General features: G+C 46.1%; 1 protein-coding gene and 1 pseudogene across 1 annotated transcript; one reads left to right on the plus strand and one right to left on the minus strand.

The window, feature by feature from the left end:
• Nucleotides 1-27,182: 27,182 nt before the first annotated feature.
• ALPK2 (alpha kinase 2) lies at nt 27,183-113,362 on the minus strand. Its single transcript, XM_068563491.1, has 10 exons — nt 111,977-113,362; nt 71,581-74,956; nt 68,566-68,713; nt 63,880-64,007; nt 63,744-63,779; nt 59,671-59,945; nt 58,070-58,158; nt 46,507-46,724; nt 40,958-41,006; nt 27,183-27,399 (listed from the first exon to the last, which is right to left on the minus strand). The coding sequence occupies exons 1-10, from the start codon at nt 113,345-113,347 to the stop codon at nt 27,183-27,185; spliced, it is 5,907 nt and encodes a 1,968-aa protein (XP_068419592.1). The 5' UTR covers nt 113,348-113,362.
• LOC137776960 (developmental pluripotency-associated protein 4 pseudogene) lies at nt 55,035-55,760 on the plus strand (annotated as a pseudogene).
• Nucleotides 113,363-144,179: the final 30,817 nt, after the last annotated feature.

The following is a 144,179-nucleotide window of genomic DNA, read 5'->3' on the forward strand; positions in this document are numbered from 1 at the left end:
TTTCAAGGATTCCACCCAAGAATATATGTTACAAACTATTTCACATAGCTGACCTTGGCCTTCGAGAAAATTATAGCAGAGACCACCAACCCCGGGTGCATTTGAGATTGTCCAGAGTATGTAGTTAAGATCCCGGCCACCAATTAGCATGTGTGGGAAAGTTTTCCACACCACCAAGCAATTCTCGGACACCAGCTGGGTGTCCTACAGGTCAATTTTAACACTATCTACTTGGAGACAGCATCAGATCCCACAGGTTAAGGGCTCAGTCCCACGACCCTTCCCCTCACTTCAGACCCCAGTTGCAAGTCCAGGTTGTCATCGGTGCTTCAGAGCCATCAGAAGTTCCCATTCCTTGGGTTGCATTAATTTGCTAGATTGGCTCATGGAACTCAGAGAAACATTTTACCTACTAGGTAACCTATTATAAAAAGATATATAGCTCAGCAACAGCCAGATGGAAGAGATGCACAGAGCAAGGTATGGGGAAAGGGCACAGAGCTTCCACGCCCCCTCATAGCCAGCCATTCTTCCCAAATCTCCAACATGTTCACCAATCCGGAAGCACTTTGAACCCCGTCCTTTTGGATTTTTATGGAAGCTTCATTACATAGGCATGACTTGTTGAATCATTGGCCATTGGTGAGTGATTCGACCTCTTACCCTTCTCCCCTCTCCGGAGGTCCAGGGGTGGGACTAAAAATGCCAACTCTCTAATCACGTGGCTGCGTCCTCTGGCAACCAGCCCCCATCTTTTAGCTACCTAGGTTCCAAAAGTCACTTCATTAACATAACAAAAGACACCTTTAGAGCTCTTACCACTTAGGAAGTTTAGAGTTTAAGGAGCTCTGTGCCAGACTTGGTGATGAAGACCAAATACATATTTATTATTAATCATAATATCACAACAGTCCTTCTGTTCCTTTACCCCTTAGACATCTAGATGACTTTGGGATTATACTTAGGAGCTTCACGGTGCTCCTGGGGAGGTGGGGTGGGGGGAAGAGACAGTTCTGTGATGCCAGCCCACGCCTGGGTAGAGAGCTACCTAAGATAGACCATGAACAAATGAATGAATGCATCAACTAAATCCTGTTTTCATGTGGCATTTCATGAAATGACTTTTTTCCACATGAAGTCTCTGATGATGGGAGAAGATGGTGCCATCAGAACTCCTTGAAAGTCACCAAGGGCGAGAGGGAGAGCTGGGATTGGCCCCTCTACCCTGAGGATCTGTCGTCTGTGACTCAACATTGGACTCGGGTGTTGGGTCCCCTTTCAGGAAGGACTCCCTAGTCACAAGGCACTGCTAGCTTCTCCTTCTCAGGAAAGAGGCCCAGAGCTTTGCGGCTGCCGAGATGCCTTCTCAGGGACCCTGTGCGAGGCCCCGGCAAAGGCCGGCTCTATCCCTCCACATTCTCATGCTCACCGGAGTAGAAATGTTCAAGGTGACAGGTTAGTGGGTTGTAAAACACAATGGCGCATCTGGACAAAGATCATGGACCAGGGCAGAATCAGTGTAATGCTCAAGAGTTTGTCCCCAGTGCCCAGAGTTTTGAGCTACTCTTGGAAAAACAAAAAGTCACGGGTGTTGGAGCCCAGCCTCCTTAGGCAGGGCAGCTGCAGAGAGAAGTAGAATTGCCCCAGAAAAGTGAGCTTCAAGTCCCAGCCTTGACCTGTACTAGCTGTGTCTCTGATTATTCTTGTTTCAATTTTAGAATCAGAAATAGCTCAAAGAGGTTATGAGGATTTAATAATAACACTTGAGCGTTTCCTCTGTGCCAGGCACTCTTGTAAGCACTTTATGTATATTAATTCACTGAATCCTCACAATGACCTTATGAAACAGGTACTACTATTAACACAAGTTTATAAAGGAGAAAACTGACGCACAGAGAGGTTAAGTACCTCCCTGAAGATCACACAGCTGGTAAGTGGGAGGGCCAGGGTTTGAACCCAGGCAGTTTAGCTCCAGGGTCAGTAACTACACTATGTAAGAATACGGTCAAATATAAAGGGGGGCAGATAGGAAAAAGTATTCAAATGACTATATTTCACTGATTTTGAAACACACAAATTTCCCCCACGTTTTAACATCTTGAAAATCTGAATGTGTCATATTTGAAAAATTCTTAGATTCAATTAATTAGGGAATGAACTTGAGGTGGAACTGATTCCTGAATAATTCTTCCAATTCCAATTTATCTCTTCTTTACTGTAACAAATGTTATTAAAATGAAGCATTTATCTTCCACCTACTGTGAATAGTGGGTGGTCAAGCCCATACCGGAACTCTAAATACCATCTGAGGCCACACGACGTCATTTGGTAACTCTCCCCTCAGCCCCACCGCACTGGCTACGCTGGCCTTCTTCCCGTTTTGAGACATACTTGAGCGTGTAGGTCCCTCTGCCTGGAAATTCTCTTCCTCGTGTTTCACTCTTTAACTTCCTTCTGTTCTCTTCTCAAACAGGGGGGGCCCTGCCTATCGCTATTTTAACTTGAGTCCTTCCCCAAAACTCACTATCCACTTCTGACTTCCTTTATTCTGTTTATTGCTCACCTCCTTCTGGATGTAAATTCCATGAGGGAAGGAATTTCAGTCTGGTTTTCTTGGTTGGTTGGCTGGGTTTTGCTGCTGCATACCCAGGATCTAGAATAGTGCCAAGGACACTGTGGCTTTCAACAAATATTTCTTGAGTGAATGAATGAATGAATGAATGAATGAGGGCTCATTGGAGATTCTTGTTGGATATTGAAGGAAGGGTTACTCAAGAGTATTTGCTTATCTTCAGAGGGGGGGAGGCCATGTGGAGAGAGGGGAAGCCAGGCAGAAGGTTTAAAGGACCTGCATTCTAGACCTTCTCTCATCGCAAGTCCTAGAGGAGTAGCCAATCTTTGGAAAAACTAGGATGGAAACATAACATTTTTGACAGAGTGTTAGAGAGCATCTAGATTAATTTTGTCATTTACAAACCAAATGCAAGGCATTAATCTTGCCTGGATCATAGTTTTTAAAAAGAAAGAAAGAAAAGAAAAACAGCTCTACAAGAGATTTTGGAGATAATTGGGAAATTTGAAAATGAGCTAAATATTAGATACTGTTAGGGAATTACTGTTAATTTTGCTCTGATAATGTCCCCTATTCCTTGGGGACAAGTGTTCAAGTGTTTAGGCGGGAAGTATCATAATGTCTGCAGCTGGTCTGCAACTGCCTCCCGGGAGTGGGTACCACTCACTCAAATGATGACCCTTCCCCTTTGCCCCCTGCAGTCAGGCCCCTCCCCCCAATGCCTAATGGTGTTCTGAGCCCATTTCCACCCATAAGAGCAGGACCTTTAGTGGGAGAAGGTGGCCTGTGTGTGACTACAGTGGTGAAACCAGGACTCGCTGTCAACACTCTGTTTTCACTTGGGTCCTGGATTGGGATGTTGGTTCGAAAGTGGTTTTGATTCTCTTGATGGCCAACCTGAAGCTGTGGCCACTCAGCAACCTGCCGGTCCTCCTGTGCTTGGCCCTTTCCCGCATGGTAAATTCAACTCCTTTGGCCTCTTTTTCTTTACTACCCCAATAAATAACCAATTAGTCGATACAGCTCAAGACCTTGGTAATTTCTCTATATCCACCTTTGTTTTTCTCTATTCATTAATAAAAGAGAATTCATCTCCTATTTCACCTAAGGTTTCAGAGCAAATGACAAGCTAGTATCTTCAGCTTTGCTACACAGAGAGGAAACTAAAGGCTCAGAAATATAAAGTGTCTTTTTCAAAGGCAAAACTTTGAGTGGCAAAAGAATCTCGAATGAGACTATTTTGAGATTGGATTCCCAGTTCCCAAACTTCGGCCTCCCTCCTGGCAAAAGTTTGGCATTCTTCATTGGAACTGATTCCTTTTTTTTTCCATTTCAAAAAGCCTGCCACTCAAGGCAGGAAGAGAAAACCACCGTCAGTCACCCACGGGAGGCGGAGCCTGCTTCCAGCTGCAACCGGTGGAAAGTTACCCGATTTTGTTTTTCTCTGTTTGCAAAGCCCCGTTTTGCAGCCTGTATCTGAGTACAAACATTAGGGATTTCAGACATTCTAAGCTGAACTTCAACCTTGCAGGATTCAAATCTATCTTATCTTAAAAGAATGCATCCCCTATAATTTAAAAAAAAAAAAAAAAAAACTCATTTTAAAGCAGCCGAGGCAGGTGTTCTGTGATTTGCTGGAAGAAGTTTGTTAAGGATTATAAATAGGGCAAGATTTACCCTCTCTCTGAAATTCAAAATCCTTGCGAGTACCATGGCTGGGAATTGAAAGGAAATCATCTGAAAGCTGAACATTTGTCTTCACCATGGTTTTCCAAATGAAAGGGAAACTGTCTCGGCAAAAACGCATCAACTTTCAGAGACCGAGCACAGCTGGTGAAAGCGACCCGGATGTCCATGCGGTGAGGCCTGGGGGCGGGGGGAACCTGTCCTGCTGTTTGAAAGAATATCTACATTGGGGACTTGCGGCTCTAGGTCACTGAAAAGGTGAAAAACCAACAGTAGCTCTGAAAAGAAATACGGTTGCTGCAACCAGGAGAAGCAGGTTTAAAAGTACAAAGCAAGTTATCACAGGCAGGACCAGTGAGGCGTCAGGGTGACACCAGAGCCATTGAACAAAGCTGGAGCCGGGTGACCTCCACAGGACCCACGCCAATGTTTTTTTCCCACTTCAGGATGAACATTTGGGCTTTTACCATATGAACGTGCCAGCCTTCACAAGGCCATGGCCAATCCCTCAGCCCTCCCGGAGCACCCTGGTCTTTTCTAGGGACAAGTTCTCAGTTTGATCTCAGGTGGTTGGAGGGAAGGGACCAGAAGCAGGACCAAAGATGGGGGCAAACTTGGGACTCATTTCTTGAGATCAGTTCTTAGGAAAGAAGAAGAAAAGCCAGAGCATATTTTGCTTTCCCTTCCAATTCTGTGTAGGGCAAAATGGCAACATACCCACTAGTTAAGGCTGCCTCTTCTCCTCAGAGGGTCATGAGCTTCGACCAGGATAAATGCGACCTGAAGTGAGGACTGGTTCTTACTAGAGAGGATAACAAATAGCTTCTTTTCAAAGCGTAAGAAGGCAAAACAGCAGAGTGGCCTGAGGAGGAAAAGAAATGATCAGAAACGTTAACAATAATAGCAGCTGACAGACTACATTTAGGGCCAGGGGCAGCCTCCAGTGGTGGTGGTTGTTATTGCCTTTGTATGTCTCTCTCTTTTTATCTGTCTTCTTTTTTTTTTTTTTTTTTTTAACCAGAATGTAAACTCCGTTTGTCTCACTCACCATTGAGATACCAGAACTGAGCAGATAAGGAGGAGCTTCATACATCATTGTCGGTGCGAACAAGTAAGTAGCTTGTAACTACGTCAGAAACGATTGGTTCAAGAGGAGCGTGAGATTGGCTTCCAAATATTGGTCAAGAGCTTGAAGTAGGATGAGCAAGGATATACTTAATAGGTTCCTGTGATCAGGTGACTTTTCTGGATCTAGACATCTGAGGAGGTGACAGTGTAATAAACTGCAGCGTTCCTGTGAGGAAAGGGTTAAACAGGTTTAAACCTGGGTTTCTGAGGGCGACACTGTGTTCAGCAGGGGCAAGGCCTCCATTTCTGCCGCAGGAGGGGGACGCAGGCCTTTCAGTCCTGCTTAGTGAGCTTGACCAAAGGTGACGATGACTAAGGGCTAAGGTCGTGCCCTCCCTCCCTCCAAATCGATACTTCAATGTGACTTATCAGAAAGAGAAAGAACTGTTTACTTTAAAACCCTGGATCCCATAAAGGGAGCGGGGAAAGGCCTAAACCCCACAGAAGCTCAGGGCTGGCGCCCATGGCCACCCCCATACGGCCAGAAGAGGGGAGAACAGAAGGCACCATGCCACTGGCAGAGAAGGGGCCCCGGGCCCAGAGAAGACACGAGGTGACTGGAAGGTAGGTGCCTCTCCACACACGTTCCGGCATCTTCCAACTCCCCGGTGTGATTTAGGCTGTTCCTCTGGGGGGGCCACTGACTTTGAGAAGTGAGGGTGAGCTGCCACCCAGGTGTTTAAAAAGACCCTACAGCACCTAAGCAATGTGACATGTTACACACACCGCATTTGAATCTGTCTGCCATGATTACTCTGTTTCTTCAGAGAGCCTAAGAAAACTGGAGACTTTCCTAAAGATGCTTCTCCCCCCAGTGGAGGGAAAGGATAAGGCTAAGGAGGGGGAGGGGTCTAGGGCCTGGAGGTGCCATGGACTTTTATTTCTGGCCTTGGAGTGACTGTATATGAAGCCATTTCCTGTTTTATGATGGTCTGATTTAACAATAACACCAAGGCCTTCAAACAAGATTCCACCTGTAGGATACCTGGAATTAGGAGGTTTATTCGACCAGAAGTCCTTCCCTTCCCCCTGTTTCAGGGCAAGCACAACCGCAGGGCTCCCTACATTTTGTTCTTCAACTTCTAAAACTCCAACACTGGAGCTCTTCCTCTCTCCAACTGGTATTGTTCCCTGGACAGCACTGGAAATAGCTGGACACCTGCATAGAAATGATACTGGTTCCTAGGAATCCCCGGGCCTCAGCAGTTCTCTCTGAAAAGAGTCTATGGAGACCTCAGCTTGGCTGAGAATTTGCCCAATGATCCCCTCTCACCTCTGGTTGGTGATAACGGGCATAATGGACACACGCATAAACTTTCCCGATTTCCCCTCTAGATGGATTTCAATGAGAAAAGAAATGCTTCCTTGCTCCCTATGGAAAAGAACATTCTCTTTTAAAATTTCCATGTGCTTTCAAAATGACAAGACTCAGGCATATGCTACTGACTTCTTTTGTCTTCTGGACTATAATAGTCTAAAAGAATCAAATTGACGTCCTTAACACATCTATTTGAAATGACAGGAAATGTGGATTTGGAATTAAGAAAAAGCATCTCCATTTATCATTTGCTTTTTAAGAATCTTTCTTAGGTGCTGAAGGGTTAGCTTTGCAGCAAAGTGACACGTCACGGTCCTCAAGGCACTCTTTTCTCAGCCCTCTGGAGTTGGCCCTAGAATGTTCCCAGACCCTGGGAAATAAAATGTGAAAGCAAAGACAGGCTGCTCGTGCCCATATCTGACCTGAGAAAGCATAGGGAGTTTTGTGATATTCCTGGTACTTGTGAATCTCAGACATTTTACAGGGAGGTGTGATACACACAGAATACTTACAGGTTGGTGAATTCGCTAGAGGATTAGGCTTTGTAAAGGCTTTCTTCTCAGTGAACTCCCCCTTCCTGCCCCCTCCCCATTTATGAAAAGAAACGCCCAACTTTAAAAAGAGTAAATCCAGCCTTGCCTGTTTTTCATACCCACGAACTCAATGGGAAAACTGCAATCTGGATTGACCACAGCAGCTAGAAATGTCTAGAGATTCTGTCCAGGTTGGGAAGGTGAGGGAAGGGAGCCTGGGACACTGCACAGAAGTTTCATTTTAATAAACAGCCATTTAGGAATGCCTGGTACTCAACCTCTCTCAGGAAGTAAGGCTCAAAGAGAGATGGTGGGAGATTTGTGTAGCTGAGATCAGAGGAGAGAAATTAAACAGGATCCCCCAAGGCCTTTTCCAGCTGTGGAAAACGGCTGGCATTTGGACACATCACCCTGAATTAATTTCCAACCTCTTTGCCTTTAAGGATTAATTTTTTCACAGGAAATAACAGGTGTAATTATTTCCCAACCAGCTTATAAACTTCCTGGTTTTTTTAATTAGCTGGAGCTATTTAAGTTCAGTTGTTAAATCTGAAAATATGAAAGATTGTTTTAAACCTGCAGAATGAGAAGTGACTATTTAAATTTTTAAAACTATATCCAAGTAGATCCTGGCATTAACCACTTCCAATTTTCTTTTTAATTAGTGACATATTATTGGATGGCATTTGAAAAAAATGAAAACATTCTACTTGCCCATTTAAACTGCTTTGCAGGTTGACAGAATTCAACCGCTCCTGCAGAAACCATCAAAGAAGTAATAAAAGATGATGGCTATTATATTTTTAAATTGTTCACAATTCCAAGAACACAATAGGCACTCAATAAATGTGTTTGATTGATGCCATAATACCGTAAAATAACTGTACTGCCTAGTACAGCATTTTGCTAATAATTTGCTAGGAAATTAGCCTGTGGCCCATCTCTCAGCCCAGCGCTAACTTTTCAAGCTTGTTGACAAGCAGAGTAGGAATAGGGTAAATTCTAACCTCCCAATTTCAGAAGAATGTTTTGCAAGAAGGAATTTTTATTAGGAAATCCACACCAAAAAAAAAACTCCTTAAAAATGTTTACATTCTAATTATTTTTCTCATTACAAAACTATTACATTGGGGCTTCCTTGGTGGCACAGTGGTTAAGAATCCGCCTGCCAATGCAGGGGACACGGGTTCGATCCCTGGTCTGGGAAGATCCCACATGCTGCGGAGCAACTAAGCCCGTGTGCCACAACTACTGAGCCTGCGCTCTAGAGCCCATGAGCCACAACTACTGAAGCCCACGCGTCTAGAGCCCGTACTGCACAACAAGAGAGGCCGCTGCAGTGAGAGGCCCGCGCATCGCAATGAAGAGTAGCCCCCACTCGCCACAACTAGAGAAAGCCCGCGCAGCAACAAAGACCCAACGCAGCCAAAAATATATAAATTAAAAAAAAAAAAAAAACTGTTACGTTAATTATAGAATGAATAAATGCAGAGAAGCAAAAGGAGAAAACAAAAAACAAAACCATAATTCCATGGTTAACAGTTGATGTTTCTGCCCTGGGCATGTATGCCTTTCTTCACAGAAAGGGGCTCATACTGTGGATATAGTTTTGTAAACTACTTCTTCATTCAATAGCGTCTCTTGAATCTCTTTCCAAGTCAATAACCATTTTTCTACAACATCACCTTCAATGACCAGGGTTGACTATAAATATATCACACTTCTCCTAGAATTGGACATTTAAGTGGTTTGCAATTTTTACTGTTATAAACAATGCCTCTCTGGACAACCTTATAGGTAAACCTTTCTACAAATGGGTAGAAAAGAAAATCTTTCCTACAAATTCAAGGACTTTTTCCTTGCCATGAATTTCCTGGACCAAAGAAATAGAGGTTTATTTGGAGGAGGATTTTGGTAAGATTTACCATTAACTACCTCCTCTCTTTTCTCTTTTCTTCTTTCCCCCGTTTACTCTTCCTTCCCTTTTCTGTCTTTTGCAGGTTAACGAAAGCTTCAGGCTTTCAAGGCATACAAGGCCCATGCGGAGAAATGCAGGAGGGCTCAGACACTGCTATGAGGTTCTGAAGTGAAATGACCTCAGGAGCTTGACCGATAGAGAGCTCTCCAAGCGTGTCCTACCAGGACCTTTGTCACTAGTGAATTGATCACCTCCCGATGATTCTTTCCAACTGAGCTAAGAGATTTCTGGAGCCTCTCGCCATGGTCAGAACATCCCTGGAGTGACCAGGAAGGGGGGCTTTCTGTTCTAGTCCCTCGGGCAAAGACAAAGCAGATGAGCCCGGCTAAGTTGTTAGGAGGCGCTGTAGGGAAGGGAAGAACCAGGGATGGTTAATCACACGAGTGTGTCCCCTGCGGCTGCACCCAGCGTGCCAGGGGTTTGCGGTAGCAAAGGGGGCCAGCTGGAACTCTGGAGTTGGTATTCGGTGTGAGTCTTGGCAAATGCCCAGGGGAAAATTCCCCCGAAGACAGCAGGTCTAAGAGTGAGCCAGGTGGCACTTTCCTGCCACCTTGCACCCTGAAAAGGCGAGCCAGGGTCACAGACAGGAACCAAAGGAGGTCAGTCGCTTCGTAGGAAGACGAGCGATCAACACAGTGAAAAAGGAAAGGAAAAAAAAAAAGGCTGATGTTGTACACCTAAAATGAATATGCTAGACATCTCGATAAAACTGGAAAGCAAAAAAGAGGCGGGGGTCAACACTCCGATCCCGCGGAAGCTCAGTGGCTTCCGTGGTGTGCTCTCAACCGCACGGTCCAGGTGGAAGAGGGTTGTTTCACGGTCTGCATGTGAATGAGGGACATTTTTACTGAAAAAAAGGCAGAAGGATTCATTTTCAAGTTAAGAATGGTCCCATTTTATGGCTGAAGCAATGCTCTGGTTAACAACTCAGTTATCTTGGGGAAAGAGTAAACTGGCCTCCATCCCTCTCCACTTCCAGCATTTTGGGGAAAAGAAAGGCTTAGACAAAATGCTTTATTTCCTCTCCTGCTCCACGGTGGGCAGGAGCTCATACATCAGTCAGAAACCCCTTTTTTTTTTTTAAACAGGAAATCAAGTAAACCAGAAGAGATTTATTCACAGGAGGCTCCCTTTTACTAGAAAAGGAGTATTGTTAACAAAAAAATGGAATAGTTCCCCTCTCTCCGTTTTCCTCCTGTCTTTCCCTCCTCTCATCTACCACCCGCTACTGTAGTGGGAAGCCACTGCAGTGAGTAAGATGTGACATCTGAGCCCTGTTGGATGCCTCTGTATCCAACAGCTGTTACTGAGAGTGGATTACAGCTCGTCTAAATGGTAGGTTCCCACGCAAAATAATTGTTCTTAGACTGCAGAATTGACCACAGTTACTGATGATGGGCTGGGATAGTTGGTGAGGAGAGAGTCAGCAAGGATCAATGAATCCAGTACAGTTTATAATGTGGTCTTCCACTAAGTATTTGTTTCCTAAGTATTGATTCCCTCTGGGGATTCTTTCTCTCTTAGCCCTTTTAGAAAATTGACGCAAACAGATTTCTCCTTCATTTCCAGAGGAAGTCTTCCTTCCTGTTGTTGGGGGGACGTTGTGGGTGGTAGCAGACCCCAGGGCAGTGGGTCCCTCTATTAGCCTGGCTGTTCCAGAACACAATAAGTCCGACATCTTTGTTTCTTTCCATTGCTCAAGATGCTTCCGACCCGTTACCCCTCTTTTTCTTTGCTCAGGTCTCTCTGTGGAGCTGGCGAGGCTCTCGGACGATGTTCAGTGGCTGTGGTGGAATGTGCAGGTGAAATTAACCCTTTCACGGCTACCGATTTTCCTTAGCAGAGCTGTGGAGTGTGACAATGGTGTTTGTGTCCAAACCATCAAACGCCATTATCACACTAAATAGCTACTGTTAGGCCATCCTTCCGCTCACTACTAAGTGCCTTGACATCTGTTTGGTAGGGGCAAGAAGGTTCATCTCATAGCAGTGCTCCCAGCCCTGTGCAATTACTGAGGAAATTCTGGTCCTTTTGTGCTCATAACCAATAACGTCACCTGAATGTTGCCTCTCACATGCTATTGTTAAATAATTTAGCCGATGATGAATTTTCTTGTCTTCCTGAGTCAATAAAAAGATTGCAGCGTCCCCCAGAGCACCCAGCACAAGGCTAGGCATGTGGTCATTGTTCAGCCCATGCTTCTTGAATTGAAATGAATAGTTAGGAAAATGGTAGATGTGGAAAACTAAGACCAGTTGAAATCTAGGTTTCGTAAAACCCATGCTTATAGGTAAAAAATTAAGTTATGTGGGTCTTCTACTTGTCATCATAAAAAAGACAACTTTCTAATAAACTTATACGTGGCCTAACTGACCTTTCAGAAATTCTAGAACATGTTTGATTTCTACTGATGTTAATCAATTACCAGGCTGATTACTGAATTTGTATACAAGGTCCTTCTTCCTTATGTTTCGATGAATTTCCATCAGGAAATTATACATGAACTGTGTGTGGGCTGTCATAGCAAATCCAAGCAGTTTAAACCCAATGTAGCTTCTGGGACACTTGGACCAGCCGGGTGGTCTGGTTTGAAACACATTCTTTCTCTGAGAGGTGTTTAAAGTAAGAAGTAGGTTCTGTTTATGCTGGGCTAAAACTTCTCTCCTGTGACTTGGCTAAATGAACTAGTACATGTTTAATCAAAATGAAACGATTGGAGGGACCATCAGAGGCCAGTTCATTCAACCCTTCATTTATCAAATAAGTATGTGTCGAGTGACTACCATGTGCCAGGTGCTGCCCTAGGCACTGGGGATACTTTTAAGTTAAACGTGTCTGATATCATTTCCAGAAATGGGCGTTCACTGGCTCACATTCTGTCTGGGACCATTCTGATTGTTCCAGTTACATTTATTAGGGAATCAAATGAACAAAACTTTGCAAAATAATTCCCAGTCCCTTGCTGGAAAAGACCACGTGGGTGCAGTCCACGTGCCTATGATACACGGTAAAGGTCCTGAGAAGCTTCCATCTGGAGAAGAGGAGGTCCATTCCTGCCTGGCCTGTGCCTCCTTCCCCTCCCATTTCCTCCCTCCTGGCATCATCCACGCTCAAGAGGAGACCCAGACCCCCCGGAAATAATTAATCCACTGACATTCCTTTCTTGTGTTTTTCTGGAGTGCATGCTAATGGAAGGAGAGTGGATAGAGGGTTCTACTGTTACACAAATCACCCCCATGCACACTGTTTTCACTTGACCCAGAAAACGTAGGGCAGAGATGCCCGGACCGGGGCTCCTTCCATAGACAGCAAACTGAGAATGGTCTGGTCAGGCCAACCACAACTGAACGTGGGTCTCCTAAATCTAAGGTTCTATCCTTTACCTGGATCCTTCCCTGGCCTGGTTATTCCACAGAACCTCAGGCTTCACGACTGAGGCTGTGTAGAAACTGGGTTAATCATACCAGTATTGGATCAGTATCCTCAGGCCCCCATCTGCTTTGTCAAGGGATTCTGAGGGAAACATGTAGAATAGGAGCGGGATGAGTCATAGGATAATCTTTCCCTGAGAGCACTCTTAATGCAGGGAAAGCCAAATACTGTGAAACCCTGTAACCGTGAAGTGAAAGAGAAGGGAAGGGAAGGGACATCTAAGCAGTAGTTTGGAATCAGGAAGGGAGTGGCCAAACTATCCAGACACGGACCAGCCAACTTAGTGACCCAGCCAACTGCTGCAGCATCGGCTGACCCAGAGCCTCAGGCTCTGAATCATTCCCAGGCTCAGCGACAACTCAAGGATGGCCTCACGCATTCCTCCTCCTCCCTCCCACTCACCCTGAGATTTTGCTCAGATGGAATTAAACAGGGAGCCGGAAAAAAAGGGCATTCTGTATCTGTTCTACCAGGTTGACTCACATAACAGCTTATTATGATTCCTGCCTCGGTCCGTGCTGCATTCAGGGTTAGGGACCTGTTCTTTCTGCAGATCTGCATGTAAGGAACACACATTGTGAAGCCGTGTCTACCACTCCCACCGCTCCAATCTCTGATCACGGCATCCTTTGCCAGCCCAGCTTGCATCTCTCCAACTCCCCCTGATATTATTACTGCTGGTTGTCTGCAATAAGCATTCCTGGGGACACGTACTGACTCCGAATGTTGTTTGCAAGATGAAAGCGTTCACTAGGAAGTGGTGTTAAAATCACATGCAAGCTGGGAGGCAACAGAGAACCTAGGCAGCCACGTTAAGATGTTTTCTTCTGCTCGAAACAGGCCTTACTTTGTGACCCATGCCAGTGAGGACCTGTGAATCCTTTCACCTTAGAACAGTGTGTACCTTGAATGTGACAGTTGTCACTCAGGGCCTGTCCAGTGTTCCCTCCAGCCCCAAAGGAGGTTCTGTGAAACAGCATATCAGTTTCATATGTACCTGGCTAGTCTACACATTTTTCCTGGACACTTCTTAAATCTGTGTTTTCTTCTTTGTATACTTCCTTGAATCAGAAGACAGTAGATTGTTAGAACTGGAAACCAGTTTCCTCTTTGTTCCGACGAGGAAACAACTGAAGCCCAGAAAGGTTAAGGAACATGCCCAAGGCCGTCCCATCAGTCTGCGCCCAAGGTGGACCCAGGCCTCGCCACTTCATCCTGGTGGTGGTCTGTTGAGGGTCCCCCGCAAAGAGTGGGCACAAAAGGAAGTCAAACAGTGCTTGCTGACTGAGTGACTAGAGGCCACGTAAAGTCCCCTGCCCTTTTGTTCATCTGAGAAGTGTCTCCTTCAGGTTTCAAGGGGACACTCCCTAGTTTGGTATTCTAGACTTTGGTGGATGGGTCCGCGATTATATCCTCTCCTTTCCCTGCGTCATCCACCATCCACTGGACAGATATGGGTGGTGTGATGACTTTGTGTCTGGTAGTGCCCTGGGCTCTGGGGACACAAAGGTGGAGATCAGGTCCCGTCCCCAAGTTGCTCTCGGTACAGGAGTTGGATAGTCCCCTAAACAAAGACATTGAGGCCTCGGGGTAGTTAGATGGCATTATAGAGCCATAGTCAGGGTGCCCACAGACTTTAATTATGCCCTTTATTTCTTTTCAGATGAAGAAACACTGAATCTTTGAGTAATCTTTTTTATTACTGTTGGGAAAATAATCGCTCTTGTTTATTTTGATGATTCAGTCGCCAACAGGTTGTAGATTAAGGGCACTTTGTTGAATTTGGGGGCAATGCTGTAACGGGAAGATCTCGCAGCTTTTACTTTGCCACGTGCCGGCATCACGAGCAGCATGGGGTCTGTGGAGGGGCCCCAGGAGGAGTTAGGGGCTGGATTAGGATGCTTTTCAGGTATGTGTGTGAAGAATTGTTCTTTCTCACAGGCGCTGGGGAAGCTGTGAGCTGGTTCTTTCACAACGCAGGATGGGTTCACGGCACAGCACCCCGTCATTAGGCCGTTTCCTCCTTTCCTGCCTCTTTCCCTATCATGAAAAGCCAACCCCAGAGCCGCCAGTTGGATGCCTTACTGTCCCTCTGTTTCCCCTCCCTTGGGACAGGCTCAAGGAAGCCGTTGGGTGCAAAGCCATGGCAGGAGCCCCCAGGGCCTGTGGGGAGGTAGAAGGAGCCCCCAGGGCCTGTGAGGAGGTAGAAGGAGCCCCCAGGGCCTGTGGGGACATCTACTTTCTTTAATATTCAAGTTTCCTTCCAAGCTTTCCGAAGCAAAAGGAAGGGTTTCAAGCCACATGCAAGTTCACCAAAATGTAGTTGGCTAATGAAGATTCATTCCAAAGGGTCTGGTCATAAGATAACCTGATTTAGAAAGCAGGCCACCATAGCGTTCCGCAAAAAAGGTTTACGTGGTGCAAATTTATCACGTACTTAGAATATTTAAACACCATGCGTAGGATACGCCAAGATGAGGAAGACATTCATTCAACCGACATTCAACCATGTGTTCCTACTATGTGTCAGGTGTTAAGCTAGTCACTGAGAATTCAAAAATAAGATATTCTCCCCAGAATATAGTGTATAGAATATGCAGTCTAGTGAGGATGCAGGCAAATGAGTAAGCGCAGAGCTGAGCTGCAGATTCTTTGAAGTAGATACCGGATAACACGGGGGCGGGAAGGAAGAAACGCCATCTGTGGTGTGAGAGAAAGGCGTGAATAAGAATAAGAGACAGCGCTCTGGGTCTTCAGGCAGCCACCCAATTGAAGAGAAATTCAGTCGTGACCTTGGCAAGTGAAGAGTAGATGTTATCACCTCGATAGAGGTTGAGTTACCTTCAAGTTTCCAAAGCATTCCCCAGCAATTCCCTCCGGAGAGCAATGGAACTCCGAACCCGGAATGTATCTGGTGGGGAGTTCCCCTCTCAAAAATACAGCCGATTGTCTTTAATCGTTCTCAGATAATTTAGAAGTTTGACTTTATTTACAAAATAAATGTATAAAAAAAATACAGCCAAACAGCTACAGAAAAAAGATCACCTTTTAAGCAAAAGAAGCACATTGCGCTGTTTGGCAGGTGACTGGGGGAGAGGCGGGTTGTGTGAGGGCGCATGTGTGCTCGTGTGAGTGTGTTTGTAGTGCACATGCATGTGAAGAATTTTAATTTCTCCAAAAAGCCAGGTAAAACGCCTTTTAAGTCTTATTCAGCTGGGACTTTTTCTTTCTTTCTGGAACCAGGGAAAAGCCAGTGCTATGATCTCCAGCTAAAGTGCCCAAGTGAGCGTCCTCCCGTCCCCGGTGCTCTCAGCCCGGGGCGCCTCTCTCCTTGGGATACTGCCCCCTAGAGGTAGGATGTGCCCCTGCACATCACAACTGCAGTGGTTTGAAGGGATTTCAAGTGCATTATCTGAGTATTCCAAATTCATTCACTAAGAGCTTCCCCTGACAGCAGAATCTAGCTTTAATTTTGATAAAGTAAGTTTTCAAAGGCCTGAGGGGGAGAGGGAGAGGAGTGGAATAACTTGTTCTGTTGAGTGTCTGTTGACCCATTAAATATGCCAGACAAGAACTAATTTTGTTCCACCTGGAGAAAGTCTCTTCCTTTTCACTTTTCTGGCACATTTAGCCCAGTCAAGAACTAATTAAAGTCCTTCTCATTTCTTAAGGCTGCCCGTCTTCCGGGCAGCACGTCCTGTCTAGTTTCCCATGTGGCTCTCAATAGCGGCTGGATACAAAGAAGTGAGACATTCTCGTCCACCCTTTGGATGCGTGGCTACTGTATTTACGGTTCCTCTCCCTGCACCCTAACAACCCGTGCCTGAGACTTTTCTGGTCCCTCCTATGTCTCTGCATGAGCTCAGGCTCTCAGATGGGATCCTTTGCTCAGCAATTACAGTGAGTGATGTGCTGGGCTGCGTAAGACATGGAAAGGGCCCTGCATTCATCCCCAAGAAAGTGGCTACACATCACGATCCCAAAATGTAGGTGGTGTGTTAGGAAATTTTGATTGCAAGAAGCAGTTTTTTCTTAGATCATCTCAAGTGATTCATTCTTACAAATTTCACATCTTACAAATCCTTGCATATTTCTCAAGTACCTACTATGTGCAAGGCACTGAGCTGGGGAGAGTTTTTTTGGAAGGGGCCTCATGGCAGGAAGGAGACAGGAATCACAAACAGTCATAAGGCAAGGCCTGTGGAAAGGGGACAGATAGTCAGGATTCATGAGTAAGCCAGAGACTGGGATGTCTGGTCACTCCCCAGACTGTAGAAATAAATCAAGTCTCAACCGTGATGGTGATTCATTTGCTCCATCTTTCTGCTCTTCCTGCTGCCTTATCTGCCTCCGTCCTTGCCTACAGTTTCTGCTCACCTGCAACTACTGCTGACTCATATGCTGTACTAACCCTGGGGTCTCATGGCCCTGCTACTTCATGGCCTCTGCTTGCCTGCCTCCTTGGGGTGTCTTTGCAGTTTCCTCATGTGCTATCAAGTGACTTCTCCCTCCCTGTATCTCCAGTTTGAATCCCTGAGCCAGAGAACTGGTTATATTACCATTGGGGCAGCTTTCACTCCAAGCCAGGACATAGGCTGCTGGTCAACCTTTGGGGCAGAAAAAACAAAGGGCGTGTGTATGAGATAGTCTAACACAGAGAGTAATATGTAACCTTCACTCTGAGCAGGAGCTATCCATTCTCCAGATGGAAAAAGTAGGGGAAGAATTCTCAGGATAAAGGGATAGCATGTGTCAAGTCTTCAAGTGGGTGGAGTCTGGAACAGCCACAGAACCCAAACCCAACTAGTATGGCAGGAACGTGGTGACCTGCAGGGGATGAGGCTAGAGAGGTGGGCAGGGGCTGGCATCAGGATGGAGGGGAAACATAGGAGGGAAGGCGTGAGTAGCCATGACTTTCACTGATGGGTCCTCAAGCCCAGCGGTTGACAAATTACAGCCTGTGGGTCAAATCCAGACTGCCACCTGTTTTTGTGTGAACTAAGCATGGTTTTTGTATTTTTAAATTATTGGGGAAAAAATCAAAAGAAGATCATTTCATGACATGTGAGATATATATGAAATTCAAATTTCAGGGTCCATAAATAAAGTTTTCTTGGAATTCATCAACCATCCCCATTTGCCCACACTATCTCAGTCGAGCACTGAAACTCTTAGATCCTGGAAAACCCCTACGTCCCAGGCAAGTTGGGATGTCTGGTCACCTGGAACACAGCCAGTTTCATTCATTTACATACTGTCGAAGGCTGCTTTCAAGCTCCAGAGGCAGAGTGCATTAGTTATGACAGAGGCCATATGGTCCACAAAGCCTAAAATATTTACTATCTGGCCATTTATAGAAAAAGTTTGCTGACCCCACCTCAAGATCAAGGAAGAGTGGATAATTTATCTGATAAAGCAGGAGAATGTGACTGATTGTTACTCTCATGAGAGTGTTGACCACGCCTATTCACTTTCTCCACTGGGAGCCAATTCATTTTAAAAAACCTGAATTAGATCATGTTACTTCCCTGTTCAAGATCCTTCAGTGGCTTCTCATTCCACTGGGAACAAAACCCAAGGATCCCATACCTCCCTCTCAGAAAGACCTCATCTCCTCCTGCTCCTCCCCTTGATCATCCATGCCATGCCCATCAGCGTGCTGATCGTCAAACATGCCAAGTGTGCTCCTGCCCCAGGACCTTTGCACTTGCTGTTCCCTCTATCCAGAAACTTTCTCCCAGACATATGCATACCTCACTCCTTCAGGTTATTCTTGTATCTATTCAAAGTTGTCCTTTCAGTGAAACCTTCCCCCTCATTGTAGCACTCTTCAACTGACATCACTTGTTTATTTTCTGTGTCCACACTGTGTCAGGGATGTGAGGACAGGGAGCCTGCTATATCCCCAGCTCACACATGGTGGGTTTGTGATAAATATTTGTTGGATACACGAATGATTGGTAAAGCCAAGAATTGCATGCATGTCTCCAGGGACATGTCCCCACTTATTGGACCATATAAATGCTAATCAATATTTCATTTTGGCCAATATCCGTCCCGTTACAATTATGCGGCTGCCTGTCTCTGTCATCCACTGGCCTCTTTTCCTGCCAAACACCTTGTCTTTAATCATCTGAACATCTGCTCTGTGGACATCTCATGCCAGATGCCAGCCTGAGATGTTGCCATTTCTCTTGCCCTAAGGATGGATGCATTAAATCCCAAGTCCAGGGATGGAATCAGGGTGATCCTTCAACCTCCTGAAACTGACAATGACATTTTACACACAGATGCACTTTTCTAGGGTGAGGGTCCAGAACTGTCATCCGACCCTGGCGAGGGTCCTCGACCCTCAGGAGGCTGAGGAGCTCTGATTTTAAGCAACAACGGTCCATCTGCCTACATATACGCCGAGCTCTCTAGTCTGTGTTTCAGGCCCTCCTGTGGGGGCACCTCTGCTCTCCGATATCTTGTGATCGATGCCTGTGTTCTTAGTCCTCAGCTGGTTCCAGTGGGGTGTTCTCTTTGCATCTCGGGAAGGATCTGCCTTCTGCCGCGTTCTGAAACCGTGTAAAGCAGCAGGCTCCGCCGAGGCTCTTGGGCCCCCCCTAGTGGCTGCTCCACGGAGGCCGTTTTCTTCCAGGCAGTGAAAAGTTCTGCGCTGAGCCATGCACACCGCGTCGTGGACCAGAGAAACTCTTCCGAGGAGAGCTGCTGGCCAGGCTCTGGCAGAATGGCTTCAAGGCGCTTGTTCACGAACATACTCTGTCAAGTATCTGTGCTGCGAGATTCATTTCCTGCCAAGGTTCCCTGCCCATTTCCCAGAGTAACTGAGCGGAGGCCACGCAGCTGTGGAGGCAGAGCCTCGGGTTCCTGACGGGGAGGTACTCCGAGGGCACCCGGGCACGGTCCTTTCTAAGAGGAGCTTACGGGGTGGGGGGGACCCTAGAGTATTTACTGTGTATCCGTAAATGGTGTAAATATATGCATACGAACTGTGGCGATTCTCTTAAGCTGTTATGCAATACAGATAAAAGGATAAAAATAGAACAGACTAAAGTTATTTGGTGAAACATCTTGTAAGCACCCTGAAAAGTTCAATGTTGACTCGTGGAGTGACCCACCCAGTGAGGTGTCTCTGACTCAAAGACAGTAAACATGCCCGAGGCACTGAGGCCAGAGACACCGAAAGCCAGCTTGAGGGTAGTGACAGCGGGACCCCAGCAAAATGGGGGCAGGGGGCAACCCAGATGGTCTGGGGATCTCTTCTGCATATCCCTTCTTTGCTTTGATATTCTTCCTGGAGGTTGCTAGGGCTCAGATAAGCGAGGGCTTTAGGGCTTAAAATGACTATCCAGGGGATTGGAGCTCTAGAGGTGAAATGGGGAGGGCAGAGGGCAGGAAAGCAGAGCACCATCCCATTTGGTTCACTACATCCTCTGGGGTAGAGGTGGTTTTTCTTCCTTATCTCAAGCTCATCATTGGGAGGGAGGCTGGAGGAAGATGACCCATGGCCTCAGGACCCCATCTAATTTAAACCCTCCTTCTGCTGCAGTGAGGGGTTTGATTTATTGGTTTCCTGTAACACAGACCTGGAAACAATAGCAAAGACCCTATCGATCTTCAAGACTGTATCACGAGGCACTGTTAGCAAGATGTGTAAATACAGACATAAAGACAAAACAGGACACCCTCCTGGGAAGCTGCAGCAGTGCCAAGTGAATCAACTTTTCTGTGGTCCGTTGATTCTGAGAAACAGCTGTACTACCTGCAAACAGCGGCTGCCTCTGTTGAATTTCATCTGCCAGGATTTTCCCACCTCGGCCAATTGCTACCCTCCCTGCTCACCTTCCGGGTGGAGATGACCTGTATGCAGGGTTGGTCCCTGCCCTGTAGAGCCCTGGGAAGAGCTGCCTCGAGAAGGAAGTTTCCGGATGCTAGAATGGAACAACGTAGTTTGGTTTCTGCCTTGCCCTTGTGTCCCCCCTCCCTCTCTGGGTCCCTCCAGGCTGCCTGTGACTTGCTTCTGAGCCCTTTAGAAGCGATGTCTTTCCGGTTTCCCGGTGCCCTCCCCTGCTTGTTGGCACAGAGATGCCTCAAATGGCAAGGCGCCCTCCTCGCTGCTTCTCCACCCTGACTCCTTCCTGGGCAAGCACTATACTCTCCGTATTCTAGCTGCTCAAGCTGTATCTGTGCTAAGCCTTCAGCGCCTTATAAATCCACAAAAACAAGCCGGTCTCTGACCAATCAGCAAAGCCCCTGCCTCCATCATGCCCCCAGCCTGCTCCTCCTTTCTCCCTATTCAAAGGAAACCTCCCGTGTTTTCAGGCAAATTCGCTTATTGTCACCCAGGGGTGCTCTTTTTCTGCTTGCTTCTGAACCCTGGCTCTTGAGATTCTCCCCATGGGGCTACCTTCCTTTCTTCTCTCTGTTCATCCATCACTTCTTTTTATGCCCTGCTCAAAATTCACTTCTTCCAGAAAGAAGGAAGATGAAAGAGGAACTGGTGGTTGGAAGGGCTATTGATCAAAGCTGTGCTTATCTAAAAACAGCAGGAAGATAATGCAGCTGGGCTTTTCAGCAATTCCTGGACTGTCTTTAGGCAGCAAGTGCTCCTTGATGCTTGAAAGTGAGGGTTTTTAAGAGACGTGCAGCAAAATTATTAAAACTTTGATTTGCTCAGCCCCCTTAATAGAGGAACTGTATAGCCTGGGACCAATAAAACATTGTAAAATGACTTGAAAACTGAAGCCTGAAAAAAATGCGTTACATCAATCCACTGTATGGCATGATTTCTTCTCATTTTCCTCTTTTCTGAATATCAATGATAAGGAAAAATATAGTTTATTTACAGTTGTAGGTCATTTTTAGGTGATGTTTTATTGTACGATTTTTGCCCTCGTGAATAGTAGAATGATTCATGAAACTCATTCCTCTATTATGAGTGAGATATAGATATTTATAGATAAATAACTTCTCCAAGCTAAGAAGCATATAAAAGCTTGGAAGTTGTAATGATTCATATTTATTGAAAGCCACCCTAGGTCAGTTATTTTTATATGTAAATTAATTCTCATATCTTTGCAAGTTAGGTATCATTACTCATTTTGTAACCAAGCTGGACTCTGCTGTGTTCTCTGCCTCTTGTTTATAGAAAAACCTTAGCCTCCTAAGCCTTCCCTGAGTTCCAAAGAGCAAATTTAGTCAGAGAAGGGAAAAATGCAGAAACCAAGGAAAACAGTGAAGCAAGACAAAATAGGAGTTTAGCCATAAAACAAAGAATTTTAGTTCCTCTTCAGGGGCTATAGATAATATTCTGAGCCATATCCTTGAGCTGTTTTGCAGATGCTGAAATCCCCACCAGGTGGAGGAAATTAACTGCATGCTGACCTCAAGCACATAGACCCCAGAGTGGCTGGAACCAGGAAGTTGATGATGTTGACTCTCGATTACCTCACCACCAACCAATTAGAAAAATGTCCACGAGCTGAGCATGCACCCCACAACTCTCCCTCGATCTGTCTTTAAAAACCTTTCCCTGAAATCCATCAGGGAGTTCAGGTCTTTTAAGCATGAGCTGCTCATACTCCTTGCTTGGCAACTGCAATAAACACTGCACTTTCCTTTATCACAACCCAGTGTCAGTAGATTGGCTTTACCACAGGAGGGCGAAAGAACGCAAGTTTGATTCAGTGACAATTTATCAGATGAGGGATTTGGGTTCGGGGAGATTAGGTCACTCCCAGCTCCTTTATTAACAAGTGGTATTGGAATAGGTTTGTAGCAATCAGATTCTCGCAAGAGATAAGAGCTCAATGGATGTGATGCAGATGGAGATGTTGACGAGGCTATTACATAGATGGGTCTGGAGTTCAGAGAGATAATTTGGGAATTGTCAGTGTATAAATATGCTTGGCTGTGACACTCCTCACTTTCACAGCTGACCCGCTGCACAACTCAAGGGGGCAACAGTCCCATTTCTCCTGTGTGAAAGACAAGGACACAATTTGGGTTGAATTGTCCCTGCAAAAACTCATATGGTGAAGTCCTAACCCCCAGGGACCTCAGAATGTGACCTGTGTTGGAGATAGGGCCTTTACAGAGGTAATCAAGTCAAAAAAAAGGTCATTAGGAAGGGTCCTGATCCAGTATGACTGGTGTCCTTATAATAAGAAGGGAAAATGTGGACCCAGACACGCACTTGGGGAGAACTCCACGTGAAGATTGGACTCATGCTGCCATAGGTCAAGGAACTACCAGAAGCTAAGAAAGGGGCTGCAACAGAGCTTCCTCTATCACCGTGAGGGAGCGTGGCCCTGCCCACACCTCGAGCTGGGACTTCCAGCCTCCAGAAGCATAAGACAATCAATCTCTGTTGTTTAAGCCACCCAGTTTGTGGTTACTTTGTCACAGCGGCCCCAGGAAACTAATACAGACACCAAAGAAAGTATTGTGGACAACGTAACTCTGGGAAGCAACCACTACCTTACCATTCATGTAGAGGTAGACGGAGAAAGAGGAAGGGATGGGCTGGAGAGGAAGATGGAGGTGAGACATCCCATCAGAATTGCTTCTGGTGCTAAAATGAAAGTTTGTGCCCCTAAGAAGCTGACAGACTGGTTTTTCTTAGTATCTGATAAAGAACATGTAATGTTTGAAAAAAGCCTCTGAGATGATTTCTACCTTGGTCCATGTGGGCCTCTCATAAAAAATAGAATTTTAAAAATTCTTGATCTTGTGGTACCATTTGCAGTTTAAATATTTGTTCACTGCATCTGTCAAGTTGAAGTCTGTGCTCACATGACCACACAGATGAATCTGGCGGTCCGTCTTGCCTTTCAGCTTTTATAGAACAGTTTAGAACAAGCCAGTTCTTGGAGGATTTCAGAGCTGCTACAGCAGAGAGTTGGAAAACATACCCTTTGCTGGAAGGCAGAAGAGGGTTTTGTGTCTCTTTGATTTTTTAGAACTATTTAAGCCCAAGTGGCATCTGCAGATCTAAATGGGGGAGAAATGCCCATCTGTTCACTTTTGCGCACACTGGGCCAGCAGAGCAGAGCGTACACAAAGGAAGCAGGCCAGGATCGGGCCGAGGCCAGCTCCCCCCATCTGCAAACAGTTGAACACGTGCCCGACACACACACAAAACAGGGTGCATATTTAGAAAAGAGAACACTTTCTAATTAGAAAATAATTGTTCCTTCTTTTGGCATTCTTTTTAATAAGAATCTATTGAAACCCTTTGCTATTAGGAGGCTTATCAGAAGCATGGTTGGGGAAGTGCTGATACAACAAGATAATGTGAAATATTCACACGGATCCCAAACCAGACCTCTCCAGAACAGGATACCACTGGCAAGAAGTCCTCATCTCTCTGCCATCCTCATTAGTGATAAACCTGCTGTTGAAGACACCAGCCCATTTTAATGAGGTGTCATTTCTTTTTGTCATCTGCCCTTCACGGAGCTCCGCCGTGGAGCCCTTTAGGAAACAGAGATGCTTGCATGCATATGACAACCCTGCAGGCATCAGGCACCAAATCTCCAGCTGGACCCACCAGGCTGTCCCAGCTCCACCCGGGGTTGAGTGTCTGTTGTGTTTATAGACCTCCTAGCACCTCACACTTCCAGAGACAGATGGGAAAAACCATAGGAACTGGATGTGGTGCAAAGTGAGCTAGAACAATGGCAACGGGTGTGGGTATTTCTGAGACCCCAGAAAAACTCCTTTGGTGTAAGAGCTCACGGCACACTCAGCCTGCTAGTTGACTGTGCGAGGAAAACTGCCATTCATCTCAGAACAGAAGGTCAAGGTTTGGGTGGCTGGACAGATGGCCAGACAGCCCCACAAAGGCCATCCCTGGGAGCGCTGGCTGTGACAAATCCCACTGTGGGCACCCCTTCTGTCCCTGGTCCTCCAAATGTTTATAAACAGATGAAATCAGATTATGATAAACAATAAGGGCACTTTGAAAAAGAAGCTAAGCATCTGTAAAAGGAGGCAGGGGCAGCTCCATCCAAGCCACCCTGTGGGCTGCCTGCAAAATGCCAAATCCGGGAGAAAATCCTTTCCTTTCCACTGTCTCTCCAAGTCCAAATTCAAAGCCAGCTCGGGGTGGGTGGGGGGAGGAGGGTTACAGGATGACTTTGACTTTTCATTTTGTACCTTTCCGTAATTTTTTTGAACACTTGTGTTGATATTTTTTATAATTACAAATTATTACCAAAGAGAGGGTCTCTGGTCACACCCACACTGATGTATATAAACTAATTTCAATCAAAATGTGCCCCACGCTTTTTTGTTCTTATGGAACTTTCTGGAACTCCACCGCCAAATACATCTGCAGGATCTCTGCAGGATCTCTGCATGGAAAGCAGGCTACAGGCTGCCTCATAGAAAAACTGAGCATTTTGTAATCTGTAGCTGGGGGAGTCATTTCAGAAGAAAAGCTGGAGACGACAGATTCTCTGAAAAGATGAACTGTGCGTAGCTGAAGCGTTTTCTCCTTCAAATCTCTTCTCAAAACAAAAATCGCATCTCTGTCCTCTTTTTCATCTAAACCCCATGCCGGTGGAGAGCAGTATTCCCAAGCGGAAGCAGCCAGGAGCCTCCTGTGGAAGCCTGCCGCCCGGGAGGGCCTGCACACGGTGACCAGCCTGCGCTGTGAGCGCTGCGGCCCTGTTTCTCTTTGTCTCCACGTTGCTCCCTCCCAGAACTGAAGCAGCCGGATGCCTCCTCCAGCCGACTGCTGTTTGAACTCTAGGCCTAGCCACTCCCCTCAACATTTCAGGCCCTTCCTCCCTGTGATCCAGACACCCCTCCTAAGTGTGGTCCCAGGCCAGTCCGCAGATCCCCTGGGAGCGTTATGGAAATGCAGAGTCTCAGGCCCCACCCCGGACCCACCGAATCAGAGCCTGCCTTTTCACAAGATCCCAGGGGGTTCATGTCCGCTTTCAGTTTGAGGAGCCTCTTCAGAGGAGGAGGCCTAATAATCCTCCCTGGTCAGGGACTAGTTGAATCATCTTCAAAAACAACCAGCTATCTGAAAAGGCCACATCCTGTAGGTTTCCTCCTTTGTGACCTTCTGGAAAAAAGCAAAACTACGGAGACAGTAAAACAACCGGTGGCTACCAGGAGTTGGGTCTCCGGGGAAGGAGGGAGAAACCGGTGGAACACAGGGGATTTTTAGGGCAGCAAAACGACCGTGGGTGATGTTGTGACGGTGGATACATGTCACTGTATGTGTGTCAAAACCCACATATTGTATGTGTGAGCACAAAGAGTGGACTGAAGTGTAAACTATGGACTTTAATGAATCCTAATGTGTCAATAGCGGCTCCTCAATGATAAGAAACGTATCCCACTAACGTAAGATGCTAATAATAGGGGGAAATATGGGATGGCGGTAAGGGGCCATATGGGAACTCTTTGTACTTTCCACTCATTTTTTGGTACACGTAAAACTGCTCTAAAAAAATAGTCTATTACTTAGACAATAACAACAACACACTGTTGGGGCTTGAGATGTTCTTATAGTTTGGGGTGCATGAAACAGTCCCTGAGCTGTCCTTACAGCGTTTCCTCTTGCCCAATGTGAACGGCTGTGGCCATTCTGCTCCACAGCTGGGCAGGACCCAGACTGGTAGGAAGGAGACCCCTTTGGAATGGGTGGGTGGGACCAGGACCCTGTGAGCTTGTGTGTCCCAGCCAGGATTTGTACGCATCTTCCAGAGTAATCCTACATGGGGCAGCCCTGGGTTTAGGGAGCTTGGATTTAGAGAGCAAAGTAGGAAGTGGATCAAACTGGAAGTAGTGCTTATAAGAATGGGGAAAAACATAGATGCAAATATTTTGTGCTCCGGGAGACGTATTAGGAAATTACTAATCCTGGAGGAATGTGAAATAGGGCACAAATTCTAAAGAAAAGTGTCTGTACTAATACATGCATCTTACACTTTTTGTCTAAAGATGAATTTAATTAAACAGAACATTCTAACCAGATATGTGAGTAATGATGGGAAGTGGCCTGACGTTTCAGAAGCCCCCCTCCAGCTACAAAAGCATAATCGACTCTAGTGCGACAGATAGACCCAATGACGGAATTCACGTTTTCTGTTGATATAGCAGCTGGATGTGTCCAGAAATTCTGAGGTTAGGAACGGGGGTGGGGAGGACTGGGGCTGTGGACAGACCCTGCTCAGGACCAAGTCCGTAACGAGACAGCCACGTGCAAATACACAAACAGACACATAATGTGAGGTTGGTACAAAGGCTAACGGTATAGACAAAGATGGACTTCTTTGAGACTGACAATGGATTCAGTCTCTCCATAAGCCTGCTCACAAATCCTGCTCCGAAATCATCCCAGTGAAGACAGCAGGTGATGGCTTTGGAAGCAGCTCGGAGTACAGGCAGCTGGGAATAAGGATTGTCACGCTGCTCTCTGCAGGCTATGTGTTCCCTCCAGGGTGTTTTCAAATTTCTACCCACAGGGCTGTGTGCTGCCAGCCGGTGACCGTTAGTTAACAGGAGATGTTAGGTTTTCTTTTCTGCTGGGGTCCCAGATGCCGTCTTCTTCACGGTTGTGCAGTTTGGCTGAATTTTGCTTTTCCCGATGCTTGGCTTCTTCTGTTTCTGGCTGTTGTTTTGAAGCAACTTTAGCCCCAGCATTTTACAATACTTGTTACACTGGTGTAGCGCTTTAAACTGATCAATGAAGGTCATGGAATGGTTGCCTTTAAATCCTTTGTACCTGTGAGTTTGGGTGGAGGGAAACAATTTTTTTTTTTTTAAACAGGACCCTTCACCAACATTAAAAGAAACGTTTCAGCGGGGAAACTAATGGTGTGTGAAAATATATTTATTCCTACTTTAGGCAAGAATGGCCACATGGTTGACATAACTATTGATAGAAAAAAACAAAACCTGTGGAATGAAGTAAAGGCAAAGACCAACTGGCATGCAGTAAAGACCAAAGATTATGATCAGACAGATGTTCTAGGGGTTGACAGTTCTGCTATGTCAGCATTTTATAGCTCTTTTTTTTTTTTTTCTTTTTTTTAGTCATAGTGACTAGTGCTGGACCATCTCCATAAAAATTAGAAGATCTCTTGGTGATCTGAAAGCCATCCCATCCCATCCAGAGGTTCTGAATAAAGAAATCTAGAACTTTGGGGCTGGAAGAAGTTGAGTTTAGACCCTTCCACTTATCATTGAAGGAGTTTAGGCTGAGAGGCTGTGCGGCCAGCCTAAGACAACAAAGCAAGTGGGTGTGAGAGAAGAGACCAGGGTGCAGCCCTCTGAGTCTCCCTCCTACAGAAGGGCTCTTCTCCTCAGGAGGAGAAGAATCTGGGCCTCTGCCTCTGGTAGGCTCCTGGAGGGACCCTGCTGACCTGCCTGGAGTGGTCTCAGGGGCTGTTCCTTTAGGTTGGGACATTTCATATTCAAATCGTCAATGACTGTGTTTTCACATCTCGATCGATCATGTGAGGTAAGTGTCCTCCTGAATGGACAAGTCCCCATGCCCCCAAATCTCCAAAGTCCAGCAAGAAAGCTGGTGAAGGGTTGCTGAGAGGATGACAATGAGGAAGTGCATACAAACCACCTAGATCAGCGCATGACGTACAGTGGATGATATTCAATTAATGCTGGCCAGGCTGTATTATAGTTGTCAAGGTTATAGTTGGTGCAGCTGGTAGGGGCTTCCCGTGGAAGGGATGCTGAAGCTGAGATTGAAGGATATGGGATTTGCCTGGCAAAGAGGATACGCAGTGGTGTGGATGGCATATGAGACCATCGACATAATTTTCGGGGCCCAGTGCAAAACGAAAACATGGATTCCTTGGGCAATAATTATTAAGACTTTCAAGATGACAACAGCAGAACATGCATTAAACGAAGCCCAGGCCCATCTGAGTGTGGGGCCTTATGTGACCACACAGGCTGCCTGCCTAGGAAACTGGTCCTGCTGGGTGTGAGCGAGTTCTGCTGCATTTGATTAATAGGGCCAAACGCTAATTGGCAAAAGGAAGTCTGCAATGCTGGCATTGCGCTGAATCTGTAGCTAATATGAATCAAGAAATTGGGCCTCCTTCATTTGCTGGTAGAAACCATAAAGGCCAACAAACCTGAATTGAATGAACTGGGACTTGTGCGCTTTCCCCTAGGAAACCCAAGCTGGGTTTTAGGCTGTTAAGGGCCTGCAAGATTTCTTTCATCTCTGCAGCCAAAGCATCAGTGAGCAGCTCCATTCTGACGTGTTTGTTACAAATCCAGCCTGTCCCTTCCTCCTCCTTGAAGGGAAACGGCTCTTCCCCCTCTCCCTGGGAGCCCACAGTACATTTTCTTGTGAAAAATGACTCCGTTTTTAAAAGCCAAACTCCCTCGTTGAAGAAGAAGTCAGCCCAAGACAGGTGTTGACTCTAGCAGGGTAGAAAGAAATGCCACTGCCAACCATGTCGTCTTTACATTTCTATCTTCTCCTGTAGGAGGTCCTGAGAATAGCTGAAATAGCCTGCCTGCCTTTCCTTGGTGCCTGAGCCTGCCCCGGAGGGATGCGAGGCCACCTGGACCTGTGATTGTCAGATGGAATGGAAAGCCTAATCCCATCCTCCTGCCAGGGAGGCCCCACTTGTCTCACACCGACTCCTGAGCTTCTCAAACTAGGATGATCAAAGGCAGCCTCCCTATGGAAGCACATTGGAAACAAGTCACGGTCATCTGTCTAAAGCTGCCTTAAGGCTTGTAAACATTCAGACAACACCTAGTCTCAGCAGAGAAGAATCACTAATTCACACTGCAACCTCCCAGAAAATTTGCTAGTTGCTTCTTAAGCCCAGCCTGGCGGCCAAGTGTGTAATGCTGCGTAACAAATGAGCCCTTACATAATGGTTCCCACCTTCTGAAATGGGAATGGCTGAGTTTGGGACAAAGGAGCAGGACTTCTGGGCAGCCCAGCTGGGTGGAGCCCAGATCTCTTCCTAGGAATCTAGCACCTTCTTTAGACTCCTCCGGGAAAGCCAGAGTAGGCAGCAGAGACTGGGGCCGGTTTTACTACAGAAGGCCACACGCAGACAGGGCAAGGCCCTAGAATGAAGGCAGGTTTGCTCAGTCAAGGAGCCCCTGACTCAACCCCTGGCTTCCTTCAAGCCCCAGCTCGAGTGCATTTCTGTGGAGCCTCCCCTCTCTCACACCATGAGAAGAAATCTCTCCTGCATCTTCCCTGTATCCTTGTGAGAACTACATCCACTTCTCAGAATTCAGGGTATGCCTTCCCGTGCACAGACTGATCTCCCCCAGGACACTACTTTATGTCCAGAATACCTGTCTAGGGAGGCTTTTCAATAAAGGTCAAGGGAAGAAATGAATGTATGCCGGCCCCATCCTCAGAGCCGCCTCATCTCGGCCCAGGGCATCTCCAGATCACACTGCTAAACTTCCTTTTCTCTCTCCATCTAATTTTGGACTCTCAAATGGGCCTCCCAGGCAATATGGAACATCCCTCCCCAGCTATCTCAGGTGTAGACTATTTTTGCTACCTAGCATCTGCAGAATTAAAAATCTTTCTCCTTTCTCAATTTGGTCTCTGTCTCAGCCAGGGCTGCTGGGCTTCTACTTGACCTCTTATTCTCTCAAACTCACAGCCATTACTGCTGCCTGGGAAGAAAATAGGGCAACATCGTTTGTGTTCCTAGATCAGTTAACCCGGAGTTTTTCCAAAGGACACAAGTTCAATTACACCAAGTGCTCATACACCCAAGAAATGAAAAATCCAGGCTCTCCTGCTTGTGGTCCACCTTGCATGCCACGTGTGCCATCCGCCACCCTCAGGATTGGAGGGGACCACAAATTTGAAGCATCATGACATCTCTCCGGCAAGGTCCCCATTGCAGACACTCGCCATTGTTGTTCTTGTTGGATGAATGTATTGGGTCGAATAGTGTCTCCCCCAAAAGTCATGTCCTTCCCAGAAACTCAGAATGTGGCCTTATTTGGAAATAGTGTCATTGCAGATGTCATTAAGATGAGGTCATACTGGAGTAGAGCGGGCCCTTAATCCAATAAGGGCATCTTACTGGCATCTGTGTAAGAAGAGGAGAGTACATAGACACACAGGGAGAATAGCACGTGACAACAGAGGCAGAGATGGGAGTCGTAATCTACAAGTCAAGGAACGCTGAGGATGGCAACGACCTCTGGAACGTAGGAGAGAGGAGGGGACAAATTCTCCCTCAGAGCCTCCAGGAGAAACCAACCCTGCTGCCTGACTCTAGACTTTCAGCCTCCAGAACTGGGAAAGGACACATTTCTATTGTTTTAAGCTACCCGGTTTTGTGATGATTCATTTTGGAAGCCTGAGGAATCTAATACAATGGGAAAAAATAACCTGTATTTGAGAACTTTCTCACGCATTTCCATTTGTAGAAACCTTAGTTCTATTGAATTTTATTAACTGACTCTTTGTATCCTTATCCTCAAATTAGTATAATTTTCTAGCCCATCGCTTTAAATTATCCATCTTCTCTCACGATCTCCAAGCATGGAACAATACATTTATTCTACTAAACACCATCCAGCAGAGTATTTTCATAAATATCCTGCCCCTTGGATGGGAGTGGGGCATACACATCACGCAGGGGCCTTGCTAAAGCGCTGGCTTGGATTGAGTAGGTCTGGGGTGGGGTGTGAGATGCTGCATTTCTAACAAGCTCTGAACCCATGCTGATGCCATTGGTCCAGGGACCCCCCCCCCCTTGGAGTAGCAAGGAGATAGACTAAAGTGTGAATGATCTCACATCATCCTTCTTTGACTTCAGAAACCTCTTTAAATCGGAAAACGGATCTCTTTCCTTCTTGACATTTGTGTCATACAACTTTGTAAAATCACACTGTCGCAATCCACTTCAGGAGGAGCTCGGAGGCTATTTTTACATCCTGCTTTCGCTCCACACAGATTTATTCAGCTTTTCACCATTTAGTATTATGTTGGCTGCGGGTTTGTCATAAATGGCTTTTATAATGGTGAGATATGTTCCCTCTATACCCACTTTTTTCTGCATCTATGGAGACACTCATGTGCGTTTTGTCTTTTCTTTTGTTGATGGAGTGTATCACACTGATTGATTTGCGTATGTTGAACCATCCTTGTGACCCTGGAATGAATCCAACTTGATCATGGTATATGGTCCTTTTTATGTGTTGTTGGATTCTGTTGGCTAATATTTTGTTGAGGATTACACAGATTTATTCAATATGTGTTGGAAACCATGCAAGGCTGACTTCTTGCTTAAAAGCAAGTCCTCTTTCCTCTCTTGCTGATAATGGATGGCACAGCCTTTTGGACTCATAGGAAAACCACCACTTGACAGCAATGGTCGGCTTCTCCCTCAGCTTAGCACGGCTTCCCTGTGCAATTTACTGCCGCCAAACACACCCTGAGAAGGGAGGGGGTGGAGCAAAGCTGCAGGAACTCCCACCTCTGGCTGCATGGAAGAAATCAAGGTTCTTGTCTGGCTTAATAAAGGACTCGTTTAAAGAAAACTCAGTGAGACAAGAAAAACCTATAGAGAATTCCCACATTGGTAACCCTTTTAGAAGCAAGCCGGAAACTATGTATAACAGATGTTTTAGTCTGAGATGCTTTCTAAAGAAAATTTTAATTTATGAGGAACGGCTAGAAGGACTTGGAATTCAGGTTGAGGATGGAGGGGAGGAATTGAAATAAACCCCCTAGTTTGGGTGGGGTGGGCGGCGTGTGCCGTGTCTGTGTGCAAAATAAAGCCAGGGCTGAATTTATGAACAGGTAGAATCGATTGTCACCTATGTGGAAAAGAAAGGGCGCTAAGGGAGCTGCCCGCTCTGGAACCATCTAGTAATTCCTGCCATTCCATCAATATCTCCATTTCTTCATGTTTGTTCATTCATTTCTTCATTCACTGGGCACCAGCTGTATGGCAGACATTGTAGGGGGATTGAAAAGGATTAATAATGTACGTGGCTCTTTTCCAGAAAGCTGGCATCTTGCAGGGGAAACAGACACATAAACAAATAATTACATTATGCTGTGATAAAGGGCTACAGTAACCCAGGGATGTGATTTTTTCCCCACTGCCTGGTGGGTTCTAAGGATGTTTCATGGAGGAATAATGGCTCTGGGTTTATCTGGCAGGGGTAACAGCATGGACAAAAGTTCAGAGGACCTTCTGAGCAAGAACAGGCATCCTGAGGCGAGACGAGGCCGGAGGCCGTTTGTGGAAGGTTCATAAGCCATGCTATGTCATTTTTCTTGTGGGTACTCAGTGTTTCCCAAAATATGTTCCAAGGAACAAGAGCCCCACAAGATGCTTTGAAAAAAATAATAATTCTGTGTTGTAAATACTGTGAAAAATGCTATATAATTGCTCTCCTTGCCCCTTTGGGGTTCAAAATACACATCGGCTCTTGAAAGACCCTGTGAAGTCTCATACAGAGGAAACCTCCTACACTTATTCAAGCCAGGTCTCCCTAGATTACTTGACAACAGCCATCTTGTTTTCACACGACCACTTTGCAAACTGCTACCGTAAGAGTCACTGGGCCTTCGGTGGGGGGACAATGTACCGTAACCAAATCCGTTGCCCAGAGAAGTTGTATTCTGCTCCCGTCTCCAAGCTGACCTTGGAGGTCCCCTCTAGACAGGGGACCTCAGCCCCCAAACACCATGGGAACCCTGGTCCAGCCAACGCCACCTACCCCGGCCTATCGCCAGAGCCTCCTGGTGGTCGTCCTTGCTTCTCACCTTGTCCGGGGCGCATCCCATGGCCACCCCGGGTGTAAGTCAGATCATGGTCACAAAATGGCTCAGAAGGCTCCACCTCCCTCAGAAAAAAGCCTGGCTCCTTCGCATGGCTGCCAGCCTCTCTGTCCTTCTCGAGGCCGCCACAGCCCCTGCCCTCAGGCCTCCATTAAGCAAGAGCCACAGTGCCTCCATGGAAACAAGCCCTGGCACTTTCTTCCCTGACATCCACCCAGGCTGGGAGAAAGCCGGAGGGCAGCGGCACGCCCACAGTCTGGTTCTCTGCTTCTGCTAGCAAGGCCATTCCAGCAGCCCTGCACGCTTGCCAGCTTTCTGCTCTGACGCCTTCTGAAGGCGCCCCAAATCCAGGGGGGCCTCTGTGATGTGAGCCCTAGGACGAGGGAGCAGAGAGGGGCCCCAGAGGAGAAGAGGGGGCCCCAGATGTCTACTATGGGTCCATTCTCGAGGCCATGAGGCCCGTCCCCGTGGCTGTGCAGGAAGCATGCGGTCCTCGCCTTAATATCTGAAATGGAATCTGAAGTCGGGATCCAAGAGAGCCAAGGAGGGGATACGGGGGACAAGACAGCCATGAAACAGGCAGTCTGAGATGGAGCTGCTGTCCCAGGCCACAGAGCTCCGACCCCCAAAGCCCCACCCTCATTCCACCTGCATACGGGGAGCCCCTTCAGGGCCACAGGGCCCGGAAGGTAAGGCGAGAGCACCAGTCTCCTCAGAAGAGCACCTTCTCCGACGTCCAGGGTGCGGGGAGGGTGGCGTGGAGGCCACCCTGGACGAGCCCTGACACCCTCAGGCAGGGGCCTCTCCTCTGGAACGGACGCCACTCAGCCCCGCAGTCTGTACCTCTATGGGCTCCGTCCCTTCGGCCTTTTTAGACACACACACGTACCCCCCATGCCTTTTTCTAGTGGCATCTCCCTCTTCAATCCCTGTAACCTGGAGCCCCACCACTGCACTTTGTGTAGACCTTCCTGAAGGCACTGTAGCTTTTTCCCAGACAACTCTGGCCTTCACCCAGCCCTACCCTCTCAGGCGCTCTGTGACCCCTGACACTTGGCTATCACGTCCTCATCCTTCGTTTCCCTCCTGCTGTCTACCGGCCTGTCCTGCAGGGGGCGGTCTCGAGTCCATCAATCTTTCGACATCTTTCAGTTCAGACTTGTCTCTGAATCTGGAAGACAAATGACTAGGGGCCTGGCTGTGTCCCTCTGGTTCCGGGCATGGACCGAGCAGGGGGATAAATAGTGAGTAGTGTCGGGGAGTGGGAGGAAGCCCATGGCTCCAACTCCAGTCGCTTCAACAGAACTGTCTTTTGTAAGACTTTGGACAGGAGGCCAAGAGACTGCCATGCTATTCCCGCTCTGTGGACAGGCTGGGTCCTGGCTGACTCCTGGGCCCAGGAGACTCTGAACACACACTAGGAGCATTGCCAGTAGGGCCAGCCTTGCCAAAATTGTGCAGAGAATAAGTGTTCCCATCATGGGCCTCCACACCTGCTTGATGGCAAAGACTGGCCAAATAAACCAGCCACTGGCCAAGTAGCTCTGCTACCTAATGGCTTGATCGGATTTAAATGAGATGCAGGCTGCCTTCCAGGGTAGGTGACAGCAGTGGCAGAATGGGAAGGCAGATATCTGGGCTGTGAAAGTGCCTTTATTAGGTCCCTTAGGCCTGTGAGACGGGTCCCCTACAGCCTGGTGTTGGTGAGTCAGCTAGAACATCCGGGATCTACAGCGACACGGGCCTGCTGTGCAAAGCACTTAAAGGATGTCAGGAAATTCTGTTCCAAATCTCTTTGTTTCCTCCCCTCCTGGAAGATTCATGCGTTGCATTAAATAGTCGCCCAGAGTCACCACACACACACACACACACACACACACACACACACAGCACACGCCCCCGTGTGCACACAGGCACACCCACGAGCCTATCTCAGGGTGTGTTTCTTGAATATTAGATCCCATTTCCTTCCACACACAAGTATGTTTCAGCCCTTCCTCTCCAGGCAGGGTGGTGTCTCGGGCTGGTGCCTGGGTTAAGCATCCCAGGTAGCTGCCACCACTCTGTCTGTTCATAGCACGCAGGGCTGCATGGTGGGCTGCTCTTGGCATGGATGGCAGATCCTTTTTCTGGAACTCAGCTGACTGAATGTGGGAGGCTGTGTTAATTTTTCCTGCTTCGTGGCTCATAGGACATCACGCCGATGCCAGGAGAGCCTGCTTTCTTGAGGCAGTTGTCCTCACTGTGCGTCTGCCTTGATATTTGGGCCCTATCACCTCACATTTGCCGCTCAGCAAGAACAAGCCATTCGTGATTCTCTCCAGGGTCTCCTGAATTTGGTTTCCACGTCAGGGATGCCTGACACATGCCGTGTATCCTATGCCTGATTGTTCTTTCTTCCAAAGGTAGAGCCACGATGCTGGCTGGCAGCCTGGTGGTCACAGGGAGGGGTTCCTTTGTGGTTATTCATATCGATCCTATTTTTGGTTCAATGCTTACAGACTGGGAAGAAATCTGCTCAGGGTACTTTGTTTTTCACCAACATGAAGTGGGCTTTTGCGGGGAGAGATTACAGAAGACAAAAGCGTTGGCTCTGGTGCCCTCTGGTGGCTGAATCGCAATATCACCATCTCCCCAGAAACTCAACTGCTGGCTGGGGACAGGTGTGTGTTTGCAGGACCCACTGTGACATGTGCAGCTCTGCTCCCCAACAAGTGTTGGTATACACTGATTTTAGTTTGATTAGGTTAAATTTCCAAGTCTTCGGGTATGGAATTAGGCATTTTTTCCTTCTCTCCCTTCAGAGAACTCTAAATGCTCGAGCGATTTCAAATCAGAAATATGTTCGACAGTGCCGTGAGTATCTTGGGTCTGCCTAGAAAATGGATTATTCGATGTTGAAGCAATCCTATTTGCCACACTTTGTAACGTGAAGTTTTGGTACTCAACACTGCCGAAGGATTGTAGGTATCGGGGTACAGGTGATTGGGGTACAGCATTCTTATCACTGGCTCACAGGACAATATGCCATGCTTCAGTTTTAAGGCTCATACCACCAGGTAAATTTGTATTAAAATGAATAAGTCATGACGGTCCCCTATTTTCTTTTATAAGATTATAAATAGTTTACCCTTAAAATAGTATCATGGCTTCACTAAACAAGAGAACAAGCCAGGTCCCATTTACTGGGGCGCCCGCAGTCAAACATAGGGCTCAGGTTGAGTCACAGGGAATACTTTCTTTAGATGAAAATAAGTGGCTCTTCTTCCTGCAGAAGATCCTGTCCACTGCCAGCCAAAAAAGGGTGGACCCTAAATTGGGGAGATTTTCTTCTTCCTGGTTTAAATTTATTATCATCATTATGAATAATTATTAAAGTAAGTCATATTTGCCTCCTCACTGTTTCTCCTCTCCATACCTGGTGTTCTTTATAATGTGATTAAAAGAACACGTGTAAATGCTGCCTACATGGAGCACTGCTTCTTAGGACGGGGGCCACCCATTCCCTAGGCTTCCGGAGAGCGGGCCACTCTCCCTCTCCAGCACGGGTGAAGGACGCCTGTGCAGGCTGCTTGTTAAGAATTAAGAGAAGGTGCTCAGTGCTCAAACACCAATCTCCTCTCCTGCTCCCTGGAAACCCTCTGGCATCTGCCAGGCTCCCCAGTCTTTCCTTCCCCTGCTCGAGATTGCTTCCCATTCTTCGCCGGTCTGTAAGCTGCCTTTGCACTTGAACCCTTTGCAAGTCTCTCCCATTGCCTGGGCTCCATTCTGCAGCTTTGACTTTCACTAGAGTTTCTTCAGTAGAACCTCGCCTCCTGTCCTTCGGGGCCCCTTACTCCATATAGGGCTGTGCCTATAAGCAGGCTGCCCCCTTTCCCTGCACCTCCTGCCCCTCACTTGGCAAGTAAGAAGGTGGGATGGACCCAGCCCCCAGGGGCCTCCGAAGACATCTCCCAGACCCCGCCCCTTGTCCTCTGGTCAGAGAAGCTTCCCCTTTTATCAGTTTTTCAAAAACTGTGCTTCTAAGAAACATTTCTTTGGAGAAAAAAAAAAAAATGTGTCTTCAAAAGAAAACTTCAAATAAAAGTTTTTTTAAAAACACAATGGACAAGATGATCTAATACTCCTAATATCTAATCTTTCTCAGACACTTCAGAATTTCCTTCTCTCCCACCCCCTCCTTGGGAGGGAGGCAGTAAGTAACACTTAATAGACAACATTTTGCACTGGGCTCCAGCTACCAGCTCTAATGGGTGCTGGGCAGCTGTCCCAGGCCAGATAAGTCACATTAAAGCTGAGAACAAAACCAAAGGGATTGGATTTCTTTTTTAAATTAGGAGAAAAAAAAATATGGTCTGGGTTCCTGGAAGCCGTTAAGGTGCTTTTAAAAGATATCTTAAATCATCACTCTTATGCTTGTCTTAGTTTTTGAAACTTCTTGGGCAGGTTTCTGCTTTGTTTTGGTAGACAGTTGTTCCAAATAATGGTATGGAATTTGCCTACCCTGGGGTCAGGCTGGGGCATGGGTTGGGGGGAAGGTATTTATGAAGCATGTACTGAGCTTCAGGGACTGCATGCAGATGAACTGGGGAATCCTCAAGACAACCCCATGTCCCCATTCTGTAGATCAGTGGCTTTGAGAATGTCAGGTCTCATTTCCACAGAGCTGGTAAGATAAGAGCCCAGCATTCAAACCAGGTCTGGATGAGGCCTGAATTTTTAATGTTCTGCAAATATGGAGCCTGTAAAGGAAAGCTTTAACTTGGGAATTTTTTCTGGGGTCCAGTAAAAGCCCTTCATAAATAGGGGTACCATATATTTTCTCAATGGAGAAACTTATCCAGGACAAATGAGTAACTAGACAGGATGCGAGGATGGCAGGCATGAAATAGTACTGTCCCGGGCAAATCAGGCTGTACTGTCACCCTTTTCATCACATGGGCCAAATTCCTATGACACCAGGAAGAAAGGCTACCACTAGAAGAATCAGAAGTAAGTGGCAGGACCAAGAACTGAACCCAAGTCTTCTTCTAAAATCCCTGTTCTCCCCACTGCATCATACTCCCCTCCTGATGTGCTCTCTTCACAAGCCCAAGGCCAGGACCCGATTCCCTGACCCATATGACAGGGCTCCGGTCAGCAAGGGGGATGGAGTGTGGAGATAGGAAAATACAATTTTGTGTTGGAACTGAGCAGATTTTGAGAAGGAAAATATGCCAACTGCATCTTAGTTCTAAAACCAAATTAGAAGCTTTTGCGTAGTTGGTGAGAACTTCATGAATCAGACTTATTGATCTGGAGGTTAAAAGAGAGTGGTCCCCTTTCCACTTTTTTCAAATCCCTCTACTTTTCTCCATCCTCCATACACTCATTGAAAATTAGTGTACTTGTTAAAGCACTGCTGATGCCGATGGTCGGAAATAACCAGAAAGCTCAAGTAAATAAGTTGTTCCCAGCTATAGGAGAGTGACCTATATTAATCGTGCTATTTTATTGTCCGTGTTTCTGACACTTGGACATCTGGGGCTTTGCTGACCCTGGAGAGACTCCCCTTCCCAGGGTTAGCCAATTCCTAGAGATAGTAAATGACTGGCCTTCTAGAATGCCTCTCATATGCCAACTAACCAATCTGCAGCCCACTCCCACCACCTCCTCTATTGGGGTCTCACACTCTGGGCCACTATCCATCTGCCCTAATCACCCCAGGGCAGGTACCAGATGACCCCAGACAGCCGGACACCCCAGAGCCTGCTGGAACTTTTCAAACTAGTCAATTCCAAGCTTGCTTACCCAGCCCCACCTATTCCTTCCCTCAAAAACCACAGTAAAAGCTCTCATCCATGTTTTCCCCTCACTCCTTCTGCCTCCTGACTGACCCTGGTGCTTCCCCATGTGGCCCCCCATGGCCTGGCAAGCCCCCTCCTCTTGGGAACTGTGAATAACAAACTCTTTTCAGTGGCAATTGTCTCCTGATCTGTCAGCTTCATCATATCTGAACCATAAGAAAGCCTACTTTAACTGAAGTATAGTTGATGTACAATATTATATGTTACAGGTGTACAATATAGTGATTCACACTTTTTAAAGATTATACTCCATTTATAGTTATTATAAAATATTGGCTATATTCCCCATGTTATACAATATATCCTTGTAGCTTATTTTATACCTAATAGATTGTACCTCTTAATCCCCTACCCCATCTTGCCCCTCCCCCCTTCTCTCCCCCCACTGGTAACCACTAGTTTGTTCTCTACATCTGTGAGTCTGCTTCTTTTTTGTTATGTTCACTAGTTTGTTGTATTTTTTGGATTCCACATATAAGTGATACACAATGTCCTTCTGACTTATTTCACTTAGCATAATGCCAAGTCCATCCATGTTGCTGCAAATGGCAAAATTTCAATCTTTTTTTTATGGCTGAGTATTATTCCATTGTATATATATATACCACATCTTCTTTATCCATTCATCTGTTGATGGACACTTAGGTTGCTTCCATATCTTGGCAACTGTAAATGCTGCTGCTATGAACACTGGGGTGCATGTATCTTTTTGAATTAGCGGTTTTAATTTTTTTGGATATATACCCAGCAGTGGAATTTCTGGGACATATGGTAGTTCTATTTTTAGTTTGAGAAAACTCCATACTAAAACCTCCATTTTAAAACACACACCACCCCTTCTAAAAGTCACTTGCTTGCCCCGCCCCCCCCCCCCCATTTCTTCCTCCTTACAAACGGTCCTAGTACATGGGAAGAGCAGCAGTGGGAGAAAGCATGGTAGCTCCAACCTGGAGCTTTATTTTCACGAAGAACCTCAAATAGCCTGCTCTCTCCTCATTAGTGGTCAAGCAAAGCAGTGAGAAGAGCCAGTTTGTTCAAGAGATACCCCAGTAAAATGTTATTTTAGTGCTGTCCGGGCACACCCCACAGTGAGCAAAGCAACTCCCTATGCTAAATTAGGAAATCAATACCACTGACAACAACCATAGTCACTAAGCACAGCCCTTCCATAGCCATTTGCTCCTGTAATCAATCATCAACATGGGAGTCTGGGAGCCGCCTAAAATACTTTATAGTGAAAAGTATGGGGAAAATACATTAGAAATATGCAAACTGAATTCACTCAATTGCAAAAATAGAATTTTTAAAGAAGCTTCTAATAGTGAAGATATTAAATGTAGAAAAACGGAATATTCCTAGTTAAAAGGAGCCCCAATAATGCTGGCATTTTCCCCCCCAACCATGGCCCTCCTGTTAGTAATCAATCTTGAAATGTGTTCAGAATTCTTATTTGTTTCAAAGTTAGGAAACAAATGTGTTTCCCTGGAAGAACAAAGTCCATAAATATTTTAGGTAAGTGAGAGAAGTGAACTGAATTCATCCCAAGAACATCTGTCTTTCGCAGTTGGGACAAGAAATCTCCTCTGCCCACATCAGCCTAACAGCATCTGCCCCGTAGGTGTTTGGAAACCCAGAGATGAGTGATATGCACCTGACTTTTTTCTTCTACTCACCCTTTAGCCAATGTTGCTATGCCAACGTCAGTCAACTTCATTCCTACACCTATGGGAAGAGAGAGCAAAGACGGGATTGGTGTTACACGGGGCTCCTCAGAAAAGAGGGACCATCTATTCACAGGGAGGGGTAGCGTCAGCCCCATCATCATTTCCTTTCCTGCATAAACACATACTTTCTTCCTTGTTTCCATCAGCAGAAGCTGACAGCCTTTCAGACGTGCATCCAGCTTTACGGAACCATAATGGCAGGCAGGCAGGCTTCTGAGGCAGCCGGTCAGGGGAGCAAGAGGCGGGGCCTGCTGCCTCACAACACATGCCCTTTACAGCTCCGGAAACGAAAATGCTGTCCTCTGCCTGCCTGGTCCACTGCCTCTGCTGGAGGAGGGAGGCCTGTCACTTGTCCCAGGAGTTCTCTCCCCAGAAACGCTCTGATTTGGGCTTAGGCCTGCTCCGTGTTCTTCATCAAAAGCGGAAGCCCTTGTACAACAGAAGGTGGGGTGGGTGAGGGCTGGGCTGGCTAAGTTCAACAGTGAGAGAGTTCAAGGTGGCCTTTGTTCAGTTCAAGGCCAAACTCCAGACACACAATTTCCCATCTCCAGAAAGACGGCATCCCGATTCAGGATTGAAGGTTTTCTGGGTCGGCTTTAGACCCAGGGAAGCACTACTGAGTTATGTGTAGACTTTTAACCATCGGCCTGGAGATGTCACGCGCGGTCTAACCTTTTGATGCTTATCCCAACCTCTCTCCATTAAGCCATTGGAAGTTGCGGGATTGGGGGCGGGATACCCAATCAACAAAACAGCTGCCTGAGCTTCCCACGCTGGTCCCTAAAAACGCCATAGGCATTCCTGGTAGAATCCCAAGCACTCAGGAGTCTTTTTGCTTCTCCCCTCCCAGCAGGAGCAGATGGGAGAGTGGCTAAGGAACCAGGGATTCAAAGAGAATGAAAGTCCTACTGTCTTGCAAGGTGGGGAAGGGCAAGGTCGCTGTCACCTTCTGCAGTCGAAAAGCACCATCCTCTCTCACCCAGGTCTGGAGGAAGGCAATCCTCTCTGATGCCCAGAGCACGGACAGCCTCCGGCCTTTCCAGAATCTCCTTGCCAGACCAGCTACCATTTCTGCTCCTGCCTCTCTAGGGTCGCGGCTGTAGGCACTGGCTCCGACTCCGTGGACCGCTGCCTTAATCTCACCCGTGCCATCTAGTGACCAGCCTTTTACGGCAGGGCATGGGGTCCATGGTGCTATGCCACCTGAACCTCGCCTCCTCTTCTCTGGCCCCCGACTCTTGTCCCACCCGGGCCAGGCTGTGGTCACTATATTCCCCAAGGCCAGCCGGCGACTTGCTCACTGAAGGGCCTGGCGGCCCAGAAGCCAGACTGGGCTGTGGAAGAAGGAACCAGCATCCCTGGCAAAAGCCAACCCTGGGGGTCAGGCCTGATGGCAACCTAGTTCCATGGGTCTCCCTCATATGAGCACTGTTTTCTGAGGCTCAGAAAAGGACAGCTAGGGATTTCCCTGGTGGCGCAGTGGTTAAGAATCCGCCTGCCAATGCAGGGGACACGGGTTCGAGCCCTGGTCCGGGAAGATCCCACGTGCCGCGGAGCAACTAAGCCCCTGCGCCACAACTACTGGGGCTGCGAGCCACAACTACTGAGCCTGCACGCCGAGAGCCTGTGCTCCGCAACTAGAGAAGCCACTGCAATGAGAAGCCCGTGCTCCTCAAAGAGTAGCCCTGCTCCCTGAAACTAGAGAAAGCCCGTGTGCAGCAACGAAGATCCAATGCAGCCAAAAATAAATAAAATGAAATTAAAGAAAAGGACAGCTAAAGCGTTAATTTTCTGATTCAGCAATGTCTGCCTGGAGTGAGGCAAAAATACATGTCATGCTGCTGTTCAGACAGAAGCAAAGAGCCCTGCTTTTCTGCAGGGCACCTGGGAGCTAAATTAGACACAGCACTTTGGGGGAGCCAGTAAGCATTTTAAAAGCCTCTTTCACAGTTGGCAACTAATTCATCTCATTCTTTCAAAGCTGCTAACAACTAAAACACATGTAGAAATGCTTCACATAGTTTTTATGATAGGAACTGGGCTTTAAAAAAAAAAAAAAAAAAACGACTCCAAACTGCAAAAGCCCTCTTTGGACATGTTGTTTCGTGGAAAAGTTGTACTTAAAAAGTACAGCTCTAAGCCACATAGAAGTCCAATTTTAAAAGTCATTTGGCAAAAGGTCCTTGAGCTTGGGAATTGCTTTTCCTCAATTCTCACAATTACCAGCTGTCACTGATGTTTGGAAAAGTAGAATTTGATTTTCAAAAGGAAACTTCTCTCTTGGTTTTATAGTTTGCAAGCAATTCAACAAAGGTTACTAAGGGTCTCTATAGGATAATAATTTAGATTACAGTGTGCAGCTATTAAACCAAGTTGGGGATAATAGTCATCTACAGGTTGTTTCTGATGGAAGGCAGGAAGAAGGCAGTATTACAGTTTGTTCTCCAGAACTTGAGTTCTTGGGTTATTTGGGTGACAGCTTCTTAGGAAGCCCAGTGGTCTCTGGTGTGTGCAGATCTTAGGGCCAAATCACAGGCTCATCTTTCACCCCACTGACCTGCAGGACTCGCCACAATCCCATCAACAAGCCAAGGCAACCAGGGAGAGAATAACTTAAGAGTCTGAGAAAGTGAGACTTGAGCTTGGGTTTGTTTGGGATTTTTAAATCCTAATTCCAGTGTCTTAGTAAAATTATAAAATGTGGGGATCGCTTAGAGAATGGATGTGTTATCTTGTGCCACAGTGATGACGACAATAGTAAGATTCTTCCCAGCAGCAGCAGAGAGTAAATAAACACCCTTATGAAACACCATGCCAACACTTTCAACCACACACGTCATTTACGGGGAGATATAACGTTCTACTACAGCTGTTTACTAGTGCCTGGAAGCAAAATTAACCGTGCATGAAGCTCCGGGGTGTTGCTTTTCGGTAGATGAACTGTATTTAATGCAAAATTAACTCTGAAGGAGGAAAGATGGGGAAGTCTCAACAGTTGCACAGATAGTCTAATTAAAATAGCTGTCTGTTTAAGACCGTATTGTCTGTGTGTGGCAGCAAAGTCTCTTCAAAAGTGAGTGGATATGGCTGGCTTCAACTTGCAGATCAGCCTCCCCTGCAAGTCTGTAACATTGCACTTCCCAGCTGACCTCAGAGGATTCCCTCACAGGAGCCTTTGACATTAAGGGATACTTGGAAATCTTGCAAATTTGTAAATTTGAGTTTTAGTGGAAAGAGTTTGGGGTTCAGAGTCAGAAGCAGTGTTGGAGTCTTGGACCCCTCTTCTTCTTAGCTGAGTGAGCCGGGGATTAGATCATTAGCTCCCAGCCTCTGTTTTCTCATCTGTAAAATGGGGATCATAACATCTCTTTGGCAGGGTTATTACAAAGATTAAACAAAAAATAGGGAAAAATGAGTGCAGACAAAAACTGGTGAAATCCACGTAAGGTCTGTAGTCTTGTTAATTACATCGTGCCGATGTGAGTCTCCTGGTTTTGACAGTGTACTGTAGGTACGTAAGGTGTTACCATTAGGCAAAGCTGGGTGAAGGGTACATGGGGACCCCTCTGTACGTTTTGGCAATCTCTCATGCCTATGGTTATTTCAAAAGTTTTTAAAAATAGGGAACTCTTACTATGTGTCCATGCCGCGCTAAATGTCTTGCTATCTCATTTCATCCTCCCAACCACCCCACGTGGAAATTACTGAGGCACAGAGAGGTAAATGGTTTGCCCAAGGCTAACAGCTAGAAAGTGGAGGTGCAGAAAATAGAACCCACAGGCATTCTTGCTCTTCACCACCGTGCTGTATAGAGCTTGGGATTCTTATACCTGACAATGTCTGACATAAGTAGGTACTCAGTTATAGTTCAGATTTTTCTCTTAAAGCATTATTATTCGGAAAGGAAAAGGAATAGGAAAGCCCCTGTGGCAGAAACTGTTGGGACCCTGCCCATCACCCTCACCCTCACTCCTTCCATGCACACAGCTCTACGTCAAGGTACCACCACCAGCATCTCTTGGCCTGAGAACACGCTCTGATCACAGGCACCTGCTTTGCTCAGCGTGGCTTGCCCATGTGCAGGTGGCAAACGCAGGGGAGTTAACAGCCCCATCTGGAGCAGCCTGCTGCTGGTAACTAAAGGGAGTTGGAGTATAAATACCCCTGCTCCCTCACTCCTTGGGTGTGCTAATTCTGAGAAGTGTGTTCTGCCCAGCCTCCCCCAGTTTCCCCAGCAGGCATGAGCTTCAGTAATACACAGTGGTAACCGGGTATAAGGTACCCTATCGACTTTCTGTCCCTTCCCTGCCACACTCCCTCAGTCTCCTACCAGTGTTTCCTGGGATCCCCTCCCAAATATTTGCACTTGAACATTTGCGTGCAATAAAGGATTAACCTTGCCTAAATAAAGGATTGTTTTTGCCCAACTTTTTGGAGGTAACTGCTAAGCTCTGATAAGAGTGTCCAAAGACTGAATGTCAATATTATGACATAGTATGAGTGTGTTTCATGTTTGGTAATTGCAATCATTGTTGCTTTTGTTGTGGTCATCCATGTACAATGCTTGGTGTCAGTCTATTTATCTCTTGTAAAAATAAAATACAGTGTGTGTGTGTGGAAAAAAAAAAAAAAAAGAGTGTCCAGAGAGGCTAGAGGCAGAGGTCAGTCTCACGAGCAGGCAGTGATGGCTCCCTAATAAAATCTCTGAACACCAAGGCTCAGGGGAGCTCTCCTGGTTGGCAGTGCTTCCACATCACTGAGGGGAGAAGCACTGTCCCCATGGCTTCACCAGGAGGGGACAACTGGAAATTCCCACTGGTCTCTCCTGGACTCTTTCCCGTGTGTCTCTTCCCTTGGTTGATTTGAGTCTATCTTTTCACTATAATAAACCATAACCACGAACATAATGGCTTTCCTGAGTTCCGTGAGTCCCCCCAGGAAATTAATGAACTTGAGGGTGGTCTTGGGGAAGCCCCAGACTGCAACTTGTCTCAGGGCTGTCTCTGTGGGAAACCTAATTATGACATCCCTACTTCATACAACAAATGTATTCCCCAAAATGTGGGTATAAACTGAAAACATGCTGTAAATTCACCAGCGGAGCTTGACGTCTAAAGCAACTGTGAAAGATCCTTTCACCTATTAAGAATGAATTCTTACATTTTAATTTATCTTTTGGTCCATCTGGATTTTCATGTGTACATCTGAAATTTGTGCCTATTGAGGATATAGAGCGCCAGTTTTTGGTTACCTGTTGTAATGGGAAGGTGTTAATGGAATGAATTATTAAAATGTACTTTGTTACTCCATCGAGTGGGTCATTTCGGGCTCTTTTGTTGCTTTGTTTCTGATGAGACATTAGTAACGCTTTCTGCGGGTGAAGGTGCTTACAGTCTGTACCCAGCAGACCTCTCCCTCCGCCCGCCCCCCCCGCACCCCCCCAGGAACATCCCAGGCCCACAGCATCCCTGGAGCCCAGGCCGAGCCGCTCTCCTCACCCTGCATGTCCGTGACCAGGAGGCAGCCACTTGTTTTCTGGTAGACCCAGTGCTGGAAGGTGCAACATTTCTGACCAGCCTCCGATTCTCTTCTCAAGAAGTTTATCTCCTTCCCATCCCTGATGGAATACTTCACAAATTCTCCAATCAGCTCTTCCTCCACTGTGGCGTATGGGATATTGTTCTCAGGTCGATGGATAAGAAAAATAGGAATGATCCTGGAAGGGAAGAGAACATGGGCACGCATCGTGTTCTCAGATGGGAATAAAGATGGCGGGGATATTCTAGCCTGACCTGGAGGAGTAGGGAGCTGCAGGATAAATCCTTGGGTTCCATCAGCTGTAGACTAAAAATTCCCCCAATGACTGTTTAGTGGATAAAAGGATGTGTTCTTTTTATTTGTTCCTAGAGTTGGTGAGAAACTCCTCCTTGGGATGGAGTTTAATTGCTCATGTAGCAATGAATGTCTTCATTATAGGCATACCTCAATGACCCATTGGTCAGGTGACTAATATATCTATCCATCCAGTATCTATCCACCCTTCCATTCATCCTTCCTTTCAGTCAACAAATATGCATTCAGTGGCTTCTATGTGTCAGACACTCTTCCAGATACTGTTCCAGAAAACAGCAGTAAAGAGAAGAGGCTCTGCTCTCAAGGATCTTACATTTAAATGAAGGAGACAGACAATAAACAAACGTCTAGTGCTCGATGCTATATGAAAAAAAATAAAGCAGTGGAGAGGAGAGAGGTAGCACAGGGGGTGGAGGAGGGGTTGCGATTTTATTTAGGGAGGTCAGAGAAGGCCTTGATCGTAAAGAACATTTGAGCGGAGACCTGTAGGAGGTGGGCATGGAGAGAGCCATGAGGACGTCTGTGGAAGGAACATTCCAAGTAGAAGGAAGAGCAAAGGGAAGAGGCCCTGGGCAGGAGCATCTGGGGCGTGTTCAGACAGCAGCGAGGGGCCGATGTGGCTGGAGAGCATCGAGCAAGGGGAGCGTGGTGGTTTGCGTGAGGATGGGAGGAAACGGGGAGCTGGACCTTGGGGAGTCTGGGCCACTTGAGAAACTTTGCCCTTTGTACTGAGCAGGAAGAGAAGCCACTGGAGAGTTTTGGATACAGGAGTGACATGATCAAACTTGTGTGTGACAAGGATCACTCCACCACCCTGCACGGTACGGAGCGTGCAAGGGCAGACGCGGGACACAGGGAGGAGGCCACGTGAGAACGATGGCACCTGGAAGTGGAGAGGTGATCAGATCCTGCACTGACCCGTTCACCGTCACACCATCCTAGATGATTAACCCAAACCCGCTCTTCTCTCCTCAGACCGCCCACGCCTCCTCCCCAGCCTCACTCTCAGCCGAGGACCTTGCTTCCTGTTTGACTGTGAAACTGAAACAATGAGAAATTCTCACAGCTACACCCACCACGTATTCCTGCCTCCCAAGGTCAGTGCCCATGTCCTCTGCCTGCCCACCATCTACTATGGAGGAGCCCTCCTTGCTGCTACCTGAACCATCTCTCCACTGGTGCCCTGGATCCCAACCCCTCCCCGATGCTCGAGGATACTGTTCCAGGGATGGTTCCCCACTCTCCCTCCCACCAGGGTTTCCCCCTACAGACTCATTCCCAACGGCAACAGAGAGTAATAACTCTACTCAGCCTGTGGACCTCACAGCCCACCCCCACTACTGACTCACCGTTTACATCAAAACCCAAATCAGCTGTAGACTCACCGTCTCCAATCCCTTCCCTCCCATTCAGTCCTGAATCCACTCAAAGTGACTTTCCTGCTTAAAGAAGCCTCGGTCAAGGGCACCACAAGCACCATGTCGCTGAGTCTAATTGTCCCTTCTCAGCCCTCATCTTACTCGCCCTCAATGGCACTGGACACTGCATCACTCACTTCTTTTTAAGACACTTTCCCGTGGCTTCCAGAAACTCACTTCCTCTTGGTTTTCTTTCTGCTTCACTGGCTACTTCCTGTCTCCTTTCCTGGTTCCTCATTTCTCCCCAAACTTTACACCCTGGCACGCCCTGGGATAGCTCTTCTCACTCTGCACACGTTCCCTAGTGACCCTCCTTGTTTTAAATACAGTTCGTATGTCGGCAGTTTCCACATTTATATCTCCAGCCCAGACCTCTCCCCTGAACTTCCAACTCACATCTCCAGCTGCCTACTCTCCATCTACACTTGATGTCTAAAAGGCGTCTCAAATTTAACATGGCAGGACTGCCCTGGTGGCACAGTGGTTAAGGATCCGCCTGCCAATGCAGGGGACACGGGTTCAAGACCTGGTCCGGGAAGATCCCACATGCCACGGAGCAACTAAGCCTGAAAGCCACAACTACTGAGCCCACATGCCGCAACTACTGAGCCCACGTGCCGCAACTACTGAGCCCACGTGCCGCAACTACTGAAGCCCACGCGACTAGAGCCCGTGCTCCACAACAATAGAAGCCGCCACAATAGAAGCCCGCACACCGCAACGAAGAGTAGCCCCCGCTCACCGCAACTAGAGAAAGCCCACGCGCAGCAACGAAGCCCCAACGCAGCCAAAAAATAAATTAAAAAAAAAAAATTTAACATGGCAAAAAATGAACTAGTCATTTGCCTCCACCCCAACATCTGTAGAGTTGACTGGCAACTCTACCTTCGCATTCTTTCCCTTCAGCAAAAATCTGCTGAATAGCTTGTGCCAGGATCTCAAAGATTCAGGGGAGGGGAGACGAGAGACACAGTCCCTGCTTTCCAAGGGCAGTCGTTGGTGAGGTGCCCAGGGGAGGGACACCTAACCCCCAACTCCCAGCTAATAAAGACAGTCAGCAGCCAGGTGTGTGTGGCCTGAGTTGTGAAGACTAAGGAGGAATAAGCTGGCAGAGTGGGAGGCAAGAGGGAGAGGCCATCCAACAACTCCATCCCTGTGTTTGGCACCCACAGCTCAGTCTCCCTCCATCCACACCCACACAAGCCAGTCCAAGTCCCACCTCCTGGTCCTCTCTGCACCCTACCTGGCCTGGCCTGAAGCTTCCCCGACGCTTCTGAGTCCCACCCAGTGAGGCTCTGCCTCCCCCTCCCCCTTCCCAGATGCAGTTAGTCCAGCACCGAACAGACCTGGTGTCACAACTGCCCATTCCCTTTTGTCACCAGGTGAGGAATAAATTTCATGAGAGCTCGTGAAAGGATATACATGAATCCACCTCACCCACTACTCACCGCAGGAAAATACGTGTACAGCAGGGTCAGCACCCTGTTACCTAGGGAACAGATCCAGTCGGATGTCTGTTTTCATACAGCCCACAAGAATGGTTTTTACAAATGAGCATTTGCAATTGATTGGCTTTTAGGGAACACTAAATCTGAACCCCAAATGTAAGCAAAGTTACTTTAAAAAGTTAGCAAAATGCTACTTAAAAAGAAAGAATTCCATTCTTCTATTAGTAAACCTGTATAATTCATCAATAAAGATTTGTAGATATTGGTTTTCTTTATTGTTACATAAGCATCTACATAATAGCGTTGATTTTGCCTATGGACCAACACAGCCTAAAATAGTTACTATCTGGTCCTTTGCAGAAAGGGTTTGCCCACCCCCGGTCTCAAGTTTTGTCTTCTGTTGGTGAATTCTTTTGTTTCTTCCCTCTGCCTCAAGGTCACAAACATGTTCTTGTCTGCCCCCATCTTAAAAACAACCAGCGGGGCTTCCCTGGTGGCGCAGTGGTTGAGAATCTGCCTCCCAATGCGGGGGACACGGGTTCGAGCCCTGGTCTGGGAAGACCCCACGTGCCGCGGAGCGACTAGGCCCGTGAGCCACAATTACTGAGCCTGCGCGTCTGGAGCCTGTGCTCCACAGCAAGAGAGGCCGCGATAGTGAGAGGCCCGCGCACCGCGATGAAGAGTGGCCCCCGCTCGCCACAGCTGGAGAAAGCCCTCGCACAGAAACGAAGACCCAACACAGCCATAAATAAATAGATAAAATTAAAAAAAAAAAAAAAAAAACAACCAGCACCGCCCTTTCTTTGGGGGGACTTTGCCCTTAGATTTCATTCTGATTTTCCTTGTTTCCTTCACTTCTTGAAAGGGGCGCCTCCATTTGTATCCATGGCCTCAATTCCAATTCCCTCTTTGACCCATTAGCCCTCATCTTACAAAGTCCCCGCCTGCTGTGGTCAACCATTCTGATGGCCTCTAATTATTCCCCAGGATACTTCTGCAGCATCTGACAGTGTTTGTTTAATTTTTATTGGTGTATAGTTGGCTTACAATGTTGTGTTAGTTTCTGTTGTACAGCCAAGTGCATCAGTTATACATATACATATATCCACTCTCTTTAGATCCTTTTCCCATATAGGCCATAATAGAGGATTGACTAGAGTTCCCTGTCCAATACGGTAGGTCATTAATAGATAACTAATAAGCGTCTAACAGTGTTGACCCCTTTTTCCCTCCAGAATCACCCTCTTGCCTGGACTCTGGGGACAGTGCCCCCTCCTGACTCTTGTTCCTCTCATGTTGCCCCTGAGCATTTGCCGGCCCCTGCTCAGCACTGACTCCGACCCCTGCACGTTCGTGTTTCTCGAGCTTCCATCCTTGGTCCTTCCCTCTCCTTGTTCTATGCACTCTACCCAGGTAAGCCCACCACTTGCACAGTTGCAGTGATCATCTGTATGCAGATGCCCAGCAAACCAGCGCACTGCTTCCCTTCTCTTTCCGCTCCAGGCTTAGATGGCCGAATTGCTGCAGTCTGATGGGCCACAGAGACCACAAACCTCAGACTCAGCCTATGCAAAATTATTCACCTCGCCTTACACCTACATGAGTCTTCTCCCTGCCTTTACTGTCTTCAAGTGGCGGCATTGTCTACCCAGTCTCCCAAGTTCATAGTCAACCTTCTCTCCCTTTTTACTCCTTCCATGAAGTCTGGTTAAACACACCTACCTACCGAATGTCACGCAAGCCCATTCTTTCCTCTCAAACTCCCCATGGCCGTGGCTTAGTTCCACTGTCACTGCCTCTTTCTTGGGCGACAGAAACAACTTTCAGACTGGTCTCACCACGTCCAGCCTCTGGGCCTTGTCCTTGGACATCCATTGCTGACGGGCAGATAGCTCTAAGAGCCACATCCGCACAGAGGATTTTTAGGGCAATGAAACTATTCTGTATGATACATTATAGTTATCATACGTTATAGTGTCATTAGACATTTGTCCAAACCCACAGAATGTACAACCCTCACGTACACTGTGGACTTTGGGTGACGATGATGTGTCAATGTGGATTCAATTATAACAGATGTTCCCGTCTGCTGGGGGATGTTGGTAATGGGGGAGGCTGTGTATGTGTGGAGCCTGAGCGGATATGGGAAATCTGTCTCCTCCATTCAATTTTGCGTGAACCTAAAACTATTCCAAAGATTAAACTCTATTAAAAACAACAACAACGTGTCTGCTCCGTTGCTCAAGGCTCCCCTGCTGAAAGCTTCTGGTTAGCCCCTGTCTTCCTCTCGTCCCAATGCTCATTAGCTGAGCATTGAAAGTTCTTTGCATTCTGGCCCCCAACCTGCCTCTGGCCTCTTTCTCTGCCCCCCTTTTTTTCTACCCTGCCAGCGCTCTAGATTTACTGAGCATTTTCCATCTCCTTGAAAACCTTCTTTCACAGCTCTTCATTTCTTTCTTTGAACACGCTGTTCCCTTTGCTGGCAGTTCTCCACCCTTGCTCTCCATCTGGCAAACTCCTACTCATTCTTCAACACCCTCCTCCTCTTGGGAGCTTTTCCAGACCCCCTACCTCCTCCATGTCCCCATAACTCCTTGCACTTCATGCCACCACACTGGGTTTTGTCCTACATGCCTTGCACTCCCACTGGCTATGAGGGGCAAGAACCTATTGCATTTTCTTTGTATTCTTTAAGTGCCCATCACCTAGCATGGAACAAAGCCTGGCACACGGTAAATGCACAGCGTTTGGCAAAAATGAATGAATGTTTATATAGGACAAAGTTTCTCAGTCTCGGCATTATTGAACTTTGGGGTCAGATAATTCCTCATTGTGGGGCTGTCCTGTGCGTTATAGGATGTTTAGCAACAACTCTGGCCGCTTCTCACTAGAGGCCAGTAGCACCCCTCCCAGTCACAACCATTAAACTGATATAGGATCTGATCTGACAGACTTGTAGACAGTCAGAGAAGAGATCACCTAGTTAAGTGTTGATCACATAGATGTCATTTTCAAGGACTTAAAGTAGAAATCATGATAGCCACCCCAAGGAAAAGGTACGATGCTGATTTTTTGATGTTCATTAATGTAAAAAATACTTTTAATACAGATTATTTGTCAAATGGGTAAACAAATAGGTATAAGTCCCTAAGGCAGGCCCCTAACAACTGTCAATATATTTAAGGCTCAGAAAGTAGGCTTCTGGAAGGGTCTAAGTTCCAAAAAAAAAAAACAAACCATTAATGGTGTGACAGTCACCTGCATCCAGTGATGGCCACCTGGGTTGGGGAGGGGAACGGCTGGTATCATTTCTTTTAGTAGAACCACACAAAGAGCCCTATAATGAGAAGGCCTCAGAAGTGGCCCAGCTTTTGAGTCAGGATGTCTACAGGTAAAGATATAGAACAATTCTGCAACACTTAGTAACCAAATCCAAGCTTAGGAAAAGTCATGAGGGCAGCAGGGCTGGTGGCCTCCTTTCTCCCTTCAAAAATACTATCACAGACACTACCATCATTTCTCTGTCTTGGGGGACGTGGCTCCCCTTTTCCAGTGAGATGAGGGCGAAGGCCTCCTGCTTTGAAGGGAGGCTTGAGTTGGGCACCCCGGCCGGGTCTGCACTCACACCGCAGGGCGCTGCCTGCTTCCCCAGGGGTGAGAACAGAGCAGAGAGGATTCTTCCAGAGCACGGAGAGCACCCGGGCCTGTGCCGTTCCGCCCACATCCTGCCTTCTCCTGGGACTTCAGCTGGAGGCTACACACAGGTGTCAACTTGAGCCAAAGATTGTTGGGAAAACATTTTTACATTAAGCAGACAAAGAGGGAAGAAGGATACAAAATTCAAGTGAATTTTAAAGCCAGGGAAGGTAACATTTCAAAGAAACGACTCTGCAGGCAGATTACTTCAGACTAAGCCCCCAGAGCTTTTGAAGGGAACATATTGATCCTGGTCTGCCATTTACGAGTATTTCCTTGAGAAAATGTGAGAAGGATGCCTCCTTGCCTGCCCCATTTCAGAAGAGGAAAGGGCACCTCTCTTAGGGACAGATCTGGACCGGGACAATGTCCTTTGAGACACCAAGTGGCCGACCCTTCACACACCAACGTTCTCTGATTACTCATCACGGTGGGAGTCATTTCAAGCACTATTTCTGCTTCTAGGATGAAAGTGTTTGTGTCTTCTTTTATTAAAGTAATGTCAAGTATTAGCCAGGGGGCTGGTGGGCCCACCTGGGGCAGTGGGCCCTTCCCAGCACCCCTGAAATCAGCCTGGGGTGTCCCCAGCCTCCCTCTGACAACTTGGTCATTTCTGCAGGATTTGGGCCATCCAGATTGCCTCCTGAGGATGCCCTGAAGACAGCTGGCCACTGACCCTGCCGCAGGGCGAAAGGGTGTTCAGGGTTGACCTGGGTTCTTACTCATTCCGTAGCCCTAAAAACCAGAGATGGAGCTGGCCGTGACTCAGGGTGTTAACTAGGCATGGTCCCTGCCCAGGGGGATCCTTTGCACGAAGAACACCGAATCTACTGTCATTCACAAATTCAAAACCGGAAGCTGCCGGAGTGCGGAGGGTTTTCTCTTCTAGACCCACCCGCCCGTAAAAGGGAAGTGTAGGGCCAGCTTCGCGGTCTGGAAATAAACACATCCCCACCCCAGGCAGGCCAACCACCCAGCCCTGCGCCCTGGATCTGCAGAGGAGCCTGAGGCGTGGCGGGGACCAGCTGGCGGCCCTCCCTTGGCTCGCCGCTTGGGAGCCCTTTCCCTTCACGGGCTGCCTCCTTGCAGGGATCGTGCTGAGGCCCTCCCCGCTTTGTTCTGCCCCTCCCCTCACAGCCATCTGCCGAGTGGGCACGTCTCCGTGGGCCCTGCTCGTCCTCCCTGCTCAGTGGATCATCTAGAGGCTGACGGGTGGGCGTCCGAGTCACCCCCACCCCTACACAGACACACTCGCCCCCCGTGCCCTCTCCTCTCAAATCCTGCTCACTTACACCTTTGCTAACACGGTTTCAAGCACAGAGGCCTTTGAGAAAGCCGCGTGGATCTTGGGCCAGGGGCCATTTCAGAAGCAAGGAGAATCTTCATGCTCAGAAAGGAAGTCAAGGTTGGTAAAACGGAGAGAGCAAACGAGCAGGAGTGGAACTCTCACAGAGTCACAGGAAGAACACGCAAGCTGCAAATTCAAATCGATGTCAGCAGAAGCCGCAGAGGAACAGGGGCTTCTGGTGAAGCAAATACACAGGCCAACTCGGCAAAGGGGACCCAGAGAAATGATCTGTGAAAAATGACAAAGCTTCCTGTCCACAAAAGATGCCACAGTGTTGTGACAGCCTAAGACCTCAGAAGAAGACGTCCATACCTCCATTACCTTCTAACCTGCCCCCCCACCACCACCGTCAACCTGATTCACCAAGACGTTTTGCAGGCTTGGTGCCGTGATTACCACCGAGAACCAAAGGCCGGAAATGAGACGGACAGAAGCGACCCTGCGAACATGCTCGCTCTCCTCAAAAAAACATTTCTGCCACAGCAGAAGAGGCCAGGATCCTATCAGCATCCCGAAGATAAAAGATAGACAAGGGGGAACCGCCTCTGGAAAGTGCTGATAAAAAGATGTCTTTCGATGGGACCGATTCTCCTAAAGTGGCTGCTCATCCTGAGGAGGGGCACCCGCCCTTGAAGGACCTACTGCTCTAGAGGGAGTTAATACAATCATGTCAACTTCTGACCCAGAGGCTGTGCTTGCTTCCTGGAGCGGAATTGTAGCCGGGCCGGGAAGACGGACTCAGTGGGATCACAGGAGGCCTGTGTGGTCGGGTGGTGTGTGGCCCACGGGCGAAGTCTCCCTGCTCCCCCACTAGGGCTGGGCTCGTTATGGTTTCATGCCGGACAGCCTTGGGTTCTTGAAAAACCAAGGAGGGGGTCTGCACTCTTCTCCCTTCCTGCCGGCAGTTTTCCACCCCACACCTGGGGGACCACGTGCTGCGCCCTGAGTGTGCTCATAGGAATCAAGTATTAGCGAAAAGCCCGCGGTGAGGCTACACCACCCGGAGAAAGGGTTCAGCTATAATGATAGTTAACGATAGAGAAGTGACTACAATCCACTCCATGGTGCCCCTTGACAGCTGAACTGTGGGCCGCTCCACACTCTCCATGCTTCCTGCTTACAGGGGGCACAGCCTGGCCAGTTGCAGGGGGGGAAAAAAAGCCTGTGAACTGCCTGACAGGAAACCACAGTGGAAGTGGCTCTCTCTGCAAAGAGCCCCGGCCCTAAGAGGGCAGAGGAGGAAGGAGATGAGACATTTTACAAATATGAATTCATTGAATGGAATTAATTTACCTGAAAGGGCCTCCAGTAAGTTTCTACACTGGGGAAGACGGGGCTTATAGACGAAACTTGAAACTTGGTTATGTTCACCTTAACCAACATTCAAACCTATCATTGCCAGGAATGGTTCAAACAGAAATGTGTCTTCTGATGTGACACAGTATATCACTGACAACCTTCTTGCCAAAAAGATGTAATATGCATCGCTTCACAAGGAAGCAATCAGTCCTGATTATACTTGTGGCCCCGAATAATTAAGAGACCCCCTTGTTTGGGGTAGCAGTCTCTTAGACATAGCTATATGTAAATATTCAGAGCTATGCACTTAAGATGTCTATTTTTACTTTAAGTTTTATACATAATTTTTTAAGTGTCCTGGAATGAATGATAAGTTATAGTTCCTCTAGTAAAAAGGGTGGTTTTGGAATAATTGGGGAAATTTTAATATAGATTGGACATTAGGTGACACTATAGCAATGTTAAATGTGTTGGTTTTGATAGCTGTTGTGGTTATATAGGAATATATACAGAGAATCTACACAGAATCTGTAGAAAGGATATTGAATTAACTATTAACAATTGGTCAATGAGGTGCAGAATATACAGGTGTTGTACCAACTTTTGTGGTTTCAAAATTTTTAAGTTTAAAAAAAAAGAATGCTGTGTGTTTCCAGTATAGGATCCTGATTTTGGTTCAGTGAACATGGAATCAGGCACAGATGCGCTTTTTTGGACCCTTATCCCTCCATGTCCTGTCCTCGTCCATGAGTTCACAACTCCTCCCCCAGTAAGGAAGGAAATGTATTTGGATACCAAACATCCTCATCTGTCTCCAGGGCGGTGGCAGATTTGCTGGGAAGCTGATTAAACCCTTGTCCTTCACCCGCACAGACCCTTTCCAAGTCCCTGGACACATCTTGATATTCATAATTGTGTTCTTTTCCTTAGAAAAGCCCCCAAGTTGTGTATGAGTCAAGCTGCACAAAGCTTGGGTGTGCCCCTGCGGGAGGGCGCTGCGGTTCCGTGCCTGGTGGACTGATTACGGGTGGATTCTTCCTCCTCGAAGAGGAACTGAAGAGGACAGAGCAGGAACAGGGGGTTGGAGAAGCAAGAACAGGGCGAGTTCTCACGACAACCCAGTCCAGATTGCTGTCTTGGCGTACTTAAAAGAAAAGCAATTGAAAGTGGTTTTCTTTGCATTATGTTAATTTTTCTTGAAGTTGCTGAGAATTGTTTGTATACTAAGTATGTTAAGCATTTCTTGGGGAAGAGCAGCAAGCATTAGACTTTATACATGGTGTGCCCAACATACCACCTCAGGGTTTTTTTTTTTTTCCATTTCGTGAGTTAACAGAGATAATGCAGACAAGAGTTCCTTCCTTCTTTCCTCTCCTTTCCCAGTTTCTACTCATATGTAAATGACTGGTCTGTCTGAAGTTTCCAACGTGCACTGGCACAGCCCTTTCTCTTCCCATTTATGATCTCAACCAGATAAGCAGATCAGTAAATACGACCTCCAGACACCCCAACATGTGCTTGTGCCAATCGATGTTTAGTCAATGAGTGGATAAAAGTCAGTGTAGTTTTTACCTCTGTAGGGTTCCAGGAATCGGGTGCTATGCTCCTATGTTCCTGACCACCCAGCTTATTCTTCCCTGACACACCACCATATTTATTTTCATCATAGGACTCCTGTTCTCTTATATTTGTTTATGGTTTAGACAATGTAATACCCATGAGAGTAGATACATTTCCTATTTAACATGGTATATGCATTTATTTAATTATTCCATACATACATACATTTACTGAAATATCTAGCAAGTATTTTTCTGCAAGCCTCTGGTGACTCAGTGAAGAACAGGATAGCAGCTGTGTGTGCCCTCTTAGAGCTTACAGACAGACACCAGTTGAAACGCGTGTCCTACTGTTTCTTCTCACCCTCTCATCCCTCAGTGCCCCGCAAGTCCCCACCAAATTAGAGGGGCGGGGGGAAACAAGAGGGAATCATACTTACTCTGGCACTTCTCCAAAGCCTTCCAGAGGCTGTGCTTCAGCGGCATAGATCTTGGCATAGTATCTGGCGGTATTTTGAACGTAGCATTCCTAGATCACCCAAGTACATGGGAAAGCCCAGTGATTAGAAGAAATTCAGAGAGCATTGCCCGGTAAGGCTCAAATTTCCCAATATAGGTTAAGCCAATGGATTTCCAAACCCATCCCTTCGTTGGGGGCACAGAAGCAACAATGAATGTAGCCTACAGTTGGCCACTTGCAGAGGAGCTCTGAGACCTGAAGGAACCATCCGGGTGAAGGTCAAGTGGTCTCTAGGGCTAGGTGTCCCTGAACTATGAAATTTCTAGAACCCGCGTGGCTGAAGTTCACCCCTGAGCTAAGGGGACTGGTCCCTGGGCAGGATGTCAGATAGAGCACGGGGACTGTTGGATTTCCCATGAGCTATCCCATCTGAGGTTCTTCAAAGGTGTAACTTGAGTTGTAAGTAATGAACACCTTGCCAAGATTGTTGGCTTAGAAAAGCCCTACAGAGTGGAAAGCAGAATCCAGTTTGCTTTTCCTAAGTGGGAGTCTAGATGCTGGGGGATTTTCCATGACTGGGCCAGATGGCACTTGAAATGGAAGGAATATTCAGTGAAAGAGAAGAACAAAGAAGGATAGATTTGGAGGAGAAAGGAGTACAATTGGCAAAATCCTATGCTCAGAGAAGAGGGGCTGTCTTCATGAGTACCAAGTCCCACACGGCATTGCCACATCTGGAGTAACCGTGGAGGGACAGTGTTTGAGAGCACCCAGGAGACTCATCTGAGTCTAGCTTATTCGTTTTATAGGTTAAAAAAAAAAATTCAAAGGGCACCTAGTTTGTGAAAGAGCTAGACCCAGCTCTCCTGAAAGCTTGGCCAGCGCTGGCATAGAGTGAAATGCATGGATGGGGGGTGGGGGATGGGTGGAGATGCAGGGGGAAAAGCTCGTGTTTTCCTCCCCTCCCCTCTTGCCTCAAGGGTCCTACGACTCAGTAACATAGGAGGGAACTTAGCTAGAGACTTGGGTCAATCTCCCTTCATAGCTTACGGGTGGACATTGAACCTAACTCAGGAAGGCAGGAAACAGGACAAACGTTAACCCTTCTGAATATACCCCACCCTCCTTCCTCTTCCCTAAAACAAACTGAAACACTCCAGAAACTACCGTTGATTTTAGCTGTCCTTGAGGATCCTTGGGAATCGTGGCATCCAATGTAACTTGGACACCCCACTTCCCATGTCATTCTGAGTCCAGGCAGATTCAAACCCCCAGGGGTCTGATGGGGCTTCCTAGGAAGCATTCCTAAGAAGTGATCCCAGCCCAGGTAGGAACCGGTGAGGCGCCCCCAGACATAGACTGGTCCCAACTAGCTGGCACGAGGCCAAGAAATCACTCAGAGGCTGAGATGTGAGCTCCAGCATTTAGCCTTAACCTAGTGACTTCCTCATAAACATACCCCAGAGGGAGAGAGACACCCTCTTGGAGACACCCCCATCAATTCTGAGTCTGATTTTCATCTCAGGGTATCATGGGTCCGTCTCACACCTCAAGCAGCACTTTCAGGGCAGGTGGACCCACCTGGGCGGCGAGCTTGTAGTTCCTCTGGATGAGCTCATCATTGTTTCTGGTCCCGTAGGCAACGGCATTGTGCACCTTGAGCACACAGGCATGGCCGGGCTTGAAGACTGGTGTGAGGCCCTGCATCACTTTGCTGCGGAAGGCTTTCCGGTGGACCCCTTCCCCAAAGTGCAACTCCTCCGTGGCAATCTGACCGCGCAGACGGCCCCCGAAGTAGCTGTCACTGAGGAAGTCTCCTCTGAAGATGAGTTGGCTGAATTCAATCTCTTCATATACTAAAAATGTAACACAACTTCCGTTGGACAGAAACATCCCCCAGTCCTGCTCCTTGGCTAACGAGCATTCCCACACAGGGGCAATGACAAGGTTGACCTACAGAATTCTAAGAGGGGAAACCACGCTGACTCCCAACAGAGGCATAGCTCGAAGGGCAGATGGGGGAGATGGTTCACTGAGGACGTAGAAGATCAAGGTGAGGCCCCAGTGGATCGGATGAGAGGGAAACAGAACTGGGGAGACCAGGAAAAGAACTGTAGACAGATCCAGAAAACATGAACAGAATCATGCAAGGTGATTAAAGGCAAGTTGAAAAGACAGATGAAAGGTAGAAGAGGGAGGAAGTACCAGTTGTAAGACTGATCTGCTAGATCATTGATCTGCTGATCAGTGTTTCCCAATCTTTTTTTTCATTGTTGCCTTCTGCAAGGATTCTTTTTAGTCTTTTTCCCCCCAATTGCTCCACAGAAAATTTTAATACCACAGATGTACTGTGTATCTGGTATGGCTATCTGTGCTTAATACACAAAAATAAGTTTTCTTTTGCCTCCCCAAGACCCAATTTTGTCCTCTTGGAGGTGATACTGCCTCTGTTAAGAATGACTGTGGTAGTCCTAAGAAACAAGTGGGAAAAAACCAAAACAAGTAAAAAGAACTCCCTCTGAAGAGAAGTTGAAAAAAGGTAGAATCATTTTGGATCCACTTGTAAGAAGTACTGAGTTTTCTATCAGCTGTTTGAGTTGATTCTGCATGTGTTTCAGATGACAATCAATTCGATCAGAATGTTACATTTTAAACTAGAGATGACCAAGTCAGACTTCTGATTGGCTGAGAGAAGAAAGATGGCTTTCAATGAAATTAGATGGTTTAGATTTTTAAAAAACCACCTTCCACTCCTCAAAAGTCAACGAAAACTCATCTTTCTGAGATAGACATCATCTATCTGGTTGTGTGAAAATCCCACTTCACCTATTTAGAATATTTAGCAAAATATTTTTCTCTTTGAAAAATATTCTCAAATCATATGTTTTAAGGGCAGTCTATGACCAATGTGAGCAGTTAAAAGTATAAGGGAACAGACTATTCTTAAAGGGTATTGATTAGTGTCTAGACCTAGTTATTGTCAGAAAGAAAGGAGGCAGGTAGGGGATTTTCAAATAGAAAAAGTAGGTGAAAGTGTCAGTGAAAGAGTATTCAGAGAGTTGCTCCAAGGCAACTCTTTCACAAGGGCTAGCAGGAGGCTCCTGAAGACTAACCTATTTTGGGTTTAGAGAGAATGGGGGCAGAGGAACAGGAAAACAGGTAGGTAAATGGGACATTTTCCCAAATAAATTTTAAAGGAGATAGGATGAAGTCTGTGAAATAGCTAAGTAATAGAACGAAAAAGTTATAGAGAAGAGTATAGTTTAAGTTAAATTTTAGAATTAGGTAATGAAATGGAGAGGGAATGCTATTTATACAACCCAAATCTTAATTCTAGTTACATGATTGATTAACAATTTTGCCCCCAAGACCTCTGAAAGAATATAGGAAATGTTTTATGTATAGACACCAGAGCCCAATAAATCTGAGCTATATTTACCACATTGTTTTCCTTCAAAAGTCCCAAAGTTTCTAAAATTCAATTGTTCTTGAAAGTTAAAAGTTTGTGTATTTTAAAATTCAAATTTAATTAACTAAAGACAAAAGTTGTTCCAGACTCTCTGCTTAGTAATAGAAAGGAAAATGTTTTGTGCCGTACTGTATAGGGATGGGCGTATGTGTGGGGGTGAGTAATTTTCCCTAAGAAAAAATACACGACAAGCATGGACTCCACCATCCTCAATAATCCTGTCCATAATTTCCAGAAATGTCTACTTAACCAGGATAAAACAATGCAAGAAAAATACATCCTAGAATTTTTCTTTGAAAGGCACGTGTGCCATCATTAAGTTGTGCTAGCTTTATTTGAATCATTCATTTGGGGCTTCTATTAGATTTTTAGTTAGTGATCAACTTGTAAAATGTTATATGTTCCTCCTCTAGAGATTTAAATAAAATGTCTAGTGAGAGATTCCTCCAGATAAGAAAGGTGATAAAGCAGTCATTTGAAACTTCTTTATCTGAAGGTACACGGAAAGGCAGAGGAAGGTATGGCCTCCCCAGCCCAGTAAGCCACTGAAACTGGACCCCCAGTCTCATGGAGAAGCAGCTGGCAGAAGGTGATGTCTTCAGGGTCTAGACCCCAACCCAGTGGTGGGAGTCACAGGGCTACAATAGCGGTGACCAGTGCCTCATCCTCACTGGGGTCTCATTCCTGACTGGTAAAGCCTTGAGAAACGAGTCTCTGCAAACCTGAATTAACCAGGTCAGAGCAAGAATCTGGGATGGGATGCCAAGTAATGCTAAGAAGCTGATGAAACAGAGAAACCTTTCTTCCGAAGGTCATTTTGGTGTTTGATATAAGAAAGGACATTCTTTTGCATATTTAGATTCTTGGGGGGATGGGCACAGATACAGGGAAGGATTTTAAATTACACAAGTACATGACACACTAAGGACATGTAGCATTTGAATGGTTTGTGAAGAGTTGGTATTTAAGTCTGTTGTTTTGGATAAATATCACAGTATTTGCTAGACCATTTCTAAGTCGAGATCCCAGCTCCTCGCCTTTAATTACTAGACGATACTGCATCTTGATTATCTGTACTGTCTTGTTTTCACAGAGATTTCAGGGTTTTTATTTGCCTTAAAAGAAAATCAGCACATACAGTATACACTGGCAGTTGAAACTTGGCCATGATGAGAGTATTTGCACCACAGAAATTGGAAAACTGTACAAATCAGGGCCTCCCCAACCCCCTGGCAGGTTGTTAAAAGTTTGGCAGCAGATCACTGGGTGCGGATGGGCTCGTGTGTTGGGGATGGATAATCTTCCCCAAGAGGAAACACATGACCAGCACGGACTCAGTGGGTGGCCCAGAGGCAGCCTGAATGTTCAAGGGCAGCTGGTAGCTTGTTGCTACACCAGGAGTGGCACAAGTGCCAAAGGAAAGCACAGAAATCCATCTCCCATTTCCACTGGGATGCAAATGAATGGACTTATTCTCCTAGACGCCTGACTCTTTGGGAATCTGCTCAGCTAGTCAAATTGAAAAGTAAAACAATTGGAGAAACAAAACATGCTGTGTGACGTAGAGAACAAACGTAGGGACACCAAGCTGGGAAAGCGGGCGGGGGATGAGGGTGCGTGATGAATTGGGAGATTGGGATTGACATGTATACATTGATGTGTATAAAATTGATGACTAATAAGAACCTGCTGTATAAAAAAATAAATAAAATAAAATTCAAAAACAAAGATAAGAGATAACAAGTGTTGGTGAGAATGTGGAGAAAAGGAAACCCTTAAAGCAAACAAACAAACAAACAAACAAAACATGCTGTGTAAGTGCCAGAGGCTGAGAAACCCCATGCAGATGGGCTGGATGCAAGTCTGGTGCTTCACAGAGAAAGTCTAACCCCAAAAGTGCCCCTCCCCCCCCCCCCCCCCCCCCCCGCCGCCAACATGGTCCCAACAACTGCACAGTCTGATCTCTTTAATAATTCACTTCCGGACATTTGGAGCCTAATGCACTTATCACAGGCCCTGCAATCAGGTTGAAATAGCTTATGAATTGTCATTCGTTTCCCAGGCGTTCCTGAGCTCTCTCCTACTTGGATCAAAGAGTCAATGGGAATGTTGCTTCTACCATTGCCTATATTTCATGCTTTAGGATGCACCCATTTCCTCTGAGGTCCAGCTCAGGTTAGCTTACCTTTAACATCTGGGTGACTTGAAAGTTGTTTGAGAACTGGAAGATGACAGAGAAGAGAATGCCTTCAGTACAAATCAGCATTCTAAACTGGTAGGGGCTAGTGGTTTTCACTGGAAATGGCAACGCTGAGGTTTACCTTCTGTGGTGAGGTTAAATTCCGTAGTCACTTTCCCGTAACTGTTCTTGATGCAGCAAGAATAGAGGCCCTGGTCCTTCTGACTGGCTTGAAGGATGGCCAAGGACACAGTGGAGCTGTCTCCTGCTCTGCAGTGGGGGACATGAACGTGGGCATGCACCATCATTCTGAAGTTGCACTTTTCTAACAGGAGAAAGAAACTAACGCTTCCCTGCCCTCGTGAGTTCAGCCAACGGGCTGGCTGAAGGACGAGATCGTGATCAGCTGTGAAAGTTGACTTATTTGTAGGAGACGATCAGCATGATTTTGCTTCACATCCTCACTTCCATATGCAATATGAATGCACGGAAACACCTGGGAGGTTTGACTGCCATTAGTAGAGCAAAGAATGGAAAATGCGAATTCTGGGGGCTTTCGTTAACATTTCTGCTCAGAAGTCCTCAGTTGTGTTACTAATCCAGGTGTCCTGGACAAAAAAGGAAACCTGAAAGTTCCAAACCCAGACCCAGTAAGAGACAATAGAAAGGGGGTCTTTGTTGTATATAAGGACTCATGGGCTGAAGACTTTACTAGTGTGCTCCCCTAGCAAAGACCATCCGTCCATCTGCCCACCCAATCTTAAGTTCCAAGACTGTGCTCTAAATAGAAAAACGTGGTGGTGACGATGATGATGGTCATGGCTGATGTGTATTGAGCACTTGGTATGTGTCAGGCACTGTCCTCATCACTTTAAGGTCTCTTCCATGCCATCCTTGGAGCAATCTAACAAATACTATTACCGTCCTCAGTTCACAGAAGAGGAAACTGAGGCACACTGAGATTAAGCAAGTGGCCTAAGGTCACACAGCTGATAAGAGTAGACTCAGGACTTAAACCAAGATAGCCTGACTCTGGAACCCTCCTCTTGACTGTGATAAGCTGCCTCCAAGTGATCTGTGATCCCTGCCCTCAAGTCGGGGATAATTGGGATTAGAGTTAAAGCCACGATCTTTGTTCCAAAGTCTCAAACAGAAAATTTACTTTGCAGTCAAAAAAAATACTCAAATATTATTCTAGTTTTGTTCTCTATGGTGAATTTTGTTAGACATTCACCAAGGTCATGTGTGTGCAGTGTATGTTTTGGTTCGTTTCACAATTCAACAGCAAAATCCGTTCATCTCAGTTTCCATAGTCAACAGAAGTGTTCGTTATCGTTTAGCTTTTCAGTAGACTTCAAGCCTCCGATTTACACATGCCTCTTCTGGAATGTACCTGTGGCTTAAAACAAAGTCCACTAAATCATAATACTTCCTCCAAGCACATCCTGAATGTACGGCTGAAAGTGGACATGATCAAGCCCAGTTATAAGGGGAAGATTTCCTGGAAAGACTGCCAAATACCAAGAGTCACCGGGGGGGAGGGGAGGGGCGGGGGGCGTGCAGTATCCTCCTCTAGTGGCCTGTTGATCAGCACAGGGTTTGTGTCCCTGAAAGGGGCAGTCGAGATCAGCCAGAAAGGCTGGCGGCTGAACTAGAATGGTCCCGTGACAAGTTCCTGCCGGCCAAGAAATCCTGATGCTCGGCACAGAATCTCGGAGGCCTTTTTCTGTCTTGGCCCACAGAGGCCTTCTTCTAGGAGGGGTAGCTGAGGAGTCACAAAGACCTGGATTCAAATCCTGAGCTGAGCTCTGGTCTCTCACCCTCAGTTTCCTTGTCTGGGAAAGAGGAAAGAGCAAGATCCCCTCCTGGGTGTGCAAGAGGAGCAACTGACACCTGGCACGTGAAGCCTGACTGAAGGGTCTAGTCTGGGGAGTGGCCACGAGCCACCAGCGGGGGTCAGCTGCTGTGTGCCCAGTACCGGGGGATTTGGTGATGGGGAAAAAGGCACAGTCTTCACCCGTGAGGGTCTTCCAGTCTGGGGGGGAGATGATAGACAAACAGAAAATACCCATACAAACTGTGAGAAGTGAAAAGAAGTGGTCTTGCACCTTTTTGAATCAATAGGGGAAAAGCTCAGTTTCACATCCTGTTACCCTGTAAGGGACACAGGTTTTCGCCTTTAAGGGAAGGAATGGCCAAATGCACAAAGGGCCAAACAGGAGTGGAGCTTAGCTGGGGAGACAAGTGCAAGCAAAAGAAGCTCCAAGTGTGACCAGAGTTAACACAGCCAAGAACTAAATCGGCTGGAGGGAAAGGGCATCTAAACTGGGGGCTTCTCAGAAGACCCCAGAATCCGTCAGCAGCCCCAGGGAGCAGGGGTGAGGATTGCCAGCACCCACTGCCCACCTTCCAGCCTGGGTGGAGACGTCCTTCCAACGGCCAACCAAGGAGAACCTGCCTCTAATGGCAGCCAGCTCTTCCCTCCCTGCTTGTCCGGCAGGAATGATGTGATCTGTGCTCAGCTTTCAGCCAATCCACTCCATGGGGACAATGGCCCTTTCTAAAGCCCAGGCCACTCCCAAGCACCTCTCTCCCCAGAGTGGAGAATGGGTTCCTGGTTACCAAGGAGGTGCTGACGGCCAAGGTAGAACTGAAGGGTGCCAGCTTGAGATCTTCATGGAACCAAGACATAAACCACCACTGCACAAGCTACCGCTTTCTTCTTGGTTTCCTCAGAGAACATTCACCTTGTCCTAGCCACAAGAAGGTGTCCTGACACCTAATTTCCAAAATTTAGCCTATTAAGGAAAAGTATCCTAAACTTGGGGACAAAGGCAAAAGGACGATTGAGTGTCCTTTGTATGTCACTGTTTAATGGGCTCACCCAAGGAGAATTTAGTTATAGGAGATGCTCCTCTGTCAGACTTTGCTATTTACTCTTTAAACATCTTTGTAAGATGTTACAGAAAAACCCGAACGAACTTTTTGGTCAACCCAATAGAACCCACCCAGTTATAACTTCTCCTGGACAGAAACTTACAAAAGATAACTCCCAAGGTTTATTACCTGTTGAACATTAACAAGTTTCGTATCCATTTGCAAACATTCCAGCATTCTTTTGCCTGATTAACTGTATACATTCATTCCTCAGATGTTCCTTTAAACAGCTTTCCCATCTTACTCATTATTTAATGAGTTACAGAAGGAAGATCTTTGTTACATGTTCCTATTACATTTGTTTGACGGATCAACTTTTTGATAACTATAACTTGACAAGGCAGTGAGAGATTTCTTGGAGGGACATGTAAAGGAAACATGCAACTGGAATTAGGGGTGAAAATTTGATAACGTTTGAAAATCCACCTGAAATATAAATGACTTAATATCAAAGGAGTTATGACTCCCAAATCTCCAGTGGTAGCACAGAGAGGGCACATGGGTGCGCCTAAGCCAGTGTTACCAAGAAGAATGAAGCCAACCTCACCAAGAACTTAAAGGCCTTGGCCACGTGTCATTAGTAGATGGCATGCCTATTTAGGTCACACACTTTCTAGAGGGAGGCTAGGTTTTCTAAAGACACCTCAGATGGAAAAGGGACCTGAAAGATTCAAGTGCCAATTTTCAGCTTAGATCAAGAGCAAAAAACGCTGGTTCATTTTCTTGGCTGACAGCTGCGGAAAGTACTCTAAATGAATAATTAGCACTTTTTTTTTTTTTTTTTTTTAAATAAAGCTCTAGGGAACCACCTTGATTTTTTAAAAAAATCAAGCCATTTATTCTTCATTGTAACTCTTAAGCCTTACATAAGACAAGCAGGGTAATGATGGCCTTGCAGGCAAAGCAGCTTTATTACAATCATAGTCTAGTTGGATTTTTCTGGAGTGATGTTACAGAAATGAAACTATAGCTCAAGTCTTCCATAGTTGCCTTTGGAACAATTTCCAGATGTGTTCCAAGCAGACATTTGATTTAATTTTACAGAAAACTGATTTCTCTCACTTTTCCAGCCTATTTGTGATAAGATTAGTGGGTTAAGAACACCTCCCGTGACTCAGGGAGCTGAACTAGGACCTCCTTTGGCAGAAAGGAGCTTCTGAGAATTGTTTGAGTTAGGCTGGTTTCCATCGAACCAGGGGATCTGTTTCTAGAATGAGTCACGCCTCCTCAGGTGCAAAAGACGAGAAGCTTGATTCACCAGTTCACTTGAGCAAGCATTTGTTGCTGGAAAGGCTCTTGAGGAAGGTTCATTCCACACGGGGTATTCTTGGCAACGACGCCCACTCTCAACTCTCCCCTCCTCCTCTTCCTCTCCTCTAACCTATGGCCCCAGATATAAACTGGTTTTCCCATCTCAGAGATGGCAGCTTACCACCCTGGGTAGATGCCACTTTTCTGTAACCTCACGGATTGTTTTTTCCTTTTGATTTACCTTCTTAGCTTTTTGTCAGGTTAGTGGGAATTTATGAGAACAGCAAAATGCACGGGCATATAAAAGAGAGCTCTTTAATCTTGGGACCACAGAACCTCAGACTAGAAGATGATTGGACAGGTTCCCCTGATTTTAAAAACTGTAATGAAAGGTTTGTGCCTTCCTAAGGCCACCAACCGTGATGGTAGCCAAGGCAAGGCGAGAACACTTCACCACCCTCCCTGTCCAGGTGTCTGTCCTTTTGTTACTTACTCTTCTTGGATACTTTGGATGTGGAGTTTCTGCTTCAATCTTCCCTTTACTTCCTATAATTTACTATTTTCCTTTAGAACCGTGTTGTGAAATAAACAACCAACTGTGAAAAGTAACCGGGCGGGGGGTGGGGGGTGGATATCGCACCTTCTCTGCACTTGGGCTATCGACTTTGAATCTTTCATCCACCAGGTAGTAGAATCTTCATGAATCTCTGCAAACTGGCAGCTTAATTTTACATTTCCAGAGTGTTCAGGGAACATCTCAGCCTGGATCTTTTTCGGTAATACTGGAGCTGGAAACAAGAAACTTGTAGGTCAGTGGTCTTATAAGAATTGCAAAGAGCTTTAGGGTGGGCAAGAGACTTTCCCACTTTATCACATTTAATTCTCACTACAATCCCAAGAGACAGGGATAATAATTATTACCCTCCATTTCGTGGATGAGGAAATCTGGTGTCTGAGGGGAGATGGCACTTTCCTAAACAGATAGAAAATGAACAAGTCAGTAATAGAAAACTCCCACTTTTCATTACTTAAAATTCCTGAGTGAGGTCTGCAATGCACAAAGTGAAACAGAACTTGAAACTTTAAAAAAAAAAAATGCTGGGAGGGATGGGGGTTGTAGATACCGAGTCTATAGGATCTGGGCCAAATAAAGATGCTTTTAGATGACTACCAGATGATCCAGGTCAAAATTAAAGCTGGGGGTTAGGAAGTAGAATAAAATCTGGACTAGCCAAGTAATGTGGCTAAGCCCCCAGGTGTAAAAGGCAACAACAATAGGTCATTTGCTGAAGAATATTCATCCATCTTTCCCCTTGATCGCAGTTATCTTTGCAGAAAGATACCGGACATCACTGCAATCCATTAGGATATCAATTTCATTGGCAAAAGAGAACTGTCTACTTGAATGAAATAGGAGCAATACACAATTCCCAGGGGTTAGGCTGAGCTCTTTTTAAATCAGGGACGAGAGGGTGGCACACCAGGTAAACGTGTAATTACTCAGGGCAGCCACTGGGCGGCAGCCTAGACAAGAGGAGGATAGCTAACACAGCCAGGTGGTCAGAATAATTTGGCAGATACAGGTTACTGGAAACGTGGTGTCGGTCTACTTCACGCTGAGTTTCATAATTACACAGCTTTGGTAACAAAATGTTATAGAATCCACAGCCAAGCCAAGAGTCATCAATACCGATGCTTTGTTTGCTCTGCTGCCTCAGATTCCACTACTGTGAAATCGTTAATGTGTTAAATGTGCCTCCCATCTCTTGGCAACAGACTTGGCTTGGATAACGGTGCGTATTTAAAAGCTTATTTTCTTCCCAGGAAGTAATAATGGGGCGCTTGGGTAACAAATTCTTGCATTAGAGAGTAGCTCAGGGTACTAACAATATTATGGGAGAGAGATTAAATATACCAAGTCCTTACTGACGGCAAAACTCATTTCACTTCATCTGGCCCTGCCTAGCTACCGGTGCTGGGTGCTCTGGCCCCCAGTGTCAAGCTCCTGCTCCAGAGTCTTGCCCAAGCCCACTGCCCCACCTGGGACATATTTCCTCAAGGGCCCTTCCTGGGTGATTTGCTGATACCTAAGCATTCCTAAGGCTGCCAACCCTGTCCACAACCCGTTGTAAGTTCTGAAGACAAAATTGGGGGAGGGGAATTCAGGGAAAGGCATAAAATGGGCAGAACTAACTGAGGGTCTAGGATAGGAAGCTGGCTTGGTCAGGGGGCCTCAGGGCTTTGGGAAAGGACACCTGTCTGTGTGGGATGGAGGGGAAAAAAAAACAAACAGAGGGAGGTAAAATGAGGCTCGAGAGGGAAGCTAGGTTTATCTGCTGTGTATATTCTGGCCAAGTGTTGAGGGTAAAGGATAGAGAAGTCCCCTGTGACTATAAAGCTTTGGTTGTATTAAGCTTTGAGAATGTGCAAAAAAAGTTTACTCAAGTTTGTTCTATTTCTTTCAGAGTTCTCCAAGTCATCCCTAACATCCCAACACACACACACACACACTCCTAACTCCTACCCATCCCACCCCCAGAAGGCTGTGCTCCCTGTGGCTGCAGCCCTTCATGCCTGGGGAGGCTGAGCGGCTCCGGAGATCAAATCCTCCAACAGCACCTGGATGGTCCTTTCTCCCACGGAAACAGACAATTCCAAATAAGATTTTTTTCCTCTGGGCTGAAACCACCTGAGCTCTCTTGAAAACATGGTTTCATTCTCTCTAAATATGCTTTAAAACTCGGAAAGCCGTTTTGTGTTCGATCTTTTCAGCAGCAGGGGCTGTGGGCCCGTTTGCTGAGGTCTGGGACCACAGTAAGCACTCAGGTAAGAGGAAAAGTCTCGCCCCCGGGGTTAGGGAGGGCCACAGCGTTCTGCTCCGGCTCGGGCAGGCACGTTACCTGGCTGCAATCTCTTCCGACTTCTGCCAGGTTTCATGGGAAGGGAAAGAGCTCAGGAAGAGGAGGCTGAAATCTGGGTGATGGGATGGAGTTTGGCATTGACTCGGTTCCCCAAGCGAAGCAGAATTGACTGCAGTTACCGGGGCTCTGAGCCTCAAGTGGTCTGAAACCTGGAACAGAGGCCCGTGGGGACTTCTGGCTCAAAGGGGAGGGCAAGTTGGAAAGAAACTTTATACTCAAATTTGGAAGAAAACCCAACATCCAATCAGCCACTTCTAATGAAAAAATAAAATGATTAAAAGGAGACTGCTGGACTGTACCTAAATGTTTTTCTGTAAATCCTGTTTAGCATGTGGTCTATTTAATTACACTAATTAGCTACGCTGATTAATGCTTGTTTCTTTTAAAAATTTTTTTGAAGGATAATTAAACAGAAAGGCGTAGTAATCACGCTCCCTCAGTTAAGCATACCTACAAGGCAGCCCAAGAACTCATTAGAAATGCACTTTCTCCGGAATCAGGAACTCTGGGGTTGCGCCCAGCAACCTGTCTTAACAAGCCCTCTAGGGGACCCTGAGGCTGCTCAAGTTTGAGACCCAAGGGCCTACGTGCCAGGCCACTGGTCACAGCCGTAGCATCCGACGCCTCCCCAGTGGACACGCACCTTAACTGCAAGGGCTCAGGAGGACACACGAACTTGACATCAGGTCAACAAACCCAAACTTTAATAATGATAGGAAGCAACACAGCCTCACCTCTCCCTTCGCTTTTGCAAGGTGGCCTTTTGGAGTCTTTTTTCTCATCTGTGCGTGATACCGATGTTTCGAGTTTAGGACTCTTTTTAAGAAAGATTGAGTTCTTTCTGGCGTTTTCTTTCTCTTCCAATCTCAGCCTCAGGGTGGCCACCCTGGACAGAATTTTCTTCTTTACTCCCTCAGCTAAGTGTCCACTCCCTGGGGTTTCTTGCTTCCGCTTGACCTCCTCTGACCCAGTCACTGCTGGAGGGGCCCTGGGGAGGCAGCCAGCTTGGGCCACCGCAGGGCCGACCTTCTCCTGCCTTGACATTTTCCCACGGCCAAGGGTGGAGCCCTGCTGGCAGGGGTCCTGCAGCATCTTAGGAACTTTCTCTGATGCACATTCTCTGGACATGAGTGTTGCTGCCGGGGAGCCAGGTGTGCTCGTGGGTTTGGTTTCCCCAACTGGGGGCTCCTCTATTTTATGTTCAATTTTGTGGCTTCTTGAAAAGCCTGTGATGCTTCCTTCAAGAGGTGAAGTAAATGGCCCCCAAGTGAGACCACTAGAAGTGGGCACATGTTTCCCACACTCACTCTCAATAGCTCCCCTTTCCTTTGAGTCAGAAAACGCACATTGATGGTTTCTGGGCTCCACTAAATCATTCTCAGGGAGGTCATGACTTTGACTTGTGGAGCTGTGAGTATCAACTCCAGAGGCGGGAGTCATTCTTACAAGACCGCTAGAAAGAGGTAAAGTGGGGGAAACTAATTCTGCTTTGTTATTTTTACTTTGTTCAGACTCCGCTAAGTGCCCCTCACTGCCTTCTTGCATTTGGCTTCTGCCGCGTCCCCTTGGAATTGTTTCCCCACCTTTGACAGGACCCGGGACAGGCAAAATGGCAGACTGTACGTCCTCCTTTGCTTCATCATGTTGACTTTGTCTTGCCTCCTCTCTCCCACTGTGCCCTTGGTCTCGGCTGATGCTGTTTTCACTTGGAATGGCTTCCCCACTTTGCTGGGGGCACGGAACTTGCAGGATGGATGGTTGGACTTCTACTCTCTGGCCCAAGTTTCCATCATTCAATTTACTCTCCACTCTGATGGCCCCCAGTGTAGATTCAGAAGGCTCTGGTGTTTCCACCCTGGCCCGCTCCACACTTGTTTCATCAGTGGGATCTACAGAGGACTCTACGATTTTAGGGCAGGTCAGGAACTGTTTAAAGAAGGCAGGGCGATCCATCCTGAGTTGGCTTTCCTCTTGGTTTTGACTTACACTGTTAACATTTTCCTTCCTTCCAGTTCTGGAAGCCTCTGATAGCAAGTCTGTGACACATAATTCTTTTTCATCTACAGGGTCCACAGAGGACTCCAGGAGTCTGGGTTGGCTCAAACACTGGGAGGAAAGACAACTCCAATTTGCATGGCCGGCTAGGTCTTCACCTTTATGGATTTCTCTGTTATTAGCAATTGCTGAGCCGCCAGACTCAGCCTGAGGACTACAGGCTGATGGTCTCTCAGAGGGGTCCAGTTCAGGCACGGCAACATCAGCCTTTAGAACGTCAGATACAGCCCAGACCCTACCAGGGATGAGACTAGGTTCTGACTCCCTGCACTTAGAATCTGTCAGTTGTCTTGGTGGCCCGGTTTCTGAAATGGACGCCTCTAGAGTTATAATCTTCAGCTCTTTACCTGCTTCCCAATATCCTGGACCACTCTCTTTAGACTCCCCCAGAAGGGTATTAGAGAGAGAGAGAACATTACTCAGAGCCTGACTATCATCTTCCATTATAGATTCAGCCACCATGGGCACACGAGTCCCCAAGCCCGAGCTCTGTTCTCTTCCCTCCCTGGAGTTGGCCGATGAGTGGTCCAAGAGTCCCAGGTCTATTTCCCCTTGTACAGCAGACGTCGTGGGCAAGCTTTCTTGGAAATTTTCGTCAAGAGAACCCTGCTGGACCCTCTGTGTTGTTTCACTTCCTTTTTCTTGGAAATTCTCTCCAAGGCTCCTAGTGTCTGCTCTGTCCACGGTCTGGCTCTTCTTTCCAGACTGGTTATCAATCTGAAGAGGGGAATTGCTACAGAAATCCTCTCCCTCTGGAAGCTGAGGAACGTGGACGTGGATTCCTGGTCCACTGGGAGCCACGCACGCCAGCTCTTTTGAAGATTCAGTTGTAGAACCATTTAAAATATGACCCGACTGTGCATTGGAAGGAAGTTGAGAAATACTGTCATCTGGTGCCTGAGGTGAGCTCTCGTCAGGGCCACCTACACGGCTGTTCCCAGCAACTGAAACAGGTGGGTAGTTGGGTAGGTGGCCTTTGGTGGCAATGGTAACAGTGGATGTGTGCCCACTCTCCCCAGTCACCTCAGAACACTCAAGATTAGCAATTAATGTTGTTGGCTTCTCCTGAGGAAACCTCGCTGTTGAACTATGACTGGCTGGTGTGTCTGCAGTGACCGGGGCACTGGAGCTAGAGCTCTCGTCACCACCTTCTTTAGACCATTCCAAAGAGTCATTCTCAGAAGACAGAAGCTGTCTTTCCTCGAGCCCACCTGAGTGACTGGGGCTCAGCCTCTCCTGACTAGCCTTTACCATGGAGGCCAACGTGGAGGTGGAACCCTCCACCTTGGAGAGATTTTCCCCAGCGGCACCTTTACTGGCTTTCTGTGAAATGTTCCAGGTGAGAGTATTGATAAAAAGAGGGAACACGGCAGAGGTTCTCTCATTGCTGCTTCCGTATGTAGACTGTGGAGGCTCAGAACCTTGTGTTTGAGAAAGAACAGCCAGTGCCTTGTCATCAGAAGAACACAAATCAGATACTTTGCTTTGACCTGCCAGCTCGAAGTCCACGGAGCAAATTTCTTGCGGCAAATATTTACCAGCTGGGGCTCCAGCAGGAGAGCTCACAATATCACATGCTTCTCGGTCACCTGCTTCAGGACGGCCTAGCACACACGCTGTTACTCTGTCTCTTGGCCCAGCACACGCAGTTTCCAAGGTGGGGACGGTATGTACAAGTTCAGGGGAAGCAAGAGAGGGAGCCCGGGGCTCCCCGGGGTCAGCGCTGTTCTCCTGGGGGAGATGCGCCGACAGCTCACAGGGGGGCATATTTTCACTATTGGCTTCTGGGATGCTCAGCTCACACCCTAGGTCTCCCCAGGGACATCCAGGTGTGCTGTCTTCTCCATCTTGGTTTTCTTCGTGCCGTGGGCCTTGGGTACACCTTTCTACCTCCAGGTGTTGGGCCAATGATGCATTTTTCGTGTCGATCCCTCCTAAATTGGAGAAGGAATCTAATGTGGTCATAGTAAGTGCGGACTCCTCCCCAGTAGGCTCTGAGAAAGCTGGCATTCGGCTGAGAGAGATTTGCTCCCTGACTGTTTCCTGAATTTGCACCTAGAAGATGAAAAGTGATATTAGTAGAATTGTTCCTGGGAGATCCCACAATAGGGCATAACTGCAATCTCAAGAGTGTTAATCCTCGATGACTATAATCTCAGACAATAAGAGAAGGAATGATTGAGATCTAAACATTAATCCCCAAACTCTAGCTATTATAGAGACATCCTGAAGAAAAGTTTAAGCAACTGTATGTTCCAGGGGGTCCTTGGTCAAATTCCCCATTAAAAGCAAAAGGCCTACTGACAATCATGTAATGATTTTTTTCCCATCTTGCAGGAAAAAAAGATGGAATTACATGTTAAATTACATGTTAATTTTTTGATCAAGTCACAAGAGCTTGTGAATCTTTTCAGAAGGAAATTTCACATAATCATAACAAAATATGCAGTGCTTGTAAAGTAGCAATGAGCAATCTTTGGCCCCCGAGTAGGCCAGTAGCTTGCTGGTTAATTACTAAAGAGGCATGTCTTTTTTTTTTTTTTTTTTTTGGCTGTGTTGGGTCTCCGTTTCTGTGCGAGGGCTTTCTCTAGTTGCGGCGAGCGGGGGCCACTCTTCAGCGCGGTGCGTGGGCCTCTCACTGTCGCGGCCCCTCTTGTTGCAGAGCACAGGCTCCAGACGCGCAGGCTCAGTAGTTGTGGCTCACGGGCCCAGTTGCTCCGCGGCATGTGGGATCTTCCCAGACCAGGGCTCGAACCCGCGTCCCCTGCATTGGCAGGCAGACTCTCAACCACTGCGCCACCAGGGAAGCCCCGAGGCATGTCTTTTGAACCCACCTCTAATGAAGTAATGGAGTTATGATCGGCCTTCAGCACTGCCAATCATTTCTGCCCCAGGAAGGTTATAAAATCTTGAAGTGCCTCACCCACTTTAAGACAGATGCCCTGGGGCAGGCAAACCATATCCACAAGAAGTAGGGGGTTCAGGACTTCTTGGGTTTTGGGGAAGAGATATACAGACAGGGAAAGAGAAAGTGAGGAAGGGGGGGAGGACAGAATAAATCTCACTCTTCGAGGAGTGAACCCATCATGGTACTATCTGACTGTCCTGCGACATTGGATATTGTTCAAAGAAGTAAACTCAGTCTAAATTCTTGCCTCTTGAAACTTTTAGCTCATTGATTATTTCGAAACATATCAGAATTATGCCCAGCCAAGGAGAAGGGAATCGCTGATTTGGGGCAAGCACCTCCTTCTTTGCCCCCAGGACTCCTGCTTTGAAGCAGCCCTGTTCAACTGTGCGGGAATCGATGACTGGGCTTAAAGAGGGGAGGAGAGTCTCTCCCCCAGCGCACGACAACGTAGAGCTGAAATACACGTAGCTCCAGGGTCCGGACGCTTATTCCCATCAATCACATGTGAGAATCAGTCAATCCCTTTACACACCGCCAGTGGGAAACAGGACAACAGCGTACCACTCCTGTTTTCCACACTCCCCAAGGCTGCCTGGCCTGCAGCCAGTGATTCACCTCTCCTTTTCTCCTGAAAGGTAACCCTGATGTTCATTTAACTCATTTGGTTGGCATAAAAGTGCTGAATAAGAAATTTAGTTTCCTGTGCTATAAATTCCGTGAGTGCTAGGACCATTCATCAATTCAAATATTTATTGAATACCTCCAACGTGCTAGAAAGTATCCCAGGTGATAGGATACAATACAGGCAAAATGCCCATCTGCAGAGAGCTCCCATTCTAGGCTGTTTAAGGCCCGGTACAGTGGTTGGCACCTAGCAGGGGCTCCATAAACGCTTGTTGAAAGAATCAGTAAATGAATGAACATCACGCACGAGTCAGATCTACCCAACTTCACCCATTAAACCTCCAAATTTGAAAGGGTTTGAGCTTTCATCTGCTTCTGTCTTTGGGACAACTCTCTCTTAAGAGACTTCTAGCCACAAGCAGAGGCACTACTGGTTCACATCCTGTGTTTCTAAAAGAAACTCTCTATATTTTTTTCCATCATATGAAAATGGAAGAGGGAAAAGAAATTTCTGGTAAATAAAAAACAACAAAAGCAAAAAAAACCTTAAGTGTCCAGGACTTTAATGCGTTCATGGTTTCCCCTCTATACCTGAACATCTACAACATGTAGAGAACGTTCTTTTCGTTTGCTAATTTTGTTTTTGTTTTTTGTTTTTTGAGCTATAGCAAAAAACTACTGAACTATTAAAAACAGAGAAAGCATGGGTAGCTTCCTGGTCATGATTTGAGAGGTGTAGGGAGATTATCTGATCAAAAACACCAGGACCCTCCCTGCCTGAGCTTCCCCTGCCTATGTCAGCCCTTTAAGATCTTGTCATCATCACAACATCAGTGCCCGACATTTAAGGACTAGCTGCCATGTGTAGAATTCTCTGCCAGGTACTGGACAATTTTTTCCAAAGGGCTCCAGTCAAAAAGCCACTATGTTACTAACTGGGACGTTACCCACCCATTGTTGCTAGCTAGCGTATCAGAGTTGTAGGCCGATACACCTGGAGAGGATGAAACACAGGAGAAGTAAGCTTTGATTAGGGTGGTTTGGTCATTGGGATACATCATAACCATGGTGTATCATGCCTTGATTTACAGGAGAGTCCTGTTCCTACTAAGGTAGACTCAATTCCTCCCCTCTCTACTTTTTAAAATAAAATCCTACTTTAAAATAGCCTAGTGAAGCTCCGCACATAAAGAAATATGGCGAATCCTTAACCATGTAAAATTCATCCACTCGAGTATTTACTGAGCACCTACTATATACCAAGCTGTTCTAAGGACTGGAGAAGCATCAGTGAACATAGAAGACTGCTGGCCTTTTGCAAGTTAGGTTCAAGCAACCAGCCATACAGATTGGTTCACTGCTGATGTGAAACTCCATAAAATGCGATTGTAACCCCAATGGGATGTTCTCAAAGCGGAGCCTTTCACAGTCCAGTGCATGCTTGCTGAGGCTCACAGCATCGGTTCCAAGGGCAGCCTCCTCGGAGGCCAACTCAGAGAAAGGGAAACCACAGGCTCACACCTTTCAAATGAGTCAGACCTTTCTTTCAGGGGGAGATCTCTTAGTTAAGTCATTATGAAAGAACTCCAGCAAACGATTCTCCTACTGCTCAGCTATTCTCATCACGGGGTGAGTGGTGAGACTCAGGTGGTTTTGTTATGTAGGAAAATTGTCCTTATTCAGGTGAGGAGGAGGAGAGTTTAGGGCTCTCGTCGGAAACCCAGCGTGGTGTGTGGACTCAGGACTGGCCGCCTGGACTTCAGCTTAATCCCATATGGCATTCATGACCCCATGTAACCTCTTTAGCCTCTCTGACCCTCGGTCTCTTCCTCTAAGGCTAACCACACGCACGTCAGCACTATCCTGTCCAGTGCCTGGCACTCACTGACATTCGTTTCCCTTGTTCTGTGAGAAGACAGCAGTGGCTAAGGCAGAAAGCAGAGCAACTCGAATGACCAGAGCTGTGCTCTTTGGGCTTTACGTTGGCTTTCTCATTTGATTGGTAAAATAAATCTGAAATACTGATGCTAGCATCTCTTTACTGATGAGGTCAATAGCCTGGGTCCAATCAGGAAACAGAAACCACACATTAGGTTAAATAAGGGAAGTTGAGTATAGGGGATTGTTAACTGCAATAGAAGAGTAGCTGCAAGATAGCGGGAAAGCCTAAGGTGCTCTATGGGAGGGAGAGTACCAAGGAGGGACCACTTGCAAGGGGCACAGATGTAGTTGCAGAAGGTGTAATCAGGCCACCAGGTAGCAGAGATGTTTGCAGGTTTGGCCAGGCCAGAGCTGATCTGGCATTGCTGGGTGAGCCATACACCACCCTTCTGTGGGTAGGCAGGGAGTCAGCGATCGGCACACGGTGCCCAGGTGTGCAGTGGTGGTCGGGGACCGGCGGGGGCAGAGGCCTTCCGAGTAGGTGGGCTACATATGGTAGGGGTAGTAAGAGGGAACGCCAGCCCTGTGTACGGGCCACGTGGGGCCTCGTGGAGGGAGTCTGGACATCGGTGCTGGCAGGAAGCCCTCAGGGCGGGCTGGCCACGCGGGACTGCGGTATCTGCGAGGATGGTAGGACGGCTGTCGCTAGGCCAAGGCTACAAGGCCGCCGATGGACCGTGTTCTGGGCCCTGTAGCTGGGGCAGGCCCTACTGGATGACCACGCAGCCACATCCCCGGCCCCCCGCCAGTGCTGAAGAGGACTTCCTCACTAGCTCTAAGGGCAGGACTTGTTATTCTTTGAATTTTTTTAGAACCTTAGCACATAGAAGGACTCTATCACTGAGTGAATAAACATGAATGAGTACGAGCAGCCGGATGGGTAAACCAGAGTAACACTTCCAAACCTGGCTTTGAAAGCAGCGTGAAGCTTGAAACTTAACTCTGCTTGCCACAACCGTCTCCAACCCCTCCTCTCTCCAACCAACATGCCTGATTTTACAACCACATTGTTTCCACCTGCTGGCCTGTCCAAGAAATTCTGCCTCCTAAGTGTGTCTCCCGTGGATCCCATGGAAGGTGTGTTGTGTCTCTTCACCCACCCCATGACGTACAGGGCTGTCTTCATCATTAGAGGGAGTGTCCTGGACGCCACGAAGTGCATGCCACTAATTTCAGTTACTAACAATAGAAGGTGGTATGAGATAAGATCCCTCTTCTCAGATGGCTTATAATCCAGCTGAAGAGACAAGGCGTACAGGGAAAAGATAAACAGCAAGTCTTGACAAGTTGTGCTAACGGTCAAACGGATGGAATTTAACAAACAGTGCTGCTCCAGTTGTAAAAGCAAGGTCACCACCGATCCCTCCCTCTTCCACTTGATGGACAAGGTCCCTGCAGTGCAAAAACCAAGGGGGCTCTCTTTAGGTATCAATTCTTAGATAATTCTTGGACAGTCCAGTGCAGTCTCAGGAGACTTCTCCACTGATTAGAGTGGGCAGATGTGGTAGATGCTTATCCTCAACACCCCCCTCCTCCCTTGCCACCTCCAACCAAAGGAGGTTGGAAAACCACGTATGCTCCCAGCCTCCTGCATAGCCATTAGTCAGTTCTGGCTAATGAGGTAAGGGGAATTCCACTAAGGAGCTTCCAGAGAAGCTTTGCTTTCCTTATATAGAAGGTACAGACATGGTAGGTACACCTTGCCTACCCCCTTCCTTCTTCCTGTGACGAACTTGTGATGCCTGGTGCTGCGGCAATCAACTTGCAGTCACGAGGCAACCAGCACGAGAATGAAAAGCCCACTACAGCCGGTGGAGCAGAAAGGATGGACTTGGGAGCTGGCAGGTATCCTCAAGCCACTGGATCAACACACAGAGGCCTTCTACCCCTAGACTTCTTGTGAAGGGAACAACAAAAGTCCATATGTTTGAGGTCACTGGTGGTTGGTTATTCTGTTAACAGCATCTAAAAGCTTTCCTAATGGATGCTAGAGGAAAGGATATGGCTGAAGGATGAAGGAAAAGGCACATGAGATTCACCTGGAGCCCTTCGACAGGCAGGGATTAGCTTGAAGGACAGTATCACAAAGGGCACCGGGTGTGGCTCCTGGACAGGGAGCTGGGGAGCTGGTCAAAATGACAAGGGATCAATAGGGCCTGGGGCAAGGTGAACGTGAAGTAGAAGGTGGGCGGAGGGAGGATGGGGAAATGTGAAAAGATGGATCAAAGGAGAGGCCATGGTTCTAAAGGCCACATTCAACCGCCCAGAGCCAGGAGAGGTAAGCCCCTTAGCTCTTGGCTTCAGCTGGGCACTCTTGCCATAGACTGCCATGTCCTCCCGTGGGGCAATTTAACTCCTGTTTCTTTTTAGTTGTTCCTTATCTGGACTCGATACAAATAGCACCAAGTCCCTAGATGGTTATCTACACATCAGTCTCCCCCTGGGGTTCCGGGAATCTTTAAAAATGGGAGTTCCCCCACTCCCCAGCCAAGCCTGGGCTGGCTGCAGCCTCGCCCACTGGCTAACCTTTCCTAAGTATCTGCTGAGCCCTCACTACAGGGCACAGCCTCATTTGTCATTTGATAGATCAAATCCATACCACCTGGGGCTGCGAAACTGAAAATAGCCTGGTCTCCAGCCAAGGAAAGCTTAAAGGCAAACTAGAACATTTCAAGAACTTGAGTTTATTTTTAGGAGTTGCTGGGATGCCCAGAAAGGAGCTTCACTGAAGGCTTTGAATGTTAAAAGAACACAAAGTGGAGGACACACATCTAAAGTCCCCAATCCTGGGAATTCCCTGGCAGTCCCGTGGTTAGGACTCTGCGCTTTCACTGCCGAGGGCACGGGTTCGATCCCTGGTCGGGGAACTAAGATCCTATAAGCAGCGTGGCTCGGCCAAAATATAAAATAAAAATCCCCAACCCTGAAACGCCCTCCCCACTTGACCAACTCTTCTTCATTCCAGACCCTCCTGGGAGGCATGAAATCTTCAGCCAGCAGGGGTGATAATCCTGCCTGATTTCTTGGGAAAGAAGGAGTTTGTAAAACACCAATTTGATTTCTTGGGAGAGGACTGGGTTTGCATGACGGACACCAGTTCCTAGAGCTAAGGGGCTCTGTGCACTAGTGCAATCTTTGCCTGGTAACATGGTGAGCCAGAGTCCCAGAGCACAAGCCAGAAGCTTGTGTTTTTGTGCATCTCAGGGGATGTAAGTCTCAGCACCACTACTAGTGATAATCAACCAAGCCCTGTGTAGCCCTTAACACCTAGCAGGCACTGCTCTAAGTGCTTTACAGGCGTTAATACAGTTAATGTTTGCAAAATGGTATAGAAATGTATGCCTTTGGGACTTAGGGTTGTGTCATGTTAAGGAGAAATACCAGCTATTCTAACACATAAGACCATTTCATGGTAAACTCCCAAGTACAGTGGTCCAGAAAAGCAACTGTCTTCCTTTCCCATGGGCACCTTTGTTTTCTTGCATCTGGGAGTTTGCTGGGTAATGAGAGGAGAGCCTTGATTTCCACATATGCAACTAGGAGATATGCCAACACAAGAAAAGTGGAATTGGGAAGGCTAATGATTTTTCTTGAATACCACCACGCATTTCTGAACACTCTTCGTGTTTCTTGCTATGTCCCAAACAGACTGGCACTTGGATGAGGAGGTGAAAGGCAAGTGGAGCAGGGTGATGACGGAGCAGTGGGCCTCAGAAAACCCAGGTGTTTATCCTGGATGCACTGCCTCATGGGAAATGGCTTTGGTGAAGTCACTGGATCTGAGGCTGTTTCTTCCACAGTAAAATGAGAGGGTTGGAGAGTACCTCTTGGCCCCCGGTAGCTTTGGTGTTCTATGACCTGCTGCCACGGAAACAACACAAACATTGAAGTGGGGCTTAAACCTCACCTTCCACTGGGAGCCAGCTTTTAACTCCTAAGGCTTCTAGATCTACCTCGACTACCTATGAGAGTTGTTAGGGGAAAGGACACACACGTAGACTGATTCAGGACAAGCCAGTGGCGGCCCCAGGGAGGATCAGGGAAGAGACAGAGTGGGCTGGAGAACGCTCCCCGATTCCGAGCTCTTGTCTCTCCTCTATGTACTAAGTGCCCCATCTTTTTAGTGGGCTGCACTGTGTCAGCATATGGGCCCTGAATTGATCCTGCAGCGTTCTAGAGGCCCACAGTATATGCCAATGAAAACCGCCACGGCCACACAAGGGAAGACCAGCAGCTGTCAGCCTCTAAATGTGCTAAATCCTTTTTGGCGTTGAGAAAAATTATGGCTTCTTTCACCCAGAAAGTCTCGTTTTCCCCACAGTCTTTCAAAGAATTAAGAGCTTCCAGACCCACTTGAGTCCCTTGATTCCCTCCCTCCAGGCCCCTGAGGCCACGGAGTGAATCTCAGCTGTGGGTTCTGAGCTAGGAACATACCCAGCTGTGGAATTATTCCCACAGACCAAAACTTCTCTGCAGATTTCGGACTGGATAACAAGGAGGGGCGGGGGGAGGGGTGGTGTTAATTAAACCTTAGTCAGGTTCCAGAAGAGCATTCTCAAAAATCAGTCTCCCTTTACAGTTTCTAGAATTTGTGAGCAAAACCAAAACCTAGTAGCAGTTACCGTACTACCCTGACAATAATACATGGTACAAAGCCAGTTCTTGTAAACTTTAGAAACAGGAAATACTTGTCATGGTTACTATACTACTTGCCTATTCAGCGAGGCTTCAAAGTGTACAGGGGTGATGCTATTTGGCACTTGGAAAATCTGAACATAAACATATAGGCAGGTTGCCTGTCTTGGACGGCCATTACCAAAAATGAAAAAATGTAGGATTGGGGCTTGAAGAGTCCCTTATAGGCCATGTACTTCAAGTAAGCAGCAGGACAGCTAAAGGTCCCTTAGGACAGGCTTCTGGTTAAACAGAAAATATCCCCCAAAAGAGTACAGTTCTAGGTGCTCAAAAATAGGTCAAAGGAGTGGACATCCAACCAGTCTGTTCTTGGTTCCGTGTCCCTTTGCCGACAGAGGCAGGGAGGGTTTGTCCATCCCTTCAGAGTCTGGTTCTCGTCTAATTCTACCGAGACGTTGATCTTCTACCCGCTAACCTGCCCGAGGGTCCTGTGCTTTGGTTAATACGTACTTGCCACTAAACTAACTCTTCTTCACCGCTCATGACTTGCTGCTGTGTTGGCCTCAATCTTTAGATTGAAATGGAAGCCACCTGTTCTTTTGAGAAGAAGTGTCTCTTGTTTTATCTACGAGCAAATGAGGTTCCCAATACAAACCCCAAAGAAGACATCAGCATGGTACCATGGGCACCAGGCACTGGAGGTGGGGGAAACAGGGTTGTGAATTTACAACACGCAACCAAAGAGTTAAGTTTAAACGCCTGTACTTTAAAGATGAAGGCAGTCATAGGCAAGGTGGGCATGGGGAGGGCCAGGTGTAGATTAGAAATTCAGGAACCTCCTTTGATGGAGCCTCAGAAATCAACTTTCCCCTTGTAGATAGAAAAAGAATGATTCACAAAGAAGCTTCTGGAAAGCTGAAGTTATTGGGGGAAAGACTTTAAAAACAAGAAAGAAAACATCTAGGACTCAACACTGATTTGGAGCTAAGAAGGCAAAAACATGCTGAGCTGGTATTTGTACTTGTGGTGAAGATTCACACATAGGGCTTCTTGTATGCGTGAGCAAATGCATTCCCTTTACGCTTTTTCTCTGGCACTGATCATGTCTTCCTCATAAGCTCCCAGTCATGTAGGGGTTTGGGGGATGAGTGGAGAACAGTTCTCTCTCACTAAGCAGCCTCTGGTAGGTGGGTGGGCACTGGCTAGGCCCCGAGTCCCAGAAGGGAAGCAGGAAAACAGCTCCCGTCCTCACGGTTTCCCTCCGTTTGTTCTAACCCAGCCCCGAGGTTAGGAGAACTCGAATTGGGATTACGTGCCCCCATGAGCCCTGACTCCGTCAGCCCTTTTGTCCCAGTATCTGAGGGCCAGGTCCCCTCGTCCACACCCTCACACACTCCCAATTTCTGATTGTGCAGGTAAGACTCTGTTCTAAGAAGAAAGGAACTTAGAAAACTCAATAAAGCCTGACTTTAAAGATTACTGCCCTGCTTAACTGAAAATAAAGCCAAACACCTGTTTTGTTTGCTTTCCCCCGTACAGCCCTAATCACCATCCCCATCTCATCCCCAAGGCACCCCCTCCCCCCAGTTCCGAGATGCTTTGGAAGAAAACTGAGGCAGAAATAGAAAGACAAGAATTTTTTCTGGTAATTCCCTGTACACACTGTTGGCAACTAGGGCTTTTTCCTACGACTTCGGAAATAAGTTACTAGAAACTGGTTAACTTAACACACATTCCCTTAGTTCTGGAGGCCAGAGTCTGGAATCAGGGTGTCCCCAGAGGAGAACCTTTGTCTTTGGACCTCAACTAACAACATCTGCAAGGAACCTAGTTCCTCTCACGTTGAGGTTCCAGGTGCATATGAACTTGGGGGACGCTTTTCAATCCACTACAACAACCCCCTTTTCCCCAGACTTCCCCACTGGCCCTCCTTCCCTGCAGCCTGCTATCAACACCCAACAGCAAAGCTCCGTCACCTGACTGGGTGGTGTGGTTGAGAGAGAGGTTTAGAGTGAGGAAAAGAGAGACTTGGAGGTTCTAGCCACAGGACAGTTACAGAGAGGCTAGCTTTCTTCTAGAAGCTACGCTTGTTTCTGGGGTGAAACCAAAGTCTGTCCGGAGGATAAAACTCAGTACAACGGGGAGTCTATCCCTTGTCACTGCTCTGCTTTTGCTGTTGAACCAAATTCCCCTGCCCAAAACCCAAGCAGCCAAAATGCCCAGACCCCAGTTTGTGGAAGAGGATTTCTCCGTGAGGCAGCCTAGCGAGGAGACCGCAGAACAAGCATCAGAACTGCCTCACCGGAGGCCAGGGGCTCAGGGTATTTATGAGATTGAAGCAGGGCGGTCTGAGGCATGGGGAGGGTGCGGAAAGGTGATTGGAAATAAGGAAAAGGTGAGGCAGTTGTTCTCTCCACCTTCAAAAATGGAGGCTCTTAGCACGATCTGAGGGTGGAGTTTTCGGCCCTCTGACGTCAAAAGGTCACTGAGCGGACACTCGTGCATGCCCAGTTGGAGGGTCGGTGGTCCTATCCAATCTCAACCAGCTCAGCTCCAACTAGACACAGCTGACTCCAAGTTCCTGGAAAACAGCTCAGGCAAACGTGCCTCTTGGGGGACTTCCCTGCTGGCGCAGTGGTTAGGAATCCGCCTGCCAGTGCAGGCGACAAGCGTTCCAGCCCTGGTCTGGGACGATCCCACATGCCACGGAGCAACTAAGCTCGTGAGCCACAACTACTGAAGCCCACGCACCACAACTACTGAAGCCTGTGCGCCTAGAGCCTGTGCTCAGCAATGAGAAGCCCGTGCAACCCAACAAAGAGTAGCCCCTGCTCCCCGCAACTAGAGAAAGCCTGCGCGCAGAAACGAAGACCCAACGCAGCCAAAAATAAATAAATAAAATAAAATTTTTAAAAGTGCCGCTTGGAAGTCATGAAAGTCTTTTGTAGCAACAGTGAAAACAACCTTGATTGGTGAAGGCAGGTGAACTGGACTTGACTGATAATTACCCACGGTTTCACTCTCCGGAAGGCTGGTGTTCTAGAGCCCAGCCTTCCAGATCCCCGTAATCAGCATCAACCACTCCAGACTGTTCTTGGAGGGACCTGTCTGTGCCAGAGCCCCAGGCTCTCCCATCTGTGATGGAGAGGCAGTGACTGGGGAGTCCCATATATTTGTTGTCAGATTTAGACCCTGAACTAGAAATTTAGAAGATGAAGGGGTAAACAGTTTTCATGATGGTTATTTTCCCACCCAACGCTATCAGTTTGATGGTAAATGCGAAAGCACTTGTTTTTAAACCATCACTTTAAAAAAATGCCCGAAATCTCAAGGCAGTATCAAAATACCTGTGCTGACTCAGAAAGATAATTTTTCAAGCATCAGCAGAAAGAGGAACTTACAGAATTTGCAATTTTACCTCCTGCCCTGCCCCTACGCTCAGCTCTGTAAATACAGTGGAGGCTGTAAATTGGAGGGGGTGGGGGAATATGACTTTTCCCATTTCTGTCTTGCCTCTGTAAGTAGATTTAATTCAGTCTGACAAATAATATTGACAGGCACTGTGTTTGTTCTTGGCATTTACAGATGAATTAGACCCAGTGCCTGTCTCCACGGAGCTCACAGAGTAACAGCCCAGCTGGGCAAACAAACAGCTAAAATATACAGTAAATGCTAGCAGGGAGATTAAGAATAAAATGTATGGGAGAGATTAAGTTTCCTTCAGGGAGAGGAGAAGGGACAAGTGTAGCAGAGAAAGATCCAGAATCTGCTGCCTGTGCATTTACATTTACTAATTCCTTCATTCCTTTATTCAACAAAGAATCATGGAAAGCTCTCTACGTGCCAGGCCTCACCCTACCTGTTGGGGAAAGACTATCACCAGAAAAGATTCTGTCTTCTTAGAACCTGAATTCTGTGTAAGGAGGTAGACAAAGCCAAGGAGGTCAAAAGATACTCTACAAGGAGAGATGATGGAGGAAACAGCATGAACAAAGGCACTGGGGTATCCAAAGTGCCCATTTATCTGGAATGACTAGGATTTGGGAAGGGTGGAAGCAGGGAGACAGCTGAAGGAGCCCACAGTCTTGTTCTGGAGACTCCTACACATGGCACAGATTTATTCCTATAGCAAGAGGGTCCATCCAATTTTGACAGGGGCTAGGAAAGTGATGTTGTCATTGGTCTGAACAAGGGAATGATATTCCCAGATTTAGGTTTCAGGAAGATTGTTGCAGTAACATGAGAGTATCTTAGAAGAGAAAGACAGTGGTCCAAGGAGTCTATTGCAGTGGTCTAGATAAAATTATGAAGACTGGGCTACAGTGGTGGAGGAAGGATGGAGTGTGTTGTGGATGGAATTGTGTCCTCCAAAAAGATATGTTCAAGTCGTAACCCCTGGCACCTGTGTATCTGACCTTATTTGAAAATAGAGTCTTTGCAGATGTAATCAAGTTAAGATGAGGTCACACTGGATTTGAATGGATCTCAATCCAATACTGGTATCTTTATAAGAAGAGGGAAATTTGGACACAGAGACACACAGGGAAAATACCATGTGACCATATAGGCGGAGACTGGAGCGATGCAGCTACAAGGATGGCCAGCAGCCATCAGAAGCCAGGAGAGAGGCATGGAATGGCTTCTGCCTCAGAGAGAGCCTCCAGGAGGAACCAGCCTTGCCAAAACCTTGATCTCAGACCTCTGACCATCAGAGCTGTGAGAGAATAAGTTTCTGTTGTTTTAAGCCCCCCAGGGTGATAATTTGTTATGGCAGCTCTTGGAAACCAATAGGGAGAGGAAGATTCCGACTCAGGAGACACTGTAGAAGGAAAATTGACAGCATTGGGGGACTGGTTAGATGTAGGGATTGAAGATGAGGAGGACATCAAGGTCCATTCTCGGGCTTCCAGCTCAGGGAACTGCATTATAAGCTCTTGTGGGACTGACACACCTGTTTGCTGGAATACTTGATACACTAAGTAGGTGCTTAATAAATATGCATTAAATAACAAGTGTTGGCAAGGATGTGGAGAAAAGGGAACACTTGTTGGTGGGAATGTAAATTGTTTCAGCCACTATGGAAAACAGTATGAAGGTTCCTCAAAAAATTAAAAATAGAACCACCATAGGATCCAGCTAGTCCATTTCTGGGTGTTTATCTGAAGAAAATGAAAACACCAATTTGCAAAGATACATGCACCCCAATGTTCATAGTAGCATTATTTACAATAGCTAAGATATAAAAGCAGCCTAAGTGTCTATCAACAGATGAATGGATAAAGAAGTGGTTTATACACACACACACACACACACACACACACACACACACACACACACACACACACACAGTGGAATACTACTCAGCCATGAAAAGGAATGAAATATTGCCATTTGCAACAACACGGATGGATTTGGAAGGTATTATGCTTAGTTAAATATGTTAGACAAAGACAGACAAACACTGTATGTTTTCACCTATATGTGGAATCTAAAAAATAAAACAAATGAACAAATACAACATAACAGAAACAGACTCACAGAAAGAACAAACTAGTGGTTCCCAAAGGAGAGAAGGGTGGGGGGAGAGGCAAAATAGGTGAAGGGGATTAAGAGGCACAAACTACTAGGTATAAAATAAATAAGTTACAAGGATGTAATGTACAACACAGGAAATAGAGTCAATATCTTATAATAAATTGGTATGGAGTATAATGTATAAAAATATCAATTGACTATGTTGTACACCTGAAACTAAAATAATATTGGGAGTCAACTATACTTCAATAAAATAAATAAATAAATAAACATGAGTTAGCTCAGCTATCATCTTTGGGCTCTAACAGAGCCCCTGTACAACTTAGTTATTTGTGTCGAAGTTGTGCAGGGGGGATGGAGATAAGGCGAAGGCAGTGTGCCCGGGGCTGCCAGGAGGAGCAGAGTGGGCGCGGAATCGTGGCGGTGCGTCTGGGGAGGAACACTGGACATCACAGTGAATGGAGTGTGATGGGCCCCACAGTTCATCTCTCTCTGTGTCACCACAGGCCACATCCTGACCTCTGCTCCTCCAGCCCCAATCAGAAGACCGACTGCAGCATCTCAGACTGCTCCTGTTCCCACCTGGCGTGGGGCTCCCTCCCCTGCAGCCTGCCAAGTGTCCCCAGACCCCAGTCCTCTTGAGGATCCTGCCTGGGGTCCTCAGGACCAGTGTCCCTGCCACCTCCACTGGTCCTTCGGATCAGCGACGGGCCAAGAAGCTTCTCGGTCTCCCTTTTTCCGGAAGTGCGGAGACTCCAAGGATCTGGCTGGGGAGGGGCGTGGTTAACTAGCCTGGTCCATCCCACATTTGTAGAACGCCAGCTCCACACACGATGCGAGCCCTGCAGGGTACAATCTTAGCAAGGGACAGGTCAGGAGGATGGGAACTTTGAAGGACCACAGAAAATAGGAGGTTTGAGCTGATCTGAGCCTTTTTGCAGAGAAGATATTCAAAATCTAGGAAGGAGGATGACATTGGAAGCGCCCCTGGAGAAGCCAGCTGCTACTTTCCCTGTTTCTTCCCTGCCTTCAGGATTCCTGCCCTTGCCCTTCGTGATGAAGGTACCTGAGAAGAGAAACCGGGGCATAAGGGAGCATAAGGGGTGGCGGCAATTTGCTCGGGCTCAGGGCCCCTCCTGCTGCTTTGTACCTTTGACTTTCTCTGAGTTCAAATCCATCGGTATCTTTTCAAGCCAATCCTCTGCGTTCCTGGATCCTCTGAAAAGGGCAGCACAGTCACAATTACGAAGGTCAGGTTAGGACATGGAATAAGCACATTCCTCAGTTCAAAGTCGTCTCGCCCTCCTTCAATCTCTATGCTGACACTCCAACCCCATGAGTCCCCTTGCGAGCAGAACCGCCATTTGGAAATTTGAGATGGGGAGATGGAGAGGACACAGCGAGACCCTGACAGAGGTGGGACACCTCTCACTCCCCTTCCCATCACCTCGCTCTTGAAGGAATCTTACTCCATGGTTGCTTTTCTCCTTGTATTTCCTTCATGCTCTCTCCCCAATCAAGCAGATGCAGAGGTCATTCCTCACTGCCTCAGGGCAGGATGTGGTGAGGGGAGAACAAAACCAGCCTGTATTCTAGACTCTGAGCTCCTGGGCATCAAAATACCTAAAATGTCAGGGGGATTTAGAGGATTTTCAGAACAGTTAGAAGATTCAGAGAGGCCTGACCCCCTTCCTAAAGCATCACCCCTCCCTCTCTGTCCTGCCTTGTCTGTCTCTATAGCACCATCACTGCTGATGATACAGCTGCCTCTGTTTATTGTCTGTCCCCCCACTAGAAGGTAAGCACCCTGGGTTGGGGCGGGGGACTTCACTTTGCTCACTGTTGCGTCCCTGGCACGTAGAAAGAGCTCTAACATAGAGTGGGTGTTCAATCAGTATTTGCTGGATGAACAGAGTATTTTGAGCAGAGACAGACTTCCCCTGGTGAGAGAGAGATCTGCTGGCCTGGGGGCAAAGGAGAGGAAAGAGGCACCTGGTGTGTCTCTGCTCCCAGCTTCCAGGAGAGAAGGGCAGTGCTCCTGCCAGAGAGGCAGCAAGAGCCCCGGCAGACATAGCTGTGTGGGATCTCCCAAGACAGGTCATCAGGCCCCTGGTGTGACACAGAAAGAGCAGGAGACCTGAGGCTGCATGGCCCAGGGTAATGGTCACCTCTCAGCAGTGACCTCAGTGGACCGAACAGCACCAGGACAGTATATGGACAGATGTCACAACCCTGCAGAACAGGGCAGGAGGACCTCCACAGACTCAGGTGAACGTTTCCCGCACTCTGCATATGTGTGGCTCAAAATGGGAGAGTTACGGTAATTTCCTTAGAGTAATGGCGAGCTGGGCTTGATTCCAGCCACCTGTTTGTGAGGCCCCTGGGTCTTGTTGTACACACGTGCCTATACCCCTTCTGTTAGTGACGTGAAGAGAGGTGGAGGGACAGGGGAAGGACCATGTGGTTATTGTATATACGTGGGAAGCAAATGAATTTTAGACTAGTGGAGGTTTTTTTTGGGTGGGGGGAGGGTGCAGGTATCCAAAGCTATTTTGAGCACAGCCAGAACATTCTAGTTATTTGCCCAGCACGGAGTTGGGTCTCTTCCCACTCCGTAGGTCAGTGATACGGGCCCCCAGAGGCTCCAGCCCCAATCTTCTTAATATTCTCATCTATATACACCAGCTTCCAGCCAAACTGGACCTTGCCTTCCCCTAACATGTCCCACTGAGCCAAATTCACGCTCTCCTATTGGCACTCTTCATTATGGCTAATTACACTAGACGTTCACATGTTCAGTAAAAACTGGTTAGGTCAGAGCCTCTTCTTGTAAACTCTTTTTAGCAATTAGATTCACTCACCATATGGATTCGAAAGTAATTCACCTGCATTCCTTTACCATATACGTGAAAGTTCACATTTTCAGGAGCACAGCAGTGAGCTGAGGTTAGTGCACTAGCGGTGAGGCTAGTGAATCGCATCTGGGTACCCACGAGGGCTGAGAACAGCCAGTTTCTGGTTAACATCATGATTTCTTTCCTCTTCGTTAATGTGTGATATCACAAAAGAACAAAGATAAGGGGGGCTTCCTTGGTGGCGCAGCGCTTGAGAATCTGCCTGCCAATGCAGGGGACACGGGTTCGAGCCCTGGTCTGGGAAGATCCCACGTGCCGCGGAGCAACTAAGCCCGTGCGCCACAACTACTGAGCCTGCGCGTCTGGAGCCCGTGCTCCGCAACAAGAGAGGCCGCGATAGTGAGAGGCCCGCGCACCGCGATGAAGAGGGGCCCCCCACTTGCCGCAGCTAGAGAAAGCCCTCGCACAGAAACGAAGACCCAACACAGCCAAAAATAAATAAATAAATAATTAAAAACTTAAAAAAAAAAAACAAAGATAAGCACCGTGGAATTCAGACCCATGCCCAGTTGTCTGAAGGGAAGGAATCTCACCTATGACTTTGAAAAGCACTGTTTTAACCAATATTATCTACTCATTGAATTGTTCCTATAGAGTCTACCAGCTCTGGAAAAGTCCTCGCCACCCAGGTGGTAAGTATTATATCAGTTATCATCTGGTGAGAGTTGAAGCCAGCCTTGTTCTGTATTCCCAGAGGATGGGAAGGATCGAACCTTCACCGTCTCAGCCATGATGCTCAGTGCCCAATTTGGAGGAAAATATCTGATCCCCTTGAGAACTGGTCTGATTCTGACCCAGTTACTGGTGTGTGTTCTAACTATGAATAGGAAGGCTATGGGCTTATTGTTTTTTAACTATCTATTTTTTAAACCAATCACTAATTTATTTGAACAGGTAATACATACACAGCACAAAATTCACACGGTTATCCGGTGAAAGGGTGTAGAGTGACAAATAAGTCTTCCTCCTACCCCTTCACGAAGTCCCCTTCCCCAGAGGCAACCACCGTTATCAGAGTTTATTTTAGTTTTAATAAGAGTTAAGGGGTTTAGCCCGAAAATGGAATTAGGAAGCTGTGTAATGTCGTGATTAGGACTTGGAGTCAGGCCGACTCTGTTCAAAGCCAGGCTGCACCACATCCTGACCCAGAGCCCAGACACCAGCAGGATTTATCCCCTTGGATTGTTGAGATAATTAAGTGAGCAAAGCACAGCCCCGGGCACATATTTACATTCAATAAACATCAGCTATTCTAAGCGATTGGGCGACTGAGCGTGGAGGAGGAGGGTGGAAGGGATGGGCGGGGTACGTTGACTACTCTCTGGGGAAAGCCTTCAGCCTTCGCTACTCTAAGTGTGGTCCCTGGAAATCCCTGGAAGTTTGTTAGAAATGCATGATCCCAGGCCTTCCCCAGACCTGCCCAGTGAGAAGCTGCTGTCAGACAAGCTCCGCAGGTGATGTGCATGTGTGTTACAGTTTGAGAAGCACTGCCCTATGCAAGCCCAGGAATCCTTGAGCGAATGGGCCGTAGAATCCCTGCCTCTGGGGAGCCAGTGATGCTGTTTCTCCCCCTTCAGACTAGGAGCCTCTTAGGCTTCTCAGGATGAAAATTCAGGAGAAAAACACGTTTAAGGGAAAAGCCACTCCCCCTCCCACTCCCCAGCTTTCTATTCCACATCGGATTTCCCAAGCCCGATCGCCTGTGACCTCCAGTGCGGCTAGAATGTGTCCTCTTTTGTCCTGTAGCTTGATAGCAACCCGATAGAGGGCTTGGGGGCAGGGTGGCATGTTGTTTTCAGAGTGATACAAGAGACACAGTGGAGCCTGCCCAACAAGCTGCAGGGCTGCCAGGATGCCAAGTGGGACGCCAAGGTCCTGGCAGTGGGGGGCTGCCTCAGTTAGGGCTTGTCATTAGAAACAAGGTCTGCATGGAGTGAGGGGTGGAAGGCTGGAGGGGCTCAGGGGCTGACAATCCCTGCTGTTTGCCACATGTTCCAACAAGGAGTATATGACATACAGGAAGCAGCCCTTTCCTTTAAAATAGCATTACGTACTATGATGGTGGTTACATGTCATTATACATTTGTCCAAACCCATTGAATGTACACCACCAAGAGTGAACCCTAAAGTCAACTATGGACTTTGGGTGTTAACCATGTGTCAGTGTAGGTTCATCGGTTGTAACAAAGGTACCTCTCTGGGTGGGGAATGTTAACAGTTGGGGAGGGCAGGGGGTAAATGGGAAATCTCAATACCTTCCCCTCAATTTTGCTGTGAACCTAAAACTGCTCCAAAAAAGAAATTCTATGTTTTAAAAAAGAGAGAGAAAATTACATCTTGTCACTGGATCAGCTGTAGAAGAGAAAAGAAAACCAAGGTTGAGGCCTGGGGCAGTGTGCTTTTTAAAAATCACCATTACAACAGAAATAACTTAGAGCTGGGCTGTCCAGTCCAGAAGACTTTAGCCAGATGTGGCTAGTGAGCGCCTGAAGCATGCGTGGTGCAAATAAGGAACTGAATGTAAGTTTTTATTTAACTTTAGTTAATTTACATGTAAAATTTTTAACGACATGTGATTCAGTTAGGAAAAAATTTAAGTAGGTTCAGAACAATTTGGGTATGTGAATCTACTCTTTCAACTGTTCATTTCATGAAATCTCAATACAGATCATGTATTTCCAATAAGTAGTTAGCATACAAATTGAGTGTAAAATACACACCAGATTTTGAAGACTTATAACCAAAAAAAAGTAAAATATCCCATTAATAACTTGTAGGATTGCATGCTGAGATAATATTTTGGTTACAATGAGCTACTAAAATACAATATTAAAGTTTATTTCACCTATGTCTTTGAACTTTTTTAACAATGTGGCTTCCAAAATAAATTAAAATTACATACCTGGCTTACCCACATACACTGCTGGTGGGAATGGAAAATGGTACAGCTTCTTTCAAAAACAGTATATGATATTTCCCCAAAGGTTAGACATAGAGTTACCCAGCAATGCTACTCCTAGCTATTTACCCAAGAGAATTGAAAACATATGTCCACACAAAAACGTGTACATGAATGTTCATAGCAGCATTATCCATAATAGCTACAAAGTGGAAACAGCCCAAATGCCTATCAACCGATGAATGGACAAAAATAAGTATTGTCGATCCATATAACACAATATTATTCAGCCATGAAACGGAATGAAGTATTGATAGATGTTCTAACATGAATGAGCCTTGAGAATATTATGCTAATTGAAAAAAGGCAGACAAAAATCACATATTGTATGATTCCATTTACAGGCAGACCTCAGAGATATTGCGGGTTCAGTTCCAGACCACTGCAATAAAGCAAATATCACAATAAAGCAGATCACATGAATTTTTGGTTTCCCAGTGCACATAAAAGTTATGTTTACACTATACTGTTGTCTATTAAGTGTGTGGTAACATTATATCTAAAAAAAAAAAATGCACATAACTAAATTCAAAATGACTTCAGGGCTTCCCTGGTGACACAGTGGTTAAGAATCTGCCTGCCAATGCAGGGGGACACGGGTTCGAGCCCTGGTCCGGGAAGATCCCACATGCCGCAGAGCAACTAAGCCCGTGCGCCACAACTACTGAGCCTGCGCTCTAGAGCCCGTGAGCCACAACTACTGACGCCCGTGCGCCTAGAGCCCGTGCTCCGCAACAAGAGAAGCCACCACAATGAGAAGCCCGCGTGCAGCAACGAAGACCCAAAGCAGCCAAAAATAAATTAATTAATTAATTAATTTTAAAAAACAAAACACTTCATTGCTAAAAAATGCTAACTACCATCTGAGCCTTCAGCGAGTCATAGTAGTAACAACAAAGATCCCTGATCACAGATCACCATAACAAATATAATAATAATGAAAAACTTTGAAATGTTGCAAGAATTACCAAAATGTGACACAGAACCATGAAGTGAGCATTGCTGTTGGGAAAATCGTGCTAATAGACTTGCTCAATTCAGGGTTGCCACAAACCCTCAATTTGTAAAAAATAAAATAAAAACCAGTATCTGCAAAGCACAATAAAGTGATGCACAATAAAACAAGGTGTGCCTGTATATGAAATATCCAGAATAGGCAAATCTATAGAGACAGAAAATGGAGTTTGCCAAGGGATGGTGGAGAGGAGGATAGGAAGTGACTATTCATGGGTATGGGGTTTCTTTGGGGGACGATGAAAATATTCTGGAATTAAATAGTGGCAATGGTGGCACAGCTTATGAACATACTTACACAAAATTACATATGTGGCTTGCATGATATTTCCACTGGACAGCACTGATTTAGATGAAATAACAGCTTCTTTCCCAGCTGTCACTGGTGAGGGTACAGAACTTAGTCAGAGCTAATCAACATGGGGTGATTTATGCTGCACCCCACCCCACCCCCCAGGGGACATTGGGCACTGCCCGGAGACATTCTTGGTTGCCAGCTGGGGTAGAGATGAGAGGTAGAGATTGTTACTGGCCAGAGACGCTGCTAAACATCCTACAATGCACAGGACAGCTGCACATAATAAAGGATTATCCAGCGCAAATGTCAGCAGCGTCGAGTCTGGGAAACCCTGCACCAGAGGCTGCTCAGAGTTTCCCAGCCTCCTTTGCACCATCCCAGCCTGTCTGACTGCCCTGCGGTCAGAAGGTATGTTCTGGGCATGACCTTCCCAGGACGCTTTCTCCTGGAGTCCAGCCACTTCACAGGCATTCTCAGGCCAGGAGCTCCTCTGGACACCAGTGTGGACATGGAGACATTCTAGGCATCCTAATTCTAGAGTGGATTAGATGTGGAGTCCATGACTCTGTCCTTTCTCCCTGAGGCTCCCTGAGTTCCAAAACGTTATACTTTATTTATTTATTTATTTTTTATTGTTATTATTTTTTTGGCCGCGCAGCTTGTGGGATCCTAGTTCCCCGACCAGGGATCAGACCCCGGCCCCCTGCAGTGGAAGTGCCGAGTCTTAACCACTGGACCGCCAGGGAATTCCCAACATACTTAATTTAAATGAAGCTGGCCTCGTTCTGGGTAGAATTGCCATTTTTCTTGTTGTTTTCTCTTCCGTGTCAGATTTTGAAGCCAAAGACAACTAGAATTTGCATAGTCTGTGTCATAAATGGGCTCCTTCTCTGATGTCTGAAGTAAAAACCTAAGGAATATCCTGACTTGCTCTGAGGTGCTTTGCTTTAAAAATTATCCTTTCTGTCTGCATTAGTTTTTTTATAGCTGCTGTAACTAATTACCATAAACTTAGTCACTTAAAAAGATACGAATTGATTATCTTACAGTTCTGGAAGTCAGAAGTCAGACATGGATCTCACTGGGCTAAAATCAAGTTATCGGCAGGGCTGCATTCCTTCCAGAAGCTCCAGAGAAGAAATCCCTTGCCTTTTCCAGCTTCTAGAGGCTGCCCACTTTCCTTGCCTCATGCCCCATTCCTCCATCTTCAAAGCCAGCAGCACAGCATCTTCCAATCTCTCTCTGACTCTTCTCCCTCCCTCTCTCACTTAGAAGGACTTCTGTGATTACATTTGGACCCCTGGGAAATCCAGGGTAGTCTCCCATCTCAAAACCTTTAACTTATTCACATTTGCGAAGTCCCTTTTGCCATGTAAGGTAACATATCCACGGGTTCTGGGGACTAGGGCATGGACCTAATCTTTCGGGGGCATTGTTCTGCCTACCACACTGTCAACTGAACCTGGGCAATCTGCTGGGTGGTCCCTCGGCCAGCATCCTCATTCCACAGGGAGAAGAAATTGGGGCGTGCTTGCTTTTCCAGAATTGTGGAATTTTCCCAATCAGAGTTTTGAGGTAGTTAAAATGCTGACTTTCCAGATCCTAATTCTCAGTGACTTGTGCCCCAAAACGGTCAGTGATAGATTTAGAAACTATGTGTTACAGGCTGAATTATTTCCCCACCCCCAAATTCATGTGTTGAAGCTCAGAATGTGACTGTACTTGGAAACAGGGCCTTTAAAGAGGTGAATAAGGTAAAGTAAGGTCATGAGGGTGGCCCTTAATCCAATATGACTGGTGTCATTATAAGAGGAGATTAGGATATAGACAGACAGCAGACACGTGCACCCACAGAGAGATGACCGCACGAATGCCCAGTGAGAAGGCAGCCACCTCAAGCCAAGGAGAAAGGCCTGAGAACTAGCCAGCTCTGCTGACCCCTTGCCCTTGCCCTTCTAGCCTCCAGAACTTCGAGAAAATAAATTTCTGTTGTTTAAACCATTCAGTCTATGGTATTTTATGATGGCAACCCTAGTAAACTAAAGCACTCCTTTTCCATATTTATACCTTCATATCATTTGAAATGAATGATCACAGTTCAAATCTTTTCATATTATTTTGGTTGACAATGTTTCTGGAGTACTTGTCACGCTTGCTGGATTGATAACCCCTTTTGTACATGGGCCTTTCAGATCACAGGGCAATGTTCGATTCAACATTTATTGAGCTCTTCTTTTTTTTTTTCTTTTTTAAATTTATTTATTTATTTATTTATGGCTGTGTTGGGTCTTCGTTTCTGTGCGAGGGCTTTCTCTAGTTGCGGCAAGCGGGGGCCACTCTTCATCGTGGTGCGCGGGCCTCTCACTATCGCGGCCTCTCGTGTTGCAGAGCACAGGCTCCAGACGCGCAGGCTCAGTAGTCGTGGCTCACGGGCCTAGTTGCTCCGCGGCATGTGGGATCTTCCCAGACCGGGGCTCGAACCCATGTCCCCTGCATTGGCAGGCAGATTCTCAACCACTGCGCCACCAGGGAAGCCCTATTGAGCTCTTCTAATGAGCGGGTACTGTGTGCTCAGTAAGGCTCACCACTGACCATGAGGAATTCACAGTCCAGCAGGGCAGGTGAATCAGGATAGTGTGGATCTAGTCCAGGGTGATGGACAGGAGAGGCTCTGCATGAAGAGCTGTAGGACAAAGCAGAGGGAGTGACCCGGGGGGCAGATGAGCCCAGGTGACTGAGGAGCTAGGGGGCAGGCATAATCCAAATCTGCCTTGGGGACGATTAGATAATCTCATAAACAATCTGGATTTTGGAGCCAGTTAATGGGGTTCCTTTTCCTGAACGACCCCGGCTCTTTTCTCAAACTTCGGTGGCCCTCAGCAGTAGCAGCAGTTTGTGGTGTGTTGACCTGATTGCCTTAGGGAATCTGAATTCCATTTTTCCCACTTAAAATAAACGTGCCGTGTTCCTGTTAATTAACATCTTTGAGCCTTGTGGGCCGGCTCACGCTTTTATTACAAGGATTGAAGGAAATAGCAAATGCGGGGCATTCATACAGCACTAGGAACATGAAGACACTCAATAAAGGGTGATTATTTTTGTGGATGAGGAGACACTTCTGTCTCTCCCCACAGGCAGTGCAAACTTTTGACCAAGTATAGAAGCTGAGATGATGATCAAAAAGTGTACCTCCAAGTCAATGTCATCTTTTAACTACACAACTGACTGATATGGCTTATTCCTTATTGCTTAGTTTTGGTAAGTAACAATTCCGTTTCAGAAAAATGCCTTACTGCAGTGTCATATACGTGCCATGCAATGAACACAAAAATATCAATATCACCATTCATAAGAACACAGCTTCCCAGTGAATAGACTAACCTCTGGTATAAATTAGATACAAATAGAAGCTATTTTAAACTATAGGGATGATCATTAGTAATTTACAACATTAGTGCACCAAATGGCTCCCAAAGTACCTGGGGCTGTGAATTCTGAGGCTGACTTTATATCTTAGTCAGCTTAGACTGCTCTAACAAAATACCATAGACTGGGTGGCTTCAACACCAGAATTTTTTTTTTTTAACATCTTTATTGAAGTATAATTGCTTTACAATGGTGTGTTAGTTTCTGCTTTATAACAAAGTGAATCAGTTATACATATACATATATCCCCATATCTCTTCCCTCTTGCATCTCCCTCCCTCCCATCCTCCCTATCCCACTCCTCTAGGTGGGTCACAAAGCACCGAGCTGATCTCCCTGTGCTATGGGGCTGCTTCCCACTAGCTAGCTATTTTACATTTGGTAGTGTATATATGTCCATGCCACTCTCTCACTTTGTCCCATCTTACCCTTCCCCCTCCCCGTATCCTCAAGTCCATTCTCTAGTAGGTCTGCGTCTTTATTCCTGTCCTGCCCCTAGGTTCTTTATGACCTTTTTTTTTTTCTTAGATTCCATATATATGTGTTAGCATACGGTATTTGTTTTTCTCTTTCTGACTTACTTCACTCTGTATGACAGACTCTAGGTCCACCCACCTCACTACAAATAACTCAATTTCATTTCTTTTTATGGCTGAGTAATATTCCATTGTATATATATAAACACCAGAATTTTATTTCTCATAGATCTGGAGAACCAACTCGGTTCCTGGTGAGAGCTCTCTTTCTGGCGTGCATACAGTACAGCTGCCTCCCCATGGTCTCTCCTCTTTTTCTTATAAGGTCTCTAATCCCACTGTGGGGGGGATCCACCCTCATGAACTCATCTAAACCTAATTACCTCAAACATTGTCAGATTTATCCATTTTTCTTTCCCTTTATGCTTAGACAGACTTTCCTCACCTTGAGATCCACATTTCCTTCCATTTTATTTGATATTTTTTTTGGGTAGCTGATATATTTTTTTTTGGTATTTTTTTGAATTAAGGACTCACAGGACTTTAGTGCCTGGGAAACAGAGATCTTCTTGTTGAATCCCTTCAGTTCACACTGAGGAAAGAGGCCTCAAGAGGAGGAGAAATGATACAAGGACATGCAGCTGGTCACTGGCAGAACCAGGACTAGAATCGAGGATTCCTAGTCCCCAGTCTGTTTTCCTTTTCAAAAACACTAGTTTTGGGCTTCCCTGGTGGCACAGTGGTTGAGAATCTGCCTGCCAATGCAGGGGACACGGGTTCGAGCCCTGGTCTGGGAAGATCCCACATGCCGCAGAGCAACTAGGCCCGTGAGCCACAACTACTGAGCCTGCGCATCTGGAGCCTGTGCTCCGCAACAAGAGAGGCCACAACAGTAAGAGGCCTGCGCACCGCGCTGAAGAGTGGCTCCCGCTTGCCACAACTAGAGAAAGCCCTCGCACAGAAACAAAGACCCAACACAGCCAAAAATAAATAATAATAAATAAATAATAAATAAATTAAAAACAAAAACAAAAACAAAAAAAAACGCTAGTTTTACTCTATGACATATATCACAAAAAGATCCTTTTTGACCCACCTCCTACAGTACTGGAAATAAAAACAAATGGGACCTAATGAAACTTAAAAGCTTTTGCACAGCAAAGGAAACCATAAACAAGATGAAAAGACAACCCTCAGAATGGGAGAAAATACTTGCAAGTGAAGCAACTGACAAAGGATTAATCTCCAAAATATACAACCAGCTCATGCAGCTCAATATCAAAAAAACAAACAACCCAATCCAAAAATGGGCAGAAGACCTAAATAGACATTTCTCCAAAGAAGACACACAGATGGCCAAGAGGCACATGAAAAGATGCTCAACATCACTAATTATTAGAGAAATGCAAATCAAAACCACAATGAGGTATCACCTCACACAGGTCAGGATGGCCATCATCAAAAAATCTACAAACGATAAATGCTGGAGAGGGTGTGGAGAAAAGAGAACCCTCTTGCACTGTTGGTGGGAATGTAAATTGATACAGCCACTATGGAGAACAGTATGGAGGTTCCTTAAAAAACTAAAAATAGAACTACCATATGACCCAGCAATCCCACTACTGGGCATATACCCTGAGCAAACCATAATTCAAAAAGAGACATGTACCACAATGTTCATTGCAGCACTATTTACAATAGCCAGGACATGGAAGCAACCTAAGTGTCCATCGACAGATGAATGGATAAACATGTGGCACATATATACAATGGAATATTACTCAGCCATAAAAAGAAACAAAATTGAGTTATTTGTAGTGAGGTGGATGGACCTAGAGTCTGTTATACAGATTGAAGTAAGTCAGAAAGAGACAAACAAATACTGTATGCTAACACATATATATGTAATCTAAAACTTTTTTTAAAAAATGGTTCTGATGAATCTGGGGGCAGGACAGGAACAAAGACACAGACGTAGAGAATAGACTTGAGGACACGGGGAGGGGGAAGGGTAAGCTGGGACAAAATGAGAGTAGCATTGACATATATACACTACCAAATGTAAAATATATAGCTAGGGGGAAGCAGCTGCATAGCACAGGGAGATCAGCTCGGTGCTTTGTGACCACCTAGAGGGGTGGGATAGGGAAGGTGGGAGGCTCAAGAGGGAGGGGATATGGGGATATATGTATACATATAGCTGATTCACTTTGCTATACAGCAGAAACTAACACACCATTGTAAAGCAATTATACTCCAATAAAGATGTAAAAAAAGAAATTTAAATTAAATTCAAAACACCACTAGTTTTCAATAATACAGGTAATAAATGAGTACAGTTTCCTTTTAAAATATTACATTACTAATCACCCTTCTGAATGCAATACTCCTATTTCCCTCCCTGGAGTTAGTCACCATTATCATTTTGGTGTGTATCCTTCCAGACTTAAAAAAAATAATTTTATGTGTATATATATGTATGTATAAGAACATACACTATTCTGGGTTAGTTTGGAGGGCATAAATGGTATCATGTTCCATGGATCATGCTGCACTATACCTTTCTCTTTATATTATGTTTTGAGATGCCCATCATCTGAACAGGCCACATTTTATTTAGCTGTTTCTGCATAACTGTTTCCTTAGACAAACAATTCTGCAAAACATATTATGGTACACAGGCCTCCTGGGGCCCGTGTGTAAGCTCTTCTTGAGAGTAGATACCGAAAAGTGACACTGCTGCCCTTCTTCATGTTAAAAGATAGCACCAAATTACATTCTTGCTGGCAATGAACCCATTTCTCCATAATCTCAATAACTCGATGTTATCATCCTTTAAATCTTTTGTCTGTCTGATGGGTGAAAATGTTACATCGTTTAAATTTATATTTTCCTAATTACTCACAAGATTGTACATCTTCTCATATGTTTAATAACCATTTATATTCTCTCTTCTATGAAGTTCATATTTATTTACTTTTACCTTTTTAAAAATTCAGTTGTTAAGGGTACTGTCCTTATCTATTTGTTTTTTATATGCCTTGGAAATTAATCTTTGTCTCTTACACGTTTGACATATTTTTCCTGGTGCGTCACTTTCATTTAATTTTGTTTACAGTATTTTTTGTTATATAAAATTTTTAATTTGATGTAATCAATACTGTCACATTTTTTCTTTGTCTCTGTTGTTGTTGTTGATGTTCTTTACATCCCAAGAAGATCTTGTGGCTTTCAAGGTCATAAAAATAGTTTCCAATACTTTTTCCAGTACTTTATAGTTTGTGTTTTTTATATTTAACTCAAAGATCCATCTGGGGCTTCCCTGGCAGCGCAGTGGTTAAGAATCCGCCTGCCAATGCAGGGGACACGGGTTTGAGCTCTGGTCCAGAAAGATCCCACATGCCATGGAGCAACTAAGCCTGTGTGCCACAACTACTGAGCCTGTGCTCTACAGCCCATGAGCCACAACTACTGAAGCCCTCACGCCACAACTACTGAAGCCCGCGCGCCTAGAACCCGTGCTCCGCAACAAGAGAAGCCACCGCAATGAGAAGCCCGCGCACCGCAACGAAGAACAGCCCCCGCTCGCCACAAAAGAAAGCCCGCATGCAGCAACAAAGACCCAATGCAGCCAAAAATAAATAAAGAAATTAATTAATTAATTAATTAATTTTTTAAAAAAGATCCATCTGGAGTTTATCTGAGGTCCATTGGTCTTATTTTTATCCCCACACGGATGGCTAGTTGTGTCAACTTTGAAGATTTTGCTTCTTCCCTAAAACTTGGCTATTTCTATCTTAAACCAAATTCCAATATATTCTTAGGTCTGATTCTGTTCTCTCAACTCACTTTGGTTTATCTATTTATCTGTTTGGGGCTACTACCGCACTGTTCTGATTATCATAGCTTTAGCATTCATATTGATAGATGGTTGGTTTACCCAATATTTTTTCGGTCCCATTTCAGTGAAGCAAGTTCACTTTCAGTCACAGCAAAAAAAAAAGACCAATAAGGCATGTCTCTGGCACTCAGCTCCCACCCAAGGCAGTGATGACAGATTTGCTACAGGGACTAAAGCCCATCCTTGCGGCCAAAGGACCCTTCTCTCACCAGCCTCTCCTGCTGCCACCCAAATTCTTGTCCCGGCCCTACTCCTCAAAATAAAACTCAGCTGTAGATGGCACACCTGTTTTGGATTAGTTACAATAAATCAGGATCTGTATTTATTTCAGTGGCTGGACAGGTGAAGCCCAAGCTGCATTTATAGCAAGCCAACTAGAAAGCAGAGGAAAGTCTAAGTCATGAGGTTTTTTCCTCTTAGGGCAAAGGGGTTACACTTGACAAGCCCTAAACTTCCTGTTGTTTCCAAAATTCTGTGATTCTTTACAGGAACGCCTCAAGTTGTAGTATTCACACTAGGTCTCATTCTAGTTAAGCCCAGGGCTTAAATTCTACTCAGGAGAATCACTTAGAGAGCTAATTAAAGGTGCAGATACAACAAGTCTTGGGTAAAATTCAGAGATCTGTATCTTTAAACAAGCACCTTAGCAGGTGATTCCAGTGCAAGTCATCCCGGCCCCCACTTGGTGGCAGTGCCCTGAGGACTTGGAACCCCTGAGCAGGAGGCCTTTGTGCCCCCGTAGCACAGGGGGACTCTATAACACGTGTTCTGTAATGAGGTAGCCCGATGAAATCAGTTACTAGGGAATGACATCAGTATAACGTAGATGCTGCATTGGTTCGTGGGCAATTTTTCCTAGGCTAAGGGCCCCTGAATACCTGGAATAAACTATAGAATCTTGAGCAGGAAAGGGAATAGCCTTTAACTCAGCTTTTGCATTGGCAGCAGGGACCCTTTTTAGTCGTATTTTAACAAAATTAAAAATGAAGCCTGGGGGGTGGGGGAGGGGTGGACTGAGGAACTGGGGTTGGGAGATGTCAACTATTACACATAGAATGGATAAACAGCAAGGTCCTACTGTATAGCACAGGGAACTATAGTCAATCTCTTGTAAGAACTATAATGGGAAAGAATCTGAATAAAAATATATAGATATATGTATAACTGAGTCACTTTGCTGTACAGCAGAAATTAACGCAACATTGTAAATCAACTAGACTTCAATTAAAAAATAAATAAAAGTAAAAAAAAAAAAAAAAGAAGCCTGCCCCAGTGCTCCTCCCTCTTCAGAGGCACACTCCAGGCCTGCGTCATTTGAAGGCAGGTGGCACCGCCCAGGCCCAGCTTCACAGACGGCTCCACAGAGACCCATTTCTGTTTTCGCGTCTCAGCCTCCAGCTGCCCTGACTAAAGGGCTGCCAGCACTTCCACTCAGTGACCTTGTGTATATTTAATCTCTGCCGTGGAGGCCGTCAGCCAACCTGAGCCGCCTCCCTGGGTGGTCCAAGGGAACTTCTTGCATTCATTTTTTGCTTTTGTCTCTAGTTTTTAAATGGCCTGTTTATGAAGTAACCTGCAGGGAATACTATTTTCCCCAGAAGGCCTAATATTTTAGCTGTGACTTTGCAGAATGTGAGGTGTTGCAGGAATGCATACACTGCACCAGAGCAGAAACAACTTATCTGTGGAGAATGCCCACTGCCTCGATTTGAAAAGTAGTATTGAATAACCTGGCACTTTGTTCCTTGGCTAAGATTGCAGGAAATCAGGCGCAAGGGGCTCCAGAATCCTTGAGGGAGCGCTTTCATGAGGGGTACAACCTCTCAGGAAAGGTGACCCTGCTCTGCCGGTGTGGGACCTGGACCCCCCAGGGTGACACTTGCATTCCACTCCCTGAGGGCCTTAGAACCACCAAAATCAGGACCTCTGAGGGTGGGGCTTGGGCACCTCTATATTCTGAAAACCAGGGATGGTTCTAAAGCACAGCTAAGATTCTCAATCTTACAGGTTCAGAGAATCATCTGGGAGCTTTTAAAACCCTCAGTGCCCAAGCCACACTGCAGACAAATTACATCAGAATCTTGTAGGGGGAGTGAGGGATGGGGGCGGTACTCAGGCATCAGAATGATTTAAGGTCCAAGGTGATCCCAGGTACAGCAGGGTTGAGACCATTGCCTTAGGGTCTCAGTGGGAAAGATCTCTTCTTGCAGACCAGGACTTTTGGAACTTTAGTGTGCATACGAATCTCCTAAGAATTGGGCTAAAATTGCAAATTCTGATTCAGCAAGACTGGGGTGGGGCTTGAGATTCTGCACTTTGCCAAGCTGGTCTGCAGACCACAAGGTGAGTAGCAAGGCTGTAGGTACTAACGAGCTTCCGTTGATTTTTTTTTTTTTAACATCTTTATTGGAGTATAATTGCTTTACAATGGTGTGTTAGTTTCTGCTTTATAACAAAGTGAATCAGCTATACATATACATATATCCCCATATCTCTTCCCTCTTGCATCTCCCTCCCTCCCACCCTCCCTATCCCACCCCTCTAGGTGGTCACAAAGCACCAGCTGATCTCCCTGTGCTACGTGGCTGCTTCCCACTAGCTTTTGGTTTTACATTTGGTAGTGTATGTATGTCCATGGCACGCTTTCACTTTGTCCCAGCTTACCCTTCCCCCTCCCCGTGTCCTCAAGTCCATTCTCTAGTAGGTCTGCGTCTTTATTCCCATCCTGCCCCTAGGTTCTTCATGACCATTTTTTTTTTTTTAGATTCCATATATATGTGTTAGCATACGGTATTTGTTTTTCTCTTTTTGACTTACTTCACTCTGTATGACAGACTCTAGGTCTATCCACCTCACTACAAATAACTCAATTTCGTTTCTTTTTATGGCTGAGTAATATTCCATTGTATATATGTGCCACATCTTCTTTATCCATTCATCTGTCAGTGGACACCTAGGTGGCTTCCATGTCCTGGCTATTGTAAATAGAGCTGCAATGAACATTGTGGTACACAACTCTTTTTGAATTATGGTTTGCTCAGGGTATATGCCCAGTAGTGGGATTGCTGGGTCATATGGTAGTTCTATTTTTAGTTTTTTAAGTAACCTCCACACTGTTCTCCATAGTGGCTGTATCAATTTACATTCCCACCAACAGTGCAAGAGGGTTCCTTTTTCTCCACACCCTCTCCAGCATTTATTGTTTGTAGATTTTTTGGTGATGGCCGTTGATTATTTAACACCGACTGAGTACAACGCTGCAGTGAGCAGTGATCACGCAGGTCCAGGATGGTAATGGGTTTAGGCAGAAGTGGCACAGTGGGCTTTGTGATTAAAAACAAAGCAAATGTTTGTGTTACTCCCTGGGTCAGCCATGGAGTTGTGCTGACAAGGGGCGTGACTGCCACGTTCTGAGAGATGAGTGATTATAAACTTCGGCCCTTCCCATCGTCAGCAGAAAGCTGGCTTATCCGCCTTCCTGAGTCAGTGCTAACAGCTGTTATTTGGGGTGATGCATTTTCTTATGCAGATGAATTTGAATCTCAGATTGTTCTGTCCCAGATATGAAAACTATATTGCAAGAAGGTTTAGATTATCGGCTTATATTTTCCTATGCTTTAAAAGAATTTTACTGGAGACCTACTCTGTGCCCTGCCTGTCACTGGGTGGCCATGCACATTTCAAGCTGCCATATACCGTGTTATTACACTGCCTGACTAGCTACTCGGCTGCACTTAGATGAACTTTCCTACCGCATTTATCACATGAGCCTACACAAGTGACACATTTCTATAGATCTTTCTACACACACATACACACACAGAAGTACAAGTAAACCTGGGAAAATCTGAATAAGATCAACAGATGGTATCAATGTCAATGTCTTGGTTGTGAAAATTATGCTACAGTTTTGCCAAATGTTACCATCGGGGGAAGCTGGGCACAGTGTACAGCGCTCTCTCTGTCTCATTTCTTACAACTATATGTGCACGTCCAATATCTCATTAAAAATTTCAATTAAAAAAAGGTATTAAAACCTCTTGTAGCCAGCCAAGAGGAGGCTGATATGGGGAGAAAGGACATATGGATTAAGAAGGTAAATAATAAATTAAAAAATGAAAATACTTATTAAATGTTAACTGCATAATAGGTACTGTCCTGAGCATTTAATGCAAGGCTTTAATCCGTACAACACTCTGTGAGGTGCTGGTGGTTGTTATTATTATTGTTATTATTATTATTTTGTTTTAGATAAGGAAACTGGGGCTGGGAGAGCTTAAGTAGTTTTTCCCAGGGCACAGACTCAGAAAGCAGTAGGGCAGGAACCAAACTCAGGTCCAGAGCTCACCACACTATACAAAGAATGAGGACAAGAATGCTGTTTCTCTGGAAGGAGAAATCATAGTTGGGGATGAGGAAAGTGCTTCAGGGGTAGTACAATTTGAAGGACCTGCACCTTGGCCTTGAAGGACTAGGTGAGCTGAGCTAGCAACAAGCCGAGTGAGGGCGTTCCAGACCAGAAGATGGAAAAAACACATTCTGTCTGAGAAAAGTCTTTCTTTTCCAGATAAGGTAGCCAGTGTGTATGTCTGCTTTGCCTCTCAGAGGTAAATAGAAGCAATATTGTGGAAGGTCTTGAATGCCAGGGGGATGTGGTAAGATCTTCCTGGATCTAGTTAGCAATTTGTGAGAGCTGATAAGGCACCGGCAAGGCCAAGGTTGTATCTGAATCACCAGCATTCACAAGGGAAGCCAAATGCAAAGTCTGGACAGTTTAGCATAAACCAATCCATCCCCAGGGCCAGAAGAGCAATGGGTAGCAATTTCCTAGTGGAAAGGTGGTATGTGAGGGGAACCAAGGAATGTACTTATGACAATGAAGGCCATAAAGTAGTTGAGACCAATGATTATTAGAATCATACATGACTATACCTGGAATTCACAGCAAAAGCAGTTCTAAGAGGGAAGTTTATAGCAATACAATCTTACCTCAGGAAACAAAAATGTCACATAAACAACCTAGCCTTACACCTAAAGCAACTAGAGAAAGAAGAACAAGCAAAACCTAAAGTTAGTAGAAGGAAAGAAATCATAAAGATCAGAGCAGAAGTAAATGAAATAGAGATGAAGAAAACAATAGCAAAGATGAGTGAAACTAAAAGCTGGTTCTTTGAGAAGATAAACAAAATTGACAAACCTTTAGCCAGACTCATTAAGAAAAAAAGGGAGAGGACCCAATCTAGTTATCTAGTACCATATGGCTATTTACTCATTCAATTACTGAGTGCCTATTATGTGACCAGTACTATTCCAAGGACTTGGGACATTTCAGTGAACAAAACAGTGACCAAACTCACTACCATCATGGAGCTCACCCTTTATGCTTAGTGCTGATTCCTGGTCAGGAAGATTCTTAACTATCAGAACCTAAGAATACATTTCCATACTGTACACTTGAGTTCCCATGATCCCAAAGAGCAATGCAAATCTCTCTGGGGTGAAGCTGGGCAGCTATGCAGAAGGACAGACACAGTACTTCTGATTTAAGAGTGAGGATGATCTTACCCCAGTGTGGCTACAGGGAAACTTAAGAGGGGCAGACTGGCCGGCCCCGCCTCTGAGCTGGATCAAGAAAGCAAGATCAGAACCAAGGTGAAGGATTGGCAGTGTGACCCTTGAAGATGATTCAAGTTAGCCTGGGGTACCCTTTCTGTTTTCCACTCCCAAACTGGGATTAATTTAGGAATCTTCCATAAATGTAGAGCAACTGGGGGCTTTCCAGTCTTAGCCTGGGTAAGTACTATTTCAAGACAAATCAGAACAAGATGGCTTTGCCTTGTTAGAGTGGGAAAGGAAGACAGCAAATCAGGACTCCTGGCTTCAGTTTAGTCTACACGTTTGCCTTGTTCTTGTAACGTAGAATTAGAGATATGGAATTTTTCTCAGAATGCTAAAAGCAATACACAGATGAAGAGAAAATACTAAAAGATAAGGTGCTGGTCACTGTTTCTACTGATAGTCACCTTCAAGGTAAGTGAATCAGGCAAGAGTCAGGAGAGGGCAAATTTATTAATATTACCTTCAACCAAGGATTTTTAACCATTTCAAATTTTAAGTTCCCACGAGCCTCAGATGTCTGAGAATAAATATTTTAAATGTCTTTTGACTTAGTTATGGAAAGATTCACCAATCTTGGGTTGTTTTTTTTTTTTTTTGAGCAAGATTATAAAAAATTTGATTTAGTTCCCAATGACCCTCTAATGCTTTGATGTCACATTTGCAATGATATTTAGCCATTTCCTGTAAATGTGGCTATGCTGTGTACATGTGTAAGAAATACAGACATCTCCTACAGTTAGAGAGTAACTTTTTGCATGGGTAAAAGAAATCCACACTCACTATGCCACTATACCTGTGGCAAAATGTTCCTGCTTTAGTTAAGGGTCAATAAATGCCACAGGTACAGAGATCCTATTTCTAACTTGGGGCTACACAGAACTATTTAATACATAGCTTCTACTCACATTGTCCCTTGAGTGAGAGGTCGGCTCTGCTACTGAGAACAGCAGAGTGAGAAATGGCCCCTCTACCTGCAGAATGCAAGCTATTTAAAAATTCATGTTCAGTCTCCTGAGATGATTGCCCTGGTCATGTGTGAAACCACAGATGGGACCTTGAGCTGATAGCTGGCGAGGTGGGTGTGCCTCCATGAATGTGTGACTGTGTGAGCAAGAGTCCCATTAGAAGTTTGGCAGAGACAAGAGTGTCCCAGGGACCGCCCGTTCTATTTCACTGCGTTGCCAGGACACAAGTGAGCTTCCTGGTCCCCAGGGCTCTCCATCTCAGAATTCAGGATGACAAAGGGGGCTCCTTCCTTGAGCGCCTCTCAACTTTTGGCAGCTGAGGGAGCTAGGCATTGCCTCCCACAGTGATGGGTCGAAAACTAACATTGTCAATAGCCCCCTCTCCTTCACTTACTTTTTTTGGGCCACTTTGCTCCCCCCTTCCCCCTGCTCCACACACAACCTTTAATAATTGAAGTAATTTGCCCAGTGAAACGCTCAACATGGATAAACGACTGTGAAAAGGCACTTAGCTGAGTCAGGAAGAGCATTTTATGAGTAGAAAGGGAAATGCTATGTTTACTGACATGGAAAAATTTACATTATAACTTAATTTTGTATTACTTTTCGGCCAAACTGCCTCCATAAACTCCTCTTGGGCATGAATCTGTGGTCATTGGTGTGTTAAACAACCAAAACGGATAAAGCTGGCACTCCTGCAAAGAAGTAAAGTATAAACGTGACCTTTATATGGCTAATTTGGCCAGTGGAACAGAACAATTTGCTCAGGAAAAAACTACCTCGGATCTGGAGATTTTTAGACTTTTAGGCTATTTTATGACTGGGTCTTTAGAAATCAACATATTAAATTTTTACTTTTTCACAAAGGGAGTTCAATAACTTTGAATGCATTTGGGAATACTTAATTTTCTTTGGAGTATACCTAGTCTTCTATAAAAACAATACTAGGTCCCAACCACAAAGTTGGGAGAAGGGAGAACAGAGGCTGAGTAAAAATAATTGATAAATAACTTTTCTTAGGTATTTATTTACAAAAAGCAAATCTTGGTCATAGCATAGCATCAGTTCAAAGCCCATTTGGAACCCTTTAAAATTATAAATATAATAAATTCATATATCAAGCATAACATATTTGTACATTAATTATTCCCATTAATTCAATTGCATCTTTTTCAAATACACCCCCAAATCAGTAATAGAGTAAAACTTTTTTTTTTGCTTCCTGCTGTGTTTTCTTAGCCTCTTTAATACTTTGTGGTCTAAGAAAAATAAAATAAAACAGACATTCATTCAAAAATCTACTCTGATTTTTGAGCACAGCAAAATCTACTTTATCTACTTTCTCCAGCATCAAGTGAATTCTGCAAATCATTTAGACACACAGAAATCTTTCATTCATACTATGAATTCTGATAAAAGCCAGCACTTACCAGTTTTCAAAGTGCCCCGAAACATTACTAAAAAGAATGTTTTGTTTGTTTTTTTTTTTACAAGCTACACCCAAAACATTTGCTTAAAAACTTTCTAAATAGTGACATTGCCTGGTAAAACACATGCAGTAGACAAAATATCAGATTTCTTTTTCCAGCTGTCCAGAATCCTATTAGTGCCTCTTACTTCTATCTGTCTTTTGCTATAATTAGGATGGCTTAGGGTTTATCTGGGCCTTTTTTCAAAACCAGATTTCCTTCCCAGCAGCAGCCCCTGTCATTCACAAGTACCCTGATGGTACTGGAAGAACTATTTTGATGTACATTGTGGAACAGCAGTTGTGAATGTGAAGGGAAGGGGGACACACACACGTGCACACGCACAAATACATTTTAGCTTATAATTTTTTAAAAGAGGAGTCTTACCTGAGGATGATCACCCCAGTCTGGAACACTGCTTGTTTCAAGTACGTTTTTAACCCACACCCCCTCTCCCTGCAAGTCCAAGTTCCCTTCTTTGGAGAGTGAGCCTGGTGGAGTCTGCAGGATTTTTGCTCCTTGCTCTGCTTGGGTTGGAATAGCACAGCCTCCTGCACGGAACTGGGAATTCAAATCAGTCGCTCCTGCTTTGGCATGGGAACTCTCTCTTTTGTCACTTGGGGTTAGTGGGTGCTTAACAGGTCCTCTGGGATACAGGCGATTCAGGGAGGCTTCTGTTGCCCTTTCTTCCAGGTTGGGGTTCAGCTTCTTGGCTTTTCCCTTAATCCCTGGTCGCCTCACCCTGGCAGGTTTCTCTGAGCCCCTCCGGCTCAATAAGTCTTTCCCCCCTACTCTTTTCTCAGCCACAGTCTCCAAACACTGGCTCACCCCTGATTTTCCTAACTCACCAGGTAAGTGCTGCCCCTCTCTCTCTGTTACTGCTTTATCCATGTTTAGCAGATTGTCACTGGCAAATTCCTTTCCTGCCTGGTGGCCGTCTCTGGTTTCCCCTTGAATTCCTGGATAACCAACTTCAGCAGCCCCAGGAGCAGTGGGTGGCTTATATCTCCCCTGGTCTGTCACCGCAGACGTTCCATCCTGGTGAGGTCCCACAGGCAGGGTCATCCCTGTTTGCGGGGATGCGGCACTGTGCATGGAGGTTAGGCTGCCCCTTACCTCCACTTCTTGGGATGGTGAGTGATAACCACAGAGGCCAGCAGTGGCATCCATAGGCCCGGTGTCATCCGACACCAGAGGCTCACAACCCATTTCACTGAGGAAATGCTCACACCCACCCAGGCAACACTCACTGAATTCCATCTCTTCGTCATCGCTTTCTAATAAAAAAACACGCTCAGTCCCCTGCAGGTCCCTTTGCCAAATTGCATTAGAGTGATCTGTCATAACGTCGGAACATTCCAGATACTCCAGGTCATTGTCTGAAAACTCCTCGGTGCAGGTTAGGGTTATCTCTGAGCAAAGTTCATAATCGCTGTCAAAGTCTATGCTGGAAGCCAGGCGGCTGACTGGCTTGTTGCTCGTGGCCCTGTCACCTGGGGAAGAGGCTGCCTCCATCAGAGGTAGGCTAAAGCTGATGTATTTCTGTACTTTGGGATTTTGATGACTAGAGTTTAAGACTTCTTCATTAGGGCCATTAGTGTCTAAGGCACCATCCATTAACCTCGATAGTTTGGAATGCACTGTCCTGTGGCCACAGACATCTTGTTTATCGGGAATATTACTTGAATTAGAACAAAGCAACCCCTCTGCAATGTCCTCTGTGTTATCGGGATCACAAGCCTCTTCAGTTTGCCTCATGTCTTTAACATCCAAGGGATTTTCAGAACGGGATGTACCAAGGTCATTATCAGCCAATAGCTGGAGTGAGCATGCACCACTGAATTTGGAGGAGGGGGAGTCAGCTGATGCGGGAGGACCCGAGGCAATACTTTCTTCTCCCTTATAGGATGCTCTTTCTCATCAATTCGATGTGTGCTTTCCTGCTCATATGTCTCATGTTTGCAAACTGTGTTCCTGTCGTCTTTCAGGTTAAGAGAGAGCTGTTGATTCTCTGACGGACACTCCACTTCCGTGGATTGAAGATCCACTTCAAGGGATCTTCACTGCAGAGCAGCAGATCATCCCAAAACAGTTTTTAGCAGAGATTTGATAAATAGCAGCGTCATTTTGGGTACCACTAGGATGAAGAGAAGATACAGGTAAGTTTGCATGCCTACATTTCTTGCCTCATGGCACACACAGAAAATGACCATGGTTTTCCTGCACACTCAAGGAGATCTGTGGTCCCCCTAGGAAGGGGTTTGTGGTCAGAGGCAACTGGCTGAGATGCTCAGCATTTTCCCTTAACACTCTTCACGAACTTACCCCAAATCGAAAATGCTATGAATTACTCAGACGCATGGAGAAACGTTTTATATTCTAGTTTCTTCTTCTCTCCTTTTATTTTAAGTCATTCTATGTTATGGGAGTTTGAAAAAGCATTACTTTCTGGAGTAAGGTATTATACACAAATAACTAAAGTACTCTAACTCCTGCAGTGGAATAGTATAAGCAGTAACTCTTTTTAAGACCATGCTAAGAAGGCATGGTTCTTGCCAGGAAGCTGTAGAGATGATACCATACTAGGACTATGTGTATGAAGCATAGTGCCATTTCCTCTTTAATTTAACATGATTATAAAGCCTAATCACAGCCATGAATCCCTCTGGCTGGAAACCAATGTCCACATGCCATCCTGACCAAGACCCGCCAGGTGTTTGGCTTTGGCCCAGCAGGGAAGAAACCGAATCCTGGATCACACCAAGCCTGCTCTCCCTCCCTGCTCCACGAGGGACGGTGCTCTGTGGCTCCTCCCCTTCTTGACTGGAGCCACATGGAGCCTGGAGCCTGACCTGCTTTGTTGACCTTTACCATTAAGACCCTTACCCAGGCTCTGCAGTCCCAATAAAAACTTGTTATACTTGCTTTATATTTGCACTCTTATTTATCTCATTTGACCTCATTGTAATTGTAACACTGCTGATCTCACTCTACGTATTATCCAGCTCAGAAGCCAACCATTTTCAGAAGGCAGGAGCTGAGGGTCTGGCTCAGACTTAGACATGATGCTCAGATCTTTACTGACTGGTGCAGGTAAAAGGTGCACAAATATCTAACCCAGGAGGGTCAGTGTTAGACGCTTACAGCTATGGGACACAGCCTTCCTTATCCTCTCTCTTCCTTCCTGGAGGGACCTCTTTGTCTCCTGAGCGCATGTGCTCATAAGCCCTCAGTCGTTGGGTGCCTCCTCACATAGGCCTCATTTTCAGAAATCATAGACTGATTCCAACTTTATTAATATCTTGTTTCTTTTGGTAACTTGGTTCCCAAGTAGAAGACATTCAGGGGTGGCCGAGGTTGGCCAAGCCTGACCCAAAGCTAATCTCTGGATTTGCCCTGACCAACAGCCTGGGGAGACTAAAATTTAGGGCAACTTTCCAGGGGAAACAGTACCTGCTCCTGTCTATTTCACAAAGTTATTTTGAGGTTCTAATGAAAAAAAAAAATCAATGTGAAGGGACTTTGTAAAGCAGAAACTTTATGCCACACGTACTCTATAAGAATGTAAAAGTGCTAAAATGATAATTACGTGATGTGAGAGAGGTATTAGCTAACGCTACTATGGCAGTCATATTGCAATATAAACGTATCAGATCAATATATTGTACACCTTCAACTTACACAGTGTTGTAGGTCAAATATAACTTAATTAAAAAAAAAAAAAAAGGATGAGGCAGTGCTAAGACCAGGTTATCGCTGGTTCTCAAGAAGCACGCAGAAGAATTATCAGGGAACTCCATTCAAAATTCTTGAATCAGAATCTGAGTCAAGGGCCTAAGAATTTACTTCTCAAGTTCCCAGATGCATTCTGCTACAAATTGTCCTTGGTCCACCCTTGGAGACACCCTCATCCTCATCACCATTAATTAGGCTTGGGTCTCTTCAATTAAAGCTGAGGGAGGCATGAAGAGAAAATGACTTTTGCATGAGTTTCACATTGCCCACGTCATTCCCTTCATGCCTCTTTTTGATTAGTTCTTGGAGATTTGGCCTCAGTGGAGAGCTTACAAGGGGTATAAAGCAGCACCATGGGCTACTAGAAAATCCCAAGTAATTGTGATTTCCTGATTTATCCAGGCCATGATCCCTCTGCTGGACAAACCGGTTATCCTGAAGGTACTATAACTTGCGTGGGAAGAAGGAAAAGGAAGCGAGGAAAATAAGACCAAGAGGCACAAAGGACCAGGTAAGAAAGCAATAAAGGAGGGAATAGAGATGATTCTCCAGAATCAAGGAGGGAAAACAAAACAAATTTGGGAAAACTATGGAGAAAATAAATGAATTAAATATATTTAACTTCTGAATGACTATATTAACAGATCGGGAAATGTTGTGATTTAGTAATGTGGGACTTTATGGAACATGTGTTTTAGCTGATATAAGATTTACAAGTCATCCTGAGTACATTAAAGAGGAAAAGGAACTGGGTTAAGTATAACTAACTTCTCACTGGCTAATGAGTGCCTTTGAGAGAGTTATGGTTTGTGGTTGGCATGCCCTAATGATTATCTCTAAGCATCCTAACAAGGAGGTGGAGAAAATCGGGCAAGGAACCCAGCCTTTGCTGAATACCTCCTCTATTATACAGTGTGCTAGCTGCTCCCTGTCTGCAAAACTGAGGCTCAAAGGAGCCATTTCCCCGAAGTGACAAAGTAGGTAAGTGGTGGAGCTCGGATAGGAAACCAGAGCCCCTGACTCTGATGCTTGGCTCTGTGAATCCTGTTAGAAAATGGACATTCAGAGAAGGGAAATGATAGGGTGTGGAGAGAGATCATATTTGCAAATAAAATCTTTCTATTCTAAGTTTTCATCTTGATGGGTCAACTGACAACACGAGTATGAACCAATATGATGGTAAGAGCTGAAGAAGAGTCAGGGAGATGGGGGAGACATCATGTCCAGCCCTAAAATGACTAAAAATCTACCGGGGGGAGATACTGTAAATTTCTCAGAGGATTTTGTAGGTGAGTTCTGTGCCAAGCTGTATGGTGCGGTCCAGAAGGACAAAGGGAGTTCAAAAAAGGGACTTCAGTGGTAGCTGCTGAAATGGTATGAACATGGCGTTGGGGTTTAGAATCTTTGCAAGATGCTGGCGGAGTGTGCCCCACAGTGATTTGACAGGAATGCAAAACCATCCTGGAAGAATTTCCCTGAACAATTAATTGCGTTCTCTCCTTGCATACCTTTCCTTTTGCCTGAAGGAGACAGCAGCCTTCTTCCACTTTGCTGTGAAAATCTTGCCTGAATACTCTAGGTTCTTTCTGAGTTAAACATTTCCATATTAGAGAAAAAGGAACGCATGTGACCTTAAGTAGATGGAGCTTCTTCTGAGCTTGAACCACCTGGAATCGGCCTAAACCAGAGGTTCTCAAACATTTTGGCAGCAGGACCCCTTCAAACCCTCAAGAATAATTGAACACTCAAAGAATGTTTGTTTATGGGGGTTATATCCATCAATGTTGACCATATCAAAATTAAAACTGAGAAAAATCAAAAACATTTGTTTATCCCTTCAAAAATAACAAAAATTAACTCATCACATGTTTGCATAAATAACGTATTTTTATGAAAAATACCTATATTATTCCAAAACAAAGTAAAATTGGAAGAGTGGTACTGCTTTACATTTTTTCATGTGGCTTAATAGAAAACAGCTGGATTTTTGTACCTGCTTCTGTTTTCAATGTGATACACCACATTGTTTGGGTTGAAGTATATGAAGAAAATCTGTCCTCACACAGGCATGTAGTTGGAAAAGGAAGCAGTACTTTAATGGTCTTTTCATATGATTGCAGATAACCTCTTTGATACTACACAAAGATTAGTTGCCATGTGGACTCTGAAACCACACCAGTGAATTTTTCATACTTGTTACATAGAATCCATTGGTCTGCGTTGTATTTTACATACATCTCTAACCCATGTATGATTTTGTAACATCATGTATTAGTCATTTGGAAAAAGTTGGTTCATAAGATCTCCAAATATTAATATGGTTCAATATACAATATTTTTAAGAATCCCATTCCTTAATATTACTACTGATTATATAAGAACAACTTCCAACTATTGGGAAACTATCAAGCTTATAACGAAGGATACAAGTTTTCCAAATTTCTAAATTAAGAAAATAATATAAATATTCACTTATCGTAATGATGTAAGTCAATTCTGTGCTAAATGGCATGGTAGAGGTGGAAAATGGAGGGCATCAGCAAAAACTGTGAAATAAGGACGCCTGGAAGTTTCCTCCTTTATAAAAGCAACAAGAACACTGGCAAAATTTGTCTGAATCAACTTTTTCAGAACTCTGAACCTCAGCCAAAGGCCATGTAGGTGGCATTTATTCAACAAAAATTGGCTGAATCTCCGTAAGAACACTGAGTTTTCTGCAGTCTAACTTGCCCTAGTCCTCTCCCCCCATCCCTAGTTCCTTGGTAGTCTCGAGAACCAAGAGCCCACAGTCACAGTGAAAATCAGCAGCCTGGCAGCCACTGAAGGAAGCAGAACAGGGTTGGAGCAACTCCAAAGCCCCATTCCCAGGGAATCATCATTATTTGACCTGTCTGGTGCTTTCCTGGAACACCTCATAAGACTGTCTTTCTGTGACCTGATTCAGAGCTCACCCAGCATGAACAATATTTTCCCTGAGGGCACTTGTCCAAAAAATTCAGAGGCGATAATTTAACATCATGGCTGCCTGCAGCAGTGGATAACAATCATCGCAAACAATGGGCTAACCGAAACGTTGACCTGGGAAGGAGGAGGCTGGTTTCCATCCATGCTGGGGTGGAGGTGGGGTGGCAGGAGGCGGGGAGGGGCGCTAATTCTAGCAGTTCCTTGGGATCGCACCAACTTAGGATGGTTTTGTGCCTTGTGAGCAAGTGTTATAAATGTGAGTGAGAACTACGAGCCCAGGGCAAGTATCCACAGGACTAATAACGCTATAAAATAAGAATATGAAGACAAGGGGCTGGGGAACAGAATGTAACAAGTGCAATTAAAGACACGGAATCATTTTTTTCTTTAGCTACCAGTGCAAAAGACCTATCCAAATGGATACACTTTTATTTTATTTTATTTTTAACATCTTTATTGGAGTATAATTGCTTTACAATGGTGTGTTCGTTTCTGCTTTATAACAAAGTGACTCAGTTATACATATACATATGTCCCCATATCTCTTCCCTCTTGCGTCTCCCTCCCACCCTCTCTATCCCACCCCTCTAGGTGGTCACAAAGCACTGAGCTGATCTCCCTGTGCTATGCGGCTGCTTCCCACTAGCTATCTATTTACGTTTGGTAGTATATATATCTCCATGCCACTCTCACTTTGTCCCAGCTTACCATTCCCCCGCCCCGTGTCCTCAAGTCCATTCTCTAGTAGGTCTGTGTCTTTATTCCCGTCTTGCTGGATACACTTTTAAATCCCTACACTTAGTCACCATTATCATCACCATCACCAGCATCATCCCCTAAGGGTGTTGTGTTTTCAAATGCATTATTTCATTATTTCATTATTTATTCATAATTCCACTGGCACAAATAAAATAAGTTACTACTCCCATGTGGACTGAAAAGCAGATTAGCCCAGCTCCTCTCGCTGTTCCTTTCCCCTCTTGTCTCCTGGAGGTCATTTGCCTACTCCCAAAAAAACTCTCCCAGCAATGTTAAAATTGCTGACACTCAAACTGTGCAATCTGGCCAGGCGCCCTGAAGACAGAGTTCATAGGAGTGGAAGCTGAAACTACCGGCTAGAGGTGAGATTTGGAATCCTCTCTGAATTTCAGATATTATTCTATTTTATCACGTATTCCACATTCCAGTGGAAGAAAACAAGATCTGGGAACAAGCAGTCTGCAGTGTCTCCCCGCCCCCTCCCTGAGCCATGCCTGGCCGTGCAGCATGAAGGGGAGAGGCTGGGCTCAATAAATACTTACATGATGACATCCTCATCCCCTCCGCAGTCACAGCACCAGGTGAGGGTCATAATATTTTCTGACACTAATTGTCTGTATTTTATGACTTGCCTAACTGCTGCTATCCATTTTATAAATTGACTTATTCAGAATAACTAAAGGAATAAGCAAGCCTCTTATATGCCCCAAAGCTATATTTATTATAGAGATGGAAGAATTCTAATACTAGAAACACACAGAATTTCTTGAAATTTTCCATAAGCAGCTGGACATATTTCAAACCTGATGAGGAGATTCCTTGTACATGTACCAATTTATTTAGTTATTTATCTGACAGATGTACTGAGCCGCACATCTGGAGAGCTGAAGGGGTCCTTTGGGCCGTGCTGCTCCAGGGACTGCCTACCTCCCACCCACTCTGCCCACCATCCCCTCTTTTGCTCTGTATCACGGAGCTGGCTCCTGGAGGCTCAATCTCCCCAGCTCCCAGGACCACCAGCTTTCTGCTGCATTTGACCAAAAGAAGGCAGGAGATGGGAGGGTGGGAAGACATGAGAAGCCAGCTTCAGGTGGCATTTCTAGCAGGCATTTCTACCCTCCTGTAGCTCCAGGTCCTACAGGACAGGCCCATCCGGAACTGGTAGCCCTGCCCCCTCCCTTTGTCTCTGCAGATAGGAGATGGCGGCTTCCTGCTGATGCTAATCTCTGGGGGACCTCACTGCCCAATATCAGCAAAAATCCTTAAAACTATTAGCCAGCCGAATCCACAATATTTAGAAAATGTATACATTCTAAACAAGTGAGGTTATCTGAGAAATACAAGGCTGGATCACTCAAAAATCAATGAATATGGGGACTTCCAGACATGGCAGAGGAAGAAGTTAGTAAATCCCCTTTTCCAATAACAACTATGAAACTGGACAAAACTGTCAAAAACCATATTAGGTTCAAGAAATTGATCAAAAGGAAAACAAATGCAAAACAAATTTGCAGCTAGGGATTTTAGCTGCAAATTCCCCTAATAAAAATGAACAGTATTATAAGATCTCTGTCTTCACTATACTACATCACTACTAGCACACACACACACACACACACACACACACACACACACACACACACACACACAGATTATGACCATAAGAACAGACAAATAGCTAGAACAGACTAGCAACCAGAAATAGTGTGAAGGATATGGGAATATATCCGCCTGTTTGGCTCAATCACCTGTGTAACCCTGCATTTAATGCTTGATTTTTGTCTTTCTGGTTAGACCCTGACTGATACAGAGATGATTTATTTTACAGATTTTGGAACTGAGGTCCAAAGAAGACGTGACTCTCTTAAGTTACACAACTGAAAAAAGGAAGAAATATCTCCCACGTGTAAGGCACTGAGTTAGCTGCTGTATAGAAGATAAAGTTGTTAAATTCCTAGGCCCACCTCAGGAGCTCCCCATCCAGTAAGGGAAACGAGGTGTTTATATAAGCAGCTCCAGTACAGGACAGTACATGCTAACCATTAAAAATCAGACCAATTATAGAAATTTGGGGGTAGGGGGGTGGCACATGATAATGGTGTCCTGGGAACTTGAAAGCTAAAGCAGGTCTAGGAAATACATAGTAGGATTCTGGCAGGAAAGATGGTACATGCCTGAGGTTGGGAAGGGGGCTGATCACTCCGGGCAAAAGGAATGGCCAAAGGTGAGAGGAGGTGGGAAAGCTCTGGGCCCTCACGGAAATCAACAAACCATGCTTCATTTGGAAGCCGGTGGAGTGCTGAGCTGAAAGTTAGGGCAACTGCATGATTTACTGTTGAAGCAGGACTCTTTATAGAGAGTGAGGAGGGATGCAATTAATATTTACACCAAACCACAGGCAGAAAGTGGGGTGGACCCAGGCCAGTGAGGAGGAAGAGTCGCCCACCAGGAGGTGGGCAGGGCCCAGAGGGTGAACGATTTTCCATCCCAGACAAGGGTTTGGACCTCAGGCTCCAATTCACTGGGAAGCAGATCAGAGCAGTCATTTAGGGAAGAGCGGAAATCATTCTGTGAGATGCTCACCACATTGCACAGGGTACCAGGGGGAGGAAGGAGGGTTCCCGCTCTCCTGAGGCCTCTGGCTAAGCAGGGACACCCCCGCCTCCCACATGTCCTGTTGGACCTACGACCACATATGCCCGGCACACTGCATGGGACTTGAAAAGGGAGAGTAAAAATGGGTGGAATAAGACTTGTTTCCTTCCCTGGGGGAGCTACCAATTTTGCTGAGAGATAAGACTTTCAGGTATTAAACAGGGAGCAGCATGTGATTTGCAAACTCCAGTGTCATCATATTCCAAAAGGCACAGTTGAGGCAGTGAGCGCTTCTGGTGGATAGGAGGGGAGAGGTCAGGGTGGCCTGGATCTCAGGGAACGGAGCCAGGAGCAGGTAACCCGAGTCCAGCGGGGAGGATTAGACTTTGGCTGGATGGGGAGGAGGGGAGGGCATTCCCGGCAGATGTATCGGAGCTGGAACAAGCAGGTCGTGTGTAAGGGACAGAGAAGAAATGAGCTGTGTGGGGAGAGGGCCCTGAAGGACAGGCGCTGTGGGTTGGAAGCACAGAATTCTGCTCAGGAGCGAACTGACAGGGAAATTCTACTTCTCCTCTTCACTCAGGTGCAGTTCAGTTCTGAGCAGATCGGGGAAGCAGGTTACAAAGTCAGTACAGCGTATAATGGGTAAGGGACGGACTTAGCGGCAAGCCTGCCTGGGTGCACACGCTGCCCGTCTACCATGCGATACTGGACAAGCTACTGAGTGGCTCAGGACGATGACGGGGCCTACACCAGGGGGTGACATGAGGATTATGGGCGTTAATTCCTGTAAAGTGCTTAAAGCAGGGCCTGGCACACACGAAGCTCTAAATCGGAAGTTCTCAGCTCTGGCTGAACCCTAGAATCCCTTGGAGTGCTTTTTTAAAAAATACCAGTGCCAGACGATTTTTAGGGCAGTGAAACAATTCTGTATGATACTACATCGGTGGATAGATGTCACTACGCATTTTCCCAAACCCATAGGTTGTACAATGCCGAGAGTGAGCCCTGATGTAAACCCTGGACTTCGGCTGGTAACGACGTGTCGGTGGAGGCTCACCAGTTGTAACAAACGTCCCAGTCTCATGGGGGACGCAGACGGTGGGAGAGTCTGCGTCGGGGACAGCGGGTAGACATGGAAACTGTGCTTTCGGCTCCATTTTGCTGTGAACCTAACACTACTCGAAAAAATAGTCTATTTAAAAGAGGCGAAAATATACCAGGGCCAGGGCCCCCCCAAAAAATCTCAATTAAGCAGCATCTCAGGGTGAAGGGCTTTGCCGTTGGTGTTTTTTAAGCCTCCCAGGTGACTGTAATGAGAAGTCAGGGCTCAGAAAGTACTGAGCTAAACGAACGTTAGCTCCGGGTACCTAGCAAAGGACGTAGGGGAGCCAGGAAGTGGATGGCAGAGGAGGGATCTCAGCCTGGGCTTGTCCGGGGAGTGGTTTCCTGGCTTCCATTTGGCACAAAAGTGCTGAGCTTCTGACAGCTTTTTGAGCCTCTGGGACCAAATGCAGACCAACCAGACACTCTGAACAAGAAATGAGCCAACTGACTTCAGAATGGAAAACATTTCATGGCCTTACTGCCAACAGGTTTAGTTAACAGACGACCGACCTCTCTTATCAAAAGAAAACTCGAGGGTAGCCGCAAACAATCCCCACGCACCTCACCGATAGGCCACCAAGCCAGCCTAGGGTCCCAGAATGTCTGCAGAAATCTCAAGGGACATTGTGACAATAGAAAGACTCCTAGATTAAACTGCAAATCCATCTGCGAAAGACATGGCCTCTTGAGAGCAGGACAGAGAACAATGTACCCCTGACATAGGCTTGGAGGACCCAGAGCTCTTTCATAAAAGCAAGTTAGCTTAGAATTCCGAAGGACTGATACTGTTAATTTATTTAAACACCCAGCATGCTCCAAAACAAACCTTGATTTTCCCATCCAAACCCACTTCTCGTCTCAAAAAAATCTGCAATTCCATTCTGCCGATTGCTCGGGCCGCACACCCTGGAGTCGGTCCTCTACTCCCCTGAAGCATCCAGTCCAACAGCAGCATATCTGGTGCTGTCAGATGCATCCAGAACCTGCTGGCTTCCTGCCACCTTCTCCAGGACCACCGTGGACCAAGCCCCTTCACCTCTTGTCTGAATTACCGAGTCGCTGTCTGCAGGTCTCCCCGCACTGTGCCCTGTGTACTCTGTAGACAGAACATTCACACCACAGCAGCCCGCCAGCATCCTTCTAAAACGAAGCCGGAAAAGACCATTTCTCTGTTTAGAAACCCTCCTGTGTGTCTGCATCTCATTCAAAGTAAGAGCCAACGTGCATAGATCATGGCCTCCAAGACCCAACCAACCGTCTTGTCTCTGGCATTCTTCTCCCATGACTGTCCCCTCCCTCAACCCTCTCCAGCCACAGGGACCTTGCATGCTCCCACCTCCGGGCTTCCTTCTGCCCTTGCTATTCCCTCTGATGAGAACACTCTTCCCCAGGAAATAATCACGCCCCTCTTCCGCTCCTGACCATCACATCTCTACTCCCAGCAGCTCACTGGAGAGCACTTTCCTCCCCTGACACACCTCCCCTCCCTGGCTTTCCTTTACTGGTTTTACTGGTCTGTCTAATGTGTGACTCCCCCTCTCATCCCTACTCCATGAGATTGGGGACTTCACTGTGCTGCTACTACTGTGGGTTTAAAGCCACTGCAGCAAGAGTCAACCAGCTTCCTTTCTTTTTATTTTTATTTTTGGCCTCGCCGTGTGGCATGTGGGATCTTAGTTCCCCGACCAGGGATCGAACCCATGCCCCCTGAAGTGGAAGCGTGGGGTCCTAACCACTGGACCGCCAGGGAATTCCCTCAACCAGCTTCCTTGAAAAAAAAAATGTAGAGATGAAATTTGATCGGAGATGTGAACAGACAGGGGAAACTGTGATTATATGCCTGTCTACTGTTCCTTCAGTTGATTTCAAACCTTCAGAAATAGAAGTTGGAGTAGTGACAGCCAAAAATCCTAAATTCAGGATTCTTACAGAAGCAGAGATTGACATCACCTTGTTACACTAGCAGAGAGAGACTAAACGTTGCAGTCAGTTTACCAAATGATGCCGCTTGCCTGTGTGTTTGGTCAGGACAGAACAACATTATGGAGGCCCTTGGATTGAAAAAGAACGCCTCTCACTCCTCCTGCCTCCGAAGTGGTTAGGACTTTGTATAAATAAAAACAATGCTTTTGGAAAATTAAAACGAAAACAAACAAACAAAAAGCCCCCAGGGTCTTGAACAGTCCCCGGTATATTGTAGGCCCTCCATGAATTCTTGTTTTTCAAGGAAGTCCTCACAATCACTCCTTTTTGAGTTAAACTCCAGCACGTGTGTTAGCAGATTTTGTTTTGGAGGATGGCCCTGGTAGAATGAGATGCGTGAGTGACAGGACGAGACCCCGGGGCCCTGCGGGGACATGATTCTTGGGTAATCCTAGCTTTGCTCCTAACCAGTTGTTAGGAACTTGGATGGGTCCCCTGATCACTCGGGTCTTGGGTGATATATAAAGTAAAGGAATTGGACTCGATCAATGGTACTTAACCAATTAAATCAGCATTTCTTGGGAGTAGCACCTGAGTATCAATATTTTTCAAGAGTTCCCCAGGAGTAATGTATAGCCAGGAGCGGCGTAATCCATAGAGCAGGGCCTCTCATGCGTTAATGTGCACACAGATCGCCTGGGATCTCGTTAAAATGCCGAATCTGATTTGCCAGTCGGGGTGAGGGCTGGAACTCTGGCATTCTAACGAGCTTCCAGGGGAGATCAACTCTGAGCGACAAGGTCTTGGAGTCGCTTCCAGCTCCATGACTCTGCCGTTATCTATGAAAAATGAACGTCCCTTTATTAAATTCTCAGAAAAATATCATCTGCCACTTGACTGGTGGTTATGAGTTCCCAGTAAATGCCCAGCAGCTGCCCCCCCCCACCCCCCATGGAACTCAGTGGCTGTTCAAGTTGGTTTTGATTTTTTGAAAAACTAATTGCTCGACCCAGGCAGGGGGGAACGTGCAAAACCAGACCCAAGAACTTCTCTCTCAAAAGCAGCCTTGGAGACTGTGGTCGGGGAAGAAACGCATCACAATTTAATTGCTTCTCTTTGTCTGCTGCTCTGTCGTAGGTGCCTTGGTGCCAGCTGTGTCCCTCTCAGTCATCTTCACCGGGCCACCTCATTGCGCCTCCGCCTCGCTCCCATCTCCTGGGGCCCGCTGGGTGAGCAGGCCCGGCGCTGGCAGCAGACAGGAGAGCAGGGCGCTGGCACGGGGCCGGGAGGTGCAGGCCCATGCTGGGGGAAGGCTAGGCAGGGCTGGCAAGGAGGAAGCATTCCCAGCCCGCTGGGGCAGCGGCCCAGGGAGTGGGGAATGACATGGCCAGAAAGGGGGCAGCCACAGAGTGACCAGAAACTCAGGCTCCCTGCAGCTTAACGGGTGACAAGGAGCCACCGACATGGTGGCCTTGTCCTACAGCTCCTGCAGGAGGCCTTTTCACATTATTCCCTACCTTCACAACCCCTTCAGCAGCACAGCCGCTACAGTGCCAGCAGGCTGACCACCAAGAAGCCACCATAATTCAGATCCTTCCCCCGGGGTTCAGATGGCTGTCCAGAGAATGGCTCTATGGGGGAGGAGAAATTAAACTGACAAACACAGATGAACAGGAGCAACGCATACAAAGTCCATTGAATTTGTACATGTACGTGGAGCCTTCGCAAGAGAATGAAGACCCAAAGAAGTGACCAGAGTAGGAAGCTTTTATACCTTTTAGACACAGAAGCAATAAATTTGTGAAGAATTGACAAGACGAAGGGTTTGGGCTGTGGGTAGTAAATGGTGAAGAGGTAACAGGAGAGAAGGGGGAGTTTAACAAGGTTTGTTTGTACAGAGTTCTTGGTCCCAGTTTCCCCATCTCAAGGCCTTCCCTCCTCCTGGTACAGGGGACACGCCTTTCACAGGGGAGTTTTAGGACCTGCTTCAGGGAAGAAAGGCGAGGGGGGAAGGTCAGAGTGATCTTCCTGCTTCTTCCATTTAAAAAAATTCCCTCAGCTTAAGATCTTCCATGTGCCAAGGTACCATATTTGGGGGTAGCGTGTCCTGAACCCCATCAGCTCTTTCCTCTCCCCTCAGATCAGGACTCAGTAAAGAATATAACAAAAGCACTACATGCATTGCATAATTCAACCCGTAACTCTTTATCGAATTCCTGTTGAGAGGGCACTGGCCACTGGAGGTCCAGCAGGGAACAGATCAGACAAGCTTCTGCTCCCACGGAACCTACCTTCCACTTGGGGGAAACTCACGACAAAGAAAAATACAAATAAATATATACCATGCCAGGAAATAACCCAAGTGTCCATCAACGGAATAACAATTCTGCTAGATCCAAACCATGAAACTCAGAAACACTGCTCAGCCATAAAAGAAATGAACCACTGACACACCAAATGACACAGATTATTCTCGAAATAATTATGTGGAGTGAAAGAAGCCAGCTACAAAAGAGTACATGCTCCACGATCTCATATATACAAAAACTCTAGAAAAGACAAACTAGTCTCCAGTGACCAAAAGCAGATCAGTTGTTGTGTGAGGATGGGTGGACAGAGAGGGCAGGAAAGTGGGGTTGCAAAGGGGCATCGAGAGAGCTTTTGAGGGGATAGATATGTCCACTCTCTTGATGGTGGTGATGGTTCCACGTGTGTGTGCACGTGTCAAAGCTCACCAAATTGAACACTTCAAATGCGTAGAGTCCACTGTATATCCGTCATACCTACGCAAAGCTGTTAAATGTGTGTGTGTATACACATACATACATACATTACGTCACATGCTACATGAAAAGTAAAGCAAGATAAGGAAGGCAGGATATGCTGGGGGCAGGCAGTGAGTGCTATTTTGTTTGTTTTTTAATTTATTTATTTTATTTATTTCTTTTTGGCTGTGTTGGGTCTTCGTCGCTGCACGCGGGCTTTCTCTAGTTGCAGCAAGCGGGGGCTACTCTTCGTTGCAGTGCACGGGCTTCTCACTGCGGTGGCTTCTCTTCTTGCGGAGCATGGGCTCTAGGCACACGGGCTTCAGTACTTGTGGTGCATGGGCTCAGTAGTTGTGGCTCATGGGCTCTAGAGCGCAGGCTTAATAGTTGTGGCGCTCGGGCTTAGTTGCTCCGCAGCATGTGGGATCTTCCCGGACCAGGGCTCAAACCCGTGTCGCCTGCATTGACAGGCAGATTCTTAACCACTGTGCCACCAGGGAAGCCCGTGAGTGCTATTTTTTCTGACCAGATGGCTGGTCAGAGAAGGTCTCAGTGATCAGGTGATTTTGAGCAGAAACCTGAAGGCAGTAAGAGAACTGGCCATGGGATTATCTGGGGAGGGAACATTCCAGGTAGAAGGAAGAGCAAGGGCAAAGGCCCTGTGGGCCTGAGTAACACTGGAGCTCAGTAACGGCTCAGAATTGAGTTAATACTTCAAGATCTGGACCGAATCATTGCCCCAAGCTTCACATACAGTCTTGCATCCATCCTGCCTACCTGGGTAGAGTCCATGTCTTTGGACGGAGCCTGGCTTCTTGACACCTATATAAGCAGCGGTCACACTATACCAGCTCTGGAATCTGCACTAAGATTCTCATTCAAGAATTCCAAGATCTGCTTGACCTCATCTTCTCTGAAATGGGCAGGCAGCCTGATTCCACTTTCAAACTCTTATGACTGATAGTGACTAACTGTGTCAAACAAATCACAAAAGACCTCAAGGTAAAAAGAGTGAACATTTACCTGGCATTTGCTAAGTGACAGGCACTGTTCTAAAAACCTTATGTGTATTATCTCAGGTCATCTTCCCCCAGCCTTGCAAGGTAGATACCGTTATTATTCCCACTTTACAGATACAGAAACTGAGGCAGATAGAAGATAAGCTACATGCCCAATTAAGAGGCTGACACTTGAACCTGGGTGGTATGACTCTGGAGCCAGCCCTTGTAAGTATCCACACATGGCCTCGCAGAGTGCTGCAAATCTCTGATTCTTTTTTTTTTTTTTTTATAAGTTTATTTATTTTATATATTTATTTTTGGCTGTGCTGGGTCTTCGTAGCTGCGCGGTCTTTCTCTAGTTGCGGCATGCGGGGCCTACTCTTCGTTGCGGAGCGCGGGCTTCTTATTGCAGTGGCTTCTCTTGTTGCAGAGCATATGCTCTAGGACACGAGCTTCAGTAGTTGTGGCACGTGGGCTCAGTAGTTGTGGCTCATGGGCTCCAGAGTGCAGGCTCAGTAGTTGTGGCGCACAGGCTTAGTTGCTCCGCGGCATGTGGGATCTTCCTGGACCAGGGCTCGAACCCTTGTACCCTGCATTGGCAAACGGATTCTTAACCACTGCGCCACCAGGGAAGCCCAAATCTCTGATTCTTAACCAGTGGTCCCCCATATACCCCCACTGGCCTGGTCCAAGCCTGTCCCTGCACGTGGCTGGGACACCTTCCATATCTGGGGCAATCCTGTAGACTGAACTGTGTCCCCCTAAAATGTATATGTTGAAGCCCTAACACCCAATATGATGGTATTTGGAAACGGGGCCTTTGGGAGGTGATTAGGTGGGGCTCTCAGGACAGGATTAGTGCCTTTATGAGAAGAGACACCAGAGAGCTTGTCCTCTCTCCCCGCCCGACCCCCGCTTTCTCTCTCTCACTATCTTTTCAATCCTCAGAAATGTCAGCCCATGATTCTGTGATTACAAAGTGAGACAACCCAAGTTGGCCCAAGCACTTCCCTCATGTTATTGGTCCTCTCTAAGTTCTCAGAAGGTGTCGATGGAATGGCCTTTCCAGAGCCATTCAGCGTGTGTCCAATTTCCAGTGACCAGTGCATCTTTCTCTGGCTGTCCCACCATCTGGGGAGGGGCTCTGGGAATGACCTGTCACCTGCCCCCAGACTAGCATAGATCTGCCCTGAGAGTCAGCACCATGGTGGGAGCAACTGCCTAAGTCTGGTCCCCAGGAAAGGATGAGCGAGCACACAGGAAACGCTGAGTGTCCCATGGTGTGGTCCCCATCACCATCCACTCCACTGAGACACTTACCTACCAAAGTTAAAACCGGAATGTGACGACGGGCAGCAGATTATCAGCACGGACCTATCATCCTGGGGACCAAATGGGTGTTTCTCGTCAGACCCTTGGGACTCACTCAAGAACTGTTCCAGGCAGTGGTCTGGGGAATGGCCACAAAGCATATCGGCTGAATTCATTCAGGAAGAATGCCGCAGGAGCCCGTCCCAGCTCCGTGCTGGGAACACAGAGGCCCTCCTGGTGCCAGAAAGCTCTACCGCTCCTCCTTAAGACTTGTGACACCTACTTAAGCTCACGGGAACACGAAGTTCACAAAATGCTTTCAGACCTTGGATGAAATGCCTTTTCCCTCTTAGCCAAGACATAGCAAGATTCAGTCATCTTTATTTCTACCCAGTGAGTCCTTGATCAAACGTGTTAATTATATTTTATCCTCCAAGAGGCAAATAGCAGAGAGGAAAAACACTGCCAAACTAAGCTACCTTTCTTTTTTATTTTAAGTTAATTTTTATTAGAGTATAGTTGCTTTACAATGTTGTGTTAGTTTCTGCTGTACAGCAAAGTGAATCAGCTATACGTATACATATATCCCCTCTTTTTTAGATTTCCTTCCCATTTAGGTCGCCACAGAGCACTGAGTAGGGTTCCCTGTGCTATACAGTAGGTTCTCATTAGTTATCTATTTTATACATAGTATCAATAGTGTATATATGTCAATCCCAGTCTCCCAATTCATCCCACCCTCTTTCCCCCTTGGTATCCATACGTTTGTTCTCTACTTCTGTGTCTCTATTTCTGCATTGTGAATAAGTTCATCTGTACCATTTTTCTAGATTCCACATATAAGCGATATTATACGATATTTGTTTTTCTCTTTCTGACTTACCATGTCTCTGCAAATGGCACTATTTCATTCCTTTTTATTAAGCTACATTTCTTACCTCTAAATTGTCTTGTTTTTAATCAGTTCCAAAATTATAGTTCAGTGTGGGGAACTGAAATGTTCAAATTGCACAAAGTAACTATTACTTGTAGAGTATTCTAAATTCTTTGCATGTGTTGATTTCATCCCTGTGCCAACCCTATAGAGGAGGTACTATCTTTATCTCCATTTTGCAAGTGAGGAAGTGGAGGCCCAGAGAGGTTAAGTAACTTGCCCAAGATGATACAGCTTGTAAGAGGTAGATCTGGGATTTAAATCCAGACAACCTGGCTTCAAATCCTTGCTTTCAATGGTGGATATAATTGCCTGTCCTTTGTAAGTGAAGTTGATGGTAACACTTCTACCTTTAGCAGGATGTGTGCCTTGAGGTGTTTCTTCCAGGAATGGAGATATTCTTAACGGATTCACCACTGCTCATTTGCCCAGCCTCATTGATAACCAGCAACTCATGTTTTTTAGGTGTTTGGGAAAGAATCTGTGTTTCCCTGGGTAGAGAAGGAGGCTGAGGGTCCCTCCAGGGGCCAAAGTCTTTGGCTCAGACAACAAGCACTTATGAACAAGCTTCTGCCAGCTACAAACCAGAGTGGCTTCAGGAATATAACAGGGTCCCAAGACTCCTGGCGTCTGTCTGTCCGTCCAGATGTGAGGAATAACTGAGAAGGCCGAGCCTTCACTAAAGTCACAGATTCCACCTTCTAAAAACCATCCAAACGGGGTTTGGAGTATAAACATGTATGACAGAAACATCTTCAACCCTGTGTCTGGGTTACCGCTCTCCTGTTAAATATCCATTTCCTTCTTGTCTTTCAAAATTCTCCATTGATTCTAACATTTTCAAAACGATTCCTATAAAATTATTCTGGCTCTAAACACACCTGGTGTTATATGCTAGGACAGAGTAATTTTTTCAGAGTAATTCTGGGAACACAAGACTTTCAGGAAGTGATAATTAGTAACAACTAATATTCGTTGCACTGACCTGCACCCTTCGCCGATCATTTTGCGTGAATCATCTCAATACATCATCACAAACACTCATTTTACGGATGAAGAAACTGAAGCTCAGCGAAGTTAACTGACTTGCTCAATGCCACACAGCTCACAAGCAGCAAAGCTTATTTTAAACTCTTAAGGGTACAGTAGATTACAAAATGTGGCCACTAATTCCTCATCCAGTTATGTACACCCTGTTGCAATGTGACGTTCCTACTCCACTCTTTAAGAGTGGCGTCTCTCTTCCTGCCTCTTGAATCTGGTCTGGCCCTGTGACTTGCTTTGGCCCAGAGGATGTGGTGGGGATGGTGCTGTGAAGGAGCTCAAGAGGGCTTGCAGCTTTCTCCTGGATTGCTCCCGTGAGACCAACACATAGGAAGCCAGTTCCAGCCAACTGGAGGGTAAGGGTCTACGTGGAGGAGAACTGAGGTGGCCCAGCCAACAGCCAGCATCAACTGCCAGACCTGCTGGTGAAGCCATCTTGGACCTCCCAGCCCAGCCAACCCCCCGACTGACTCAAGTCCATGAGTGAGCATGAGTGGGCCAGGCAACTCCAGGAGAAGAACCACTGCCAGCCCACAGATTCGTGAGAAATAATCAGCTGCTGCTGTTTCAGGGCACTCTGTTTTGTTTTGTGGTGGTTTATTATACCGTTTCTCGACCTCAGCACTGCTGGCATTATAGAATGGATGGTTCTTTGTTGTGGGGTGCTGCCCTGGGCAATGTCAAACATTCAGCAGCATCCTTGGCCTCTACCCCCTGGATACCAGTAGCACCCCTTCCCAGCTGTGACAATCAAAAATGTCTCCAGACACGGCCAGATGTTCCCTGGGGGCAAAAACATAAGTGACCCAGGAAATCTTCAGATTGATTTTTTTCCTTCAAAATCTTGAGTAATCAATACCCAGTTATGGTAGAGTTGGTAAAACATCCTTTGCCCTTTGACCCACAGATGCCTCCCAGGTGACCTGGATGAACTCAGCTGGTATCTTCTGGGAACCAGCTCTATGTCATCAGGTAAAGCTGGTCAGCCCTATGCCAAGGTGGGTAAATAGCAGCATTTTTTTAGAATGCTCAGACACACCACGTATTAGTTTCCTAGAGCTGGCATAACAAGCTACCACAAAGAGAATAGCATAAAACAAAAAGTTATTCCTTCACAGTTCTGGAGGCCAGAAGTCCAAAATCAAGGTCTTAGTAGGACCACACTCCCTTTGAAGGCTCTCGGGAAGAATCTCTCCTTTTGCCCCTTCCCAGCCTCGGGTGGCCGCTGGCAATCCTGGGCTTTTCTCACCTCACAGCTGCATCGCTCCAATCTCTGCCTGTCTTCACATGGCTGTTCTCCCACTCCATCTGCGTCTTTATAAGGATACCAGTTTTCAGTTTTCTCTCTTTATAAGGATACCAGTCAGGGCCCATATTAATCGAAGTATGATCTCGTCTTCATTTAAATAATTACATCTGCAAAGACTCTATTTCCAAACAAGGTCACATTCTGAGGTTCCAGGTGAACACGAATTTGGGGCGCCCTGTGCAACCCATACTCACGTGAGCAGACTGGCTTGTGATGACTGTGCAGTTCTCCCGGCCACTGTCCCCACCAGGCCTTCTGCAGGGTCCGCCTCCAGCCCAGCCAACGCCAGGGCTGAGCTGACGAGAGCGCAAAAGGTGTTGCTTCCCCATCCCTCTAACCCCGTCAGTGCTCCTGCCCTGGCCACCCCCCTCGCCTCCCTCCTTCCTGCCTCACTTGTAATCTGGGCTTACTCTCAGCACTGCTGGACGTGACCGTGACCATCCAAAGAGGCCTCCTTGCTGCGGAGAGGAGTGTCTCTCTCTAGGTGTGGGTTCCTGGACAGATTTTTATCTGTTGCTTTGCTGCCTGTCTTTAAATTGTGTTCATAAGAGACCACAGTTCCCCATTTGTATACACGTCCTCATGACTTGCTTTCACTATGAGGTAGAAAACGCCTATCAATATTTGCATTTTCTTCCCCTCCTCCCAACCCCTATGTCTTTAGGGAAAAAAAAAAAAAAAAATTTCATGCTACAGTGCAAACCATACTGTTATCATTGATGTTTCTCTCTCTTGGAATGCTTTCTTGGCTTTCCATGTCTTTTGTCTGCCAAGCACACTTGACCTGTGGTAATGGAAAGGTCATAACAGCACTGATCAATCTCTCCAAATAGTGTCATTTGCCCAAAGTACGAGATTAGGGTGGTATGAGGAGGAGAACGCAGGAAGGACGGGGGAAGGGGTGCTACCTGGCTGAGGAAAGCGGAAAGATGAGAATGTGGATAAATATGGAAGCAGGGCTCTTGGCCTCAAAGCAGAACTGCAGATTATGTTTATTAAACCAGAAAGGCTTCCCTGGTGGCGCAGTGGTTAGGAATCCGCCTGCCAATGCAGGGGACAAGGGTTCGTGCCCCGGTCCGGGAAGATCCCACATGCCGCGGAGCGGCTAGGCCCGTGAGCCACAACTACTGAGCCTGCGCGTCTGGAGCCTGTGCTCCGCAACGGGAAAGGCCGCGACAGTGAGAGGCCCGCGCACCATGATGAAGAGCGGCCCCCGCTCGCCACAACTGGAGAAAGCCCTTGCACAGAAACGAAGACCCAACACGGCCAAAAATAAATAAATAAATAAATACATTTATTAAAAAAAAAAAAAACAAACAGAAAAGCTGGGAAATACAGAAACAGGTGCTTTCAAATATCTAAGAACTCAGATTTAATGACTGAAAGACTAAACCCAGGTAGGTAAAGTACTTTTCTTTGGGAAACTATGAGCTAATCAGGTGATTTATGGTGCATTGATAATGGCAAGAAAATTCAAGATTAATATTGTAACTAACAACTCACTTTCAGTCTTTGAAAGGCATTTGCACGATATCCCATCCATTTTCTTAACCAGCACTTAATAAACCGGTAGAAGTCAAACTACCTTGCAGATGAATGTTTGCGGATGTAAAGTATTTTGCATCTTGGACAACACATTGGAATCACCTGGGCTGGGGATTGACTTTTTCAAGGGTGAAGGACAAGCGTTAGTGGGTTTTATTGCCCTGCTCATGGGCAGCTACAGCTCAGAACTACTAGTGTAGAAAGCCAGAACTTTTAAAGATTATTAGTATCCAACGTATTTACTACTAAGCAGAAAAAAATGCAGCCACATCTATTGTTATATTGCCCTACCATTGTCCTTGCCTTAGGACTGAATATTTTTTCCCAGTAGGGGTCTACTTTTCAAAAGGGTAGGCCAGGAACTTGGAAAGAGTGCATTCTGTCACATTTAACCTCTCATTTTTACGATAAACCACTGCCCTGCTGGACTTCAGAGCAGAGAATGAGGACCCACTGCCCCTTTCACAGCACTAGCTCCCTTGCTAAGTTTCTCTTCCCTGTGTTGGTCTCTCCCATTTAACCTGCCCACCTGACCCTGGGGCTTCACCATGGCTACTCCTTAACTTCCTTAACACCCTACAAATGTTGGGTTTGCCTATATTCCTGGTCCTGTATAAAAAACAAATAACAATAGCAAGTCTCAATTCCTAAATGGTATCCCATCAGTAAAAGAATACACATTAAGCTTCTCTTCTGGCTAAAAAGTGAGTATACTATTTTAGCTTAGTGTAAGACCCAAATTAATCAATCAAGAAATATGTATTGCATGCTCAGAGGGGCAAAGGCAAGAGTAGAAAATATACAAAGTACTCTGTATAGAACCTCAAGGATCTTGCCATCTAGACCAGGGGTTGCAAACTATGGTCCACAAGGCAAATCTGGCCCCCAACTGCTTCTATAAATAAAGTTTTATTGGAACACAACCATGCTTTTGTGTTTGTGTGTGTGTATGGCTGCTTTTGCACCATGCTGGCAAAGCTGAAGAGTTGTGACAGAGACCATTTGGCCTTCAAAGCCTAAAATATTTACCATCTGGCCCTTTATAGAAAAACTTGCCAATGCTGATCTAAGCAAACTAACAACCACAACTACAACAACAAATATATATTTGAGATGGATAGATGGATAGATAATAGATAGATAGATAGATAATGTATTAATGTGAAACAGAGAGGGTTCCTGCCTTTAGGAGGCCCACAGTCTACTGAACAATCATCAATCCTGAGAAGTCAATAAGCACCCAAAGGGGGGACTGTGCAAAGGAGAAGAGGATGTTTGAGGCTGGACAGATCCATGGGTAACTAGAATTGCCTGTGAGCTGTACAGGTAGATTCTAAGCTGAATGGGGTAAAGAGGAGAGTGGGGAAGGCCTTGGCAACATTGGAATGAAGAGGCAGGAAGTCCAATCCATTGCTGAGAGGCAGCCATGGCAGTTGGGCTGCTTCCTAGTCTACTGGAGCATGAGGGCGTGATTTGTTTACCACTTGTCTTCCTTGATGGACTTGAGGTTTTATGAGGGTGCAGACAGTGTTCACATTGTTCACTTCGACCCCGGCGTTAAGCAACATGCCTGCCATATAGTAGCTGCTTGATGAATATAATTTAAAAAGTAAATAATGAATGAATAAATGGATGGCTGGAATTATCAGGTTGATATGCCATAAGCCAGTTGAGTCCGGCATTTCAACCACGGTAAAATGACCTCTGACCTTACTCTGAAACAAAAGCATAGATGAGGAGATAAGAAAGCTTTTATTGAGCTTCCCTGGTGGAGCACTGGTTGAGAATCTGCCTACCAATGCAGGGGACACGGGTTCGAGCCCTGGTCTGGGAAGATCCCACATGCCGCGGAGCAACTAGGCCCATGAGCCACAATTACTGAGCCTGCGCTCCGCAACAAGAGAGGCCGCGATAATGAGAGGCCCGCGCACCGCGATGAAGAGTGGCCCCCACTTGCCACAACTAGAGAAAGCCCTCGCACAGAAACGAAGACCCAACACAGCCATAAATAATTAAAAAACAAATAAATAAAAAATTTTTTTAAAAAAAGAAAGCTTTTATTGAGCAACTACTCTATAACAAGCCTTTTACAAGCACTAAATCATTTAATTCTCTCAGCCACCATTTTAGGGATGAAGAGATTGAGTTTCAGAGAGGTTAAGTAACTGGCCAAGATCACACAGCCAGAAAATGGCAGAACTAAAATGCAAACCCAAGTCTTCACTTTGTTATTTTCAGCTCCAAGGCTAGGTACACACCCCCATGCCTACCAGTCATTTTCATACCATGCTCTGCAGACCTTAGTCTCCTCAGAGCCACCATAAGTGACATGAAGATCAATTCAGGAGCACTGGGGACCAAGAGCACAGACTCCCCACCCAGCTTCAACCAGAGGAGTTTTCATTTTCTCTACTTCACACATGGAGCTTCCTGAATTCATCCAAACACATAGTTCTTGGGGGAACGAAAAAGAATGAGAAACACCATGCTACTTCCTCAAACCAAGCCAGGTGGTACAGTTTCTAGCCTTAACTCCACCACCAACTTGCTATGGGGTCAGGTTCCATCACTTCTCCTTCCTTCCATTCTTACACAAGAAATGTTGGGTGACGGATGCTGAAATCCCATCAAGCTTCTTAACTTTCCAGAGAGAATAAGATTAAATGAAGAGCCCATTTAATGAATGAAAATGGCTGGGCCACCTTGAGTAAAATTCTAGATAAAGCTGTAATTCCATCAATGACAGCAAATTAGAGGAGTGCGATGAGTTACCAGGCAGAGCTCAGCAGAGTCACTGTTGGATGCCTTGGTTGATGACTGCTAATCGCATCCAACAGAACTCAAAAACCAAACAGGAGCCAATCTTTTGGCCTTACCTCATAGTAACCAGCACGTGACAGAACATGGGGATCTTAGTGAACAGTCCACAGAGGCACATCCACTTACCAATAGAGATGTTATAGATGAATATATTGATTCTCAAAGAATTCACAACTGGAGACAATGCCACACTCATCTATGGTTTGACCATTATACGAAGTTACCTCTGGCTTGGGCTGACCTGACGATAAAGAAATAAGAATATTCTTACTATGTGAAGCATCTTTAGAAAAAAAATCATAAAGCTATGAATAAGAATGGGTGATAAACAATAGAGATAAACATGCTGTACATGTCACTTGGGGAACTAGAAAAGCTTCCTCTCATTGATAAAAGTGCATCCTTTGGACTTCCCTGGTGGCTCAGTGGTTAAGAATCCGCCTCCAATGCAGGGGACACAGGTTCGAGCCCTGGTCCGGGAAGATCCCACATGACGAGGAGCAACTAAGCCCGTGCACCACAACTACTGAGCCTGCGCTCTAAGGCCTGTGAGCCACAGCTACTGAGCCCGTGCTCTGCAACAAGAGAAGCCACCGCAATAAGTCCGCACACTGCAACAAAGAGTAGCCCCTGCTCGCCGCAACTAGAGAAAGCCCGCATGCAGCAACGAAGACCCAACACAGTCAAAAACAAATAAATTAATTTTTAAAAAATGCACCCTTCAATAAACACTATTGGGCATGTTACATGCCTAAGATGATGGGGTGCTGGGGTGAGAGTGGGGCATACAAAATGAAAAATGCTCCTCCTAATCTTAAGACGCTATTAAGAAAAACTATCTAAAACTTAAAAAGAAGCCAAAAATGTGGATGGTATCTTGTTTCAGTGTCACATGGGGGCAAAGGTCCATCTAAGAGTTATGTAGGGGAATGTACTTTGTTTCATCAATGATTACTATTGATTAAAATTCCCAGATTTAGTGAAGTTACATATAAACCTGTAGATTTGCATTCAATGGAGATGCAAATAATCTCTGTCTAGCAGACAAGATAACCCCACAAATTATGGTTTATTGCCCTATAGGACATTAACCAGTGTTTTACCTAATGCAGCAATCTTATCCTAACATTCTTTTATTAAGTTGCCTGTAAATACCCAATTCCTCAAATGTTCTTTGATCAGGCCTTAATATTTTCTGGTTCCCTCTTTAGTCAAAGAATTGAATAAAATCTTTGAAGGTCACTCTGTATTTGCATGGGAGTGACTTTACCTTTTTGAAGATTATACTTTAACAGTGCTCAGAGTTGAGTGTATGTTATGGTACAAAAGAGGGAAGAACAAAGTAGATTAGCTAAAACCCTGTCTTCCTAAGGATGAAGGAGTTTGGAATGTAGGTTTCCCAGGCTGGTACTGTGCACATGTGAGTGACATCATCACAACATTGACCTACGCTTTCTCCCTCAGAAGGGGTTCATCTTCCCCTGGTGATCATTAACCGGATGTAATGCTAAGGGGCTAATCTGGTAAACCCCCCAGGAATTCCATTCACCCCTTGGGATCTTTTTTCCCCTTGTGACAGACAGGGCAGGAAGGTTTCCAGCGTGTGCCAACGAGCTTTCTCACTAGCTTCCATGTCATTGAAAATGTATAAAGTGTACCATCTATACCGGAGGAAAGCTCAGTACTGGGGAGCAATACACCATTCTGAATCCATCCCAGGAACATTCGTGTGTTTCTGTCTTATCACACGATTTTTGGCGAGCAACCCCAGAGATCATTAAGAGAAAAACTCCATGTTCTCCTAAGGCTTAGAAGGGGGAGAGCTAAAAATGTCAGGGGCGGGAGTAACAAGAAAGTCAGTGAGACCTGTACCGTGGACAGGACCTGAGGGGGGCTCAGGGACCCTCTCCCTTCCTCTCTATGTCTCTTATAATTTGGGGTCTCCCAGCTGCACTACCTCTTTCCTTCTCCTCCAGGTAAGAACCTGCATAGTTGATCCCTGGCGCCAGGAGCAGACAGACCTGCGTGCAGGGACACATCTCCAGCAACTGCTTACCTGAGTCTCTTTCAAACAAATGACTCAACCACCAAAAATGAGCTGCCCTGAAAAGCTATCAAGGAAGTTGCTGATCATATTTCATTTCTGCCTGTTCTTATCAGACCTGTGTTCCCATTTCCATCAGTTTTATCAGATTCCTTCTTAGGAAGCATTTAATTGCTCCTTTTGTGTGTGTTCCCGACTTTTATTGAAGCCATTATATCAAGTATGCATGATCTGAGCCTGGGGAACTCATTCTGATCTCTTGGGCTCCAATGTTTCATTTCAGCCAGAGCAGGGCTGATTGAGTCCCCTGGTTTCTTACTGGCTGACTGGTTTTTTCCCTTCGTGTGGTATAGAGCTGAATAATCAGCCCCAAATGAGACTTGCACAGGGAAGTGGTATCTTGTACCTTGTGGGTGGTTCTCTTTTCTCCCTCTACTTGCTGGAAATCTCACCCAAAAATCCTACCCTTGTTTTTTTTTTTTTTGTTTTTTTGTTTTTCTTAAAGAGTCAATTTTATTTATTTATTTATTTTGGCTGTATTGGGTCTTCCTTGCTGCGCTCGGGCTTTCTCTAGTTGTGGTGAGCGGGGGCTACTCTTCGTTGCGGTGCGCAGGCTTCTCATTGCGGTGGCTTCTCTTGTTGCACAGCACGGGCTCTAGGTGTGCACAGGCTTCAGTAGTTGTGGCACGTGGGCTCAGTAGTTGTGGTTCGCGGGCTCTAGAGCGCAGGCTCAGTAGCTGTGGCGCACGGGCTTAGTTGCTCCGCGGCATGTGGGATCTTCCTAGACCAGGGCTCGAACCCGTGTCCCCTGCATTGGCAGGTGGATTCTTAACCACTGCGCCACCAGGGAAGTCCCTACCCTTGTTTTTTAAGCCTATGTGCAGGTTGCATATTGAGAGCCACCTTCAGAACGTTTCACAAGTATCTGGCTAATGTGTGAGGGAGCCGGTAGCCAAGGTTAGGGTCCACCCAAACACCAGGGCTTCCTAGGGAGACAGGGGCCTACTCTGAAGGGTCAGTAGTGGACTTGAGCCCATTCCTCTATCTGGATGCCTATGGACAAACACCAAGAAAGGGGGGGGGCTGTGCTCTCGGCCTGGGGAGTCTGGGTACACAGTCCTACACCCAAACATCCACATTGAAAGTTGAGATTTTACTGTGACTTCTGCTAAGGAAGTGCAGTCATTTCAGAGGCTGGCTCTTCTCCTCTCTGGACTTAGAAAAAGGGATCGGGGGCAAAAAGTTTTCTGTCATCCCTCAGGAAAGTCCATCAGTGCCCTCCATGTTTTCAAGGGTAGACATAATCCAAGAAAGAAAAGAAAACAACTCACAAAGTACAAGATACCACTTCCCTACCCAATTATCTTACTTCTATTTTCTTTTAATAATAAATCCCTTTTCCCACGGTGGGCACCAGTTCTGGAGTTCTGGGTTATTTATTCTCCAGTCAGGGGGAATTCCAGCCCTCTGCTTTCCCTCCACTAGGCATGTCTGTCTTGGTTTTAACGTTTTCACTGCTGACCAGCATAGCTAAAGAAGGCAAGCAGTGGGGAGATGAATTCAGGCAGGCTGGGGATATCAGTAAAAGGTGATAAAGAAGAGTTCAGTAAATTGTCTAAAGTGAAGTTATTCATGCCATTCCCATGCACCACAGGAAATTAAGAGTGGATTCTAAAAAAAAAAAAATAGTCCTGATGACCCTAGGGGCAGGACAGGAATAAAGACACAGACGTAGAGAATGGACTTGAGGACACAGGGAGGGGGAAAGGGAAGCTGGGACGAAGTGAGAGAGTGGCATGGACATATATACACTACCAAATGTAAAACAGATAGCTAGTCGGAAGCAGCTGCATCGCACAGGGAGATCAGCTCGGCGCTTTGTGACCACCTAGAGGGGTGGGATAGGGAGGGTGGGAGGGCGGCTCAAAAAGGAGGGGATATGGGGATATATGTATATGTATAGCTGATCACTTTGTAATACAGCAGAAACTAACACACCACTGTAAAGCAATTATACTCCAATAAAGATGTTTAAAAAAAAAAAAGAAGTTAGGGAACAAAACATACCTTTTACATACATTTATATTCTTATTAAGGATTAAATACTTTGCACAAAAGGTGTGATTAATAAATATGTGTGTGTGCAAAAAACAAAAACAAAAACACAAAACAAAAAAGAGTGGATTGGGCTTCCCTGGTGGTGCAGTGGTTAAGAATCTGCCTGCCAATGCAGGGGACACTGGTTTGAGCCCTGGTCTGGGAAGATCCCACATGCCGCAGAGCAACTAAGCCCTTGCTCCACAACTACTGAGCCTGCGCTCTAGAGCCTGTGAGCCACAACTACTGAGCCCACGTGCCACAACTACTGAAGCCTGTGCACACCTAGAGCCCGTGCTGTGCAACAAGAGAAGCCACCGCAATGAGAAGCCTGTGCACCGCAACCAAGAGTAGCCCCCGCTCACAACTAGAGAAAGCCTGCACACAGCAAAGAAGACCCAACACAGACAAAAATAAATAAATAAAATAAATTTTTAAAAAAAGAGTGGATTATCTGAAAAAAGAACCAGTGTGGGAGTTGCCTAACCAAGAATCACAATGGGTAGTAAAGGAGATCACTAAAACGTGTCCAGAAAGGTATTCAAAGAAATCTTCTAGAAAAAAAATCATCGAGGATTGAGTCGCTCAATCAGTTACTCAGAACTAACTTCCCAGGTTATTTTCCCAGGTGATGCTTTAACAATGCCCTTGTGAACCAAAAAACCTGGTCTGCAGGTAGATTTCAGAGGGTGATGAGCTGGAGACGCCTACCCGATACGCAACGAAGCACAGCGTCTGACTTCTCAGGAACTTTCTGGGAAAGCAACGTAGATAAAAATCAAAGTGTGCGCCTCTGGGGCCCTCCTGAGCCTGTCGTCTTTTCATGCCACATGAACCTGAAAAATAAAAATCCCCAACATCATCATTTGTTCTGGGACGTCTCTGACTTTTCTCAGGAATTCGAGAAACCCCACCACCCCATGAGTGGTCCTTAGGGAGAGAAGGAGCGTGGTCCCTTGGCTGGGTGTTGCACTCAGTCTGGCCGGGGGGTTGGGAGTCCTCGCGCAGGCTTTCTCTCCCACGCCTGCTGACATTCGGGCCAGAAACGTTGTTATGGGGGGCGGTCCCGGGCATCGTAGGACGTTCAGCAGCATCCCTGGCTTCGACCCACCAGAAGATATAGCACCCCTTCCCCAAGTGGTCACAATCAAAATTGTCCGCAGATGTTGCCAATGCCCCAGGGAGGGCAGCCCTGGTTTTAACCTCAAGTCCTAGTGGATGGCAGGGCGGCCACAGCCCAGACAGAGAGGGAAAACTGCATGAGCCTACGGCCAGTGCCACCTCTTTTGACGTTTTTTTCCTATTGGACTCAAAAAGCGTGTGCGTATTTGCCTCCCAAAAGAGGAGTTGATTCAATACAAAGGAATCACCAGGTGGGAGGTATTTCTCCAGGTAAAACTGGGAAACTACTGCTCCTTCCAGGCCGGTGCCCCGGGGAGGGCAGCGAGTGGGCTGGCATTTTTGAGTAAGCACGGATTCATCAGTACAAGTCGGCATTAAACGCTTGGTTAGTCACCAGGTATGTTATTTCACTTAATCTCCTTTAAGTGACCTAAACGGTTATTAATACCGCCTACATCTTACCGATGAGAAACCTGAGACTCAGAAAGGTTCGGCAGTGTGTTCAAGATCACCTAGATCCAGTGGTCAATCCCCTGGGGCCCCCTCATAGCCACAAGGGCTGACATCTTCAGTGTGTGAGGCGGCCCCGGAGCTGTGCAGCGCACACCTCACAGCAGTCCTAAGGACACCAGTCTGTCTGAACCCAGAGGACCCTCTCCACTCTGTCCTCTGGGTATAGTACTAGCATCATGCCTCTCCTTTGTGGAGCCCCAGGCTTGGAAATAACATTTCGCTCTATCCAAACAGTGGAAATTTAGAGACAGAGTCTTAGATTTAGAATCATCTTCCAAGTAAATATATTTTGTGTATTTACTTCTGGTGCGGTAAATTTCCCAAAGATGAGAACTGTGCGACTTAATGTGTTTTGTATCTCCAACTAGTATATCGATTTGGACGTGGCATATGGTTAGGGTCATCCAAGAAAAGCAGCAGACTACGAGTCAGAAGTTTTAGTTCTAACATTTCCATTTGTCACTTTTGATGCCGTGCGGCTTGTGGGATCTTAGTTCCCCGACCAGAGATTGAACCTGGGCCCCCTGCAGTGGGGTCCTAACCACTGGACCACCAGGGAAGTCCCTCCATTTAACATTTTTGAGAAGCAACATAACACAGGTGGCTAAGAGTTCTAGAGCCAGATACTCTGGGTTCAGATTCTGGCTCCAGCCCTTCCTAACTCAATAAGCGTGTCACAACTATTTTGTGCCTCAATTTCCTCATCTGTAAAATGAAGGCATAATAGTAGTATATTCTTCAGAGGTGGTTGTGAAGATTAAATGAGCTATTGCCTGTAAAGCACTTAATCCTCTAATGTATGTAAATAGTCTAGGAAGAATCTGTTACATAATTGGTTTTCAAGATGGTAATCGGTAGGCTTTAAGGAAAGATTTCACTCATTTCATCAATTTCCTTTTCTGCTGTGGGTTACCACAATGATTTTTTTTTTAAGTGATATACAAATTAATGTCTAAAAATTTCTCCTGGTATAATATTCACCTGTAATAGTAATTTACAAGA

The sequence above is a fragment of the Eschrichtius robustus genome, chromosome 14 (genome assembly GCF_028021215.1).
Source record: "Eschrichtius robustus isolate mEscRob2 chromosome 14, mEscRob2.pri, whole genome shotgun sequence".
Taxonomy (NCBI): Eukaryota; Metazoa; Chordata; class Mammalia; order Artiodactyla; family Eschrichtiidae; genus Eschrichtius; species Eschrichtius robustus.

What these genes read in the sequence shown, in the direction of transcription:
- ALPK2 (XM_068563491.1), bottom strand. Translation starts at nt 113,347, where the DNA reads ATGAGGCAAACTGAAGAGGCTTGTGATCCCGATAACACAGAGGACATT. An exon ending in TTGCAAAAGCGAAGGGAGAG is followed by an intron (nt 68,714 to 71,580) that starts GTGAGGCTGTGT and finishes TCTTGTTTCCAG; the next exon opens with CTCCAGTATTACCGAAAAAG. An exon ending in AAGTCACCCAGATGTTAAAG is followed by an intron (nt 59,946 to 63,743) that starts GTAAGCTAACCT and finishes TTACATTTTTAG; the next exon opens with TATATGAAGAGATTGAATTC.